General features: G+C 51.7%; 2 protein-coding genes and 1 long non-coding RNA gene across 5 annotated transcripts in view; 1 reads left to right on the top strand and 2 right to left on the bottom strand.

The window, feature by feature from the left end:
* Positions 1-28,796, top strand: part of RRM1 (ribonucleotide reductase catalytic subunit M1) — a 350,107-nt gene extending 321,311 nt beyond the window's left edge. For all 3 annotated transcript variants that reach the window (XM_076056594.1, XM_076056595.1, XM_076056596.1), the window contains 2 exons: positions 25,147-25,335; positions 25,925-28,796. In XM_076056594.1, coding sequence (XP_075912709.1) covers positions 25,147-25,335; positions 25,925-26,152 — 417 coding nt within the window. In that variant the 3' untranslated portion in view covers positions 26,153-28,796. The remainder of the gene's footprint in view (positions 1-25,146; positions 25,336-25,924) is intronic.
* A 22,198-nt stretch (positions 28,797-50,994) lies between these two features.
* On the bottom strand, positions 50,995-53,393 carry LOC142907238 (uncharacterized). Its single transcript, XR_012930876.1, has 2 exons — positions 52,534-53,393; positions 50,995-52,444 (listed from the first exon to the last, which is right to left on the bottom strand). It is a non-coding gene; the product is annotated as an uncharacterized LOC142907238 (long non-coding RNA).
* A 52-nt stretch (positions 53,394-53,445) lies between these two features.
* LOC116958383 (polypeptide N-acetylgalactosaminyltransferase 10-like) lies at positions 53,446-133,261 on the bottom strand. Its single transcript, XM_076056568.1, has 14 exons — positions 132,515-133,261; positions 131,543-131,594; positions 96,472-96,618; positions 91,868-91,955; positions 90,092-90,236; positions 82,084-82,250; positions 73,493-73,717; positions 72,710-72,884; positions 70,562-70,676; positions 67,890-68,012; positions 61,859-62,266; positions 58,885-58,977; positions 55,254-55,394; positions 53,446-53,852 (listed from the first exon to the last, which is right to left on the bottom strand). Exons 3-14 carry the CDS (start codon positions 96,604-96,606, stop codon positions 53,715-53,717), a joined length of 1,953 nt encoding a protein of 650 aa, XP_075912683.1. The 5' UTR covers positions 96,607-96,618; positions 131,543-131,594; positions 132,515-133,261; the 3' UTR covers positions 53,446-53,714.
* Between the last annotated feature and the right edge of the window lie 10,918 nt (positions 133,262-144,179).

The raw sequence follows: 144,179 nt of genomic DNA, 5'->3' as shown, positions 1-144,179 counted from the left end.
ATGTTTCTAACCAGCGAAGATGTTCCATTAGGGGGGTCCACGTTTCGCAAGCGTAGAGAAGGGAGGGAATGACCGTGGCCGAGAAGACCTGAAGCTTAGTGCGGAGCGACAGACCAGGTAGCTTCCACACAGCGTTACGCAACCGATGAAAAGATATTGCCGCTCGACTGATTCGGAGTGAGACCTCTGCTGTTAAACTGGAGCCAGTCATAAGCACACTGCCCAGGTATGGGAAACTCTCCACTCTCTCCACAACTGCCCCATCACCGATTGGGAGTTGTGGGGGTGGAGTGTCCGATGGTACAAAATACCCAGGCAGGTGCTTAGTTTTGGTGGGGCTGATGGTAAGGCCCCACCTCTTAGTGGCACGCTCCAGTCTCAGCAGCAGCGTCTCCAACTCCTCCTCTGACTGAGCAGCTATTACCAAGTCATCAGCATACATAACGTGGTTGAGCAATAGGGAGCCATCCCTTGACCGCACCCGGGCATCGATTAGCCTCCCATTATATCTGTACCATATGGAGATTCCCCCGGTACAGCTATTGAAGGCTTCACGAACTACGTGGTCAAAATAGATGTTAAATAATGTGGGAGCCAGAGGACATCCCTGTCGCACCCCAAGGTGTACAGGGAATGGCTCTGACTCCCGGCCACGTAGTTTTACCCGGGCCCGCTCACCATCATGAAGGTCCTTAATGATCGTGAGCAGAGGGTCAGGTACTCCAAAAGCACGAAGAACGACCCAGAGCCCAGGCCTACTGATGGTATCATAGGCCTTGACCAGGTCAATAAAGCAGAGATGTAGGTCTTGTTGGAATTCCCTACACCTCTGCTGTAGCAGACGGACAGAAAATATGGCATCTGTGCAGGACCGCCCTTTCCTGAAACCGCATTGGGGCTCCGCAAGCCTCTCCTCAGCGTGCCTGGCAAGGCGATGCTGAATAATCCTTGCCAGGACCTTTCCCGGCACACTGAGGAGTGAGATGCCCCTGTAGTTGTTACAGTCTGTGCGGTCCCCCTTCTTAAAAAGGGGGACCACCAGGGCATCCTTCCAATCCTGCGGAACCCGTCCAGTGGTCCAGACCGTTGTTATGATGTCATATAGGGCAGTCTGTGCACAAACGCCACCCTCCCTCAGCATTTCGCTTGGGAGATCATCTCTGCCCGCTGCCTTTCCTGGTCTCAGACTCCGGATCGCCTTCAATACTTCCTCAGCAGATGGCACCTCAGCCAGCCACTCACAGGGGGTGACTTCATCCAATATTTGAGGCACCGCAGCCTCAGCAGGGTCATCCTCACTTTGTGCCACGATGTTTTCCTGGCTGAGGGATTTTCCCTCCCCCAGGACCTCACAGAAATGCTCAGCAAATCTGCGAACCTGTTCCTGGGGGTCGGAAATTGGATCACCGTTTTTTCCCCTAATGATGGTAATAGGTGTGGCGCTGCAGGTTACTTTTTTGATGGAGTTAAATAGAGATTTGTGATCACGGGCCACTGAGGCAGACTCCATCTCCTCAGCAACCCGCGACCACCACCCATCCTTGCAGCGCCTCACGGCTCTCCGAACCTCCGAGCGAAGGCTGCGGTAAGCCTCCTCATTCTCTGACGTGGGATTCTGTAGCCGATGACAGTGGGCCTGTCGCTTTTTCTCAACCATCGTGAACAACTCCTCTGTCATCCAGGGTGTCTGGGGAGGTCTGGACCGCGTACCCAAAGCAGCCATTGCAGCTGCATGAGTCACAGTCCTAAACCTCGCCCATTTACCCTCGACATCAGGAGGAGTCGGGGACGATGCCAATCCCAGCCGCAAGCGATGATGAAATTCTCGCTTGCAACTTTCATCAGATAACTGAGACCAGGCCACTTTAGGTTGGAATGGGGTCCTGGGTGTACACCCACCACCGGAGTGGAAGAATGGCAGGCGCATCTTACAGATGACTAGTCGATGGTCAGAGGGCAGATCAGCTCCACGGTAGGTCCTGGTGTCAAGGACATGGGCTCGCATTCGCTGGTCCGTCACTATGTAGTCCAGCAGATGTTCTTGCTTGGACCCGGCATGCATCCATGATGTTGTGTGGATGCGCCGATGCCGGAACAGCGTGTTGGTAATTACAAGCCCATGGGCTGCACAAAAATCTAGCAGCCTCCTACCGTTGTTATTGAGCTGATCTGGCCCATGCCCTCCAATCACTCCAGACCAGGTGCCAGTATCATGACCAACTCGGGCATTGAAGTCACCCAACATGATGACTCTATCCCGAGGGGCCACTTTAGCCAGCACCTGTGACAGGAGGTCATAGAAGGCATCTGACTCATCGGCTTTGCCTGCATCCCTCCACGGATGTTCATCTTCGGTGGGGGCATAAGTAACCACGACCACCATTCCTCGCCTCCGGTTGATGGGAAGGCGAGCCCAAAGTAGCCTGGGGCTTACAGCTTCCCACACCTCACCGCCACGCTCCCACGCCCCCTTCATTCTTTTGTTCAAAAGAAGACCCACACCCTGTTGTTTGGCAGTCTGCTGCCCCGAGTAGAGGACTGTCCACCCCTCATGGTGGCAGGAGCCAGAGCCGGTCCACCGGACCTCCTGAATGCCGCATAGATCCAGGCGGTACCGGTCCAGCTCCCGACAGAGGAGTGGCAGCCTCTCCTCTGCAGTGAGCGTTCGAACATTCCACGTGGCCAACCGTAGTGGCTTTTCGTTGTTTCTGGAGTAGCCCCGAGGGTAGGTATTCAATCTCCTGGCTCCGCCAATTGGGGTTTGGCCAGGAGACGTCATAGACGCCTGGCCCCCCGGGGCCTCCGGCACAAGCTTAGTTGTTACATATTTCAGTTTAATTCGTAGTTTCGTGGTAATGAATTGAAGGTGGAGGGGTTACCAGCCCCTCGCACCCGTCCAGAGCCCCCGTTTAGCCCCTGTGGTGGACACATATGCCATGAGGGGAGGAGCCAATCAAAATTGGATCTCCCCCCACAGCGCTGTCCACGACAGAGTTGCCCGTCCGGCACCGCGAGGAGCACTAGACACACACCACTAGACACACACACACACACCACTAGACACACACACACCACTAGACACACACACACCACTAGACACACACACAACACTAGACACACACACAGCACTAGACACACACACACAACACTAGACACACACACACCACTAGACACACACACACCACTAGACACACACACAACACTAGACACACACACAACACTAGACACACACACAGCACTAGACACACACAACACTAGACACACACAGCACTAGACACACACACAACACTAGACACACACACAGCACTAGACACACACAGCACTACACACACACCACTAGACACACACACAGCACTAGGGGCTGGGAAGTCCTTCGCTGATTCCGATCTCCCACGCACCATCTCACCCACACAGTCACCCACACACTCACCCACACACTCACCCCCACACACTCTCACCCACACACTCACCCACACACTCTCACCCACACACTCTCACCCACACACTCTCACCCACACACTCTCACCCACACACTCACCCACCCACTCTCACCCACACACTCTCACCCACCCACTCTCACCCACACACTCTCACCCACACACTCTCACCCACACACTCTCACCCACCCACTCTCACCCACACACTCTCACCCACACACTCTCACCCACACGCTCTCACGCACACACTCTCACCCACCCACTCTCACCCACTCTCACCCACACACTCTCACCCACCCACTCTCACCCACACTCTCACCCACACACTCTCACCCACCCACTCTCACCCACCCACTCTCACCCACACACTCACCGACACACTCTCACCCACACACTCACCCACACACTCTCACCCACACACTCACCCACACACTCACCCACACACTCACCCACACACTCACCCACACACTCTCACCCACACACTCTCACCCACACACTCTCACCCACACACACTCACCCACACACTCAACCACACACTCTCACCCACACACTCACCCACACACTCACCCACACACTCTCACCCACACACCCTCACCCACCCACTCTCATCCACACACTCACCCACCCACTCACCCACCCACACAACAACAACAACAACCGCCATTCACCACTAAGTGGCGGTGACGTCACCACGACGCTTGTGCCAGGCCATGTGCACCTTGAGGCCACGTGAAGTGTCGAACGCCCGCTGGCAGGAGGTCACGGGGCAGACCCAGCAGGTGCCACGGGTCGACTGACTGGGATGACTGGCTGATGCACCACCTGTGCCCCCTACTGTGCCAACCTGCTGTGCTTTAGCCACCCGGCGCTCCGCTCGTTGTTCTGAGCGTCGCTCCTCCGCCCTCCGTTGTTGTTGGAGGGCGATTGCCTCCAACTAGCCAGTAGCGTCCTTCACGAGCCTCCTCCACAGAGGACGATCTTGACACCGCTGGTACCGGTCAGCGGCAAGTCCACTCAGCTCCACGTCCTCCTGTACCACATCACTCCATCTCTTCTCTAGCCCGTGCCGCGCCCGTTTAGCCCCCTCGATCCGGCCGAACAAAAGCTGTTTCGGCATGCGGTGGCTGGGCATGCGGGCTACATGACCCAGCCATCGCAGCCTTGCCCGCCGGAGGAGCTCACCGATGGGACCTTGCCCAGATCTTTCAAGGATTTGTGAGCTCCTCACACAATCCACTCTGGTTAAACCCAGGATGGATCGTAGGCAGGCTAGCCTAAATGTTTCTAACTCACTCACCCACACACACACCATCTCACCCACCCACTCACATCTCACCCACCGACTCACGCACCCACTCACACACCCACTCACACACCCACACTCTCACCCACCCACTCACCATCTAATCTACTCACGCACCCACTCACCCACCCACCATCCCACCCACAGTCTCCCCCCTCCTCTCTCCCCCTATCTCTGTCCTTTCTCTCCCACCCCCTCTCTCTCTTCTTTCTCTCCCTTCTCTCTCTCCCCTCTCTCTTCCCTCTCTCTCCCCTCTCTCTTTCCTCTCCCCTCGCTCCCCTGTCTCCTCTCTCGCCCGCCCGCTCGCTCTCTCTGGGGAGGCGAGATGCACGGCTACGTGGTTCTCATGATGAGCCATTGGCCCCGATTTACACCCAGAGGTCCCCAATCAGACCACACGCACACACAGACACACACACACAGACACACACACAGCCACACACAGACACACACACAGCCACACACAGACACACACACACACAGCCACACACAGCCACACACACAGACACACACACACGCACAGACACACACAGACACACACACAGCCACACACACACAGCCACACACAGACACACACACAGCCACACACAGACACACACACACAGCCACACACAGACACACACACACAGACACGCAGCCCCACACGCACACACACGTACACACAGGAACACACACACACGTACACACACACGTACACACACACGTACACACACACAGTCGTACAGACACACACACACGTACACACACACACGTACACACACACACGTACACACACACGAACACACACACGTACACATACACACACGTACACACACACACACGTACACACACACAGTCGTACAGACACACACGCACAGTGTCATCGAGACGCGGCTCTATTAATGGATCTCTGATGGGGAGGAGATGTGGGAGGGAGATGGGGGAGGGAGGAGTGTGTGTACGTCTGTGTGTATGTGTGTACGTGTGTGTGTACGTGTGTACGTGTCTGTGTGTGTGTACGTGTGTGTTTACGTGTGGGAGCGGTAGTGTAGCGGTTAGCGCTACGCTGTGCTATGAACCTGGCGACACGGGTTCGATTCCCGCTCACGGCCAACACCAGTGACGATTATCTGAACCGGTCCCGGGCCTCCTCTAGGTCGACTCAGCCTCAAATGAGTACCTGGTGCGGTGTGTAAACATCGCCACTAGGGAGACAAAGGCGGTCGGGCGTGGTGCTGGCCACCCACCCCCTCGTACCGTTCCGGCCTTCATAGGTGCTCGCTAACAGCACTTGCCCCTACAGTCTGTTAAGGCTATATGGGGGATCTTTGTTCTTTGTTGTGCGTGTGCACGTGTGTGTGTACGTGTCTGTGTGTACGTGTCTGTGTGTGTGTACGTGTGTGCGTGTACGTGTCTGTGTGTACGTACGTGTGTGTGTGTGTGCCTGCGTGTACGTGTCTGTGTACGTACGTGTGTGTGTGCGTACGTGTGTACGTACGTGTGTGTACGTACGTGTGTGTCTGTGGGTGTGTACGTACGTGTGTGTCTGTGGGTGTGTACGTGTGTGTTTGTGTACGTACGTGTGTGTACGTACGTGTGTGTGTCTGTGTGTACGTGGGTGTACGTGTCTGTGAGTGTACGTACGTGTCTGTGTGTGTGTGCGTACGTGTGCGTGTACATGTCTGTGTGTGTGTACGTGTCTGTGTGTGTACGTTTCTGTGTGTGTGTATGCACGTGTGTGTATGTACGTGTGTGTGTGTACGTACGTGTGTGTGGACCCCCCTAATGGAACATCTTCGCCGGTTAGAAACATTTTGGCTGGCCTGCCTACGATCCATCCTGGGTTTAACCAGACTGGATTGTGTGAGCAGCTCAAAAATCCTTGAAAGATCTGGGCAAGGTCCCATCGGTGAGCTCCTCCGGCGGGCAAGGCTGCGATGGCTGGGTCATGTAGCCCGCATGCCCAGCCACCGCATGCCGAAACAGCTTTTGTTCGGCCGGATTGAGGGGGCAAAACGGGCGCGGCACGGGGCGAAGAGAAGAGATGGAGTGATGTGGTACAGGAGGACGTGGAGCTGAGTGGACTTGCCGATGACTGGTACCAGCGGTGTCAAAGATCGGCCTCTGTGGAGGAGGCTCGTGAAGGACGCTACTGGACAGTTGGAGGCAGTCGCCCTCCAACAACAACGGAGGGCGGAGGAGCGACGCTCAGAACAACGAGCGGAGCGCCGGGTGTCTATAAAGCACAGCAGGTTGGCACAGTAGGGGGCACAGGTGGTGCATCAGCCAGTCATCTCAGTCAGTCGACCCGTGGCACCTGGGTCTGCCCCGTGACCTGCCAGCGGGCGTTCGACACTTCACGTGGCCTCAGGGTGCACATAGCCTGGCACAAGCGTCGTGGTGACGTCACCGCCACTTAGTGGCGAATGGCGGTTGTTGTTGGTGTGTGTTTGTACGTGCGTGTACGTGTGTGTGTACGTGTCTGTGTGTGTGTACGTGTCTGTGTTGAACTTTTTCCACACCGCCGTACGTAGCCAACCGTGCTAATCAGAGGTGCGGTGATGCTGCTGATGATTCTGATGATGCTGCTGCTGATGATTATGCTGATGATTCTGATGATGATTATGCTGATGATTCTGATGATGGTAATGCTGATTCTGATGATGATGCTGCTGATGATGATTATTCTAATGATGGTGAGTATGCTAATGATGTTAATGCTGATGATGTTAATGCTGATGATGATTATGCTGATGCTGCTGCTGATGCTACGATTTACGTCTGCATGTTGAACTTGTGTCGCGCCAACCGTACATAGCAAACCGTGCTAATCAGAGGTGCGATTAGCAGGGAGAGAGTGAGGAGAGAGTGAGGAGAGGGGGAGGGAGAGGGGGAGGGATAGGCGAGGGGGATAGGGGAGGGAGAGGGGAGGGTGGTAATCCCTGGATAATTCGAGGCGAGACTGCGTAGTGCAGATTGATGTCACCTGATTCTCGATCCCTTTCATCTTTTCCCCTCTCACTCACTCATTCTCTCTCACCTTCACTCTCTCTCACTCTCTCACTCACTCACCTTTACTCACTCTCTCTATCACTCACTCACTCACTCTCTCACCTTCACTCTCTCACTCTCTCACTCACTCTCTCACCTTCACTCTCTCACTCACTCACTCTCACTCACTCTCTCACCTTCACTCACTCTCTCTCTCTCTCACTCTCTCTCACTCTCTCACACACTCTCTCACTCTCTCACTCACTCTCTCACTCACCTTTTCTCACTCTCTCTATCACTCACTCTCTCACTCTCTCTCTCACTCACTCACTCTCTCACGCTCTCACCTTCACTCACTCAGTCAACCTCTCACTCACTCACTCTCTCACTCACTCTCTCACCTTCTCTCACTCACTCTCTCTCACTCACTCACTCTCTCTCACTCACTCTCTCACTCACCTTCACTCACTCTCTCACTCACCTTCACTCACTCTCTCACTCACTCTCTCACTGTTTCTCCCTCACCTTCACCCTTTCCCCTACTCACTCTCCCACTTTCTCCTTGACTCGCGCTGGAGCCGACGTGAATCACAACAAAGACAAAGGTCCCCCGTATAGCCTCTCGCAGGCTGTAGGGGCAAGTGCTGGTAGCGAGCATCTATGAAGGCCGGCACGGCACACGAGGGGATGGGTGGCCAGCACCACGCCCGGCCACCTTTGTCTCCCCAGTGGCGATGTTCACTACTACACTACACCGCTACTACATCAGCTACTCATTTTGGGGCTGAGTCGACCTAGGGGAGGCCCAGGACCGGTTCAGATAATCGTCACCGGCGGTGTTGGCCGTGAGCGGGAATCGAACTCGGGTTCGCCGGGTTCGTAGCGCAGCGTAGCGCTAACCACTACACCCACCGCTCCCCACGAATAGACACACACACTGACACAAACATAGACACAGACGGACAGACACACACACACCGACACACACCGACACACACACACCGACACACACACACCGACACACACACACTGACACACACACCGACACACACACAGAGACACAGATGGACAGACACACACACTGACACACACACACTGACACACACACAGAGACACAGACGGACAGACACACACACACCGACACACACACTTGACACACACACACTGACACACACAGACCCACTGTGTGTGTGTGTGTCACAGCGCGTGTCACTGTTTGTTACAGCGCGGCGAGTGTCACAGCGTGTGTCACACAGCATGTGACAAGCACACACACACAACACACACCATACCACACAACACACACACACCACACAACACACACACAACACCACAACACACAACACACACCACACACACAGCACACATACACCATACAACACACACACCACACAACAGCACACACACACCACAACACACAACACACACAGAACACCACAACACACAACACACACCACACACACAGCACACACACACCACACAACACACACACAACACCACAACACACACACACACAACAACACACACAACAACACACACAACACACACCACACAACACACACCACACAACACACACAACACACCACACAACACACCACACAACACACACTACACAACACACACTACACCACACACACACCGCACCATACCACACACACACAACACACCGCACCATACCACACACACAACACACACCACACACACAACACACACCACACACACCACACACACAACACACACACACAACACTACAACACACACCACACAACACAGCACACACACACCACAACACACAACACACCACACAACACACACCACACCATACCACACACAACACACAGACACACCACACCATACCACACACACACCACACCATACCACACACACACAACACACACACCGCACCATACCACACACACAACACACACCACACACACCACACACACAGCACACACACAACACACCACACAACACACACCACACAACACACACAACACACACTACACACCACACCATACCACACACACACACAGAGGGTGTCACTTGTCCCGTCCCCCCCCCGCCGCTGATTTGTGCCTCTGCGAGTGAGATTCATGAGATCCTCCCGGGGCGATGTGGGGGGTAACGTGAGCCCCACCCCCCACTATCAACCCCCCCACTATCAACCCCTCCCCCCCACTATCACCCCCCCCCCCACGCTCGGCTATTTATTGCCTTGTCACCGCCTTCTCACTTAGCGTGTCGACACACACACTGACACACACACTGACACACACACTGACACACACACAGACACACACAGACATACACACACACACTGACACACTGCATCACACACACACACTGACACACACAGACACACACACTGACACACACTGCATCACACACACACTGCATCACTGAGACACACACACAGTGACACACACACACTAACACACAACAACAACCGCCATTCGCCACTAAGTGGCGGTGACGTCACCACGACGCTTGTGCCAGGCCATGTGCACCTTGAGGCCACGTGAAGTGTCGAACGCCCGCTGGCAGGAGGTCACGGGGCAGACCCAGGTGCCACGGGTCGACTGACTGAGATGACTGGCTGATGCACCACCTGTGCCCCCTACTGTGGCAACCTGCCGTGCTTTAGCCACCCGGCGCTCCGCTCGTTGTTGTGAGCGTCGCTCCTCCGCCTTCCGTTGTTGTTGGAGGGCGACTGCCTCCAACTGCCCAGTAGCATCCTTCACGAGCCTCCTCCACAGAGGCCGATCTTGACACCGCTGGTACCAGTCATCGGCAAGTCCCCTCAGCTCCACGTCCTCCTGTACCACATCACTCCATCTCTTCTCTAGCCCGTGCCGCGCCCGCTTAGCCCCCTCGATCCGGCCGAACAAAGGCTGTTTCGGCATGCGGTGGCTGGGCATGCGGGCTACATGACCCAGCCATCGCAGCCTTGCCTGCCGGAGGAGCTCACCGATGGGACCTTGCCCAGATCTTTCAAGGATTTGTGAGCTCCTCACACAATTCAGTCTGGTTAAACCCAGGATGGATCGTAGGCAGGCCAGCCTAAATGTTTCTAACCGGCGAAGATGTTCCATTAGGGGGGTCCACGTTTCGTAAGCGTAGAGAAGAGAGGGAATGACCGTGGCCGAGAAGACCTGAAGCTTAGTGCGGAGCGACAGACCAGGTAGCTTCCACACAGCGTTACGCAACCGATGAAAAGATATTGCCGCTCGACTGACTCGGAGTGAGACCTCTGCCGTTAAACTGGAGCCAGTCATAAGCACACTGCCCAGGTATGGGAAACTCTCCACTCTCTCCACAACTGCCTCATCACCGATTGGGAGTTGTGGGGGTGGAGTGTCCGATGGTACAAAATACCCAGGCAGGTGCTTAGTTTTGGTGGGGCTGATGGTAAGGCCCCACCTCTTAGTGGCACGCTCCAGTCTCAGCAACAGCGTCTCCAACTCCTCCTCTGACTGAGCAGCTATTACCAAATCATCAGCATACATAACGTGGTTGAGCAATAGGGAGCCATCCCTTGACCGCACCCGGGCATCGATCAGCCTCCCATTATATCTGTACCATATGGAGATTCCCCCGGTAGAGCTATTGAAGGCTTCACGAACTACGTGGTCAAAATAGATGTTAAATAATGTGGGAGCCAGAGGACATCCCTGTCGCACCCCAAGGTGTACAGGGAATGGCTCTGACTCCCGGCCACGTAGTTTTACCCGGGCCCGCTCACCATCATGAAGGTCCTTAATGATCGTGAGCAGAGGGTCAGGTACTCCAAAAGCACGAAGAACGACCCAGAGCCCAGGCCTACTGATGGTATCATAGGCCTTGACCAGGTCAATAAAGCAGAGATGTGGGTCTTGTTGGAATTCCCTACACCTCTGCTGTAGCAGACGGACAGAAAATATGGCATCTGTGCAGGACCGCCCTTTCCTGAAACCGCATTGGGGCTCCGCAAGCCTCTCCTTAGCGTGCCTGGCAAGGCGATGCTGAATAATCCTTGACAGGACCTTTCCCGGCACACTGAGGAGTGAGATGCCCCTGTAGTTGTTACAGTCTGTGCGGTCCCCCTTCTTAAAAAAGGGGGACCACCAGGGCATCCTTCCAATCCTGCGGAACCCGTCCAGTGGTCCAGACCGTTGTTATGATGTCATATAGGGCAGTCTGTGCACAAACGCCACCCTCCCTCAGCATTTCGCTTGGGAGATCATCTCTGCCCTCTGCCTTTCCTGGTCTCAGACTCCGGATCGCCTTCAGTACTTCCTCAACAGATGGCACCTCAGCCAGCCACTCACAGGGGGTGACTTCTTCCAATATTTGAGGCACCGCAGCCTCAGCAGGGTCATCCTCACTTTGTGCCACGATATTTTCCTGGCTGAGGGATTTTCCCTCCCCCAGGACCTCACAGAAATGCTCAGCAAATCTGCAAACCTGTTCCTGGGGGTCGGAGATTAGGTCACCGTTTTTTCCCCTAATCATGGTAATAGGTGTGGCACTGCAGATTACTTTTTTGATGGAGTTAAATAGAGATTTGTGATCACGGGCCACTGAGGCAGACTCCATTTCCTCAGCAACCCGCGACCACCACCCATCCTTGCAGCGCCTCACGGCTCTCCGAACCTCCGAGCGAAGGCTGCGGTAAGCCTCCTCATTCTCTGACGTGGGATTCTGTAGCCAATGACAGTGGGCCTGTCGCTTTTTCTCAACCATCCTGAACACCTCTGTCAGCCAGGGTCTCTGGGGAGGTCTGGACCGCGTACCCAAAGCAGCCATTGCAGCTGCATGAGTCACAGTCCTAAACCTCGCCCATTTACCCTCGACATCAGGAGGAGTCGGGGACGATGCCCATCCCAGCCGCAAGCGATGATGAAATTCTCGCTTGCAACTTTCATCAGATAACTGAGACCAGGCCATTTTAGGTTGGAATGGGTCCTGGGTGTACACCCACCACCGGAGTGGAAGAATGGCAGGCGCATCTTACAGATGACTAGTCGATGGTCAGAGGGCAGACTCACACACACACACTGACTCACACACAAAGATAAAAGACAAAGATCCCCCGTATAGCCTTGACAGACTGTTGGGGCAAGTGCTGTTAGCGAGCACCTATGAAGGCCGGAACGGTACACGAGGGGGTGGGTGGCCAGCACCACGCCCGACCGCCTTTGTCTCCCTAGTGGCAATGTTTACACACCGCACCAGGTACTCATTTGAGGCTGAGTCGACCTAGGGGAGGCCCGGGACCGGTTCAGATAATCGTCACTGGTGTTGGCCGTGAGCGGGAATCGAACCCGGGTCGCCAGGTTCATAGCGCAGCGCGCTAACCGCTACACTATCGCTCCCACACACACACACACTGTATCGCATCACACACACACACACACTGTATCACACACACACTGACTCACACACACACTGCATCACACACACTGCATCACACACACACACTGCATCACACACACACACTGCATCACACACACACACTGCATCACACACACACTGCATCACACACACACTGCATCACACACTGCATCTCACACACACACACACACTGCATCTCACACACACACACTGACTCACACACACTGCATCACACACACACACACTGCAGCACACACACACACACACTGCATCTCACACACACACACACTGACTCACACACACTGCATCACACACACACACACTGCAGCACACACACACACACTGCATCTCACACACACACTGCATCACACAAAGACAAACAAAAAAAGATCCCCCATATAGCCTTAACAGACTGTAGGGGCAAGTGCTGTTAGCGAGCACCTATGAAGGCCGGAACGGTACACGAGGGGGTGGGTGGCCAGCACCACGCCCGACCGCCTTTGTCTCCCTAGTGGCAATGTTTACACACCGCACCAGGCACTCATTTGAGGCTGAGTCGACCTAGGGGAGGCCCGGGACCGGTTCAGATACTCGTCACTGGTGTTGGCCGTGAGCGGGAATCGAACCCGGGTTGCCAGGTTCATAGCGCAGCGTAGCGCTAACCGCTACACTACCGCTCCCCACACTGCATCACACACACACTGACTCACACACATACTGCATCACACACACACACTGACTCACACACACACACTGCATCACTCACACACTGACTCACACACACACACTGATTCACACACACACACTGCATCACACACACACACTGACTCACACACACACTGCATCACACACACACACACTGCATCACACACACACACACTGCATCACACACACACACTGCATCACACACACACACTGCATCACACACACACTGACTCACACACACACTGCATCACACACACACTGACTCACACACACACTGCATCACACACACACTGCATCACTCACACACTGACTCACACACACACACTGATTCACACACACACACTGCATCACACACACACACTGACTCACACACACACACACTGCATCACACACACACACTGACTCACACATACACGGACTCACACACACACTGCATCACACACACACTGACACACACAAACACTGTATCACACACACACACTGACACACACACACTGCATCACACACACACTGACTCACACACACACACTGCATCACACACACACACTGCATCACACACACACACTGCATCACACACACACACACTGCATCACACACACACACTGCATCTCACACACACACACTGCATCACACACACACACACTGCATCACACACACACTGACTCACACACACACTGACTCACACACACACTGCATCACACACACACTGCATCACACTCACACACACTGCATCACACACACACACACTGCATCACACACACACTGACTCACACACACACACTGACTCACACACACACACTGACTCACACACACACACGGACTCACACACTCACACACACACACTGACACACACACACTGCATCACACACACACACTGACACACACACACTGACACACACACATACACACTGACTCACACACACACTGACTCACACACACACGGACTCACACACTCACACACACACACACTGACTCACACACACACACTGACTCACACACTGACTCACACACACACACTGACACACTCACACACACACACTGACTCACACACTGACTCACACACACACACTGACACACTCACACACACACTCACACACACACACTGACTCACACACTGACTCACACACTGACTCACACACACACACTCACACACTGACTCACACACACACACTGACACACTCACACACACACTCACACACTCACACACACACACTGACTCACACACTGACTCACACACACACTCACACACTGACTCACACACACACTGACACACTCACACACACACTCACACACTCACACACACACACTGACTCACACACTGACTCACACACACTCACACACACACACACTGACTCACACACTGACTCACACACACACACACACTCACACACTGACTCACACACACACACTGACACACTCACACACTCACACACACACTCACACACACACACTGACTCACACACTTACTCACACACACGCACACACACACACACTGACTCACACACTGACTCACACACACACACACTCACACACTGACTCACACACACACTGACACTCACACACACACTCACACACAGACACACACTGACTCACACACTGACTCACACACACACACTGACTCACACACTGACTCACACACTGACTCACACACTGACTCACACACACACTCACACACTGACTCACACACACACACTGACTCACACACTGACACACACACACACACTGACACACACACACTGACTCACACTGACTCACACTGACTCACACACACACTCACACACACACACTGACTCACACTCACACACTGACTCACACACACTGCATCACACACACACTGACTCACTCACACACACACACTGACTCACACACACATACACACTGACTCACACACTGACTCACACACACACACTGACACACACACTCACACTGACTCACACACTGACTCTGTCACTGCGTTCTGCGAGGCGCCGTGAACCAACGCAGCGGTGGGATCGATGGGACGGGGGGGGAGGGGGTTGAAGGGGGTGGGGGTGATTTGGGGGGGTGGTGGTGTCCATGGCAACGGTGGTGGTTTCTATGGTAACGGTGATGGTTGTCGTATCAATAGTAATAGTGGTGTCCATGGCAACGGTGGTGGTTTCTATGGTATCGGTGATGGTGGTGGTCGAATCCATAGCAATAGTGGTGTCCATGGCAACGGTGGTGGTCGTATCCATAGTAATAGTGGTGTCCATGGCAACGGTGGTGGTCGTATCCATAGTAATAGTGGTGTCCATGGTAACGGTGGTGGTGTCCATGGTAACGGTGGTGATGATAGTGGTGTCCATGGTAACGGTGATGATGATAGTGGTGTCCATGGTAACGGTGGTGATGATAGTGGTGTCCATGGTAACGGTGGTGATGATGGTGGTGTCCATGGTAACGGTGTGATGATAGTGGTGTCCATGGTAACGGTGATGATGATAGTGGTGTCCATGGTAACGGTGGTGATGATAGTGGTGTCCATGGTAACGGTGGTGATGATGGTGGTGTCTATGGTAACGGTGGTGATGATAGCGGTTTCCATGGTAACGGTGGTGATGATGGTGGTGTCCATGGTAACGGTGGTGATGATAGTGGTGTCCATGGTAACAGTGGTGATGATAGCGGTGTCCATGGTAACGGTGGTGATGATAACGGTGTCCATGGTAACGGTGGTGATGATAACGGTGTCCATGGTAACCGTGATGTTAGTGGTGTCCATGGTAACAGTGGTGATGATAGCGGTGTCCATGGTAACGGTGGTGATGATAGCGGTGTCCATGGTAACAGTGGTGATGGTGACGGTGATGATAGTCGTGTGCATGGTAACGGTGGTGATGATAGCGGTGTCCATGGTAACAGTGGTGATGGTGACGGTGGTGATGATAGCGGTGTCCATGGTAACGGTGGTGATGATAGTGGTGTCCATGGTAACGGTAGTGGTGTCCATAGTAACGGTGGTGATGATAACGGTCTCCATGGTAACGGTGGTGATGATAGTGGTGTCCATGGTAACGGTGGTGATGATGGCGGTGTCCATGGTAACGGTGGTGATGATAGTGGTGTCCATGGTAACGGTGGTGGTGATAGTGGTGTCCATGGTAACGGTGGTGATGATAACGGTCTCCATGGTAACGGTGGTGATGATAGTGGTGTCCATGGTAACCGTGATGATGGTAACGGTGGTGATGATAGCGGTGTCCATGGTAACGGTGGTGATGATAGCGGTGTCCATGGTAACGTTGGTGGTGATAGTGGTGTCCATGGTAACGGTGGTGATGATAGCGGTGTCCATGGTAACGGTGGTGGTGATAGCGGTGTCCATGGTAACGGTGGTGATGATAGTGGTGTCCATGGTAACCGTGATAGTGGTGTCCATGGTAACGGTGGTGATGATAGTGGTGTCCATGGTAACAGTGGTGATGGTAACGGTGGTGATGATAGCGGTGTCCATGGTAACGGTGGTGATGATAGTGGTGTCCATGGTAACGGTGGTGATGATAGCGGTGTCCATGGTAACGGTGATGATAGCGGTGTCCATGATAACCGTGATGATGATAGTGGTGTCCATGGTAACGGTGGTGATGATAGTGGTGTCCATGGTAACAGTGGTGATGATAGTGGTGTCCATGGTAACGGTGATGATGATAGTGGTGTCCATGGTAACGGTGGTGATAGTGGTGTCCATGGTAACGGTGATGATGATAGTGGTGTCCATGGTAACCGTGATGATAGTCGTGTCCATGGTAACGGTGATGATAGTGGTCTCCATGGTAACGGTGGTGATGATAGTGGTGTCCATGGTAACCGTGATGATGATAGTGGTGTCCATGGTGACTGTGATGTTAGTGGTGTCCATGGTAACGGTGGTGATGATAGTGGTGTCCATGGTAACGGTGATGTTAGTGGTGTCCATGGTAACGGTGATGTTAGTGGTGTCCATTGTAACGGTGATGATAGTGGTGTCCATGGTAACGGTGATGATGATAGTGGTGTCCATGGTAACGGTGATGATGATAGTGGTGTCCATGGTAACGGTGGTGATGATAGTGGTGTCCATGGTAACGGTGATGTTAGTGGTGTCCATGGTAACGGTGATGATGCTAGTGGTGTCCATGGTAACCGTGATGATAGTGGTGTCCATGGTAACGGTGATGCTAGTGGTGTCCATGGTAACGGTGGTAACGATGGTAACGTTCGTGTGTGCTCACTCGGTTAGCCGAGTTCTGATTCCCGCTCACGGCCACCAACAACAGCGATGGCGATTATCTGAACCGGTCCCGGACCTCCCCTAGGTCGACTCAGCCTGAAATGAGTAGCTGTTGCGGTGTGTAAACGTCGCCACTGGGGGAGAGACAAAGGCGGCCGGGCGTGGTGCTGGCCACCCACCCCCCCCGTGTCCCGTGCCGGCATTCATAGGTGCTGCTCGCTAACAGCACTTGCCCCTAGAGTCTGTGAAGGGTATATGGGGGATCTTTATCTTTGTGTGTGTGCACACGTAAATATGTGTGTGTGTGTGTACGACAACGGAGGGCGGAGGAGCGACGCTCACAACAACAAGCAGAGCACGGGGTGGCTAAAGCACGGCAGGTTGGCACAGTAGGGGGCACAGGTGGTGCATCAGCCAGTCATCTCAGTCAGTCGACCCGTGGCACCTGGATCTGCCCCGTGACCTCCTGCCAGCGGGCGTTCGACACTTCACGTGGCCTCAGGGTGCACATAGCCTGGCACAAGCGTCGTGGTGATGTCACCGCCACTTAGTGGCGAATGGCGGTTGTTGTGTGCGAGTGTGGGTGTGTGTATATGAGAGTGTGTGTGTATATGAGAGTGTGTGTGTATGAGTGTGTGTGTATACGAGTGTAAATGTGTGTATGAGTGTGAGTGTGTGTATATGAGTGTGTGTGTATACGAGTGTAAATGTGTGTGTGAGTGTGTGTATATGAGTGTGAGTGTGTGTATATGAGTGTAAATGTGTATATATGAGTGTGTGTGTACGAGTGTAAGTGTGTGTATATGAGAGTGTGTGTGTGTACGAGTGTGAGTGTGTGTATATGAGTGTGAGTGTGTGTATATGAGTGTATGTGTATATATATGTGTGTGTACGAGTGTAAGTGTGTGTATATGAGAGTGTGTGTGTGTACGAGTGTGAGTGTGTGTATGAGTGTGTGTGTGTACGAGTGTGAGTGTGTGTACATGAGTGTATGTGTATATATGAGTGTATGTGTGTGTACGAGTGTAAGTGTGTGTATATGAGAGTGTGTGTGTACGAGTGTGAGGGTGTGTATATGAGTGTGTGTGTATACGAGTGTGAGTGTGTGTATATGAGTGTGTGTGTGCGAGTGTGAGTGTGTATATGAGTGTGTGTGTACGAGTGTGAGTGTGTATATGAGTGTGTGTGTACGAGTGTGAGTGTGTGTATATGAGTGTGTGTATATAAGTGTATGTGTGTGCGAGTGTGAGTGTGTGTATATGAGTGTGTGTGTACGAGTGTGTGTGTGTACGAGTGTGTGTGTACGAGTGTGAGTGTGTGTGTGCAAGTGTGAGTGTGTGTATATGAGTGTGTGTGTGTGTGCGAGTGTGAGTGTGTATATGAGTGTGTGTGTGTACGAGTGTGAGTGTGTATATGAGTGTATGTGTGTGTGTATATGAGTGTGAGTGTGTGTATATGAGTGTGTATATGAGTGTGTGTGTACGAGTGTGAGTGTGTATATGAGTGTATGTGTGTGTGAGTGTGTGTATATAAGTGTATGTGTGTGCGAGTGTGTGTGTATATGAGTGTGAGTGTGTGTATATATGAGTGTGTGTGTATACGAGTGTGAGTGTGTATATGAGTGTGTGTGTATACGAGTGTGTATATGAGTGTGTGTGTGTACGAGTGTGAGTGTGTATATGAGTGTGTGTGTGTACGAGTGTGAGTGTGTGTATATGAGTGTGTGTACGAGTGTGAGTGTGTGTATATGAGTGTGTGTATATGAGTGTGTGTGTGTGCGAATATGAGTGTGTGTATATGAGTGTGTGTGAGTGTGAGTGTGTGTATATGAGTGTGTGTGTATACGAGTGTGTGTATATGAGTGTGTATATGAGTGTGTGTGTGTGTGTACGAGTGTGAGTGTGTGTATATGAGTGTGTGTGTGCGAGTGTGAGTGTGTGTGTGCGAGTGTGAGTGTGTGTATATGAGTGTATGTGTGTGTGTGCGAGTGTGTGTGTATATGAGTGTGTGTATGTGTGTGCGAGTGTAATTTCCCTGTAATGTATTGCGATCAATGGGCAGGGTTCCTCTGACCAGTGGCTCATCCCTGAAGGATGCAGCCCCCCCTCGCCCCCCCCCTCTCGCCCCCCCCCTCGCCCCCCCCTCGCGCCCCTCCCCCTCACGCCCCCTCGACTAACGAGGCCGGATCAATCGATAGCCGAGTCACGGATTCCAGCACACTGCACTTAACCCGTCACAGTGTCTGCCTCGCCTCATCCATACCCCTCAACTACTCACTCACCTACTCACTCACTCACCTACTCACTCACTCACTCACCTACTCACTCACTCACCTACTCACTCACTCACTCACCTACTCACTCACCTACTCACTCACCTACTCACTCACCTACTCACTCACCTACTCACTCACCTACTCACTCACCTACTCACTCACCTACTCACTCGCCTACTCACTCATCTACTCACTCACTCACTCACCTACTCACTCACTCACCTACTCACTCACTCACCTACTCACTCACTCACCTACTCACTCACCTACTCACTCACCTACTCCCTCACCTACTCACTCGCTCACCTACTCACTCACCTACTCACTCACTCACCTACTCACTCACCTACTCACTCACTCACCTACTCACTCACCTACTCACTCGCCTACTCACTCATCTACTCACTCACTCACCTACTCACTCACCTACTCACTCACTCACCTACTCACTCACCTACTCACTCACTTATCTACTCACTCACTCACCTACTCACTCACTCACTCACCTACTCACTCACTCACCTACTCACTCACTCACCTACTCACTCACTCACCTACTCACTCACCTACTCACTCACCTACTCCCTCACCTACTCACTCGCTCACCTACTCACTCACCTATTCACTCACTCACTCACCTGCTCACTCACTAACTCACCTACTCACTCACCTACTCACTCACCTACTCACTCACCTACTCACTCACTCACCTGCTCACTCACTCACTCACCTACTCACTCACTCACCTACTCACTCACTCACCTACTCACTCACCTACTCACTCACTCACCTACTCACTCACCTACTCACTCACCTACTCCCTCACCTACTCACTCGCTCACCTACTCGCTCACCTATTCACTCACCTGCTCACTCACTAACTCACCTACTCACTCACCTACTCACTCACCTACTCACTCACCTACTCACTCACTCACCTGCTCACTCACTCACTCACCTACTCACTCACTCACCTACTCACTCACTCACCTACTCACTCACCTACTCACTCACTCACCTACTCACTCACCTACTCACTCACCTACTCACTCACCTACTCACCTACTCACTCGCTCACCTACTAACTCACCTACTCACTCGCTCGCCTACTCACTCACCTACTCACTCGTTCACCTACTCGCTCACCTACTCACTCGCTCACCTACTCACTCACCTACTCACTCACTCACCTACTCACCTACTCACCCGTCTCATCCATACTGCTCACTCGTCCGCTCACCCACACGCTCACCCACCCGCTCACCCTTGTCTCACTCACCCACTCGCTCACCCACTCACTCACCCCCTCACCCGCTCACCCTTGTCTCACCCACTCACCAACCCACTCACCCACACACTCACCCACTCACTCACCCACTCACTCACACGCTCACCCTTGTCTCACCCACTCACCAACCCACTCATCAACCTACTCACCCACTCACTCACCCACTCACTCACCCGGTAACAAAGTTGTAGCGTGGCGCTAACCGCTGCACCACCGCTCCCCACACACCACGCGGCAAAGACAAAGGTCCCCCGTGTAGCCTCTAACAGACTGTCGGGGCAAGTGCTGTTGCCGCTGTTGGGATCTCAGTCTCCCTGCATAGATTCTGCTGACTGCACTTGCCCCTGCAGCCTGGTAGAGGCTACACGGGGGACCTTTGTCTTTGTGCTGCGTCCCCACCCACCACCTCCCATCCTACCACCCTTCCCCCCACCACCAACACCACCCCCCTCCACCACCCCCCACCACTACCACCACCACTACCACCACCACTACCACCACCTTTCCCCCCACAATCACCCCCCACCACTACCACCACCCCCCTCCACCACCCTTCCCCCCACCACCAACACCACCCCCCTCCACCACCCTTCCCCCCACCACCACCACCCCCCACCACTACCCCCACCACTCTTCCTCCCACCACCACTACCACCACCTTTCCCCCCACAACCACCCCCCACCACTACCACCACCCCCCTCCACCACCCTTCCCCCCACCACCAACACCACCCCCCTCCACCACTCCCCACCACTACCCCCACCACTCTTCCCACCACTACCACCACCTTTCCCCCCACAACCACCCCCCACCACTACCACCACCCCCCTCCACCACCCTTCCCCCCACCACCACCACCCCCCCACAACCCTTCCCCCCACCCCCCCCACCACGGTGTGTGTGGTGGTGCCGTGCTGGATGTCAGATGCGGCACTTCAACCCCTCAGCGTCTCTCTCTCGATCCTTTGTCACGTCACGTGCCGGTGTATGTGTGGTGGTGTGGTGTGTGTATGGTGTGTGTGGTGTGTATGGTGTGTGCCAGTGTGTGTGTGTGGTGTGTGTGTCAGTGTGTGGTGGTGTGTGTGTGGTGTGTGTGTGGTGTGTATGGTGTGTGTGCCAGTGTGTGTGTGTGGTGGTGTGTGTGTGGTGGTGTGGTGTGTGTGTGTGTAGTGTGTGTGTGTTTGGTGTGTGTGTGGTGTGGTGTGTGTGTACTGTGTGTGTGTTGTGTACTGTGTGTGTGGTGGTGTGTGTGTGGTGGTGTGTGGTGGTGTGTGTGTGTGTGTGTCAGTGTGTGTGTGTGTCACTGTGTGTGTACTGTGTGTGTACTGTGTGTGTATAGGTGCTGTGTGTGTGTGCTGTGCGTGTGTGTGCTGTGCGTGTGTGTGTGGTGGTGTGTGTGTGGTGGTGTGTGTGTGTCGGTGTGTGTGTGTCGGTGTGTGTGTACTGTGTCACTGTGTGTGTACTGTGTGTGTATAGGTGCTGTGTGTGTGTGTGTTGTGTACTGTGTGTGTGTACTGTGTGTGTATAGGTGCTGTGTGTGTGTGCTGTGCGTGTGTGTCGTCACGAAGGTGATGGTGATCTCATGCCCCCCACCCCATGCTCCCCTCCTCCTTGTGCTATCGAGTCGATGTGTGGTGTAGTGTGTGTGGTGTGTGTATGGTGTGTGTGGTGTGTATGGTGTGTGTGGTGTGTATGGTGTGTGTGTGCCAGTGTGTGTGTGTCAGTGTGTGTTGTGTGTGTGTGGTGGTGTGTGTGTGGTGGTGTGTGTGTGTAGTGTGTGTGGTGTGTACTGTGTGTGTGGTGTGTGTGTGTACTGTGTGGGTGTACTGTGTTTGTGTGTGTTGTGTACTGTGTGTGTACTGTGTGTGTATAGGTGCTGTGTGTATAGGTGCTGTGCGTGTGTGTGTGGTGGTGTGTGTGTGTAGTGTGTGTGTGGTGTGTACTGTGTGTGTACTGTGTGTGTACTGTGTGTGTGTGGTGTGTGTGTGTGTGGTGGTGTGTCAGTGTGTGTGTGTGTCAGTGTGTGTGTGTTGTGTACTGTGTGTGTACTGTGTGTGTATAGGTGCTGTGTGTGTGTGCTGTGCGTGTGTGTCGGTGTGTGTGTACTGTGTACTGTGTGTGTACTGTGTGTGTGGTGTGTACTGTGTGTGTATAGGTGCTGTGTGTGTGGTGGTGTGTGTGTGTCAGTGTGTGTGTGTACTGTGTACTGTGTGTGTACTGTGTGTGTATAGGTGCTGTGTGTGTGTGTGCTGTGCGTGTGTGTCGTCACGAAGGTGATCTCATGCCCCCCACCCCATGCTCCCCTCCTCCTTGTGCTATCGAGTCGATGACTCCCGTGGGCGTCTCGCTATACGGGGGTTAAGTAAATAAAGGACATCGATCACTGCCGATATTTATCCGGTGGTGACGGAACTCCAGCCACATCGGACGGTGGGGGGGGTGGTGGCGGGGGTGGTGGGGGGGTGGTGGGGATGGTAGTGGGGGGGTGGTGGTGGTGGGGGGGTGGTAGTGGGGGGGTGGTGGTGGGGGGGTGGGTGGTGGTGGGGGGGGTGGGACATATTCTGCCTTTTGAAAGGGGCCGTGTACAACGTCGCTTTTTGTGTGGGTGAGCGTGCGAGTGGGCGCTCACTCCCTCACCACTCACTCACCACTCACTCACCACTCCTCCCTCACCACCCACTCACCACCCCTCCCTCTCCCTCCCTCTTCTCCCTCACCACTCACTCACCACTCACTCACCACCCCTCCCTCTTCTCCCTCACCACTCACTCACCACTCACTCACCACTCACTCACCACCCCTCCCTCTTCTCCCTCACCACTCACTCACCACTCACTCACCACCCACTCACCACCCCCCCTCTCCTCCCTCACCACTCACTCACCACTCACTCACCACTCACCTCCCTCCCTCACCACTCACTCACCACTCACTCACTACCCCTCCCTCCCACTCCTCCCTCACCACTCACTCACCACTCACTCACCACCCCTCCCTCTCCCTCCCTCTTCTCCCTCACCACTCACTCACCACTCACTCACCACTCCTCCCTCACCACCCACTCACCACCTCTCCCTCCCTCTCCTCCCTCACCACTCACTCACCACTCCTCCCTCTTCTCCCTCACCACTCACTCACCACCCCCCCTCTCCCTCCCTCCCTCCCTCTCCTCCCTCACCACTCACCACCTCTCCCTCCCTCTCCTCCCTCACCACCCACTCACCACCTCTCCCTCCCTCCCTCTCCTCCCTCACCACTCACCACCTCTCCCTCCCTCTCCTCCCTCACCACCCACTCACCACCCCCCCTCTCCCTCCCTCCTTCTCCTCCCTCACCACTCCCTCACCACCTCTCCCTCCCTCTCCTCCCTCACCACTCACTCACCACCCCCCCCTCTCCCTCCCTCTCCTCCCTCACCACCCCCCTCTCCCTCCCTCTCTCTCCCTCACCACTCACTCACCACCTCTCCCTCCCTCCCACTCCTCCCTCACCACTCACTCACCACTCACCACCCCCCCCCTCTCCCTCCCTCACCACCCCCCCCTCCCCCTCCCTCTCCTCAGAACATCGCCGGCATCCCAGACGACGTCAAGGAGCTCTACAAGACCGTCTGGGAGATCTCGCAGAAGACCATCATCAAGATGGCCGCCGATCGTGGAGCCTTCATTGACCAGAGCCAGTCGCTGAACATTCACGTTGCAGAGCCCAACTACGGCAAGCTCACCAGCATGCACTTCTACGGCTGGAAGCAGGTGAGCTGCTCACCCGCTCGCTCACCCGCTCGCTCACCGGCTTGCTCACCCACCCACTCACTCACCTACCCACCCACTCACTCACCCACCCACCCATTCGCTCGCTCACCGGCTCGCTCACCGGCTCGCTCACCGGCTCGCTCACCCACCCACTCACTCACCTACTCACTCACCCACCCGCCCGCTCGCCCACCCACCCACTCGCTCGCTCACCCACTCACTCACCCACTCACTCGCCCACCCACTCACTCACCCACTCACTCACTCACCCACTCACTCACCCACTCACTCGCCCACCCACTCACTCACCCACTCACTCACTCACCTACTCACTCACTCACCCAGTCACTCACCCGCTCACTCACCCGCCCACTCACTCACTCACCCACTCACTCGCCCACCCACTCACTCACCCACTCACTCACTCACTCGCCTACTCACTCACTCACCCACTCGCCCACCCGCTCACTCACCCACTCACTCGCCCACTCTACTCGCCCACTCGCTCACTCACCCACTCATCTGCCCGCCCGCTCACCCGCCCGCCGCGCTCACCCGTGCTCCGTGCGTGTGTGCACGGCGTCCCCAGGGGCTGAAGACCGGCATGTACTACCTCCGCACCAAGGCAGCCGCCAGCCCCATCCAGTTCACCCTGGACAAGGAGATGCTGAGAGCCACCGACGCCGCCGAGGCCGCCGACGCCGCGGCCGCCGCCACCGCCGGCGGCGTTGGCGACGTCACCGCGGCCGAGGCGAACTTGGCAGCGATGGTGTGCTCCCTGGACAACAAGGAATCCTGTCTCATGTGCAGCTCCTAGCACCGTCTCTGTCTCTCCTAGCCCTGTCTCTCTCTGTCTCATGTGCAGCTCCTAGCCCTGTCTCTCTGTCTGTGTCCTAGCCCTGTCTCTCTCTGTGTCCTAGCCCTGTCTCTCTCTGTCTCTCCTAGCCCTGTCTATGTCTCTCCTAGCCCTGTCTCATGTGCAGCTCCTAGCCCTGTCTGTGTCTGTGACCTAGCCCTGTCTCTCTCTGTGTCCTAGCCCTGTCTCTCTCTGTCTCTCCTAGCCCTGTCTATGTCTCTCCTAGCCCTGTCTCATGTGCAGCTCCTAGCCCTGTCTCTGTCTGTGTCCTAGCCCTGTCTCTCTCTCTGTCTCTCCTAGCCCTGTCTCTCTGTCTCCCCTAGCCCTGTCTCATGTGCAGCTCCTAGCCCTGTCTCATGTGCAGCTCCTAGCCCTGTCTCTGTCTGTCTCTCCTAGCCCTGTCTCTCTCTGTGTCCAAGCCCTGTCTCTGTCTGTCTCTCCTAGCCCTGTCTCTCTCTGTGTCCTAGCCCTGTCTCTCTCTGTCTCTCCTAGCCCTGTCTATGTCTCTCCTAGCCCTGTCTCATGTGCAGCTCCTAGCCCTGTCTCTGTCTGTGTCCTAGCCCTGTCTCATGTGCAGCTCCTAGCCCTGTCTCTCTGTCTGTCTCTCCTAGCCCTGTCTCAAGTGCAGCTCCTAGCCCTGTCTCTCTCTCTGTCTCTCCTAGCCCTGTCTCATGTGCAGCTCCTAGCCCTGTCTCTGTCTGTGTCCTAGCCCTGTCTCTGTGTCCTAGCCCTGTCTCTGTCTGTGTCCTAGCCCTGTCTCTGTCTGTCTCCTAGCCCTGTCTCTGTCTGTGTCCTAGCCCTGTCTCTCTGTCTGTCTCATAGCCCTGTCTCTGTCTGTCTCCTAGCCCTGTCTCTGTGTCCTAGCCCTGTCTCTGTCTGTGTCCTAGCCCTGTCTCTGTCTGTGTCCTAGCCCTGTCTCTGTCTGTCTCCTAGCCCTGTCTGTCTGTATCCTAGCCCTGTCTCTGTCTGTGTCCTAGCCCTGTCTCTGTCTGTCTCCTAGCCCTGTCTCTGTCTGTCTCCTAGCCCTGTCTGTCTCCTAGCCCTGTCTCTGTCTGTGTCCTAGCCCTGTCTCTGTCTGTGTCCTAGCCCTGTCTCTGTCTGTCTCCTAGCCCTGTCTCTGTCTGTCTCCTAGCCCTGTCTGTCTCCTAGCCCTGTCTCTGTCTGTGTCCTAGCCCTGTCTCTGTCTGTCTCCTAGCCCTGTCTCTGTCTGTATCCTAGCCCTGTCTCTGTCTGTCTCCTAGCCCTGTCTGTCTGTGTCCTAGCCCTGTCTCTGTCTGTGTCCTAGCCCTGTCTCTGTCTGTGTCCCTAGCCCTGTCTCTGTCTGTCTCTCCTAGCCCTGTCTCTGTCTGTCTCCTAGCCCTGTCTCTGTCTGTCTCCTAGCCCTGTCTCTGTCTGTCTCCTAGCCCTGTCTGTCTCCTAGCCCTGTCTGTGTCCTAGCCCTGTCTCTGTCTGTCTCCTAGCCCTGTCTCTGTCTGTCTCCTAGCCCTGTCTCTGTCTGTCTCCTAGCCCTGTCTCTGTCTGTCTCCTAGCCCTGTCTCTGTCTGTCTCCTAGCCCTGTCTCTGTCTGTGTCCTAGCCCTGTCTCTGTCTGTGTCCTAGCCCTGTCTCTGTCTGTGTCCTAGCCCTGTCTCTGTCTGTCTCCTAGCCCTGTCTCTGTCTGTCTCCTAGCCCTGTCTGTCTCCTAGCCCTGTCTCTGTCTGTGTCCTAGCCCTGTCTCTGTCTGTCTCCTAGCCCTGTCTCTGTCTGTATCCTAGCCCTGTCTCTGTCTGTCTCCTAGCCCTGTCTGTCTGTGTCCTAGCCCTGTCTCTGTCTGTGTCCTAGCCCTGTCTCTGTCTGTGTCCCTAGCCCTGTCTCTGTCTGTCTCTCCTAGCCCTGTCTCTGTCTGTCTCCTAGCCCTGTCTGTCTCCTAGCCCTGTCTGTGTCCTAGCCCTGTCTCTGTCTGTCTCCTAGCCCTGTCTCTGTCTGTCTCCTAGCCCTGTCTCTGTCTGTCTCCTAGCCCTGTCTCTGTCTGTCTCCTAGCCCTGTCTCTGTCTGTCTCCTAGCCCTGTCTGTCTCCTAGCCCTGTCTGTCTGTCTCCTAGCCCTGTCTCTGTCACCTAGCCCTGTCTGTCTCCTAGCCCGGTCTCTGTCTGTGTCCTAGCCCTGTCTCTGTCTGTGTCCTAGCCCTGTCTCTCTGTGTCCTAGCCCTGTCTCTCTGTGTCCTAGCCCTGTCTCTGTCTGTCTCCTAGCCCTGTCTCTGTCTGTCTCCTAGCCCTGTCTGTGTCCTAGCCCTGTCTCTGTCACCTAGTCCTGTCTCTCTGTCTCCTAGCCCTGTCTGTCTGTCTCTCCTAGCCCTGTCTCTGTCTGTCTCCTAGCCCTGTCTCTGTCTGTCTCGTGAGGGAAGGTGGAGGGGAGGGATGGAGGGTGAGGAGAGAGGAGTGGAAGGGAGGGAGAGACGAGGGGGGAGTGGCGTGCCGTGGTGGGTGGGGGGGTGGTGCCGTGCCTCGTGAAGCTTGTGCTGGGCGGCGGTGGCGTTGTGACCCTCCCCCCCGCGCTCTCTCTCTCCGTGTTGCGTTGCTTTGACGAGGCCATTAAAGTTTACTGGTTGTGGTTGTTTCCATCCTCCTACCTGCCGGGTCTACTCGTACATTATTTTATTTTTAAAATTCCCCTCCCCCCGGTGTCCCACACTCAGCTTCCCACTTCTAGCCCCGCCCACTCCCCCCTCCCTCTCTCTCCCACTTCTAGCCCCGCCCACACCCTCCCCTCTCCCACTTCTAGCCCCACCCACTCAACCCCTCTCTCCCACTTCTAGCCCCGCCCACACCCCTCCCCTCTCCCACTTCTAGCCCCGCCCACACCCCTCCCCTCTCCCACTTCTAGCCCCGCCCACTCCCCCCCCAGCCTCAATTCCTCTCCCCCAAGCACTCACACAGCCCCCCCTACCCCCCCTCTCCCACTTCTAGCCCCGCCCACTCTCCCCCCTCTCTCCCACTTCTAGCCCCGCCCACCCTCCCTCTCTCCCACTTCTAGCCCCGCCCATTCCCCCCTCTCTCCCACTTCTAGCCCCGCCTACTCCCCCCCCCACCAGCCTCACTTCCTCTCCCCCAAGCACTCACACAGCCCCCCCCCTACCCCACAGCCCCCCCCCCCTCTCTCTCCCCCCTTGCTCCTCCCCCTTTTCTTACCTATATACAGTGAGGGGAAAAAGTATTTGATCCCCTGCTGATTTTGTACGTTTTCCCACTGACAAAGAAATGATCGGTCTATAATTTTAATGGTAGGTTTATTTGAACAGTGAGAGACGGAATAACAACAACAAAAATCCAGAAAAACGCGTGTCAATAATGTTATAAATTGATTTGCATTTTAATGAGGGAAATAAGTATTTGACCCCCTCTCAATCAGAAAGATTTCTGGCTCCCAGGTGTCTTTTATACAGGTAACGAGCTGAGATTAGGAGCACAATCTTAAAGGGAGTGCTCCTAATCTCAGTTGGTTACCTGTATAAAAGACACCTGTCCACAGAAGCAATCATCAATCAGATTCCAAACTCTCCACCATGGCCAAGACCAAAGAGCTCTAAGGATGTCAGGGACAAGATTGTAGACCTACACAAGGCTGGAATGGGCTACAAGACCATTGCCAAGCAGCTTGGTGAGAAGGTGACAACAGTTGGTGCGATTATTCGCAAATGGAAGAAACACAAAAGAACTGTCAATCTCCCTCGGCCTGGGGCTCCATGCAAGATCTCACCTCGTGGAGTTGCAATGATCATGAGAACGGTGAGGAATCAGCCCAGAACTACACGGGAGGATCTTGTCAATGATCTCAAGGCAGCTGGGACCATAGTCACCAAGAAAACAATTGGTAACACTACGCCGTGAAGGACTGAAATCCTGCAGCGCCCGCAAGGTCCCCCTGCTCAAGAAAGCACATACACATGCCCGTCTGAAGTTTGCCAATGAACATCTGAATGATTCAGAGGACAACTGGGTGAAAGTGATGTGGTCAGATGAGACCAAAATGGAGCTCTTTGGCATCAACTCAACTCGCCGTGTTTGGAGGAGGAGGAATGCTGCCTATGACCCCAAGAACACCATCCCCACCGTCAAACATGGAGGTGGAAACATTATGCTTGGGGGTGTTTTTTTGCTAAGGGGACAGGACAACTTCACCGCATCAAAGGGACGATGGACGGGGCCATGTACCGTCAAATCTTGGGTGAGAACCTCCTTCCCTCAGCCAGGGAATTGAAAATGGGTCGTGGATGGGTATTCCAGCATGACAATGACCCAAAACACACGGCCAAGGCAACAAAGGAGTGGCTCAAGAAGAAGCACATTAAGGTCCTGGAGTGGCCTAGCCAGTCTCCAGACCTTAATCCCATAGAAAGTCTGTGGAGGGAGCTGAAGGTTCGAGTTGCCAAACGTCAGCCTCGAAACGTTAATGACTTGGAGAAGGTCTGCAAAGAGGAGTGGGACAAAATCCCTCCTGAGATGTGTGCAAACCTGGTGGCCAACTACAAGAAACGTCTGACCTCTGATTGCCAACAAGGGTTTTGCCACCAAGTACTAAGTCATGTTTTGCAGAGGGATCAACTACTTATTTCCCTCATTAAAATGCAGATCAATTTATAACATTTTTGAAATGCATTTTTATGGATTTTTATGTTATTCTGTCTCTCACTGTTCAAATAAACCTACCATTAACATTATAGACTGATCATTTCTTTGTCAGTGGGCAAACGTACAAAATCAGCAGGGGATCAAATACTTTTTTCCCTCACTGTATCTACTAATGCGACTTATCAGTGTCTCATTATCCTAGTATCACAAGTAGCTACTAATGCGACTTATCAGTGTCTCATCATAGTAACACAAGTAGCTACTAATGCGACTTTTCAGTGTCTCATTACCCTAGTAACACAAGTAGCTACTAATGCGACTTATCAGTGTCTCTTCCTAGTAGCACAAGTAACTACTAATGCGACTTATCAGTGTCTCATTATCCTAGTAGCACAAGTAGCTACTAATGCGACTTATCAGTGTCTCATTACCCGAGTAACACAAGTAGCTACTAATGTTACTTATCAGTGTCTCATTATCCTAGTAACACAAGTAGCTACTAATGCGACTTATCAGTGTCTTATTATCCTAGTAACACAAGTAGCTACTAATGTTACTTATCAGTGTCTCATTATCCTAGTAACACAAGTAGCTACTAATGCGACTTATCAGTGTCTCATTATCCTAGTAACACAAGTAGCTACTAATGCGACTTATCGGTGTCTCATTATCCTAGTAACACAAGTAGCTACTAATGCTCCAGGCCCCGCTCTTTCAAGAGCCCGGCGCTAAACGCTTTCAAGCTCTCAATTCCGGTTGGGTGATCCTGCACTTGCTCTATCACTATAGTACTATACTGCCCTTCAACTTCTACAGTCGACCGCGGTGTTCGAGCTTTAGCGATGCGTCGCATCATCCGGCTGCGTTGGCAATTGAACAAAATTCAATTTTCGTTACCGCTCAAGTTACAAAATTGGTGTTTTAATATTTGTCCTTTTTTACTTAGCGCCCCCCCTTGTATACCCACAAATGCCACAGGCCCGCGCACAAGTTTCATCCGTCACTGTTCCCATGACCCTTGAAACGTGTTCTGCTGCTGCTGCTGCTGCTGAGAGAAGGGGAGGCTAAGGGAGCGCTCGGCCCATCGCTGAAGTGACAGGAATCTCCGTTGCTCCTCGTGAATCTTGAGGCTCGAGAAGCAAGTCGTGGGTACGTTAGGGGGGGGCGGGCCAGGAGGAGCCTCCTCCTGCTCCGCTCGTATCTCTCCAGCCAAGCCAAGCCCTGGCATCGTCTCTTCGCTACCTGGGAGGCTGAGGCGGTTGTTGATCCCTCCCTAGTTGGAGAGCAAAAAAAAACTCCTTTTAAAAAAATATGTATATATTTTTTTGTTGTTGTTACAAAAACAACGCTTTCATTAGCTACTTGGTTTAACTGGCGGTGGAGAAGCGCCTAGGTGCAGTTTGGGGATCCCGTGGCGTTTTTTTGTCCTGCACGCAAAAAAATACATCGTTCATAAGCCGTCCATGCAAAAACAAAATGTGCAATTGCTTGAAAGGAGGCAATTGATCGATGAATCGATGCCGATTTTTCATGCGGCCATGCATTGTCTCCGGATCTGAGTAGGTGCGCAAAATTACTGGTGGTTGGAAACGTCGTGGACTGGAAGCCCGACCGGGATTGATTCTCACAGGAGGCAGGGGGATTCATTGTTGTGTATGTCTGTGGATGTCCGTCCACGTGTATCCGGACACCCGGATGAAATGGGAGGGGCTGGGGCTGGGTGGGGAGGGGCTGGGGAGGGGGTGGGAGGGGTGGGGCTGGGTGGGGAGGGGCTGGTCACCCCGTGGTGCCCCCCTTTATAAAACTCAACGTTTCACCTACTACTCACGCCAGGCTTGTGCCCGCCCTCACAGTCGGGCACATTGTGCGGGATGCACCACGTGGTGGTGGTGCCGCCGTTGTTGTAGACCCTGGCCATTGACCGAGCAACCCGACGTTCCGACCAGCCCCCTTCCGCAGGAGAATGTGTTTGGAATTGATTGGACAGGCGGCAAGTGGACTAACTTTTGATGGCAATGTTTGACCACGACAAGCACAAGTGAAGTAAAATCAAACCGTTGAAAAACTACCAAATAGCTCTCTCCCCTTGTAGCCTCTAGCAGGCTGTAGGGGCAAGTGCTGTTAGTAGCGAGTAGCAGCAGCAGCGTCTATGAAGGTAGACACAGACAAAGGTCCCCCGTGTAGCCTCTAGCAGGCTGTAGGGGCAAGTGCTGTTAGTAGCGAGTAGCAGCAGCAGCGCCTATGAAGGTAGACACAGACAAAGGTCCCCCGTGTAGCCTCTAACAGGCTGTAGGGGCAAGTGCTGTTAGTAGCGAGTAGTAGCAGCAGTGTCTATGAAGGTAGACACAGACAAAGGTCCCCCGTGTAGCCTCTAACAGGCTGTAGGGGCAAGTGCTGTTAGTAGCGAGTAGCAGCAGCAGCGTCTATGAAGGTATACACAGACAAAGGTCCCCCGTGTAGCCTCTAGCAGGCTGTAGGGGCAAGTGCTGTTAGTAGCGAGTAGCAGCAGCAGCGTCTATGAAGGTAGACACAGACAAAGGTCCCCCGTGTAGCCTCTAGCAGGCTGTAGGGGCAAGTGCTGTTAGTAGCGAGTAGCAGTGCCTATGAAGGTAGACACAGACAAAGGTCCCCCGTGTAGCCTCTAGCAGGTAGGGGCAAGTGCTGTTAGTAGCGAGTAGCAGCAGTGTCTATGAAGGTAGACACAGACAAAGGTCCCCCGTGTAGCCTCTAGCAGGCTGTAGGGGCAAGTGCTGTTAGTAGCAGCAGCGCCTATAAAGGTAGACACAGACAAAGGTCCCCCGTGTAGCCTCTAGCAGGCTGTAGGGGCAAGTGCTGTTAGTAGCAGCAGCGCCTATAAAGGTAGACACAGACAAAGGCCCCCCGTGTAGCCTCTAGCAGGCTGTAGGGGCAAGTGCTGTTAGTAGCAGCAGCGCCTATAAAGGTAGACACAGACAAAGGTCCCCCGTGTAGCCTCTAGCAGGCTGTAGGGGCAAGTGCTATTAGCAGCAGCAGCAGCGCTACCTGTGAAGGCTACCGGCACCGTGGCACACACAAGAGGTGGGTGGTCAGCACCACGGCCAGACTTTTGTCTCCCCAAGTGGCGGTGTTCCACTAACTACACTGCACCGCTACTACACCGGGTGCTCAGTTGAGGCTGAGTTGACCTGGGGTAGGAGATCCAGGAGGACCAGTTCAGATAATCGTCACCGGTGGTGGCCGTGAGCGGGAATTGAACTCGGGTCGCCGGGTTCGTAGCGCAGCGCAGCGTTAACCACTACACTACGGACACACACACACACCTCTCACACAACAACAAGAACCGCCATTCGCCACTAAGTGGCGGTGACGTCACCACGACGCTTGTGCCAGGCCATGTGCACGTTGAGGCCACGTGAAGTGTCGAACGCCTGCCGGCAGGAGGTCACGGGGCAGACCCAGCAGGTGCCACGGGTCGACTGACTGAGATGACTGGCTGATGCACCACCTGTGCCCCCTACTGTGCCAACATGCTGTGCTTTAGCCACCCGGCGCTCCGCTCGTTGTTGTGAGCGTCGCTCCTCTGCCCTCAGTTTTCAGTTCCATGTATTGTTGGTGTAGCCCTGTGAGCCATTCGGCTCTTGAATCGGGTGCATCCGCAACAAACCAAAAAAATAAAAACGCGAACAAGAAAAACATCTTAAAGTGACTACGTGTGACTGTGCAGACAGAAAAATCCAGGAAAAAAAAACACAGCAAAATATCTTCCACAAAAAGCACCGTGCACCAACGCTCTGCAAAAATCCCAGTGGGATGGAAGTCAAACAACAACAAGCGCAAGACAACTTAGATTAAAGCCATCATTCTAACTTCGTACAACAACAACAAAAAACATGGCCAAACAAGAAAAAAAACGTATTCTTAGCTCTTTCGGTAAAGTCACGTTGGAGGGAAACAATAAAATAATAACAAAATATATATATGAAACAATAAAAATTCTCACGACGTTTCGACCATAACGCAAACGGTCATCATCCACACACACCTCCATACACACACACACCTCCATACACACACACCTCCACACACACACACCTCCACACACACACACTTCCACACACACAGTCACACACACACAGTCACACACACACACCACACACACACGCACGAGGCTGGATTATGGACCGGGCCAGTGGGGGCAGTGCCCCGGGGCCTCGGACTGCCAGGAGGCCTCCAAGCCCCGTGCCGTGTGCGGTGCGTGGCCCAAGACCTCCGAAGGAAGTTGAAGGCCAGGGCCCTCAGTGGGCACAGCGCAAGCTGACCACGAGGCCCCTGGATGGTCACATCGTGAGTTGACCACTAGGGCCCCCAGGCCCCAGGGTACACACAGCGCGAGTTGACCACTAGGGCCCCCAGGCCCCTGGGTGGTCACAGCGTGAGGTGACCACTAGGGCCCCCAGGCCCCTGGGTGCTCACAACGTGAGTTGACCACTAGGGCCCCCAGGCCCCTGAGTGGTCACAGCGTGAGGTGACCACTAGGGCCCCCCAGGCCCCTGGGTACACACAGCGCGAGTTGACCACTAGGGCCCCCAGGCCTCTGGGTGGTCACAGTGTGAGTTGACCACTAGGGCCTCCAGGCCCCTGGGTACTCACAGCGTGAGTTGACCACTAGGGCCCCCAGGCCCCTGGGTACTCACAACGTGAGGTGACCACTAGGGCCCCCAGGCCCCTGGGTGGTCACAGCGTGAGCTGACCACTAGGGCCCCCCAGGCCCCTGGGTACTCACAACGTGAGTTGACCACTAGGGCCCCCAGGCCCCTGGGTGCTCACAGCGTGAGTTGACCACTAGGGCCCCCAGGCCCCTGGGTGCTCACAGCGTGAGCTGACCACTAGGGCCCCCAGGCCTCTGAGTGGTCACAGCGTGAGTTGACCACTAGAGCCCCCAGGCCCCTGGGTACACACAGCGTGAGTTGACCACTAGGGCCCCCAGGCCTCTGGGTACACACAGCGTGAGCTGACCACTAGGGCCCCCAGGCCTCTGGGTACACACAGCGTGAGTTGACCACTAGGGCCCCCAGGCCCCTGGGTACTCACAGCGTGAGTTGACCACTAGGGCCCCCAGGCCCCTGGGTGCTCACAGCGTGAGCTGACCACTAGGGCCCCCCAGGCCCCTGGGTACTCACAACGTGAGTTGACCACTAGGGCCCCCAGGCCCCTGGGTGGTCACAACGTGAGTTGACCACTAGGGCCCCCAGGCCCCTGAGTGCTCACAGCGTGAGTTGACCACTAGGGCCCCCAGGCCCCAGGATACACACAACGTGAGCTGACCACTAGGGCCCCCCCAGGCCCCTGGGCGCTCACATCGAGAGTAGCGCCTGGGGCATCTTGGTCCACGCAGTGCTGGCTTACAACGAGCGCCTCTCGGAGAGAGTTGCCGTGCCTCTGTACAACTGAGCCACTGGCTGGCACGCTACGGGACGCCGTGAACACGATACAATGTTCACCAGCGACTCGGTTCCTTCTGGATAACAGGAGAGTTTGGAGGGCGTCGTATTATTGGAAAGCCGTCGCTGTTTGACTTTGCCGTAACTCGCTATCCCTTTATTTTAGCTCGCTGCGAAATTTTCCCTCGCCAGCTGCCCGTTTGATTCAACTTGCTAACAGAAATTCGCTTTGCTAGCTGCCCTTACAACCGAATTAGCCGCAGCACCACAAGAGCCAGCGAGTTGAGGCCGAGGGCTCGCTGAGAGCTCTGCCGTTGACAAATGAATTATTAAAAAAATACACGGTGCTTTTGTGAAACATTAAAAATATATATATGCTAAAAGCTATATTTTTTTCATGCACTTAATGCGTATATGATAGCCAATCCATACTTAAAGATTAAAAGGAAAACCCCCATTCATTTTTTTTTCCATCGACCGTCTGTTTTTAGATCCCCGGAAGTGGATAATGCTCACGTTGACAGGCAGATTTGTCGACAGCTCTCTCCTACGAGGGAGGTTTTTTTCTCCCCCATCGATGGGGTGATGGCCTACGTGCAGAGTCTCCGCCAAGTCCACTCACTGGACTCATCAAAAACCTGTGTTGGTTTGCTCAGCCAATGGCAAAAAAAGAGTGATATTTTGAATTTCAAGCAACACAATTATCTCTCTGTGTGTGTGCCAGGCAGGTGTATGAGACATTTCTTGGTGGGTAAAGCCACGGACAGATGCCGGTTGTCTGGCTTGGTACGCCACAGTAATATATTCGGAGACTTTTTTTCATCTATTTTAAAGGCTGTTTCAACAATCCCTCCCCAAGGGTGCATTTTCTCGCAGCCTTTTTAAAGGGTTTTTGGTAATTTTATTTTTTGTGATTTTCAATTTTTTGTTCATTTATCTGCACGAAGCTGCCTTTGGGCACAAGTAGACTTTCAAATATTACCACTTGATTGTATTTTACAGCGACAGTATTTGAAGGGTGTTGTCATTGTTAATATATTAATTCATATTTCATTGTTTCCACTTCTACGTGGTGGTGACTTTACCGAAAGAACCAAGAATGTGAATCTCTGCAGTCACGAAAGCTTTAAAGTTAAAATAAATATTAATTCATATTCTTGGTTCTTGCTGTGGTTTTCACACCTGATGATGATTGCTTCTTGTGTTGCAATCGAAACGTCGTGAGAATTTTATTGTTTTATATTTTTTATTATTTTATTGTTTCCCTTCTACGTGGTGGTGACTTTACCGAAAGAACCAAGAATAATAATTTTATTGTTTTACAATAATTTTATTGTTTTATATTTGTATTATTTTATTGTTTCCCTTCTACGTGGTGGTGACTTTACCGAAAGAACCAAGAATAATAATTGTATTGTTTTACAATAATTTTATTGTTTTATATTTTTATTATTTTATTGTTTCCCTTCTACGTGGTGGTGACTTTACCGAAAGAACGAAGAATAATAATTTTATTGTTTTACAATAATTGTATTGTTTTATATTTTTTATTATTTTATTGTTTCCCTTCTACGTGGTGGTGACTTTACCAAAAGAATAATAATTTTATTGTTTTACAATAATTTTATTGTTTTATATTTTATTATTTTATTGTTTCCCTTCTACGTGGTGGTGACTTTACCGAAAGAACCAAGAATAATAATTTTATTGTTTTACAATAATTGTATTGTTTTATATTTTTATTATTTTATTGTTTCCCTTCTACGTGGTGGTGACTTTACCCAAATAACCAAAACAATATGAATCCCTGCAGTCACGAAAGCTTTAAAACGTAATTTATATTAATTAAGTTATCATTTTATAAGTATTGAGATTTCCTATAAACATATTCATATACATGGCGTACTAATAAAGAATTAAAGCTTTCGTGACTGCGTAAATTACTCATTGGTGTTTTTTCGCTAAAATCACGTGTGTAGAGATACCGTAAAATTACATTAAAACAAAATCAACCACGACGTTTCGACCGCATCGCAAGCGTTCTTCATCAGGTGTTAAGACCAAATCACGGAGATAAACGCAACGAGAGGATGAGAGACGAGAATTCAACAAACCTAAATTTTTCTTAGGTTTGATGAAATTCCCGTCTGTTGTGTTTACCTCCGTGTAAGTCTAACGCTCGCTCTCTCTCTCTCTCTACGTGCTGCGTTGATGTCACCCCGTGTTTTTTTTTAACACCTGATGATGATCGCTTGTGTTGCGATCGAAACGTCGTGATTGATTTGTTATATTTTAATGTAATTGTATGGTATCTCCACGCTACGGTGAAGTTACCTTTACGATTCTGTGCTGAGCTAATTGCGCCACCCAAATGTCGATTTAAAGCTTTCGTGACTGCAGTGATTCATATTCTTAGCTCTTTTTTGGGTAAAGTCACCACGTTGAAGGGGAAACAATAAAATAATATAAAATATATATGAAACAATAAAAAACATTCTCACGACGTTTCGACCATAACACAAACCGACGCACCTGATGACGACCGTTTGTGTTATGGTCGAAACGTCGTGAGAATTTTTATTGTTTTATATATATGTTATTATTTTACTTCTTACTTTTCTGTCCGTCTTTCCTCTTCTTACCTCTTGGTGTCCGCTGTATTTGTACTTCTGCTGTCTTGTACCTCGTATTTGTTCGCTCTGTCTACGCTGGTGTGTGTGTTCAGCGCACAGGATGAACACGGCAATTTGGCACTCTTCTGAAATTCGTGGCCTGCCAGGCAAGTGTCTAACTAGATGTGAAGCTTTCGTGACTGCAAGGATCCATCACGCTCTTTGGGTCTATTGGGTAAAGTCACCACGTAGGTTAAAAATAAAAATAAAACAACAAAAATCACGACGTTTCGGCCACAACACAAGCGGCCTTCATCAGGTGAAGGGACCAGACTGTCTAGAAGACTGTGCTGGAGTGAACACAGCCAAGCTCAGACCGCGGACCTTTACGCTGTGTGAGAGGGATTAAGGTGCCTTAGCATAATGCTAAGGCACCTTCAAGCAGTGGTACCCCAAACTTTTGCAGCACATGCGGGTAGCATGTGCACCCGCATGTTCACCCCCTCTACACCTTTCAACATGCCAAGTCCACCAATTAAGTGCTAATTTTGTTATGCTAATTCCTTTGTCAAGGCACCTTCATCCCTCTCACACAGCTTAAAGGTCCGCGGTCTGAGCTTGGCTCTGTGTTTCACTCCAAGGCAGCCTTCGAGACAGCGCTGGTCCCTTCACCTGATGAAGGCCGCTTGTGTTGTGGCCGAAACGTCGTGATTTTTGTCGTTTTATTATTTTTTTTTACCTACGTGTTGACTTTACCGAACAGAAGCACAGAGTGTGTGTCTAACTGTGTCGTTGGCCGACTGGTTTTGCATCATGGCATGCTGGTTCTGAAACATGGCCCACGAACGGTGGAATAGTGGCGAGAGAGGCTGGTTTGCTTCGGAGTGTTCTACTCATTGCCAACTTCTTTCAAAAACCCTCTGATAGATGTGGTGTGTGTGTGTGTGAGTCACACACACACACCTCACACACACCTCAAACACACATTTTTCACACACCTATCACACACCTCTCACACACACACACCTTACACACCTATCTCACACACACACACACCACACACCTATTTCACACACAGCACACACACACACACCACACACACACCTCTCTCACACACACACCACACACACCTTTCTCATACACACACCACACACACCACACACACATATCTCACACACACACCTATCTCACACACACACCCCTCACACCCATCTAACACACCTATCTCACACACACACCACACACACCACACACACCACACACACACCACACACACCTATCTCACACACACACCACACACACACCACACACACACCACACACACACCACACACACACCACACACCTCACACACACCCACACACACATCACACACACACCACACACACCACACACACCTATCTCACACACACACCACACACACACCACACACACACCACACACACACCACACACCTCACACACACCCACACACACACCACACACATCACACACACACCACACACACCTCTCTCTCACACACACACACCACACACACAAACCTCCTCTTGTCCCCCTTTCTCGAAACAATTGTAACCACGGCCGCAGCTTTGCCGGCCCGCGAGGTTTACCGTCAGCTGCACGTGGCTCACAGACGTGAACTTGGACGCGTGATTTTGCACGCACAACACTTGCCACACGCTAGAGATAAAGAAACGGTTACAGCCTCCCGTGCCACATTGAAAAGAGGGGACGTTCTAGATGTTGAAGCTTTCACGACTGCAAGGATTCATACTCTTTGGTCTTCTCGGTAAAAGTCACGGAGCTGTATCACGTGATGCAGCTATATCTGCTGCGACTGTTCCACCTGAAGACGGGAGCTTGGTGTTGCCTCCGAAATTGTCGCGATTTCCGTTTTAGTTGTTTTCATTCATTTTATTTTGCCTACGTGACCTTACCGGAAAGACCAAAGAGTATAGAGGGGACGTTGGCCAAGACACCCAGTCATCCAGTGCCGGATGGAGCTAGCGTTGGGCCTGTAGCACATGCTGTTTATTAAGGGGCTCTAAATTACAAACAAACAAAAAGAGCACAAATATTAAAACACTAATATTGAACTTGCATAGTAAAGTAATTTTATTTTTTCACTTGCCACACAGCCGGATGATACGACAAATCGCTAAGCTTAAACGCCCCGGTGGTTTGTAGAAGTTGAAGGGCAGTATAGTACTATAGTGATAGAGCAAGTGCAGGATCACCCAACCGAAATTGAGAGCTTGAAAGCGTTTAGCGCCGGGGCCTTGAAAGAGCGGGGCCTGGAGCATTAGTAGCTACTTGTGTTACTAGGATAATGAGACACTGATAAGTAACATTAGTAGCTACTTGTGTTACTAGGATAATGAGACACTGATGAGTCGCATTAGTAGCTACTTGTGTTACTAGGATAATGAGACACTGATAAGTCGCATTAGTAGTTACTTGTGTTACTAGGATAATGAGACACTGATAAGTCGCATTAGTAGCTACTTGTGTTAACAGGATAATGAGACACTGATAAGTCGCATTAGTAGCTACTTGTGTTACTAGGATAAAGAGACACTGATAAGTCGCATTAGTAGCTACTTGTGTTACTAGGATAATGAGACACTGATAAGTCGCATTTGTAGCTTGTGTTACTAGGATAATGAGACGTTGATAAGTCGCATTAGTAGCTACTTGTGCTACTAGGATAATGAGACACTGATAAGTAACATTAGTAGCCACTTGTGTTACTAGGGTAAGGAGACACTGATAAGTCGCATTAGTAGCTACTTGTGTTACTAGGATAATGAGACACTGATAAGTCGCATTAGTAGCTACTTGTGCTACTAGGATAATGAGACACTGATAAGTCGCATTAGTAGCTACTTGTGTTACTAGGGTAATCAGACACTGATAAGTCGCATTCGTAGCTACTTGTGTTACTATAGGGTAATGAGACACTGATAAGTCGCATTAGTAGCTACTTGTGTTACTAGGATAATGAGACACTGATAAGTCGCATTAGTAGCTACTTGTGTTACTAGGATAATGAGACACTGATAAGTCGCATTAGTAGCTACTTGTGTTACTAGGATAATGAGACACTGATAAGTCGCATTAGTAGCTACTTGTGCTACTAGGATAATGAGACACTGATAAGTAACATTAGTAGCTACTTGTGTTACTAGGATAATGAGACACTGATAAGTCGTATTAGTAGCTACTTGTGTTACTAGGATAATGAGACACTGATAAGTTACATTAGTAGCTACTTGTGTTACTAGGATAATGAGACACTGATAAGTCGCATTAGTAGCTACTTGTGTTACTAGGACAATGAGACACTGATAAGTCGCATTAGTAGCTACTTGTGTTACTAGGACAATGAGACACTGATAAGTCGCATTCGTAGTTACTTGTGCTACTAGGATAATGAGACACTGATAAGTCGCATTAGTAGCTACTTGTGTTACTAGGATAATGAGACGCTGATAGGTAACATTAGTAGCTACGTGTGTTATTAGGATAATGAGACACTGATAAGTCGCATTAGTAGCTAGTTGTGCTACTAGGGTAATGAGACACTGATAAGTCGCATTAGTAGCTACTTGTGTTACTAGGGTAAGGAGACACTGATAAGTCGCATTAGTAGTTACTTGTGTTACTAGGATAATGAGACACTGATGAGTTTCATTAATAGCTACTTGTGCTACTAGGATAATGAGACACTGATAAGTCACATTAGTAGTTACTTGTGTTACTAGGATAATGAGACACTGATAAGTCGCATTAGTAGCTACTTGTGCAACTAGGATAATGAGACACTGATAAGTCGCATTAGTAGCCACTTGTGTTACTAGGATAATGAGACACTGATAAGTCGCATTAGTAGCTACTTATGCTACTAGGATAATGAGACACTGATAAGTCGCATTAGTAGCTACTTGTGGTACTAGGATAATGAGACACTGATAAGTCGCATTAGTAGCTACTTGTGTTATTAGGATAATGAGACACTGATAAGTCGCATTTGTAGCTTGTGTTACTAGGATAATGAGACGTTGATAAGTCGCATTAGTAGCTACTTGTGTTACTAGGATAATGAGACACTGATAAGTCCTATTAGTAGCTACTTGTGTTACTAGGATAATAGACACTGATAAGTCGCATTAGTAGCTACTTGTGTTACTAGGGTAATGAGACACTGATAAGTCGCATTAGTAGCTACTTGTGTTATTAGGATAATGAGACACTGATAAGTCGCATTAGTAGCTACTTGTGTTACTAGGATAATGAGACACTGATAAGTCGCATTAGTAGTTACATGTTACTAGGATAATGAGACACTGATAAGTCGCATTAGTAGCTACTTGTGTTACTAGGATAATGAGACACTGATAAGTCGCATTAGTAATTACTTGTGCTACTAGGATAATGAGACACTGATAAGTCGCATTAGTAGCTACTTGTGTTACTAGGATAATGAGACACTGATAAGTCGCATTAGTAGCTACTTGTGTTACTAGGATAATGAGACACTGATAAGTCCTATTAGTAGCTACTTGTGTTACTAGGATAATAGACACTGATAAGTCGCATTAGTAGCTACTTGTGTTATTAGGATAATGAGACACTGATAAGTCGCATTAGTAGCTACTTGTGTTACTAGGATAATGAGACACTGATAAGTCGCATTAGTAGTTACTTATGTTACTAGGAAGATGAGACACTGATAAGTCGCATTAGTAGCTACTTGTGTTACTAGGGTAATGAGACACTGATAAGTCGCATTAGTAATTACTTGTGCTACTAGGATAATGAGACACTGATAAGTCGCATTAGTAGCTACTTGTGTTACTAGGATAATGAGACACTGATAAGTCACATTAGTAATTACTTGTGCTACTAGGATAATGAGACACTGATAAGTCGCATTAGTAGCTACTTGTGTTACTAGGATAATGAGACACTGATAAGTAACATAAGTAGCTACTTGTGTTACTAGGATGATCAGACACTGATAAGTAACATTAGTAGCTACTTGTGTTACTAGGGTAATGAGACACTGATAAGTCGCATTAGTAGCTACTTGTGTTACTAGGATAATGATACACTGATAAGTCGCATTAGTAGCTACTTGTGTTACTAGGGTAATGAGACACTGATAAGTCGCATTAGTAGCTACTTGTGTTACTATAGGGTAATGAGACACTGATAAGTCGCATTAGTAGCTACTTGTGTTACTAGGATAATGAGACACTGATAAGTCGCATTAGTAGCTACTTGTGTTACTAGGATAATGAGACACTAATAAGTCGCATTAGTAGCTACTTGTGTTATTAGGATAATGAGACACTGATAAGTCGCATTAGTAGCTACTTGTGTTACTAGGGTAATGAGACACTGATAAGTCGCATTAGTAGCTACTTGTGTTATTAGGATAATGAGACACTGATAAGTCGCATTAGTAGTTACTTGTGTTACTATAGGGTAATGAGACACTGATAAGTGGCATTAGTAGCTACTTTTGTTACTAGGGTAGTGAGACACTGATAAGTCGCATTAGTAGCTACTTGTGTTACTAGGATAATGATACACTGATAAGTCGCATTAGTAGCTACTTGTGTTACTAGGATAATGAGGCACTGATAAGTCGCATTAGTAGCTACTTGTGCTACTAGGATAATGAGACACTGATAAGTCGCATTAGTAGCTACTTGTGTTACTAGGATAATGAGACACTGATAAGTCGCATTAGTAGCTACTTGTGTTACTAGGATAATGATACACTGATAAGTCGCATTAGTAGCTACTTGTGTTACTAGGATGAGACACTGATAAGTCGCATTAGTAGCTACTTGTGTTACTAGGATAATGAGACACTGATAAGTCCTATTAGTAGCTACTTGTGTTACTAGGATAATAGACACTGATGAGTTGCATTAGTAGCTACTTGTGTTACTAGGATAATGAGACACTGATAAGTCCTATTAGTAGCTACTTGTGTTATTAGGATAATGAGACACTAATAAGTCGCATTAGTAGCTGCTTGTGTTACTAGGATAATGAGACACTGATAAGTCGCATTAGTAGCTATTTGTGTTATTAGGATAATGAGACACTGATAAGTCGCATTATTAGCTACTTGTGTTACTAGGATAATAGACACTGATAAGTCGCATTAGTAGCTACTTGTGTTATTAGGATAATGAGACACTAATAAGTCGCATTAGTAGCTGCTTGTGTTACTAGGATAATGAGACACTGATAAGTCGCATTAGTAGCTACTTGTGCTACTAGGATAATGAGACACTGATAAGTCGCATTAGTAGCTACTTGTGTTACTAGGATAATGAGACACTGATAAGTCGCATTAGTAGCTACTTGTGTTACTAGGGTAATGAGACACTGATAAGTCGCATTAGTAGCTACTTGTGTTACTAGGATAATGAGACACTGATAAGTAACATTAATAGCTACTTGTGTTACTAGGGTAATGAGACACTGATAAGTCGCATTAGTAGCTACTTGTGTTACTAGGATAATGAGACACTGATAAGTCGCATTTGTAGCTTGTGTTACTAGGATAATGAGACGTTGATAAGTCGCATTAGTAGCTACTTGTGTTACTAGGATAATGAGACACTGATAAGTCGCATTTGTAGCTTGTGTTACTAGGATAATGAGACGTTGATAAGTCGCATTAGTAGCTACTTGTGTTACTAGGATAATGAGACACTGATAAGTCCTATTAGTAGCTACTTGTGTTACTAGGATAATAGACACTGATAAGTCGCATTAGTAGCTACTTGTGTTACTAGGGTAATGAGACACTGATAAGTCGCATTAGTAGCTACTTGTGTTATTAGGATAATGAGACACTGATAAGTCGCATTAGTAGCTACTTGTGTTACTAGGATAATGAGACACTGATAAGTCGCATTAGTAGTTACATGTTACTAGGATAATGAGACACTGATAAGTCGCATTAGTAGCTACTTGTGTTACTAGGATAATGAGACACTGATAAGTCGCATTAGTAATTACTTGTGCTACTAGGATAATGAGACACTGATAAGTCGCATTAGTAGCTACTTGTGTTACTAGGATAATGAGACACTGATAAGTCGCATTAGTAGCTACTTGTGTTACTAGGATAATGAGACACTGATAAGTCCTATTAGTAGCTACTTGTGTTACTAGGATAATAGACACTGATAAGTCGCATTAGTAGCTACTTGTGTTATTAGGATAATGAGACACTGATAAGTCGCATTAGTAGCTACTTGTGTTACTAGGATAATGAGACACTGATAAGTCGCATTAGTAGTTACTTATGTTACTAGGAAGATGAGACACTGATAAGTCGCATTAGTAGCTACTTGTGTTACTAGGGTAATGAGACACTGATAAGTCGCATTAGTAATTACTTGTGCTACTAGGATAATGAGACACTGATAAGTCGCATTAGTAGCTACTTGTGTTACTAGGATAATGAGACACTGATAAGTCGCATTAGTAATTACTTGTGCTACTAGGATAATGAGACACTGATAAGTCGCATTAGTAGCTACTTGTGTTACTAGGATAATGAGACACTGATAAGTAACATAAGTAGCTACTTGTGTTACTAGGATGATCAGACACTGATAAGTAACATTAGTAGCTACTTGTGTTACTAGGGTAATGAGACACTGATAAGTCGCATTAGTAGCTACTTGTGTTACTAGGATAATGATACACTGATAAGTCGCATTAGTAGCTACTTGTGTTACTAGGGTAATGAGACACTGATAAGTCGCATTAGTAGCTACTTGTGTTACTATAGGGTAATGAGACACTGATAAGTCGCATTAGTAGCTACTTGTGTTACTAGGATAATGAGACACTGATAAGTCGCATTAGTAGCTACTTGTGTTACTAGGATAATGAGACACTAATAAGTCGCATTAGTAGCTACTTGTGTTATTAGGATAATGAGACACTGATAAGTCGCATTAGTAGCTACTTGTGTTACTAGGGTAATGAGACACTGATAAGTCGCATTAGTAGCTACTTGTGTTATTAGGATAATGAGACACTGATAAGTCGCATTAGTAGTTACTTGTGTTACTATAGGGTAATGAGACACTGATAAGTGGCATTAGTAGCTACTTTTGTTACTAGGGTAGTGAGACACTGATAAGTCGCATTAGTAGCTACTTGTGTTACTAGGATAATGATACACTGATAAGTCGCATTAGTAGCTACTTGTGTTACTAGGATAATGAGGCACTGATAAGTCGCATTAGTAGCTACTTGTGCTACTAGGATAATGAGACACTGATAAGTCGCATTAGTAGCTACTTGTGTTACTAGGATAATGAGACACTGATAAGTCGCATTAGTAGCTACTTGTGTTACTAGGATAATGATACACTGATAAGTCGCATTAGTAGCTACTTGTGTTACTAGGATGAGACACTGATAAGTCGCATTAGTAGCTACTTGTGTTACTAGGATAATGAGACACTGATAAGTCCTATTAGTAGCTACTTGTGTTACTAGGATAATAGACACTGATAAGTTGCATTAGTAGCTACTTGTGTTACTAGGATAATGAGACACTGATAAGTCCTATTAGTAGCTACTTGTGTTATTAGGATAATGAGACACTAATAAGTCGCATTAGTAGCTGCTTGTGTTACTAGGATAATGAGACACTGATAAGTCGCATTAGTAGCTATTTGTGTTATTAGGATAATGAGACACTGATAAGTCGCATTATTAGCTACTTGTGTTACTAGGATAATAGACACTGATAAGTCGCATTAGTAGCTACTTGTGTTATTAGGATAATGAGACACTAATAAGTCGCATTAGTAGCTGCTTGTGTTACTAGGATAATGAGACACTGATAAGTCGCATTAGTAGCTACTTGTGCTACTAGGATAATGAGTCACTGATAAGTCGCATTAGTAGCTACTTGTGCTACTAGGATAATGAGACACTGATAAGTCGCATTAGTAGCTACTTGTGTTACTAGGATAATGAGACACTGATAAGTCGCATTAGTAGCTACTTGTGTTACTAGGGTAATGAGACACTGATAAGTCGCATTAGTAGCTACTTGTGTTACTAGGATAATGAGACACTGATAAGTAACATTAATAGCTACTTGTGTTACTAGGGTAATGAGACACTGATAAGTCGCATTAGTAGCTACTTGTGTTACTAGGATAATGAGACACTGATAAGTCGCATTAGCAGCTACTTGTGCTACTAGGATAATGAGGCACTGATAAGTCGCATTAGTAGCTACTTGTGTTACTAGGATAATGAGACACTGATAAGTCGCATTAGTAGTTACTTGTGTTACTAGGATAATGAGACACTGATAAGTAACATTAATAGCTACTTGTGTTACTAGGGTAATAAGACACTGATAAGTCGCATTAGTAGCTACTTGTGCTACTAGGATAATGAGACACTGATAAGTAACATTAGTAGCTACTTGTGTTACTAGGATAATGAGACATTGATAAGTCGCATTAGCAGCTACTTGTGTTACTAGGGTAATGAAACTCAGACATAAACTCACACATACACCCATAGACTCACAGAGACCCATAGATTCGCACAGACCCATATACTCACAGAGACCCATAGACTCGCAGGAACCCATAGACTCACAGAGACCCACAGACTCACATGGAAACCCATAGACGCACAGAGACCTATAGACTCACATATAGACTTTCTCAGACCCATAGACTCACATAGACACCCATAGACTCACACAGAAACCCATAGACTCAGACAGAAACACATAGACTCACACAGAAACCCATAGACTTACACAGAGATCCATACTCACATGTAAACTCACACAGACCTAGACTCACACAGAAACCCATAGACTCACATAGAGACCCATAGCCTCACACAGAGACTCACGCATAAACCTATAGATTTACATAGAGCACCATAGACTCACATATAGACTCATACAGACCCATAGACTCGGACATAAACTCGCACAGAAACCCATAGACTCACACAGAGACCCATAGACTCACACAGAGACCCATAGACTCCCACAGAGACCCATATACTCACATGTAGACTCACACAGACCCATAGACTCACACAGAGACGCATAGACTCCCACAGACCTATAGACTCACAAATAGACTCACACAGACATAGACTCACACAGAAACCCATAGACTCACACAGAGACCCATAGACTCACACAGACCCATAGACTCATACAGAGATCCATAGACTCACGTATGAACCCATAGACACACAGAACACCATAGACTCACATATAGACTCATACAGACCCATAGACTCACATATAAACTTACACAGAGACCCATAGACTCACACAGAGACCCATAGACTCACAGACCCATAGACTCAGACATAGACTCACGCATGAACCCATAGACTCACACAGAGACCTATAGACTCACATAGACTCACACAGACTCATAGACTCAGACAGACTCACACAGAAACCCATATACTCACACAGAAACCCATAGACTCACACAGAAAACCATACACTCACACAGAGACCCATAGATTCACACAGAGACTCACACAGAAACCCATAGCCTCACACAGAAAACCATACACTCACACAGAGACCCATAGACTCACACAGAGACTCGCACAGAAACCCATAGTCTCACACTGAGACTCACGCAGAAAACCATAGACTCACACAGAGACCCATAGACTCACACAGACCCATAGACTCAGACAGACCCATCGACTCCCACAGACCTATAGACTCACAAATAGACTCACACAGACATAGACTCACACAGACATAGACTCACACAGACATATACTCACACAGAAACCCATAGACTCACACAGAGACCCATAGACTCACACAGACCCATAGACTCATACAGATATCCATAGACTCACACAGAGACCCATAGACTCACACAGAGACCCACAGACTCACACAGAGACCCATAGACTCACACAGAGACCCATAGACTCACACAGAGACTCACACAGAGCCCCATAGACTCACACAGAGACTCATAGACTCACAGAGACCCATAGACTCACACAGAGACCCATAGACTCACACAGAGACTCACACAGAAACCCATAGACTCACACAGAGACTCACACAGAGACCCATAGACTCACACACAGACCCATAGTCTCACACAGAGACCCATAAACTCACACACAAACCCATAGATTCACACAGAGACTCACACACAAACCCATAGACTCACACAGAGACTCACACAGAGACTCACACAGCGACCCATAGACTCACACAGCGACCCATAGACTCACACAGAGACCCATAGACTCACACAGAGACCCATAGGCTCACACAGAGACCCATAGACTCACGCAGAGACCCATAGACTCACACAGAGACCCATAGACTCACACAGAGATCCATAGACTCACACAGAGACCCATAGCCTCACACAGAGACTCACACAGCGACCCATAGACTCACACAGAGACCCATAGACTCACACAGAGACCCATAGACTCACACAGAGACTCACACAGAGACCCATAGACTCACATAGAGACCCATAGACTCACGCAGAGACCCATAGACTCACACAGAGACCCATAGACTCACACAGAGATCCATAGACTCACACAGAGACCCATAGACTCACACAGAGACTCACACAGAGACCCATAGACTCACACAGAGACTCACACAGAGACTCACACAGCGACCCATAGACTCACCACACAGAGACCCATAGACTCACACAGAGACTCACACAGCGACCCATAGACTCACACAGAGACCCAGAGACTCACACAGAGACCCAGAGACTCACACAGAGACCCATAGACTCACACAGAGACTCACACAGAGACTCACACAGCGACCCATAGACTCACACAGAGACCCAGAGACTCACACAGAGACCCATAGACTCACACAGAGACTCACACAGAGACTCACACAGAGACCCACAGACTCACACAGAGACCCAGAGACTCACACAGAGACCCATAGACTCACACAGAGACCCATAGACTCACCCATAGACTCACACAGAGACTCACACAGAGACCCATAGACTCACACAGAGACCCATAGACTCACACAGAGACTCACACAGAGACCCATAGACTCACACAGAGACCCATAGACTCACACAGAGACCCATAGACTCACAGAGGGTTTACTTACATAGGGAGAGTGGTGGCGCAGTGGTTAGCGCACTGCGCTGGAAACCCCAAAGCCACCTCCGTTCCATCACCGGTCACGGCCACCATCAGTGGCACTTTACCACGCCCCCATTACAACTTTCCCACCGACCAGAGTGGTCAAGTATGGTCGAAGACCCCCCTCCTACCCCCCCCCCCCCAAATACTCCAACCTACGCCACGGCGTGCAGAGAGGAGGGGGTAGAGAGAGAGGGGGGTAGAGAGAGGGGGGGGGGTAGAGAGAGAGGGAGGGTAGAGAGAGAGGGGGTAGAGAGAGAGAGGGGGTAGAGAGAGGGAGGGGGTAGAGAGAGAGGGGGTAGAGAGAGAGGGGGTAGAGAGAGAGGGGGGTAGAGAGAGAGAGAGGGGGTAGAGAGAGAGGGGGTAGAGACAGAGGGGGTAGAGAGAGAGAGGGGGTAGAGAGAGAGGGGGTAGAGAGAGGGGGTAGAGAGAGAGAGGGTAGAGAGAGAGGGGGTAGAGACAGAGGGGGTAGAGAGAGAGGGGGTAGAGAGAGAGAGGGTAGAGAGAGAGGGGGTAGAGAGAGAGGGGGTAGAGAGAGAGGGGGTAGAGAGAGAGAGGGGGTAGACAGAGAGGGGGGGGTAGAGACAGAGAGGGGATAGAGAGAAAGAGAGGGGGTAGAGAGAGAGAGGGGTAGAGAGAGAGGGGGTAGAGAGAGAGAGGGGGTAGACAGAGAGAGTGGGAATGGGTAAGGAGAGCGGAGCGTGAAATCTTTCGTTGAAATCTTTCCTTTAAAAAATGGGGGGTGGGGGTGGAGTGTTTACATGAAGCAAAGCGAAATGACGAACGGAGCAAAGTGGCGACTACACACCGAGAGCATCTTCCCGTTCCCTCGGATCGTTAAAAAAAGGAGAGAGAGGAGAGAGAGAGGAGAGAGACGAACGCGATGCCTCCATCCAGCAGCGGAGTCTTCGCGAATTCTACTTTACTATTTTATCTCGAGTGGGGGGACCCCCCCCCGCCGCCCCTAGTTCAGAGAGGGACCCCCCCCCCTCCTCCTCCTAGGTTGACTCAGCCTCGAAGGATTACCCCGGTTCGAATGTGTCGAGTTCACTTAAACGCTGGGGGAGAGACAAAGGCGGCCGGGCGTGGTGGTGCTGACCAACCCACCACCCCCTCTGTGTGTGCCACAGTGCCGGTAGCCTTCATAGGTAGCGTTGCTGCTGCTGACAGCACTTGCCCCTACAGCCTGCTAGAGGCTACACGGGGGACCTTTGTCTGTGTCTACCTTCATAGACACTGCTGCTGCTACTCGCTACTAACAGCACTTGCCCCTACAGCCTGCTAAAGGCTACACGGGGGACCTTTGTCTGTGTCTACCTTCATAGACCCTGCTGCTGCTACTCGCTACCAACAGCACTTGCCCCTACAGCCTGCTAGAGGCTACACGGGGGACCTTTGTCTGTGTCTACCTTCATAGACACTGCTGCTGCTACTCGCTAACAGCACTTGCCCCTACAGCCTGCTAGAGGCTACACGGGGGACCTTTGTCTGTGTGTATGTTAGAGTGCATGTGTCTGTCCCGTGACCTCCTCCTCCTGCACCTAGCCTGGCACAGCAGCAGTCAACCCATGGCACCTGCTTGGTCTGTCACGTGACCTTCTCCTGCCAACAGCGGAGAGCCTTCCGCACTTCTTCAAGTGACGGCCTCGAGGTGCACCTAGCCTGGCACAGGCGCCGTGGTGACGTCACTGCCACTTCGTGGCCAATCGAAAGCCGTCGTGTTCGTGAGAGGAATGTTAGCAACTGGTTGCCTCGGCTGATCGCAACCGGTTGCAGGGACGACAAAACCCGCGCAACGCGCGATAATTCCGTCGCAGGATATAGCGAGTACGCACGCAATCTGAGTTGCTCGCAACCGTGCAACCGAGTCGCCCGTGCAACCGATTGCCCGTGCAACCGATTGCCCGTGCAACCGATTGCCCGCGCGACCGATTGCCCGTGCAACCGATTGCCCGTGCAACCAATTGCCCGCGCAACCGAGTCGCCCGTGCAACCGATTGCCCGTGCAACCGATTGCCCACGCAACCGATTGCCCGCCCGACCGATTGCCCGTGCAACCGATTGCCCGCGCAACCGATTGCCCGTGCAACCGATTGCCCGCGCAACCGATTGCCCGCGCAACCGATTGCCCGCCCGACCGATTGCCCGTGCAACCGATTGCCCGCGCGACCGATTGCCCGTGCCACCGATTGCCCGTGCAACCGATTGCCCGTGCAACCGATTGCCCGCGCAACCGATTGCGCGCGCGACCGAGGGGGCACGTTGAACGCAACTTGCTTCCGACGCAACCACGGGATTGTAAGGGTGGTGGGTGGGTGGTGGTGGGTGGTGGGTGGGTGGTGGGTGGGTGGTGGGTGGGTGGTGGTGGGGGGGGAGTGGGGGGATCATCAGCCCCCCCCTGTCCCCCCAGGCTCCCCCCCCCTGCCCCCCACAATAGTCGCAGGCAACTCAACAAACAGCGGCAACTTTGGGACGCCGTCGGAGATTTTGTCGTCTTCGAATCTCGTGGAGATCTTCAATCGTTGGAGTGGTGGGGGTGGGGGGTGGGGGGGTCCCCGCCCCTGCCCTTGACCACGCCCCCCTCTGCCCTCGACCACGCCCCCCTCTGCCCTCGACCACGCCCCCCAGAAAGTCACTCTCCGGTGGTGGCCAGGCGTGGCGGCTCACAGCACCCACTGCTGATTGGCTACCGCGGGGTCACATGGGCGCAGCGAGAGCGCCGGTTGGCTGGAGGCTGCGCGGGCTTCCAGGCAGGACCGCGTGACCGCGTGGAGCAGCAGGGACGGTGGCGACTTCCGTTGCTGTCGGGGGGTGGGGGAAGGGCCACAACAACAACAACAACAACCACGTCAACAACCACGACAACAACAACAACCACTACTACCACGTCAACAACCACGACAACAACAACCACTTCCACAACCACAGCCACGACAACAACAACAACAACAACCACTACTACTACAACCACTACCACATCAACAACCACTACCACAACCACGTCAACAACCACGACAACAACAACAACCACCACAACAACCACTACCACAACCACGTCAACAACCACGACAACAACAACAACCACTACTACCACCGCGACAACCACTACCACAACCACGTCAACAACTACAGTCACGGAAACAACCACAACCACTACTACTACAACCACTACCACAACCACATCAACAACCACAACTACTACAACCACATCAACAACCACTACTACTACAACCACCACGACAACAACAACAACAACCACCACTACAATCACTACTACAACTGACTGATATTGCTCTAGGGTTTGGTGGTACATGTTGTTTATGTAGTTTATTGTAAAAAATTCTCACCGGTAGTAAGTGCACCATCTCCCCTATCTCACCAGCAGTAAGTGCACCATCTCCCCTATCTCACCGGCAGTAAGTGCACCATCTCCCCCGTCTCACCGGCAGTAAGTGCACCATCTCCCCTATCTCACCGGCAGTAAGTGCACCATCTCCCCTATCTCACCGCCAGTAAGTGCACCATCTCCCCTGTCTCACCGGCAGTAAGTGCACCATCTCCCCTATCTCACCGGCAGTAAGTGCACCATCTCCCCTATCTCACCGGCAGTAAAGGCACCATCTCCCCTGTCTCACCGGCAGTAAGTGCACCATCTCCCCTATCTCACCGGCAGTAAGTGCACCATCTCACTATCTCACCGGTAGTAAGTGCACCATCTCCCCTATCTCACCGGCAGTAAGTGCACCATCTCCCCTATCTCACCGGCAGTAAGTGCACCATCTCCCCTGTCTCACCGGCAGTAAGTGCACCATCTCCCCTATCTCACCGGCAGTAAGTGCACCATCTCCCCTATCTCACCGGTAGTAAGTACACCATCTCCCCCGTCTCACCAGTAGTAAGTGCACCATCTCCCCTATTTCACCAGCAGTAAGTGCACCATCTCCCCTATCTCACCGGTAGTTAGTGCACCATTTCAACCGGTAGTAAGTGCACCATCTCCCCCGTTTCACCGGTAGTAAGTGCACCATCTCCCCTATCTCACCGGCAGTAAGGGCACCATCTCCCCTATCTCACCGGCAGTAAGGGCACCATCTCCCCTATCTCACCGGCAGTAAGTGCACCATCTCCCCTATCTCACCGGCAGTAAAGGCACCATCTCCCCTATCTCACCGGCAGTAAGGGCACCATCTCCCCTATCTCACCGGCAGTAAGGGCACCATCTCCCAATGCTGGTTGCCCCTCTCCCCGTGGCAGGGCAGGAGGCGAGCGTCTCTCCCCGCCGCCACGGCGTCCATGCAGGCCCCCCCCACTCGCAGCTCCCCGCGCCACGACAGCGTCAAGTTCTAGTGGGGGGGAAGGGCAGTTGGGGGAGGGGTGGTGACGTTACGACGACGTTATGACGTCGTTATGACGACGTTAAACCGATGACGTACATACGCATGTGTCATCGCGATGGCAACGGGGTTCATGAATTCTCCGAAGGAACGCAAGCGAACTCTACGAGCGAAGTCTGACGTCAAGTTCGCCATCGTGCAGGTGAAGAATACTCCTCTACTTACGAACGAGTTAGGTTCCAGAGGTACCCTGTTCGTAAGTCGATTTGTTTATAAGTCCCAACTTTAATCCCGTCGATTCCAAACACATTGCACGGCGGTGTATAATCTCATGTAGATACCACTGGTTCTTCACGTTCTGCAGATGTAGATACCACTGGATCTTCACGTTCTGCAGATGTAGATGCCACTGGTTCTTCATGCTCTGTATATGTAGATGCCACTGGTTCTTCACGTTCTGTAGATGTAGATGCCACTGGATCTTCACGTTCTGCAGATGTAGATGCCACTGGTTCTTCATGCTCTGTATATGTAGATACCACTGGTTCTTCACGTTCTGCAGATGTAGATGCCACTGGTTCTTCACGTTCTGCAGATGAAGATGCCACTGGTTCTTCACGTTCTGCAGATGAAGATGCCACTGGTTCTTCACGTTCTGCAGATGTAGATGCCACTGGTTCTTCACGTTCTGTAGATGTAGATGCCACTGGTTCTTCACGTTCTGCTGATGTAGATGTCACTGGATCTTCACGTTCTGTAGATGTAGATTCCACTGGTTCTTCATGTTCTGTATATGTAGATGCCACTGGTTCTTCACGTTCTGTAGCTGTAGATGCCACTGGTTCTTCACGTTCTGCAGATGTAGATGCTACTGGTTCTTCACGTTCTACAGATGTAGATGCCACTGGTTCTTCACCTTCTGCAGATGTAGATGCCACTGGTTCTTCACGTTCTACAGATGTAGATTCCACTGGTTCTTCAAGTTCTGCAGATGTAGATGCCACTGGTTCTTCACGTTCTGCAGATGTAGATGCCACTGGTTCTTCACGTTCTGCAGATGTAGATGCCACTGGCTCTTCACGTTCTGCAGATGTAGATGCCACTGGTTCTTCATGCTCTGTATATGTAGATACCACTGGTTCTTCACGTTCTGCAGATGTAAATGCCGCTGGTTCTTCACGTTCTGCAGATGTAGATGCCACTGGTTCTTCACGTTCTACAGATGTAGATGCCACTGGTTCTTCACGTTCTGCAAATGTAGATGCCACTGGTTCTTCACGTTCTGCAGATGTATATGCCACTGGCTCTTCACGTTCTGCAGATGTAGATGCGACAGGTTTTTCATGTTCTGCAGATGTAGATGACACTGGTTCTTCATGTTCTGCAGATGTAGATGCCACTGGTTCTTCACGTTCTGCAGATGTAGATGCCACTGGTTCTTCACGTTCTGCAGATGTAAATGCCGCTGGTTTTTCACGTTCTGCAGATGTAGATGCCACTGGTTCTTCACGTTCTACAGATGTAGATGCCACTGGTTCTTCACGTTCTGCAGATGTAGATGCCACTGGTTCTTCACGTTCTGCAGATGTAGATGTCACTGGTTCTTCACCTTCTGCAGATGTAGATGCCACTAGTTCTTCACGTTCTGTAGATGTAGATGCTACTGGTTCTTCACGTTCTGTAGATGTAGATGCCACGGGTTCTTCACGTTCTACAGATGTAGATGCCACTGGTTCTTCACGTTCTGCAGATGTAGATGCCACTGGTTCTTCACGTTCTGCAGATGTAGATGCCACTGGTTCTTCACGTTCTACAGATGTAGATGCCACTGGTTCTTCACATTCTGCAGATGTATATGACACTGGTTCTTCACGTTCTGCAGATGTAGATGCCACTGGTTCTTCACGTTCTGCAGATGTAGATGCCACTGGTTATTCACGTTCTGCAGATGTATATGCCACTGGTTCTTCACGTTCTGCAGATGTAGATGCCACAGGTTTTTCATGTTCTGTAGATGTAGATGACACTGGTTCTTCATGTTCTGCAGATGTAGATGCCACTGGTTCTTCACGTTCTGCAGATGTAGATTCCGCTGGTTCTTCACGTTCTGCAGATGTAGATGCCACTGGTTCTTCACGTTCTGCAGATGTAGATGCCAGTGGTTCTTCACGTTCTGCAGATGTAGATGCCACTGGTTCTTCACGTTCTGCAGATGTAGATGCCACTTGTTCTTCACGTTCTGCAGATGTAGATGCCACTGGTTCTTCACGTTCTGCAGATGTAGATGCCGCTGGTTCTTCACGTTCTGCTGATGTAGATGCCACTGATTCTTCACGTTCTACAGATGTAGATGCCGCTGGTTCTTCACGTTCTGCAGATGTAGATTCCACTGGTTATTCACGTTCTGTAGATGTAGATGCCGCTGGTTCTTCACGTTCTGCAGATGTAGATGCCACTGGTTCTTCACGTTCTGTAGATGTAGATGCCACTGGTTCCTCACGTTCTGCTTATGTAGATGCCAGTGGTTCTTCACGTTCTGCAGTATTTGACCAAATATAACGGGCAAATTTTTCAATTGATGGCCCGCGAATGATGTTATATAAATATCCAAATGGCCCTTGGCAGAAACAAAGATGTCCACACCCCTGTCCTACATATGTAAAGGGGTGATTCTTTTTGCTTAGTACTTTGGCAGTGGCTCACCCCGAGCCATTTTTGCGTTCTCTGGTCTGGCACCGGTGGTGTTGGTGGGGGGTGGGTGTTGGTGGTGGTGGTGGTGTGGATGGTGTGGTTGGTGGTGTGTTTGGTGTTGGTGGTGTGGTTGTTGGTGTTGGTTGGTGGTGGTGTGGTTGTTGTTGTTGGTGGTGTGGTTGGTGGTGGTGTGGTTGTTGTTGTTGGTGGTGTGGTTGGTGGTGGTGTGGTTGGTGGTGGTGTGGTTGTTGTTGTTGGTGGTGTGGTTGGTGTTGTTGTTGGTGGTGTGGTTGTGGTTGATGTTGGTGGTGTGGTTGTGGTTGTTGGTGGTGGTGTGGTTGGTGGTGGTGTGGTTGTTGTTGTTGGTGGTGTGGTTGGTGTTGTTGTTGGTGGTGTGGTTGTGGTTGATGTTGGTGGTGTGGTTGTGGTTGTTGGTGGTGGTGTTGTTGTGGTGGTGTGGTTGTTGTTGGTGTGGTTGATGTTGGTAGTGTGGTTGTTGGTGTGGTTGTTGGTGTGGTTGTGGTTGTTGTTGTTGGTGTGGTTGTTGGTTTGGTTGTTGGTGTGGTGTGGTTGTTGGTGGTGGTGTGGTTGTGGTTGGTGGTGTGGCTGTGGTTGTTGTTGTTGGTGGTGTGGTTGGTGTTGTTTTTGGTGGTGGTGTGGTTGTTGTTGGTGGTTGTGGTTGGTGTTGTTGTTGTTGGTGGGGTGGTTGATGTTGGTGGTGTGGTTGTGGTTGTTGTTGTTGGTGGTGGTGTGGTTGTTGGTGGTGTGGTTGTTGTTGTTGGTGTGGTTGTGGTTGTTGTTGGCCCACCTGACCAGGCAGCCCCAGCTTGCAGCGCCTCATCTCGAGGCTTCGTAGATCCGCCCTGGCCGAGAGGCACATCCTGAGAGCCAGGTTCCTTACCTGGGGTCCCAACAACAACAACAACATCATCAACAACATCAACAACAACAACATCAACAACAACATCAACAACATCAACAACAACATCAACAACATCAACAACATCAACAACAACAACATCAACAACAACAACGACAACAACATCAACAACAACATCAACAACGACAACAACATCAACAACGACAACAACAACATCAACAACAACATCAACAACAACAACATCAACAACAACAACAATAACATCATCAACAACATCAACCACAACAACAACATTAACAACAACATCAACAACAACATCAACAACATCAACAACATCATCAACAACATCAACCACAACATCAACAACAACATTAACAACAACATCAACAACAACAACATCAACAACAACATCAACAACGACAACAACAACATCAACAACAACATCAACAACAACAACAATAACAACATCAACAATATCAACAACAACATCAACAATAACAACAACAGCGGCCACCACCACCACCACTCAGAGTCTGCCAGACCCCAAGGTGTTGCTGATTGTCGCGAGGCGCTCACAGACGATGGTTACTGCCACTACTAACTAACTACTAACTACTACTAACTAACTAACTACCACTAACTAACTACCACTAACTACCACTACTAACTAACTACTAACTACCACTACTAACTAACTACCACTAACTAACTACTACCACTAACTACCACTACTAACTACTACTAACTAACTACTACTAACTACCACTAACTAACTACCACTAACTAACTACCACTAACTAACTACTAACTAACTACCACTAACTAACTACCACTAACTACTACTAACTAACTACCACTAACTACCACTAACTAACTACTAACTACCACTACTAACTAACTACCACTAACTAACTAACTACCACTAACTAACTACTAACTAACTACCACTAACTAACTACCACTAACTGCTACTAACTAACTACCACTAACTACCACTAACTAACTACTAACTACCACTACTAACTAACTACCACTAACTACCACTACTAACTAACTACCACTAACTAACTACTAACTACCACTACTAACTACTAACTACCACTAACTACCGCTACTAACTAACTACCACTAACTAACTACTAACTACCACTACTAACTAACTACCACTAACTACCACTACTAACTAACTACCACTAACTACCACTACTAACTAACTACCACTAACTAACTACAAACTACCACTAACTAACTACCACTAACTACCACTAACTAACTACCACTAACTACCACCAACTACCACTAACTACCACTAACTAACTACTAACTACCACTACTAATTAACTACCACTAACTAACTACTAACTAAACACTACTAACTACCACTAACTACCACTACTAACTAACTACCACTAACTACCACTACTAACTAACTACCACTAACTAACTACTAACTACCACTTACTAACTAACTACCACTAACTAACTACTAACTACCACTACTAACTAACTACCACTACTAACTACTAACTAACTACCACTACTAACTACTAACTAACTACCACTACTAACTACTAACGAACTACCACTACTAACTACCACTACTAACTAACTACCACTAACTACCACTACTAACTAACTACCACTAACTACCACTACTAACTAACTACCACTAACTACCACTACTAACTAACTACCACTAACTAACTACTAACTACCACTTACTAACTAACTACCACTAACTAACTACTAACTACCACTACTAACTAACTACCACTACTAACTACTAACTACCACTACTAACTACTAACTAACTACCACTACTAACTACTAACTACCACTACTAACTACTAACTAACTACCACTACTAACTACTAACTACCACTACTAACTACTAACTAACTACAACTACTAACTACCACTACTAACTACTAACTAACTACCACTACTAACTACTAACTACCACTACTAACTACTAACTACCACTACTAACTACTAACTAACTACCACTACTAACTACTAACTAACTACCACTACTAACTACTAACTACCACTACTAACTACTAACTACCACTACTAACTACTAACTAACTACCACTACTAACTACTAACTAACTACCACTACTAACTACTAACTACCACTACTAACTACTAACTAACTACCACTACTAACTACTAACTAACTACCACTACTAACTACTAACTAACTACCACTACTAACTACTAACTAACTACCACTACTAACTACTAACTAACTACCACTACTAACTACTAACTAACTACCACTAACTAACTACTAACTCCTCCCTCCCCGTCCCTTCTCCGTCTTCTTTCTCTTCACCTCCCGGGATTTGCCTGGGAGGTGAATGATGACGTACACGGACGTCATCGGCAAGCCCCGCCCCCCCCCACTCAGCGGCCCCGCCCGCCCAGCGACCCCGCCCACCCAGCGGCCCCGCCCACCCAGCGACCCCGCCCACCTAGTGACCACGCCCGCCCAGCGGCCCCGCCCACCCAACGGCCCCGCCCACCCAGCGACCCCGCCCACCTAGTGACCACGCCCACCCAGCGGCCCCGCCCACCCCGTGACCCCGCACGCCCAGCGACCACACCCACCCAGCGACCACGCCCACCCAGCGGACCCGCTCACCCAGCGGCCCCGCCCACCCAGCGGCCCTGCCCACCTAGTGACCCCGCCCACCTACTGACCACGCCCAACCAGCGACCCCGCCCACCCAGCGACCCCGCCCGCCCAGCGGCCCCGCCCACCCAGCGGCCCCGCCCACCCAGCGGCCCCGCCCACCCAGCGACCCCGCCCACCCAGCGGCCCCGCCCACCCAGCGGCCCCGCCCACCCAGCGACCCCGCCCGCCCAGCGGCCACGCCCACCCAGCGACCCCGCCCACCTTTCCTCGGGCGACTGGGGGCGGCTCGTGGAGCGGGAAGTGGCGCAGGATGTCGGGCGCCACCTCGCGCAGGAACCACGCGGAGCTGCGGCACTCGCGGCCCCCCACCCTCCTGGGCTCGCGGCGGGGGGGGGGCACGCCCCGCCCCTCCCCCTCCTCCTCCCCCTCCCCGCCCTCCCGCCCGCCCCCACCATCGCGCGCCGCCGGAGACGTCGCCGGAGACGCCGCGGCGGCGCCGGTGACGTCTCCGGCGACGTCTCCGGCGACGTCTCCGGCGACGTCTCCGGCAGCGTCTTCACCGCCGGTGACGTCACCGCCGGCGTCTTGGAGGTGGAGCAGCTCGGGTCGGGCGCGGAAGACGGCGGCACGGTGCTCACCCAGCCACGTGTCAGTCACGTGGCGCAGATTCTGGGCCAGGGGGAGGAGGGGGGGGGAGGGTAGTGGTGGTGTAAGAGGTGGTGGTGGTGGTGGTAGTGGTGGTGGTGGTTGTGGTGGTAGTGGTGATGGTGGTGGTAGTGGTGGTGGTGTAAGAGGTGGTGGTGGTAGTGGTGGTGGTGTAAGTGGTGGTAGTGGTGGTGGTAGTGGTAGTGGTGGTGGTAGTGATGGTGGTGGTGTAAGAGGTGGTGGTGGTGGTGGTGTAAGTGGTGATGGTGGTGGTGGTGGTGGTGATGGTGGTGGTGGTGGTGGTAGTGGTTGTGGTGGTAGTGGTGGTGGTTGTGGTGGTGGTGGTGGTGGTTGTGGTGGTGGTGGTAGTGGTGGTGGTGGTGGTGGTTGTGGTGGTGGTGGTAGTGGTGGTGGTGGTTGTGGTGGTGGTGGTGGTGTAAGTGGTGGTAGTGGTGGTGGTGTAAGTGGTGGTGGTACTGGTAGTGGTGGTAGTGGTGGTGGTAGTGGTGGTGTAAGTGGTGGTGGTAGTGGTGGTAGTGGTGGTGGTAGTGGTGGTGGTAGTGGTGGTGTAAGTGGTGGTGGTAGTGGTGGTGGTAGTGGTGGTGTAAGTGGTGGTGGTAGTGGTGGTGGTAGTGGTGGTAGTGGTAGTGGTGGTGGTAGTGGTGGTGGTAGTGGTGGTGGTGTAAGTGGTGGTGGTACTGGTAGTGGTGGTAGTGGTGGTGGTAGTGGTGGTGTAAGTGGTGGTGGTAGTGGTGGTAGTGGTGGTGGTAGTGGTGGTGGTAGTGGTGGTGTAAGTGGTGGTAGTGGTGGTGGTAGTGGTGGTGTAAGTGGTGGTGGTAGTGGTGGTGGTAGTGGTGGTAGTGGTAGTGGTGGTGGTAGTGGTGGTGGTAGTGGTGGTGGTAGTGGTGGTAGTGGTGGTGTAAGTGGTGGTGGTAGTGATGGTGGTGGTGGTGTAAGTGGTGGTGGTAGTGGTGGTAGTGGTGGTGGTAGTGGTAGTGGTGGTGGTAGTGGTAGTGGTGGTGGTGGTGGTGGTAGTGGTGGTGGTGTTAGTGGTGGTGGTAGTGGTGGTGGTAGTGGTGGTGGTAGTGGTGGTGGTGGACCGGTTCTGGTTCCTGCCACCCAGAGGGGTGGACAGTCCTCTACTCGGGGCAGCAGACTGCCAAACAACAGGGAGTGGCTCTTCTTTTGAACAAAAGAATGAAGGGGGCGTGGCGGTGAGGTGTGGGAAGCTGTAAGCCCCAGGCTACTTTGGGCTCGCCTTCCCATCAATCGGAGGCGAGGATTGGTGGTCGTGGTTAATTATGCCCCCGCCGAAGACGAACATCCGTGGAGGGATGCGGGCAAAGCCGATGAGTCAGATGCCTTCTATGACCTCCTGTCACAGGTGCTGGCTAAAGTGGCCCCTCGGGATAGTCATCTTGTTGGGTGACTTCAATGCCCGAGTTGGTCATGATGCTAACACCTGGTCTGGAGTGAATGGAGGGCATGGGCCAGATCAGCCCAATAACAACGGAAGGAGGCTGCTAGATTTTTGTGCAGCCCGTGGGCTTGTAATTACCAACACGCTGTTCCGGCATCGGCGCATCCAAACAACATCATGGATGCATGCCGGGTCCAAGCAAGAACATCTGCTGGACTACATAGTGACGGACCAGCGGATGCGAGCCCATGTCCTTGACACCAGGACCTACCGTGGAGCTGATCTGCCCTCTGACCATCGACTAGTCATCTGTAAGATGCGCCTGCCATTCTTCCACTCCGGCGGTGGGTGTACACCCAGGACCTCATCCCAAACTAAAGTGGCCTGGTCTCAGTTATCTAATGAAAGTTGCAAGCGAGAATTTCATCATCGCTTGCGGCTGGGGTTGGCATCGTCCCCCACTCCTCCTGATGTCGAGGGTAAATGGGCGAGGTTTAGGACTGTGACTCATGCAGCTGCAATGGCTGCTATGGGTACGCGGTCCAGACCTCCCCAGAGACCCTGGCTGACAGAGGAGGTGTTCAGGATGGTTGAGAAAAAGCAACAGGCCCACTGTCATCGGCTACAGAATCCCACGTCAGAGAATGAGGAGGCTTACTGCAGCCTTCGCTCGGAGGTTTGGAGAGCCGTGAGACGCTGCAAGGATGGGTGGTGGTCGCAGGTTGCTGAGGAGATGGAGTCTGCCTCAGTGGCCCGTGATCACAAATCTCTATTTAACTCCATCAAAAAATTAACCTGCAGGGCCACACCTATTACCATCATTAGGGGAAAAAATGGTGATCCAATCTTCGACCCCCAGGAACAGGTTTGCAGATTTGCTGAGCATTTCTGTGAGGTCCTGGGGGAGGGGAAATCCCTCAGCCAGGAAAACATCGTGGTACAAAGTGGGGATGACCCTGCTGAGGCTGCGGTGCCTCAAATATTGGAAGAAGTCACCCCCTGTGAGTGGCTGGCTGAGGTGCCATCTGTTGAGGAAGTACTGAAGGCGATCCGGTGTCTGAGACCAGGAAAGGCAGCGGGCAGAGATGATCTCCCAAGCGAAATGCTGAGGGAGGGTGGCGTTTGTGCACAGCCTGCCCTATATGACATCATAACAACAGTCTGGAACACTGGACAGGTTCCGCAGGATTAGAAGGATGCCCTGGTGGTCGCCCTCTTTAAGAAGGGGGACCGCACAGACTGTAACAACTACAGGGGCATCTCACTCCTCAGTGTGCCGGGAAAGGCCCTGGCAAGGATTATTCAACATCGCCTTGCCAGGCACGCTGAGGAGAGGCTTGCGGAGCCCCAATGCAGTTTCAGGAAAGGGCGGTCCAGCACGGATGCCAAATTTTCTGTCCGTCTGCTACAGCAGAGGTGTAGGAAATTCCAGCAAGACCTACATCTCTGCTTTATTGACCTGGTCAAGGCCTATGATACCATCAGTAGGCCTGGGCTCTGGGTTGTTCTTCATGCTTTTGGAGTACCTGACCCTCTGCTCATGATCATTAAGGACCTTCATGATGGTGAGCGGGCCCGGGTAAAACTACGTGGCCGGGAGGCAGAGCCATTTCCTGTACACCTTGGGGTGTGACAGGGATGTCCTCTGGCTCCCACATTATTTAACATCTATTTTGACCACGTAGTTTGTGAAGCCTTCAATAGCTGTACCGGGGGAATCTCCATATGGTACAGACATAATGGGAGGCTGATCAATGCCCGGGAGCGGTCAAGGGATGGCTCCCTATTGCTCAACCACGTTATGTATGCTGATGATTTGGTAATAGCTGCTCATTCAGAGGAGGAGTTGGAGATGCTGCTGTTAAGAGTGGAGCGTGCTACTATGAGATGGGGCCTTACCATCAGCCCCACCAAAACTAAGCACCTGCCTGGGTATTTTGTACCATCGGACAGTCCACCCCCACAACTCCCAATCGGTGATGGGGCAGTTGTGGAGAGAGTGGAGAGTTTCCCATACCTGGGCAGTGTGCTTATGATCGGCTCCAGTTTAACAGCAGAGGTTTCACTCCGAATCAGTCAAGTGGCAATATCTTTTCATCAGTTGCGTAATGCTGTGTGGAAGCTACCTGGTCTGTCGCTCCGCACTAAGCTTCAGGTCTTCTCGGCCACAGTCATTCCCTCCCTTCTCTACGCTTGCGAAACATGGACCCCCCTAATGGAACATCTTCGCCAGTTAGAAACATTTAGGCTGGCCTGCTTACGATCCATCCAGGGTTTAACCAGGCTGGATTGTGTGAGGAGCTCACAAATCCTTGAAAGATCTGGGAAAGGTCCCATCGGTGAGCACCTCCGGCAGGCAAGGCTGCGTTGGCTGGGTCATGTAGCCCGCATGCCCAGCCACCGCATGCCGAAACAGCTTTTGTTCAGCTGGATCGAGGGGGCTAAACGGGCGCGGCACGGGCTAGAGAAGAGATGGAGTGACGTGGTACGGGAGGACGTGGAGCTGAGTGGACTTGCCGATGACCGGTACTAGTGGTGTCAAGATCGGCCTCTGTGGAGGAGGCTCATGAAGGACGCTACTGGGCAGTTGGAGGCAGTCGCCCTCCAAGCGGAGTGCCGGGTGGCTAAAGCACAGCAGGTTGGCACAGTAGGGGGCACAAGTGGTGCATCAGCCAGTCATCTCAGTCAGTCGACCTGTGGCACCTGCTGGGTCTGCCCCGTGACTTCCTGTCAGCGGGCGTTCGACACTCCACGTGGCCTCAATGTGCACATGGCCTGGCACAAGCATCGTGGTGACGTCACCACCACTTAGTGGCGAATGGCGGTTGTATTGTTGGTAGTGGTGATAGTGTTAGAGATGGTGGTAGTGGTGTTATTGTTAGCGGTGGTGGTTGTGGTGGTGGTAGTGGTGTTAGTGGTGTTAGTGGTAGTAGTGGTGGTGGTAGTGGTGGTGGTGGTGTGAGTGGTGTTAGTGGTGTTAGTGGTAGAGGTGGTGGTGGTGGTAGTGGTGGTAGTGCTAGAGATGGTGGTAGTGGTGTTAGTGTTAACGGTGGTGGTTGTGGTGGTGGTAGTGGTGTTAGTGGTGTGAGTGGTAGTAGTGGTGGTGGTAGTGGTGGTGGTTGTGGTGTTAGTGGTGTTAGTGGTAGCGGTGGTGGTTGTGGTGGTGGTAGTGGTGGGGGTTGTGGTGTTAGTGGTGGTTGTGGTGGTTGTGGTGTTAGTGGTTGTGGTTGTGATGTTAGTGTTAGAGATGGTGGTAGTGGTTTTAGTGGTGGTGGTGTGAGTGGTAGTAGTGGTGGTGGTTGTGGTGGTTGTGGTGTTAGTGGTGGTGTGAGTGGTAGTAGTGGTGGTGGTGGTGTGAGTGGTAGTAGCGGTGGTGGTTGTGGTGTTAGTGGTGGTGGTTGTGGTGTCAGTGGTGGTTGTGGTGTCAGTGGTGGTGGTTATGTTGGTGGTAGTGGTGTTAGTGGTGGTGGGTGTGGTGGTTGTGGTGTTAGTGGTGTTAGTGGTGTAAGTGGTGGTGGTTGTGTTGGTGGTTGTGGTGGTTCTGGTGTTAGTGGTGGTGGTTGTGGTGTTAGTGGTGTTGGTTGTGTTGGTTGTGTTGGTGGTTGTGGTGGTTTTGGTGTCAGTGGTGGTGGTTGTGGTGGTTTTGGTGGTTGTGTTGGTGGTTGTGTTGGTTGTGTTGGTGGTTGTGGTGGTTGTGGTGTCAGTGGTGGTGGTTGTGGTGGTTGTGGTGTTAGTGGTGTTGGTTGTGTTGGTTGTGTTGGTGGTTGTGGTGGTTGTGGTGTCAGTGGTGGTGGTTGTGTTGGTTGTGTTGGTGGTTGTGGTGGTTGTGGTGTTAGTGGTGGTGGTTGTGGTGTTAGTGGTGTCAGTGGTGGTGGTTGTGGTGGTTGTGGAGTCAGTGGTGGTGGTTGTGGTGGTTGTGGTGGTTGTGTTGGTGGTTGTGGTGGTTGTGTTGGTGGTTGTGGTGGTTGTGGTGTTAGTGTTGGTGGTTGTGGTGGTTGTGGTGTTAGTGTTGGTGGTTGTGGTGGTTGTGTTGGTGGTTGTGGTGGTGGTGTCAGTGGTGGTGGTGGTGTCAGTGGTGGTGGTTGTGTTGGTTGTGTTGGTGGTTGTGTTGGTGGTTGTGGTGGTTCTGGTGTTAGTGGTGGTGTTAGTGGTGGTGCTCGTGTTGGTCGTGTTGGTTGTGGTGGTTGTGGTGGTGGTGGTGTCAGTGGTGGTGCTCGTGACACGCACCCGTAGTACCACGGAGCCGTGCGTGTGCGCTCCACTGGGCAGCGTGTAAGCGGAGGACTTCTTGTAGACGTGGCCAACACGGGAACAAGGCACCTCCTCTACCTGGCCTCCACACATCCACACCTACACACGGACACACACACACACACAGCGGGTAGATACACACAGACACACCTACACACGGACACACACACATACAGCGGGTAGATTCACACAGACACACCTACACACGGACACACACACATACAGCGGGTAGATTCACACAGACACACCTACACACGGACACACACACACATACAGCGGGTAGATTCACACAGACACACCTACACACGGACACACACACATACAGCGGGTAGATTCACACAGACACACCTACACACGGACACACACACATACAGCGGGTAGATACACACAGACACACCTACACACGGACACACACACACAGCGGGTAGATACACACAGACACACCTACACGCAGACACACACAAAGCAGATAGGTACACACAGACACACCTACACACGGACACACACACAGCGGGTAGATACACACAGACACACCTACACACAGACACACACAGAGCAGATAGATACACACAGACACACCTACACACAGACACACACACAGCAGATAGATACACACAGACACACCTACACACGGACACACACACATACAGCGGGTAGATTCACACAGACACACCTACACACGGACACACACACATACAGCGGGTAGATTCACACAGACACACCTACCCACGGACACACACACATACAGCGGGTAGATTCACACAGACACACCTACACACGGACACACACACATACAGCGGGTAGATTCACACAGACACACCTTCACACGGACACACACGCAGCAGATAGATACAAACAGACACACCTACACACGGACACACACAGCGGGTAGATACACACAGACACACCTACACACGGACACACACACATACAGTGGGTATATACACACAGACACACCTACACACGGACACACACGCAGCAGATAGATACACACAGACACACCTACACACGGACACACACACACACACAGCGGGTAGATACACACAGACACACCTACACACGGACACACACAGAGCAGATAGATACACACAGACACACCTACACACGGACACACACAGCAGATACACACAGTGGGTAGATACACACAGACACACCTACACACGGACACACACACAGCAGATAGATACACACAGACACACCTACACACGGACACACACACAGTGGGTAGATACACACAGACACACCTACACACGGACACACACACACAGCAGATAGATACACACAGACACACCTACACACGGACACACACAGCAGAGAGATACACACAGACACACCTACACACGGACACACACACACAGCGGGTAGATACACACAGACACACCTACACACGGACACACACACACAGCGGGTAGATACACACAGACACACCTACACAGGGACACACACACAGCGGGTAGATACACACAGACACACCTACACAGGGACACACACACAGCGGGTAGATACACACAGACACACCTACACACGGACACACACACAGCGGGTAGATACACACAGACACACCTACACACGGACACACACAGCAGCTAGATACACACAGACACACCTACACACGGACACACACACAGCAGATAGATACACACACAGCGGGTAGATACACACAGACACACCTACACAGGGACACACACACAGCGGGTAGATACACACAGACACACCTACACACGGACACACACACAGCGGGTAGATACACACAGACACACCTACACACGGACACACACAGCAGCTAGATACACACAGACACACCTACACACGGACACACACACAGCAGATAGATACACACACAGCGGGTAGATACACACAGACACACATACACACGGACACACACGCAGCATATAGATACACACAGACACACCTAGACACGGACACACACAGCAGATGGATACACACAGACACACCTACATACGGACACACACATTTACAGTATATATACACAGCCACGCGTAGTGTGGGTGAGTGGGTGAATGAGTGGATGAGTGGGTGAGTGAGTGAGTGGGTCAGTGGGTGAGTGGGTGAGTGATTGGGTGAGTGAGTTGGTGGTTGAGTGAGTGAGTGTGTGGATGAGTGAGTGAGTGGGTGAGTGAGTGGGTGAGTGAGTGAGTGGGTGAGTGGGTGAGTGAGTGGGTGAGTGAGTGAGTTGGTGAGTGAGTTGGTGATTGAGTGAGTGGGTGGGTGAGTGAGTGTGTGGATGAGTGAGTGAGTGGGTGAGTGAGTGGGTGAGTGAGTGAGTGGGTGAGTGAGTGGGTGAGTGTGTGGATGAGTGGGTGGGTGAGTGGGTGGGTGAGTGAGTTAGTTGGTGAGTGAGTTGGTGATTGAGTGAGTGGGTGAGTGAGTGTGTGGATGAGTGAGTGAGTGAGTGGATGAGTGAGTGGGTGAGTGAGTGAGTGGGTGATTGAGTGAGTGAGTAAGTGAGTGAGTTGGTGAGTGAGTGAGTTGGTAAGTGAGTGAGTTGGTGATTGAGTGAGTGAGTGAGTTGGTGATTGAGTGAGTGGGTGAGTAAGTGGGTGGGTAAGTGAGTGAGTGGGTGAGTGCTACTAGCACTTGCCCCTACAGCCTGTGAGAGGCTATACGGGGGATCTTTGTCTTTGCACCTTTAATGACAGCTGGAGGCTCTCCCCACCCATCATCTCCAAACCATCTTCCAAGCCGCCCAGGTCCTGCAAGTAGTCCCGGCGGATCGCAAAGATCCCTCCGCCTACAGGGGTCCTTCAACCCCAACGCAGGGGGGAGGGCGAGCGAGAGAGAGAGAAAGTAGTCTCGGCGGATCGCAAAGATCCCTCCGCCTACAGGGGTCCTTCAACCCCAACGCAGAGGGGGAGGGCGAGCGAGAGAGAGAGAAAGTAGTCCCGGCGGATCGCAAAGATCCCTCCACCTACAGGGGTCCTTCAACCCCAACGCAGAGGGGGAGGGCGAGCGAGAGAGAGAGAAAGTAGTTCCGGCGGATCGCAAAGATCCCTCCGCCTACAGGGGTCCTTCAGCCCCAACGCAGAGGGGGAGGGCGAGCGAGAGAGAGAGAAAGTAGTTCCGGCGGATCGCAAAGATCCCTCCACCTACAGGGGTCCTTCAACCCCAACGCAGAGGGGGAGAGGAGGGGAGAAAGTAGTTCCGGCCGCGGTCATTTTTCCATCGTCGTCGATGACGTCACAATCGACGTCGTCGTCGGCGGCATCATGATCCGTGACGTCATGGGCATCAATAGCATCGTCATCGACAACATCGTTTTCGTCAACATCGTCTGCAATGACGTCATTATCGACATCATCAGCATCGTCATTATAATCAATGACGTCATTATCGACATCAGCAGCATCGTCATTATAATCATTGACGTCATAATCGACATCGTCAGCATCGTCATTATAACCAATGACGTCATTATAGACATCATCAACATCGTCCGCAATGACGTCATCTCCACACTCACACGAAGATAACAACTTGCTAGAGGCTACACGGGGGACCTTTGTCTGTGTCTACATTCATAGACGCTGCTGCTGCTACTCGCTACTAACAGCACTTGCCCCTACAGCCTGCTAGAGGCTACACGGGGGACCTTTGTCTGTGTCTACCTTCATAGACGCTGCTGCTGCTACTCGCTACTAACAGCACTTGCCCCTACAGCCTGCTAGAGGCTACACGGGGGACCTTTGAAGGGCACCTGAAGGTCACCTGAAGGTCACCTGAGAGGTCACCTGAGGGCCACCTGAGGGTCACCTGAGGGTCAGCTGAAGTGCACCTGAAGGTCACCTGAGGTGCACCTGAAGGTCACCTGAAGGTCACCTGAGAGGTCACCTGAGGGCCACCTGAGGGTCACCTGAAGGTCACCTGAGGGTCAGCTGAAGTGCACCTGAAGGTCACCTGAGGTGCACCTGAAGGTCACCTGAAGGTCACCTGAAGGTCACCTGAAGCGCACTTGAAGTGCACCTGAAGGTCACTTGAAGGTCACCTGAAGCGCACTTGAAGTGCACCTGAAGCGCACTTGAAGGTCACCTGAAGGTCACTTGAAGGTCACATGAAGTGCACCTGAAGGGCACCTGCGGGTCACCTGAGGGTCACCTAAAGGTCACCTCAAGGTCACCTCAAGGTCACCTGAAGGGCACCTGAAGGTCACCTGAAGGTCACCTGAAGTGAACCTGAAGGTTACCTGAAGGTCACCTGAAGTGAACCTGAAGGTCACCTGAAGTCCACCTAAAGGTCACCTGAAGGTCACCTGAAGTGAACCCGAAGGTCACCTGAAGGTCACCTGAAGTGAACCTGAAGGTTACCTGAAGGTCACCTGAAGTGAACCTGAAGGTCACCTGAAGTCCACCTAAAGGTCACCTGAAGGTCACCTGAAGGTCACCTGAAGTGAACCTGAAGGTTACCTGAAGGTCACCTGAAGGTCACCTGAAGGGCAACCTGAAGTCCACCTGAAGGTCACCTGAAGGTCACCTGAAGGTCACCTGAAGGTCACCTGAAGTGAACCTGAAGGTTGCCTGAAGGTCACCTGAAGGTCACCTGAAGGGCACCTGAAGTCCACCTAAAGGTCACCTGACGGTCACCTGAAGGTCACCTGAAGGTCACCTGAAGCTCACCTGAAGTCCACCTAAAGGTCACCTGAAGGTCACCTGAAGGTCACCTGAAGGTCACCTGGAGCGAACCTGAAGGTCACCTGAAGTGCACCTGAAGGGCACCTAAAGGGCACATGAGGGTCACCTAAAGGTCACCTAAAGGTCACCTGAAGGTCACCTGAAGGTCACCTGAAGGGCAGGTAGGGCAGCTGCCCAGGCAGGAGAGGCAGCCGCTTGTAGTCGAGGCGCCAGTCGAAGGCTCCCCTGCGGGCGCCGCCCTCCTGTGCTCGGTACGTGAACGTGGAGTGGTCAATGACGTCGAGCAGCGGGCAGGCCACCGTGTCGGCCCTCAGCCACAGCCGCTCTGGGGGGGGGGGGGGCGGGGGGGGGGGGGTGACAGGGGTCCGGCACGGCCATTGTGAACCTGACCCATCTCTCTCCCTCCCCTCATCTCCCCCTCCATCCGTCCCCCTCCCCTCCCTCCCCCATCTGCCACCCATCTCCCCCTCCCTCCCCCTCCCTCCCCCATCTCCCACCCATCTCCCCTCCCTCCCCCACCCCTCCCCCATCTCCCCCTCCCTCCCTCCCCCTCCCTCCCCCTCCCCCTCCCTCCCCCATCTCCCCCTCCCATCTCCCCCGCCCTCCCCCTCCCTCCCTCTCCCTCCCTCCCCCCATCTCCTTCCCCCCATCTCTCACCCATCTCTCTCCCCCCTCCCCCCTCCCTCCTCCCATCTCCCCGCCCTCCCCCTCCCTCCCCCTCCCTCCCCCCATCTCCCCCATCTCTCTCCCCTCCCCCCCATCTCCCACCCACATCCTACCCATCTCCCCCTCCCTCCCTCCCCCTCCCTCCCTCCATCTCCCACCTATCTCCCCCCTCCATCTCCCCCTCCCTCCCCCCCTCTCCCCTCCTTCCCCCTCCCCCTCCCCCCTCCCCCCCCTCCCCCTCTCCCCCCCCCCCTCCCCCCCCCGCACCCAGCAGTGGAGGCAGCCAGTTGGTGTTGACTTCGCAGTGCGAGTCCAGGAACACGAGGGCCTCGCCCAGGGCGGCCCGGGCCCCGACGGCCCTTGCCTGGATGGGCCCCACGCGGCGTGGGAGGCGAAGCAGCCGGAGCCTGGGGGGGGCCCCCCTGGCCCCCCCCGCCTCCTCCGCCTCCTCCAGCAGCACGGCGAGGGGTGGCAGGGGGGCAGAGTCGCGGTCTGCGGAGAGGCACGGAAGTCGTCATTACGGATGACGTCATTATGGATGACGTCATTACGGATGACGTCATTACGGATGACGTCATTACGGATGACGTCATTATGGATGTCGTCATTACGGATGACGTCATTATGGATGACGTCATTACGGATGACGTCATTATGGATGTCGTCATTATGGATGTCGTCATTACGGAAGTCGTCATTATGGAAGTCGTCATTATGGATGTCGTCATTATGGATGACGTCATTACGGATGACGTCATTATGGATGACGTCATTACGGATGACGTCATTATGGATGACGTCATTATGGATGTCGTCATTACGGATGTCGTCATTATGGATGTCGTCATTATGGATGTCGTCATTACGGATGTCGTCATTACGGATGTCGTCATTATGGATGTCGTCATTATGGATGTCGTCATTATGGAAGTCGTCATTACGGATGACGTCATTATAGATGTCGTCATTATGGATGTCGTCATTATGGATGTCGTCATCATGGATGTCGTCATTATGGATGTCGTCATTATGGAAGTCGTCATTATGGATGTCGTCATTATGGATGTCGTCATTATGGATGTCGTCATTATGGATGTCGTCATTATGGAAGTCGTCATTATGGATGTCGTCATTATGGAAGTCGTCATTACGGATGTCGTCATTATGGATGTCGTCATTATGGATGTCGTCATTATGGATGTCGTCATTATGGATGTTGTCATTATGGAAGTCGTCATTATGGATGTCGTCATTATGGAATGGAAGTCGTCATTATGGATGTCGTCATTATGGATGTCGTCATTATGGAAGTCGTCATTACGGATGTCGTCATTATGGATGTCGCGATGCTAGCTTCATTATGGATGTCGTAATTATGGATGTCGTCATTATGGATGACGTCATTACGGATGTCGTCATTATGGATGTCGTCATTATGGATGTCGTCATTATGGATGTCGTCATTATGGATGTCGTCATTATGGATGTCGTCATTATGGATGTCGTCATTACGGATGACGTCATTATGGATGACGTCATTACGGATGACGTCATTATGGATGACGTCATTACGGATGTCGTCATTATGGATGACGTCATTATGGATGTCGTCATTACGGATGTCGTCATTACGGATGTCGTCATTATGGATGTCGTCATTACGGATGTCGTCATTACGGATGTCGTCATTATGGATGTCGTCATTATGGATGTCGTCATTACGGATGTCGTCATTATGGATGTCGTCATTATGGATGTCGTCATTATGGATGTCGTCATTATGGATGTCGTCATTACGGATGTCGTCATTATGGATGTCGTCATTATGGATGTCGTCATTATGGATGACGTCATTATGGATGTCGTCATTACGGATGACGTCATTACGGATGACGTCATTATGGATGACGTCATTATGGATGTCGTCATTACGGATGTCGTCATTACGGATGACGTCATTATGGATGACGTCATTATGGATGTCGTCATTACGGATGTCGTCATTACGGATGTCGTCATTATGGATGTCGTCATTACGGATGTCGTCATTACGGATGTCGTCATTATGGATGTCGTCATTATGGATGACGTCATTACGGATGTCGTCATTATGGATGACGTCATTATGGATGTCGTCATTATGGATGTCGTCATTATGGATGTCGTCATTATGGATGTCGTCATTATGGATGTCGTCATTATGGAAGTCGTCATTACGGATGACGTCATTATGGATGACGTCATTACGGATGTCGTCATTATGGATGTCGTCATTACGGATGTCGTCATTACGGATGTCGTCATTATGGATGTCGTCATTATGGATGTCGTCATTATGGATGTCGTCATTACGGATGTCGTCATTATGGATGTCGTCATTATGGATGTCGTCATTATGGATGTCGTCATTATGGATGACGTCATTACGGATGACGTCATTATGGATGACGTCATTACGGATGTCGTCATTATGGATGTCGTCATTATGGATGTCGTCATTACGGATGTCGTCATTACGGATGTCGTCATTATGGATGTCGTCATTATGGATGTCGTCATTATGGATGTCGTCATTATGGATGTCGTCATTATGGATGTCGTTATTATGGATGTCGTCATTATGGATGTCGTTATTATGGAAGTCGTCATTATGGATGTCGTCATTATGGATGTCGTCATTATGGATGTCGTCATTATGGATGTCGTCATTATGGATGTCGTTATTATGGATGTCGTCATTATGGATGTCGTTATTATGGAAGTCGTCATTATGGATGTCGTCATTATGGATGTCGTCATTATGGATGTCGTCATTATGGATGTCGTCATTATGGATGTCGTCATTACGGATGTCGTCATTATGGATGTCGTTATTATGGATGTCGTCATTATGGATGTCGTCATTATGGATGTCGTCATTATGGATGTCGTCATTATGGATGTCGTCATTACGGATGACGTCATTATGGATGTCGTCATTATGGATGTCGTCATTATGGATGTCGTCATTATGGATGTCGTCATTACGGATGACGTCATTATGGATGTCGTCATTATGGATGTCGTCATTATGAATGTCGTCATTACGGATGACGTCATTATGGATGTCGTCATTATGGATGTCGTCATTACGGATGACGTCATTATGGATGACGTCATTACGGATGTCGTCATTATGGATGTCGTTATTATGGAAGTCGTCATTATGGATGTCGTCATTATGGATGTCGTCATTATGGATGTCGTCATTATGGATGTCGTCATTATGGATGTCGTCATTACGGATGTCGTCATTATGGATGTCGTTATTATGGATGACGTCATTATGGATGTCGTCATTATGGATGTCGTCATTATGGATGTCGTCATTATGGATGTCGTCATTATGGATGTCGTCATTACGGATGACGTCATTATGGATGTCGTCATTATGGATGTCGTCATTATGGATGTCGTCATTATGGATGTCGTCATTACGGATGACGTCATTATGGATGTCGTCATTATGGATGTCGTCATTATGGATGTCGTCATTACGGATGACGTCATTATGGATGTCGTCATTATGGATGTCGTCATTACGGATGACGTCATTATGGATGACGTCATTACGGATGTCGTCATTATGAATGTCGTCATTATGGATGTCGTCATTACGGATGTTGTCATTACGGATGTCGTCATTATGGATGTCGTCATTACGGATGTCGTCATTATGGATGTCGTCATTATGGATGTCGTCATTACGGATGTCGTCATTATGGATGTCGTCATTATGGATGTCGTCATTATGGATGACGTCATTACGGATGTCGTCATTATGGATGTCGTCATTATGGATGTCGTCATTATGGATGTCGTCATTATGGATGTCGTCATTATGGATGTCGTCATTACGGATGTCGTCATTATGGATGTCGTTATTATGGATGTCGTCATTATGGATGTCGTCATTATGGATGTCGTCATTATGGATGTCGTCATTATGGATGACGTCATTATGGATGTCGTCATTATGGATGTCGTCATTATGGATGTCGTCATTATGGATGTCATCATTATGGATGTCGTCATTATGGATGTCGTCATTATGGATGTCGTCATTATGGATGTCGTCATTATGGATGTCGTCATTATGGATGACGTCATTACGGATGACGTCATTATGGATGACGTCATTACGGATGTCGTCATTATGGATGTCGTCATTATGGATGTCGTCATTACGGATGTCGTCATTACGGATGTCGTCATTATGGATGTCGTCATTATGGATGTCGTCATTATGGATGTCGTCATTATGGATGTCGTCATTATGGATGTCGTTATTATGGATGTCGTCATTATGGATGTCGTTATTATGGAAGTCGTCATTATGGATGTCGTCATTATGGATGTCGTCATTATGGATGTCGTTATTATGGATGTCGTCATTATGGATGTCGTCATTATGGCTGTCGTCATTATGGTAGTCGTCATTATGGATGTCGTCATTATAGATGTCGTCATTATGGATGTCGTCATTACGGATGTTGTCATTACGGATGTCGTCATTACGGATGTCGTCATTATGGATGTCGTCATTATGGATGTCGTCATTATGGATGTCGTCATTATGGATGTCGTCATTACGGATGTCGTCATTATGGATGTCGTCATTACGGATGTCGTCATTATGGATGTCGTCATTATGGATGTCGTTATTATGGATGACGTCATTACGGATGTCGTCATTATGGATGTCGTCATTATGGATGTCGTCATTATGGATGTCGTCATTATGGATGTCGTCATTACGGATGTCGTCATTATGGATGTCGTCATTATGGATGTCGTCATTATGGATGTCGTCATTATGGATGTCGTCATTACGGATGTCGTCATTACGGATGTCGTCATTACGGATGTCGTCATTACGGATGTCGTCATTATGGATGTCGTCATTATGGATGTCGTCATTATGGATGTCGTCATTATGGATGTCGTCATCATTGTCGTCATTATGGATGTCGTCAGTATGGATGACGTCATTATGGATGTCGTCATTATGGATGTCGTCATTATGGATGTCGTCATTATGGATGTCGTCATTATGGATGTTGTCATTATGGATGTCGTCATTATGGATGTCGTCATTATGGATGTCGTCATTACGGATGTCGTCATTATGGATGTCGTCATTATGGATGTCGTCATTATGGATGTCGTCATTACGGATGTCGTCATTACGGATGTCGTCATTATGGATGTCGTCATTATGGATGTCGTCATTATGGATGTCGTCATTACGGATGTCGTCATTACGGATGTCGTCATTATGGATGTCGTCATTATGGATGTTGTCATTATGGATGTCGTCATTATGGATGTCGTCATCGTCGTCATTGGAGTCGTCATCGTCGTCATTGGAGTCGTCGTCGTTATCGTTGTTATCGTCGTCATCCTCGTCATTACGGATGTCGTCACTGGAGTCGTCACTGGAGTCGTCATCGGAGTCGCCGTCGTCATCGTCGTCATCGTCGTCGTCATCATGACGGATGTCGTCATCGGAGTCGTCTTCATCGTCATCGTCGTCATCCTGATTGACATCATCGTCGTGGTCATTACAGATGTCGTCATCATTGTCTTCATTACTGATGTCGTCATCGTCGTCGTCATCGTCATTACGGACGTCGTCATCATTGTCGTCATTACCAATGTCGTCATCGTCGTCGTCATCGTCGTCATCGTCGTTGACATCATTGTCGTCGTCGTCATTACGGATGTCGTCATTGTCGTCGTCGTCATCGTCGTCATCGTCGCTGACATCATCATCGTGGTCATTACGGACGTCGCCATCATTGTCGTCATTACCGATGTCGTCATCGTCGTCGTCATCGTCGTCATCGTCGTCATCGTCATTGACATCATCGTCGTCGTCGTCATTACGGATGTCGTCATCATTGTCGTCATTACGGATATCATCATCGTCGTCAACATCATCATCATCATCGTCGTCGTCATTACAGATACCACAAATACAACTGATATCAGGCACACAACAAGGATGTCATCATTACGGATAACAACAACAACAACCGCCATTCACCACTAAGTGGCGGTGACGTCACCACGGCGCCTGTGCCAGGCTAGGTGCACTTTGAGGCTACCACGTGAAGTGTCGAAGGCTCTCAATGCTGACAGGAGGTCACGGGGCAGACCCAGCAGGTGCCACGGGTCGACTGACTGAGCTGACTGGCTGATGCACCACCTGTGCCCCATACTGTGCCAACTTGCTGCGCTTTAGCCACCCGGCGCTCCGCTCGTTGTTGTGAGCGTCGCTCCTCCGCCCTCCGTTGTTGTTGCTGGCGGGCGACTGCCTCCAACTGCCCAGCAGCAGCGTCCTTCACGAGCCTCCTCCACAGAGGCCGATCTTGACACCGCTGGTACCGGTCATCGGCAAGTCCACTCAGCTCCACATCCACAGAAGTCTGGCAGCCTCCTGCCGTTTGTTATTGAGCTGATCTGGCCCATGCCTTCCGATCACTCCAGCACAGGTGCCAGCATCATGACCAAATCGGGCTTTGAAGTCACCCAACAAGATGACTCTATCCCGAGGGGCCACTTTAGCCAGCACCTGTTACAGGAGGTCACAGAAGGCATCTGATTCATCGGCATTGCCTGCATTCCTCCACTGATGTTCATCTTCAGAGGGGGCATAAGCAACCACCACCACTTCCTCGCCTCTGATTGATGGCAAGACGAGCCCAAAGTAGCCTGGGGCTTACAGCTTCCCACACCTCACCGCCACGCTCCCAGTAGTAGTTCAAAAGAAGAGCCGCTCCCTGTTGTTTGGCAGTCTCCTTCACCGAGTTAGAGGACTGTCCACCCCTCATGGTGGCAGGAGCCAGAGCCGGTCCACCGGACCTCCTGAATGCCATGGAGATCCAGGCGGTACAGGTCCAGCTCCCGACAGAGGAGTGGCAGCCTCTCCTCCGCAGTGAGCCTTTGAACATTCCACGTGGCCACACGAAGTGGTCTTTTGCTGTTTTTGGAGGAGCCCCCGAGGGTGAGGAATTAGTCTCCTGGCTCCGCCAAATGGAGGTATGAGAGAGAGACACCCAGTCCCATTATCTCAGGGTCTCCGACACGGCCATTATGAACTCCAACTACATGGCCATCAATTTTCGATTTAAAGCTTTCGTGACTGCAAGGATTCATCTCCTTTGGTTCTTTCGGTAAAGTCACCACGTAGAATGAGAATAAAATAATAAATTGATAAAATAAAATAACACAATAAAATTCTCACGACGTTTCGGCCACAACACAAGCGGCCTTCATCAGGTGAAGGGACGAGACTGTCCGTGTTGTGGCCGAAACGTCGTGAGAATTTTATTGTGTTATTTTATTTTATCAATTTATTATTTTATTCTCATTCTACGTGACTTTACCGAAAGAACCAAAGAAGATACACGGCCATCGTGAACCCCACCCACACGGCCATCGTGAACCCCACCCACCTACATGGCCATCGTGAACCCCACCCACACGGCCACAGTGAACACCACCCACTCACACGGCCATCGTGAACCCCACCCACACGGCCATCGTGAACCCCACCCACACGGCCATCGTGAACCCCACCCACCCACACGGCCATCGTGAACCCCACCCACCCACACGGCCATCGTGAACCCCACCCACCCACACGGCCATCGTGAACCCCACCCACCCACAGGGCCACCGTGAACCCCACCCACACAGCCACCGTGAACCCCACCCACACGGCCATTGTGAACCCCACCCACACGGCCATCGTGAACCCCACCCACCCACACGGCCATTGTGAACCCCACCCACACGGCCATCGTGAACCCCACCCACCCACACGGCCACCGTGAACCCCACCCCACCCACACGGCCATCGTGAACCCCACCCACCCACACGGCCATCGTGAACCCCACCCACCCACAGGGCCACCGTGAACCCCACCCACCCACACGGTCAACGTGAACCCCACCCACACGGCCATCGTGAACCCCACCCACCCACACGGCCATCGTGAACCCCACCCACCCACACGGCCACCGTGAACCCCACCCACCCACACGGTCATCGTGAACCCCACCCACACGGCCATCGTGAACCCCACCCACCCACACGGCCATCGTGAACCCCACCCACCCACAGGGCCACCGTGAACCCCACCCACACAGCCACCGTGAACCCCACCCACACGGCCATTGTGAACCCCACCCACACGGCCATCGTGAACCCCACCCACCCACACGGCCATTGTGAACCCCACCCACACGGCCATCGTGAACCCCACCCACCCACACGGCCACCGTGAACCCCACCCCACCCACACGGCCATCGTGAACCCCACCCACCCACACGGCCATCGTGAACCCCACCCACCCACAGGGCCACCGTGAACCCCACCCACCCACACGGTCAACGTGAACCCCACCCACACGGCCATCGTGAACCCCACCCACCCACACGGCCATCGTGAACCCCACCCACCCACACGGCCACCGTGAACCCCACCCACCCACACGGCCATCGTGAACCCCACCCACCCACACGGCCACCGTGAACTGACACACTCAGCCACCCCACCCCCTTCTTCCTAGCCCCGCCCCCCACCCCAGCCCCTCAGCCCCGCCCCCCCCCACTACCCCCCCAGCCCCGCCCCCCGCCCCCCCCCCCCCACACACCTCTAGCCCCCGCCCCCACAACCCCAGCTTCCCGCAGCCCCGACTAGCCCTGGCCCCCCCCCCCGGGCAAGCCACCCCGCAACGTTCCCCAAGTCCCGCCCCCTATCCCGTAGCCACGCCCCCCCCATCCCCCTCACGCCCCGCCCACGGCTCACCGTGGTCGCTGCTATCGTCCACGACGATGACCTCGAGGAGGAGCTGAGCGGGCGAGCGGCTGAGCACGCTGGTGACGGTGCGAAGCAGCGTGGCCACATGCTCGTTGTGGGTGGCGATCACCACGGACGCCGTGGGCAGAGCCGCCGGGTAGCGAGCACCCACGCAGCTGTCGCACGGTGGGGGGGGGGGTGGGGGGTGGGGGGTGGGGTGGGGGGAGACGGAGGCACGGAGGGTGCGGTGTGGGTGGGTGGTTGGTGGGTGGGTGGGTGTGTGGGTGGTTGAGTGTGTGGGTGGTGGGTGGTTGAGTGTGTGGGTGTGTGGGTGTGTGGTGGGTGGTGGTTGGTGGATGTGTGGGTGGGTGGGTGGTTGGTGGATGTGTGGTGGGTGGTGGGTGGTTGAGTGTGTGGGTGGGTGGGTGTGTGGTGGGTGGTGGATGGGTGGGTGGTTGGGTGGGTGGTGGTTGAGTGGATGGGTGGGTGGTTAGGTGGTGGTTGGTGGGTGTGTAGTGGGTGGTGTTTGGTGGGTGTATGGTGGGTGGTTGAGTGGATGGGTGGGTGGTTAGGTGGTGTTTGGTGGGTGTATGGTGGGTGGTTGGGTGAGTGGTTGAGCGTGTGGGTGGGTGATTGAGTGTGTGGGTGGTTGGGTGGATGGCTGGTGGTTGGGTGGTGGTTGGGTGGTTGGGTGGTGGGTGGTGGGTGGGTGGGTGGGTGTGTGGGTGTGTGGGTGGGTGGGTGGGTGGTTGGGTGGGTGGTGGTTGAGTGTGTGGGTGGGTGGGTGGTTGGGTCGATGTGTGGGTGGATGGGTGGGTGGGTGGTTGGGTGGTGGTTGAGTGGATGGGTGGGTGGTTGGGTGGGTGCTTGGGTGGGTGGGTGTGTGGTGGGTGTGTGGGTGGGTGGGTGGGTGTGTGGTGGGTGTGTGGGTGTGTGGTGGGTGTGTGGTGGGTGTGTGGTGGGTGTGTGGGTGGGTGGATGGGTGTGTGGGTGGGTGGATGGGTGGGTGGTTGGGTGGTGTTTGGTGGGTGTATGGTGGGTGGTTGGGTGAGTGGTTGAGCGTGTGGGTGGGTGATTGAGTGTGTGGGTGGTTGGGTGGATGGCTGGTGGTTGGGTGGTGGTTGGGTGGTTGGGTGGGTGGTTGGGTGGATGTGTGGGTGGATGGGTGGGTGGGTGGGTGGTTGGTGGGTGTGTGGTGGGTGGTGGGTGGTTGAGTGTGTGGGTGGGTGGGTGTGTGGTAGGTGGTGGATGGGTGGGTGGTTGGGTGGGTGGTGGTTGAGTGGATGGGTGGGTGGTTGGGTGGTGGTTGGTGGGTGTGTGGTGGGTGGTTGGGTGGGTGGTTAGGTGGTGGTTGAGTGGATGGGTGGGTGGTTGGGTGGTGGTTGGTGGGTGTGTGGTGGGTGGTTGGGTGGGTGGTTAGGTGGTGGTTGAGTGGATGGGTGGGTGGTTAGGTGGTGTTTGGTGGGTGTATGGTGGGTGGTTGGGTGAGTGGTTGAGCGTGTGGGTGGGTGATTGAGTGTGTGGGTGGTTGGGTGGATGGCTGGTGGTTGGGTGGTGGTTGGGTGGTTGGGTGGGTGGTTGGGTGGATGTGTGGGTGGATGGGTGGGTGGGTGGTTGGTGGGTGTGTGATGGGTGGTTGGGTGGATGTGTGGGTGGATGGGTGGGTGGTTTGGTGGTGGTGGGTGGATGGGTGGGTGGTTGGGTGGGTGGTGGTTGAGTGGATGGGTGGGTGGTTGGGTGGTGGTTGGTGGGTGTGTGGTGGGTGGTGGTTGGTGGGTGTGTGGTGGGTGGTGTTTGGTGGGTGGTGGATGGGTGGGTGGTTGGGTGGGTGGTAGTTGGGTGGATGGGTGGGTGGTTGGGTGGGTGCTTGGGTGGGTGGTTGAGCGTGTGGGTGGGTGGTTGGGTGGATGGGTGGCTGGTGGGTGGTTGAGTGTGTGGGTGGTTGAGTGTGTGGGTGGGTTGTTGGGTGGGTGGTTGGGTGGTGGTTGGTGGGTGGTTGAGTGTGTGGGTGGTTGAGTGGGTGGGTGGGTGGTGGTTGGGTGGTGGTTGGTGGGTGGTTGAGTTTGTGGGTGGGTGGGTGGTTGGGTGGTGGTTGGTGGGTGGTTGAGTATGTGGGTGGTTGGGTGGTGGGTGTGGGTGAGTGGGTGAAAGTGGGTGGATGGTTGGGTGGGTGTATGGTGGGTGGTTGGGTGGGTGGTGGGTGGGTGTTGGGAGTGGCTGGTGGGTGGGTGTGGGTGGGTGAGTACACACACTGTGTGTTTGTGTGTGTACCACAAAATGCTGAGGGAGGGTGGCGTATGTGCACAGACTGCCCTACATGAGATCATAACAACATGATTGGAAGGATGCCCTGGTGGTCCCCCTCTTTAAGAAGGGGGACCGCACAGACTGTAACAACTACAAGGGCATCTCACTCCTCAGTGTGCCGGGAAGGGTACTGGCAAGGTTTATTCAACATCGCCTTGCCAGGCACGCTGAGGAGAGGCTTGCGGAGCCCCAATGCGGTTTCAGCAAAGGGCGGTCCTGCACAGATGCCATATTTTCTGCCCGTCTGCTACAGCAGAGGTGTAGGGAATTCCAGCAAGACCTACATCTCTGCTTTATTGACCTGGTCAAGGCCTATGATACCATCAGTAGGCCTGGGCTCTGGGTTGTTCTTCGTGCTTTTGGAGTACCTGACCCTCTGCTCACGATCATTAAGGACCTTCATGATGGTGAGCGGGCCCTGGTAAAATTACGTGGCCGGGAGTCAGAGCCATTCCCTGTTAACCTTGGGGTGCGACAGGGATGTCCTCTGGCTCCCACATTATTTAACATCTATTTTGACCACGTAGTTCGTGAAGCCTTCAATAGCTGTACCGGGGGAATCTCCATATGGTACAGATATAATGGGAGGCTGATCGATGCCCAGGTGCGGTCAAGGGATGGTTCCCTATTGCTCAACCACGTTATGTATGCTGATGATTTGGTAATAGCTGCTCAGTCAGAGGAGGAGTTGGAGACGCTGCTGCTGAGACTGGAGCGTGCCACTAAAAGGTGGGGCCTTACCATCAGCCCCACCAAAACTAAGCACCTGCCTGGGTATTTTGTACCATCGGACACTCCACCTCCACAACTCCAAATCGGTGATGGAGCAGTTGTGAAGAGAGTGGAGAGTTTCCTATACCTGGGCAGTGTGCTTATGACCGGTTCAAGTTTAACAGCAGAGGTCTCACTCCGAATCAGTCGAGCGGCAATATCTTTTCATCGGTTGCGTAACGCTGTGTGGAAGCTACCTGGTCTGTCGCTCCGCACTAAGCTTCAGGTCTTCTCGGCCACGGTCATTCCCTCTCTTCTCTACGCTTGCGAAACGTGGACCCCCCTAATGGAACATCTTCGCCGGTTAGAAACTTTTAGGCTGGCCTGCCTACGATCCATCCTGGGTTTAACCAGGCTGGATTGTGTGAGGAGCTCACAAATCCTTGAAAGATCTGGGCAAGGTCCTATCGGTGAGCTCCTCCAGCAGGCAAGGCTGCGATGACTGGGTCATGTAGCCCGCATGCCCAGCCACCGCATGCCGAAACAGCTTTTGTTCGGCCGGATTGAGGGGGTTAAGCGGGCGCGGCACGGGCTAGAGAAGAGATGGAGTGATGTGGTACAGGAGGACGTGGAGCTGAGTGGACTTGCCGATGACTGGTACCAGCGGTGTTAAGATCGGCCTCTGTGGAGGAGGCTCGTGAAGGATGCTACTGGGCAGTTGGAGGCAGTCGCCCTCCAACAACAACGGAGGGCGGAGGAGCGACGCTCAGAACAACGAGCGGAGCGCGGGGTGGCTAAAGCACAGCAGGTTGGCAAAGTAGGGGGCACAGGTGGTGCATCAGCCAGTCATCTCAGTCAGTCGACCCGTGGCACCTGGGTCTGCCCCGTGACCTCCTGCCAGCGGGCGTTCGACACTTCACGTGGCCTCAGGGTGCACATAGCCTGGCACAAGCGTCGTGGTGACGTCACCGCCACTTAGTGGCGAATGGCGGTTGTTGTTGTATGTGTGTATGTATGTGTGTGTCTGTATGTATGTGTCTGTGTGTGTCTGTGTTTGTGTCTGTGTGTGTATGTATGTGTGTGTATGTGTGTATGTATGTGTGTGTGTCTGTATGTATGTATGTGTCTGTATGTGTGTGTGTGTCTGTGTGTGTGTGTATGTATGTGTGTGTGTCTGTGTGTATGTGTTTGTGTCTGTATGTATGTGTGTGTCTGTTGTGTGTATGTGTGTGTCACTGTGTGTGTGTGTCACAGTGTGTGTGTTACTGTGTGTGTGTCACGGTGTGTGTGTGTCACTGTGTGTGTGTGTACCGTGGGTGTCTGAGGTCCGGCAGGGCTCTGTGTAGTCCCACGTGCTCGCTGTGTGTGTCACTGTGTGTCACTGTGTGTATCACTGTGTGTGTGTCACTGTGTGTGTGTGTGTCACAGTGTGTATGTCACTGTGTGTGTACCGTGGGTGTCTGAGGTCAGGCAGGGCTCTGTGTAGTCCCACGTGCTCGCTGTGTGTGTCACTGTGTGTCACTGTGTGTATCACTGTGTCTGTGTGTTACTGTGTGTGTGTGTCACTGTGTGTGTCACTGTGTGTGTCACTGTGTGTGTGTGTCACTGTGTGTGTGTCACTGTGTGTGTGTCACTGTGTGTGTGTGTTACTGTGTGTGTGTCACCGTGTGTGTGTGTGTCACAGTGTGTGTGTCACTGTGTGTGTGTCACTGTGTGTGTCACTGTGTGTGTGTCACTGTGTGTGTGTCACTGTGTGTGTCACAGTGTGTATGTCACTGTGTATGTCACTGTGTACCGTGGGTGTCTGAGGTCAGGCAGGGCTCTGTGTAGTCCCACGTGCTCGCTGTGTGTGTCACTGTGTGTGTCACAGTGTGTATGTCACTGTGTATGTCACTGTGTACCGTGGGTGTCTGAGGTCAGGCAGGGCTCTGTGTAGTCCCACGTGCTCGCTGTGTGTGTCACTGTGTGTCACTGTGTGTATCACTGTGTGTGTGTGTCACTGTGTGTGTGTGTGTCACAGTGTGTATGTCACTGTGTGTGTACCGTGGGTGTCTGAGGTCAGGCAGGGCTCTGTGTAGTCCCACGTGCTCGCTGTGTGTGTCACTGTGTGTCACTGTGTGTATCACTGTGTGTGTGTGTGTTACTGTGTGTGTGTGTCACTGTGTGTGTCACTGTGTGTGTGTGTCACTGTGTGTGTGTCACTGTGTGTATGTCACTGTGTGTGTACCGTGGGTGTCTGAGGTCAGGCAGGGCTCTGTGTAGTCCCACGTGCTCGCTGTGTGTGTCACTGTGTGTATCACTGTGTGTGTGTGTCACTGTGTGTGTCACTGTGTGTGTCACTGTGTGTGTGTGTCACTGTGTGTGTGTCACTGTGTGTGTGTCACTGTGTGTGTCACTGTGTGTGTGTGTTACTGTGTGTGTGTCACCGTGTGTGTGTGTCACAGTGTGTGTGTCACTGTGTGTGTGTCACTGTGTGTGTCACTGTGTGTGTGTCACTGTGTGTGTGTCACTGTGTGTGTCACAGTGTGTATGTCACTGTGTATGTCACTGTGTACCGTGGGTGTCTGAGGTCAGGCAGGGCTCTGTGTAGTCCCACGTGCTCGCTGTGTGTGTCACTGTGTGTCACTGTGTGTATCACTGTGTGTGTGTGTCACTGTGTGTGTGTGTGTCACAGTGTGTATGTCACTGTGTGTGTACCGTGGGTGTCTGAGGTCAGGCAGGGCTCTGTGTAGTCCCACGTGCTCGCTGTGTGTGTCACTGTGTGTCACTGTGTGTCACTGTGTGTGTGTGTCACTGTGTGTGTCACAGTGTGTATGTCACTGTGTATGTCACTGTGTGTGTACCGTGGGTGTCTGAGGTCAGGCAGGGCTCTGTGTAGTCCCACGTGCTCGCTGTGTGTGTCACTGTGTGTCACTGTGTGTATCACTGTGTGTGTGTGTCACTGTGTGTATGTCACTGTGTACCGTGGGTGTCTGAGGTCAGGCAGGGCTCTGTGTAGTCCCACGTGCTCGCTGTGTGTGTCACTGTGTGTCACTGTGTATGAGTGTCACAGTGTGTGTCACTGTGTACCGTGGGTGTCTGAGATCAGGCAGGGCTCTGTGTAGTCCCACGTGCTCGCTGTGTGTGTCACTGTGTGTCACTGTGTGTGTGTGTGTGTCACTGTGTGTGTCACTGTGTGTGTGTACCGTGGGTGTCTGAGGTCAGGCAGGGCTCTGTGTAGTCCCACGTGCTCGCTGTGTGTGTCACTGTGTGTATCACTGTGTGTGTCACAGTGTGTGTCACAGTGTGTGTGTCACTGTGTGTGTGTGTCACTGTGTGTATGTCACTGTGTGTGTACCGTGGGTGTCTGAGGTCAGGCAGGGCTCTGTGTAGTCCCACGTGCTCGCTGTGTGTGTCACTGTGTGTCACTGTGTGTGTCACTGTGTACCGTGGGTGTCTGAGGTCAGGCAGGGCTCTGTGTAGTCCCACGTGCTCGCTGTGTGTGTCACTGTGTGTCACTGTGTGTGTCACTGTGTGTGTGTGTGTCACTGTGTGTATGTCACTGTGTACCGTGGGTGTCTGAGGTCAGGCAGGGCTCTGTGTAGTCCCACGTGCTCGCTGTGTGTGTCACTGTGTGTCACTGTGTGTGTGTCACTGTGTGTGTGTGTGTCACTGTGTGTGTGTGTGTCACTGTGTGTGTGTGTCACTGTGTGTGTGTCACTGTGTGTGTGTGTGTCACTGTGTGTGTGTTACTGTGTGTGTGTCACTGTGTGTGTGTGTCACAGTGTGTATGTCACTGTGTGTGTCACTGTGTACCGTGGGTGTCTGAGGTCAGGCAGGGCTCTGTGTAGTCCCACGTGCTCGCTGTGTGTGTGTGTGTCACAGTGTGTATGTCACTGTGTGTGTACCGTGGGTGTCTGAGGTCAGGCAGGGCTCTGTGTAGTCCCACGTGCTCGCTGTGTGTGTGTGTCACAGTGTGTATGTCACTGTGTGTGTACCGTGGGTGTCTGAGGTCAGGCAGGGCTCTGTGTAGTCCCACGTGCTCACTGTGTGTGTCACTGTGTGTCACTGTGTGTCACTGTGTGTGTGTCACTGTGTACCGTGGGTGTCTGAGGTCAGGCAGGGCTCTGTGTAGTCCCACGTGCTCGCTGTGTGTGTCACTGTGTGTCACTGTGTGTCTCACTGTGTGTGTCACTGTGTGTGTGTCACTGTGTGTGTCACTGTGTGTGTGTTACTGTGTGTGTGTCACTGTGTGTGTGTTACTGTGTGTGTGTCACTGTGTGTGTACCGTGGGTGTCTGAGGTCAGGCAGGGCTCTGTGTAGTCCCACGTGCTCGCTGTGTGTGTCACTGTGTGTGTGTCACTGTGTGTATGTCACTGTGTACCGTGGGTGTCTGAGGTCAGGCAGGGCTCTGTGTAGTCCCACGTGCTCGCTGTGTGTGTCACTGTGTGTGTGTCACTGTGTGTATGTCACTGTGTACCGTGGGTGTCTGAGGTCAGGCAGGGCTCTGTGTAGTCCCACGTGCTCGCTGTGTGTGTCACTGTGTGTCACTGTGTGTGTGTGTCACTGTGTGTGTGTGTGTCACAGTGTGTATGTCACTGTGTGTGTACCGTGGGTGTCTGAGGTCAGGCAGGGCTCTGTGTAGTCCCACGTGCTCGCTGTGTGTGTCACTGTGTGTCACTGTGTGTGTCACTGTGTGTCACTGTGTGTGTGTGTGTGTCACTGTGTACCGTGGGTGTCTGAGGTCAGGCAGGGCTCTGTGTAGTCCCACGTGCTCGCTGTGTGTGTCACTGTGTGTGTGTCACTGTGTGTATGTCACTGTGTACCGTGGGTGTCTGAGGTCAGGCAGGGCTCTGTGTAGTCCCACGTGCTCGCTGTGTGTGTGTGTGTCACTGTGTGTATGTCACTGTGTGTGTACCGTGGGTGTCTGAGGTCAGGCAGGGCTCTGTGTAGTCCCACGTGCTCGCTGTGTGTGTCACTGTGTGTCACTGTGTGTCACTGTGTGTCACTGTGTGTGTACCGTGGGTGTCTGAGGTCAGGCAGGGCTCTGTGTAGTCCCACGTGCTCGCTGGCTCGCGAGTTGAAGCCGTGCCTCGCGTAGGCGGCGCCACGCAGCTCGCGGTCGCGACGCGACATCGGCACGGGACGACCGTGCTCGCCGGGGCCTGGGGGGGGGGGGGCAAGGGGGGTGGTTACCATGGTGACGGGGGTGGGGGTGGTTACCATGGTGACGGGGGTGGGCGTGGTGACCATGGTGACGGGGGGGACCATGATTATGGGGGTGTTGACCATGGTGACGGGGGTAGGGGTGGTTACCATGGTGACGGGGGTGGGCGTGGTGACCATGGTGATGGGGGTGGTGACCATGGTGATGGGGGTGGTGACCATGGTGATGGTGACGGGGGTGGTGACCATGGTGGCGGGGGTGGTGACCATGGTGATGGTGACGGGGGTGGTGACCATGGTGATGGTGACGGGGGTGGTGACCATGGTGGCGGGGGTGGTGACCATGGTGATGGTGACGGGGGTGGTGACCATGGTGATGGTGACGGGGGTGGTGACCATGGTGGCGGGGGTGGTGACCATGGTGATGGTGACGGGGGTGGTGACCATGGTGATGGTGACGGGGGTGGTGACTATGGTGATGGGGGTGGGGGTGTTGACCATGGTGATGGAGGTGGTGACCATGGTGATGGGGGTGGTTACCATGGTGACGGGGGTGGGGGTGGTGACCATGGTGTTGGGGGTGGTGACCATGGTGATGGGGGTAGGGGTGGTGACCATGGTGATGGGGGTGGTGACCATGGTGATGGGGGTAGGGGTGGTGACCATGGTGATGGGGGTGGTGACCATGGTGATGGGAGTAGGGGTAGTGACGATGGTGACGGGGGTGGTGACCATGGTGATGGTGACGGGGGGGGGACCATGGTGATGGAGGTGGTGACCATGGTGATGATGGGAGTGGTGACCATGGTGATGGGGGTGGTGACCATGGTGATGGGGGTGGTGACCATGGTGATGGGGGTGGTGACCATGGTGATGGGGGTGGTGACCATGGTGATGGGGGTGGGGGTGGTGACCATGGTGATGGGGGTGGTGACCATGGTGATGGGGGTGGTGACCATGGTGATGGGGGTGGTGACCATGGTGATGGGGGTGGTGACCATGGTGATGGGGGTGGTGACCATGGTGATGGGAGTGGGGGTGGTGACCCTGGTGATGGGAGGGTGACTATTGTGATGGGGTCGGGGTTAACCATAATAATGAAACTGTCGTTGTGTTGATTGAGGTGAGTGAGTGTGGTGAATGAGTGTGATGAGTGTGGTGAGTGAGTGTGGTGACTGAGTGTGGTGAGTGTGGTGAGTGAGTGTGGTGAGTGTGGTGACTGAGTGTTGTGAGTGAGTGTGGTGAGTGTGATGAGTGAGTGTGGTGAGTGTGGTGAGTGTGGTGAGTGAGTGTGGTGAGTGTAGTGAGTGAGTGTGGTGACTGAGTGTGGTGAGTGTGGTGAGTGAGTGTGGTGAGTGAGTGTGGTGAGTGAGTGTGGTGAGTGTGGTGAGTGAGTGTGGTGAGTGTTGTGAGTGAGTGTGGTGAGTGAGTGTGGTGAGTGAGTGTGGTGAGTGTGATGAGTGAGTGTGGTGAGTGTAGTGAGTGTGGTGAGTGAGTGTGGTGAGTGAGTGTGGTGAGTGTGGTGACTGAGTGTAGTGAGTGAGTGTGGTGAGTGAGTGTGGTGAGTGTGGTGAGTGAGTGTGGTGAGTGTGGTGAGTGAGTGTGGTGAGTGAGTCTGGAAGTTGTCCACCTTCTCGAGTAGCCTCTAGCCTGGTGAAGCTGTAATTTTGGTAGTCCACCAACTCAACAGGATCCACGGCCCGGTTCTGTCTCAACACCTGCAGGTGAGTCAGTGTGGGTGAGTCAGTACAGGTGAGTAAGTACAGGTGAGTCAGTACAGGTGGGTCAGTACAGGTGAGTCAGTGTGGGTGAGTCAGTACAGGTGAGTCATTACAGGTGAGTCAGCACAGGTGAGTCAGTACAGGTGAGTCAGTACAGGTGAGTCAGTACAGGTGAGTCAGCACAGGAGAGTCAGAACAGGTGAGTCAGTACAGGTGAGTCAGTACAGGTGAGTCAGCACAGGTGAGTCAGTACAGGTGAGTCAGTACAGGTGAGTCAGTGTGGGTGAGTCAGTACAGGTGAGTCAGTACAGGTGAGTCAGTACAGGTGAGTCAGTGCAGGTGAATCAGTACAGGTGAGTCAGTGTGGGTGAGTCAGTACAGGTGAGTCAGTACAGGTGAGTCAGTACAGGTGAGTCAGTACAGGTGAGTCAGTGTGGGTGAGTCAGTGTAGGTGAGTCAGTACAGGTGAGTCAGTGCAGGTGAGTCAGTGTGGGTGAGTCAGTACAGGTGAGTCAGTGTGGGTGAGTCAGTACAGGTGAGTCAGTACAGGTGAGTCAGCACAGGTGAGTCAGCGCAGGTGAGTCAGTACAGGTGAGTCAGTACAGGTGAGTCAGCGCAGGTAAGTCAGTACAGGTGAGTCAGTACAGGTGAGTCAGCACAGGTGAGTCAGCACAGGTGAGTCTGCACAGGTGAGTCAGTAGAGGTGAGTCAGTGTGGGTGATTCAGTACAGGTGAGTCAGTACAGGTGAGTCAGCAAAGGTGAGTCAGCGCAGGTGAGTCAGTGCTGGTGAGTCAGTACAGGTGAGTCAGTACAGGTGAGTCAGTACAGGTGAGTCAGTGTGGGTGAGTCAATACAGGTGAGTCAGTACTGGAGAGTCAGTACAGGTGAGTCAGTACAGGTGAGTCAGTACAGGTGAGTCAGTACAGGTGAGTCAGTGCAGGTGAATCAGTACAGGTGAGTCAGTGTGGGTGAGTCAGTACAGGTGAGTCAGTGCAGGTGAGTCAGTACAGGTGAGTCAATACAGGTGAGTCAGCACAGGTGAGTGAGTACAGGTGAGTCGGAACAGGTGACTCAGTACAGGTGAGTCAGTGCAGGTGAGTCAGAACAGGTGAGTCAGTGCAGGTGAGTCAGTAGAGGTGAGTCAGTACAGATGCGTCAGTGCAGGTGAGTAGTACAAGTGAGTCAGTATAGGTGAGTCAGTACAGGTGAATCAGTGCAGGTGAGTCAGTGTGGGTGAGTCAGCACAGGTGAGTCAGTACAGCTGAGTCAGGACAGGTGAGTCAGTGTGGGTGAGTCAGTACAGGTGAGTCAGCGCAGGTGAATAAGTACAGGTTAGTCAGTACACGTGAGTCAGTACAGGTGAGTAAGTGTAGGTGAGTCAGCATAGGTGAGTCAATACAGGTGAGTCAGTACAGGTGAGTCAGTACAGTTGAGTCAGTGCGGGTGAGTCAGTACAGGTGAGTCAGTACAGGTGAATGAGTGCAGGTGAGTCAGTACAGGTGAGTCAGTACAGGTGAGTCAGTACAGGTGAGTCAGTGCAGGTGAGTCAGTACAGGTGAGTCAGTACAGGTGAGTCAGTACAGGTGAGTCGGAACAGGTGAATCAGTACAGGTGAGTCAGTACAGGTGTGTCAGCACAGGTGAGTCAGTGCAGGTGAGTCAGTGCAGGTGAGTCAGTACAGGTGAGTCAGTATAGGTGAGTCAGTACAGGTGAATCAGTGCAGGTGAGTCAGTGCAGGTTAGTCAGTGCAGGTGAGTCAGTACAGGTGAGTCAGTGCAGGTGAGTCAGTGCAGGTGAGTCAGTACAGGTGAGTCAGTATAGGTGAGTCAGTACAGGTGAATCAGTGCAGGTGAGTCAGTGCAGGTTAGTCAGTGCAGGTGAGTCAGTGCAGGTGAGTCAGTGCAGGTGAGTCAGTACAGGTGAGTCAGTACAGGTGAGTCAGTACAGTTGAGTCAATACAGGTGAGTCAGTACACGTGAGTCAGTACAGGTGAGTCAGTGCAGGTGAGTCAGAACAGGTGAGTCAGTGTGGGTGAGTCAGCACAGGTGAGTCAGTACAGGTGAGTCAGTGCAGGTGAGTCAGTGTGGGTGAGTCAGTGCAGGTGAGTCAGTACAGGTGAGTCAGTGCAGGTGAGTCAGTACAGGTGAGTCAGCACAGGTGAGTCAGTACAGGTGAGTCAGTGTGGGTGAGTCAGTGCAGGTGAGTCAGTGTGGGTGAGTCAGCACAGGTGAGTCAGAACATCTGAGTCAGTACAGGTGAGTCAGTGTGGGTGAGTCAGTACAGGTGAGTCAGTGCAGGTGAGTCAGTACAGGTGAGTCAATACAGGTGAGTCAGCACAGGTGAGTGAGTACAGGTGAGTCGGAACAGGTGACTCAGTACAGGTGAGTCAGTGCAGGTGAGTCAGAACAGGTGAGTCAGTGCAGGTGAGTCAGTAGAGGTGAGTCAGTACAGATGCGTCAGTGCAGGTGAGTAGTACAAGTGAGTCAGTATAGGTGAGTCAGTACAGGTGAATCAGTTCAGGTGAGTAAGTACAGGTGAGTCAGTACAGGTTAATCGGTGCAGGTGAGTCAGTGTGGGTGAGTCAGCACAGGTGAGTCAGTACAGCTGAGTCAGGACAGGTGAGTCAGTGTGGGTGAGTCAGTACAGGTGAGTCAGCGCAGGTGAATAAGTACAGGTTAGTCAGTACACGTGAGTCAGTACAGGTGAGTAAGTGTAGGTGAGTCAGCATAGGTGAGTCAATACAGGTGAGTCAGTACAGGTGAGTCAGTACAGTTGAGTCAGTGCGGGTGAGTCAGTACAGGTGAGTCAGTATAGGTGATTCAGTACAGGTGAGTCGGAACAGGTGAATCAGTACAGGTGAGTCAGTACAGGTGAGTCAGCACAGGTGAGTCAGTGCAGGTGAGTCAGTGCAGGTTAGTCAGTACAGGTGAATCAGTGCAGGTGAGTCAGTGCAGGTTAGTCAGTGCAGGTGAGTCAGTACAGGTGAGTCAGTGCAGGTGAGTCAGTGCAGGTGAGTCAGTACAGGTGAGTCAGTATAGGTGAGTCAGTACAGGTGAATCAGTGCAGGTGAGTCAGTGCAGGTTAGTCAGTGCAGGTGAGTCAGTGCAGGTGAGTCAGTGCAGGTGAGTCAGTGCAGGTGAGTCAGTACAGCTGAGTCAGTACAGGTGAGTCAGTACAGGTGAGTCAATACAGGTGAGTCAGTACAGTTGAGTCAATACAGGTGAGTCAGTACACGTGAGTCAGTACAGGTGAGTCAGTGCAGGTGAGTCAGAACAGGTGAGTCAGTGTGGGTGAGTCAGTACAGGTGAGTCAGTGTGGGTGAGTCAGCACAGGTGAGTCAGTACAGGTGAGTCAGTGCAGGTGAGTCAGTGTGGGTGAGTCAGTGCAGGTGAGTCAGTACAGGTGAGTCAGTGCAGGTGAGTCAGTACAGGTGAGTCAGCACAGGTGAGTCAGTACAGGTGAGTCAGTGTGGGTGAGTCAGTGCAGGTGAGTCAGTGTGGGTGAGTCAGCACAGGTGAGTCAGAACATCTGAGTCAGTACAGGTGAGTCAGTGTGGATGAGTCAGTACAGGTGAGTAAGCACAGCTGAGTCAGCACAGGTGAGTCAGTACAGGTGAGTCAGTGTGGGTGAGTAAGTACAGGTGAGTCAGTACAGGTGAGTCAGTACAGGTGAGTCAGTACAGGTGAGTAAATACAGGTGAGTCAGCACAGGTGAGTCAGTACAGGTGAGTCAGTACAGGTGAGTCAGTACAGGTGAGTCAGTGTGGGTGAGTCAGTACAGGTGAGTCAGTACAGGTGAGTCAGTGCAGGTGAGTCAGCACAGGTGAGTCAGTACAGGTGAGTCAGTACAGGTGAGTCAGCACAGGTGAGTCAGTACAGGTGAATCAGTACAGGTGAGTCAGTACAGGTGAGTCAGTACAGGTGAGTCAGTACAGATGAGTCAACACACCACTGCCACCACCACCACCATCACTACCACCACTACCACCACCACTACCACCACCACCACTACCACCACCACCACTACCACCACTACCACCACCACCACTACCACCACCACCATCACTACCACCACTACCACCACCACCACTACCACCACCACCACTACCACCACTACCACCACCACCACTACCACCACTACCACCACCATCACCACCACCACTACCACCACTACCACCACCACCACTACCACCACCACTACCACCACCACCAGCTGTGACCCCCGCTGTGCCAACTCGCTGTGCTTTATCCGCCCGGCGCTCCGCTCGTTGTTGTGAGCGTCGCTCCTCTGTTGTTGCTGGAGGGCGACTGCCTCCAGCTGCCCCAGTAGCCTCAAGGTGCACCTAGCCTGGCACTGACCCCAGTTACCTCAAGGTGCACCTAGCCTGGCACTGACCCCCAGTAGCCTCAAGGTGCACCTAGCCTGGCACTGCCCCCCAGTAGCCTCGAGGTGCACCTAGCCTGGCACTGACCCCCAGCCTCCATCGCCGTCGACGTCACCACCGGCCCCCACCTGCGGGTGACGAGCCCCCGGCTTTGTGACGTCGCCGCTCTGGTCGACCAATCGCGAGAGCACGAGGCAGGCGGCCAGGGCCAGGCAGCCAATGAGGAGGAGCGCTCGCCGGGAGGGCGTGGCCCGGGTTGCCATGGTTGCGTCAAGCTGTAGAGAGAGAGAGAGTAGAGAGTAGAGAGTCATAATCTTTTTACTGTGTAGTAAGCTGCCTGGTTACTACACTAGCAGCAGCAGCCAATAGGGGATCGGTCTGTCCGTCACGTGGGGAGGGGCTGGGTGGGGAGGGTGGGGAGGGTGGGGAGGGTGGGGAGGGGCTTGGTGGGGAGGGCGTGGCCCGGGTTGCCATGGTTGCGTCCAGGTGTGGAGAGAGAGAGTAGAGAGTAGAGAGTCAGAGACTTAGGAATAGGTTTTACCCTTTTAACTGGCACAAAAACTGACACCTTTATTCAAGGCATCATGTTTGCAATAACCACAACACAAGCAGTCAAAATGCAAACAAAAAAGACAACTCTGATAATAATATGCACTGTCCTTGAATTTGATTGGTCCACACCCGAGACAGCTTTGCTTAGAGCCTAGTCTCCATTGGTGTTGGACCAGAAGACGCCAAAAGGCGTACAACTCAAAAACAGCGCACTATCAGAGCATTGAGGGCTCGGGGTGAGCATTTACATTATGAGACCTCCTTTGCCAGAAACAAGATATAGGAATAGGTTTTACCCTTTTAACTGGCACACAAAAACTGACACCTTTATACAAGGCATCATGTTTGCAATAACCACAACACAAGCAGTCAAAATGCAAACAAAAAAGACAACTCTGATAATAATATGCAGAGACTTGTTACTGTGTAGGAACCTACCTGGTTACTACACCAGCAGCCAACAGGGGATTTGTGTGTCCGTCACGTGGGAAGGGGCTTGGTGGGGTGGGTGGGGAGGGGCTGGGTGGGGAGGGTGAGGAGGGTGGGGAGGGAGGGGAGGGGCTGTGTGTAGGGGCTGGTCACCCCGTGGTGCCCCCCTTTATAAAACTCAACGTTTCACCAACTCACGCCAGGCTTGTGCCCGCCCTCACAGTCGGGCACATTGTGCTGAACGCACCACGTGGTGGTGGTGCCGTTGTTGTTGTAGACCCTGGCCATTGACCCAGAACCCGACGTTCCTACCAGCTCCCTCCGCAGGAGAATTTGTTGACTTTTCAAGCAACTTTTATTGCCGCCAGCAGCAACAACGTTGGAAGCGATTCCGATACGAAACACAAAGTCGCCAGCAACACAAACAACACACACAGTCACCAGCAACACAAATAACAACACACAAAGTCACCAGCAACACAAACAACAACACACAAAGTCACCAGCAACACAAACAACGCACAAAGTCACCAGCAACACAAACAACACGCAAAGTCACCAGCAACACAAACAACAACACACAAAGTCACCAGCAACACAAACAACACACAAAGTCACCAGCAACACAAATAATAACAAAGTCGCCAGCAACACAAACAACAACACAAAGTCACCAGCAACACAAACAACACACAAAGTCACCAGCAACACAAACAACACACAAAGTCACCAGCAACACAAACAACAACACACAAAGTCACCAGCAACACAAACAGCACACAAAGTCACCAGCAACACAAACAACAACACACAAAGTCACCAGCAACACAAATAACAACACACAAAGTCACCAGCAACACAAATAACAACACACAAAGTCACCAGCAACACAAACAACACACAAAGTCACCAGCAACACAAACAACACACAAAGTCGCCAGCAACACAAACAACACACAGTCACCAGCAACACAAACAACACACAAAGTCACCAGCAACACAAACAACACACAAAGTCACCAGCAACACAAACAACACACAAAGTAGACAGCAACACAAACAACACACAAAGTCACCAGCAACACAAACAACAACACACAAAGTCACCAGCAACACAAACAACACACAAAGTCACCAGCAACACAAATAACAAAGTCGCCAGCAACACAAACAACACGCAAAGTTACCAGCAACACAGACAACAACACAAAAAGTCGCCAGCAACACAACACACAAAGTCACCAGCAACACAAACAACAACACACAAAGTCACCAGCAACACAAATAACACGCAAAGTCACTCATCACACAGAGTCCCACAGAATCACCACACAGAGACCCATAGACTCACTCACACAGAGACCCATAGACTCACACAGAGACCCATAGACTCACCACACAGAGACCCATAGACTCACACAGAGACCCATAGACTCACACTGAGACCCATAGACTCACACAGAGACCCATAGACTCACACAGAGACCCATAGACTCACCACACAGAGACCCATAGACTCACCACACAGAGACCCATAGACTCACCACACAGAGACCCATAGACTCACACATACACCCATGGACTCACACAGAGACCCATAGACTCAAATAGAGACCCATAGACTCATCATACAGATACCCATAGACTCACACAGAGACTCATGGACTCAAATAGAGACCAAACGGTCTGTATTTGATCATTTTTATTCTAATGATCATAATCAATTCTAATGATTACAATAATCACCAGTGATGGTGGCCGTAGTGCTAACCACTGCACCACCGCTCCCCACATACAAAGACCCAAAGACAAAGATTCCCGTGTAGCCTCTAACAGGCTGTAGGGGCAAGTGCTGTTAGGAGCGAGTAGCAGCAGCAGCGTCTATGAAGGTAGAGACAGACAAAGGTCCCCCGTGTAGCCTCTAGCAGGCTGTAGGGGCAAGTGCTGTTAGTAGTAGCGAGTAGTAGCAGCAGTGTCTATGAAGGTAGACACAGACAAAGGTCCCCCGTGTAGCCTCTAGCAGGCTGAAGGGGCAAGTGCTGTCAGTAGCAAGTAGCAGCAGCAGCAGCACCTATGAAGGTAGACACAGACAAAGGTCCCCCGTGTAGCCTCTAGCAGGCTGTAGGGGCAAGTGCTGTTAGTAGCGAGTAGCAGCAGCAGCGTCTATGAAGGTAGACACAGACAAAGGTCCCCCGTGTAGCCTCTAACAGGCTGTAGGGGCAAGTGCTGTTAGTATAGCAGCGCTACCTATGAAGGCTACCGGCACTGTGGCACACACAGAGGGGGTGAGTGGCCAGCACCACCACGCCCGGCCGCCTTTGTCTCTCCCCCAGTGGCGATGTTTACTACACACGGCACCAGGTACTCATTTGAGGCTGAATCGACCTAGGGGAGGCCCACGACCGGTTCAGATAATCGTCAACGGTGGTGTTGGCCGTGAGCGGGAATCGAACTCGGGACGCCGGGTTCATAGCGCTAACCACTACACCCACCACTCCCCGCAACACGCTGACACACACACACAGACACACACTCCAATCCATCACACACGCACACACTACCACCATCGCTAACAAAGCCACCACCACCAACAACAACAACCGCCATTCGCAACTAAGTGGCGGTAACGTCATCAAGACGCTTGTGCCAGGCTAGGTGTACTTTGAGGCCACTTCAAATTGTCGAACGCCCGCTGGTAGGAGGTCACGGGACAGACCCAGCAGGTGCCACGGGTCGACTGACTGAGATGATTGAGATGACTGGCTGATGCACCACCTGTGCCCCCTCCTGTGCCAACTCTGTGCGTTTTATCCGCCCGGCGCTCCGCTCGTTGTTGTGAGAGTCTCTCCTCCGCCCTCCGTTGTTGTTGCTGAAAGGCGACTGCCTTCAGCTACCCAGTAGCCTCGAAGTACACCTAGCCTGCCACTGACCCCCAGTAGCCTCGAGGTGCACCTAGCCTGGCACTGGCCCCAGTAGCCTCGAGGTGCACCTAGCCTGGCACTGCCCAGTAGCAGCAGCAGCGTCCTTCACGAGCCTCCTCCTCCACAGAGGCCGATCTTGACACCGCTGGTACCAGTCATCGGCAAGTCCACTCAGCTCCACGTCCTCCTGTACCACATCACTCCATCTCTTCTCTAGCCCGTGCCGCGCCCGTTTAGCCCCTTCTATGCGGTCAAACAAAAGCTGCTTGGGCATGCGGTGGCTGGGCATGCGGGCTACATGACCCAGCCAACGCAGCCTTGCCTGCCGGAGGAGCTCACTGATGGGACTTTGTCCAGACCTTTCAAGGATTTGTGGGCTCCTCACACAATCCAGCCTGGTTAAAACTCACGCAGAGACCCATAGACTCACAAAGAGACCCACAGATCCATATCGTCACATACAGCCCCAAATAATCGTACAGAGAGCCACAGGCTGATACGGGGACCCATAAGTAGTATCACACAGAGACCCATAGACTCATGTGGATACCCACAGACTCATGTACAGACCCATATATTTGCACAGAGACTCATAGACTCACCCAGAGACCCATAAGCTAACACAGAGACCCAAATACCCATAGAATCACACAGAGAACCGCAGACTCACACATACACCTCGACTCACAAAGAGACCCACAGACTCACACGGAGATCTAGAGACTCACGCAGAGACCCACAGACTCACACGGAGACCCACAGACTCACACGGAGACCCACAGACTCACATGGAAATCTACAGACTCACATACACCTATAGATTCATGCAGAGACCCACAGACTCACACGCAGACCCACAGACGCACGCAGAGATCCACAAACTCACGCATAGACGCACACACTCACACAGAGACCCACAAACTCACACGGAGACTCACAGACTCACACAGAGCCCACAGACTCACTCACACAGAGACCCACAGACTCACTCGGAGACCCACAGACTCACGCAGAGACCCACAGACTCACACAGAGACCCACACACTCACACAGAGACGCACAGACACACGCAGACACCCACAGACTCACGGAGAGACCCACAGACTCACACACAGACCCACAGACTCACACAGAGACCCACAGCCCCACACAGAAGCCCACAGACTCACACAGAGACCCACAGACTCACACAGAGACCCACACACTCACACAGAGACCCACAGACACACGCAGACACCCACAGACTCACGGAGAGCCCCACAGACTCACACACAGACCCACAGACTCACACAGAGACCCACAGCCCCACACAGAAGCCCACAGACTCACACAGAGACCCACAGACTCACACAGAGACCGACACACTCACACAGAGACCGACAGACTCACGCAGAGACCTACAGACTCAAGCAGAGAACCACAGATTCACGCAGAGACCCATAGACACACACAGAGACCTACAGACTCACATGGAGGCCCACAAACTCACGCAGACACCCACACACTCACACAGAGAGCCACAAACTCCCTCATGCACCCAGACTCACACAGAGGCTCACAGACTCACGTAGAGAACCACAAACCCATCACACAGAGACCCACAGACCCATCACACATAGACCCATAGACTGACCACACAGATACCAACAGACTCACAAGGGGACCCACAAACTCACAAATACTCACACAGACTCACACAGAGATACACAGATTCACAAGGAGACCCACAGACTCACACGTACACCCATAGACTCAAGTACCCATATATCGTACAGAGAGCTATTGGCTCACACAGAGACCCACACACTCACACAGAGACCCACAGACTCACGCAGAGACCCACAGACTCAAGCAGAGACCCACAGACTCACACAAAGACCCACAGACTCACACAGAGACCCACAGACTCACACAGAGACCCACAGACTCACACAGAGACCCACAGACTCACACAGAGACCCATAGACTCACACAGTGACCCATAGACTCACACAGAGACTTAAAGACTCACACAGAGACCCACAGACTCACACAGAGACTCAAAGACACACACAGAGACCCACAGACTCATGCAGAGACCCACAGACTCAAGCAGAGACCCATAGACTCACGCAGAGACCCACAAACTCCCTCATGCACCCACACTCACACAGAGACTCACAGACCAACGAAGAGACCCACAGACCCATCACACAGAGATCCACAGACCCATCACACAGACTCACAAGGAGACCCACAGACTCACAAAAATACCCACAGACTCACGCAGAGACCCACAGATTCACAAGGAGACCTACAGACTCGCACAAAGATCCATATATGTGTACAGAGACCCATAGGCTCACACAGAGACCATAGATTAACACAGAGACCCATAGACCGAGATAAACACCTCTAGAGACCCATAGCTTCACTTACACAGACACCCTGAGACTCATACAGAGAACTACAGACTCATAAAGAGACACACGGACACACACGGGGACCCACAGACTCACACAGAGACCCACAGACTCACACAGAGGTTCATATACTTACACAGAGATCCACAGGCTAATATAGAGACCCAATTACACACAAAGAGACCCACAGACTCACACAGAGATTAATATACTTACACAGAGATCTACAGACTCACACAGAGACCCACAGACTCACACATAGACCCATAGACTCACACAGAGACCCACAGACTCACAGAGAGACGCACAGACTCACACAGTGACCAACAGACTCACACGGAGACCCACAGACTCACACAGAGACCCACAGACTCACACAGAGACCCACAGACTCACACAGAGACTCACAGACTCACGCAGGAGACCCACAGACTCACTCATAGACCCACAGACTCACCACACAGAGACCCACAGACTCACCACACAGAGACCCACAGACTCAGCACGCAGAGACCCACAGACTCACCACATAGAGACCCACAGACTCATCACACAGAGACCCAATGACTCACCACACAGAGACCCACAGACTCACCACACAGAGACCCACAGACTCACCACACAGAGACCCACAGACTCACCACACATAGACCCACAGACTCACCACACAGAGACCCACAGACTCACCACACAGAGACCCACATACTCACCACACAGAGACCCACACACCCACCACACAGAGACCCATAGACTCACCACACAGAAACCTACATACTCAATCACACAGAGACCCACAGACTCACCACAGAGACCCACAGACTCACTCACAAAGAGACCCACAGACTCACCACACAGAGACCCACAGACTCACCACACAGAGACCCACAGACTCACCACACAGAGACCCACATACTCACCACACAGAGACCCACAGAACCACCACACAGAGACCCATAGACTCACCACACAGAGACCCACAGACTCATCACACAGAGACCCAAAGACTCATCACACAGATACCCACAGACTCACCACATAGAGTCCCATAGACTCACCACACAGAGAACCACAGACTCACTCAAACAGAGACCCACAGACTCACCACACAGAGACCCACAGACTCACCACACAGAGACCCACAGACTCACCACACAGAGACCCACAAACTCACCACACAGAGAACCACAGACTCACCACAAAGAGACCCACAAACTCACCACACAGAGACCCACAGACTCTCCACAAAGAGACCCACAGACTCCCCACATATAGTCCCACAGACTCACCACACAGAGACCCACAGACTCACTCACAAAGAGACCCACAGACCCATCACCCATAGACCCATAGACTCACCACACAGATACCAACAGACTCACAAGGAGACCCACAGACTTAGAAATACACCCACAGACTCACACAGAGACCCACAGATTCACAAGGAGACCCACAGACTCACACGTACACCCATAGACTCACGTACCCATATATCGTACAGAGTGCTATAGGGTCACACAGAGACCCTCACACTCACACAGAGACCGACAGACTCACGCAGAGACCCACAGACTCAAGCAGAGACCCATAGAATCACACAGAGACATACCGACTCACATGGAGGCCCACAGACTCACGCAGACACCCACACACTCACTCACACAGAGAACCACAAACTCACTCATGCACCCACACTCACACAGAGACTCACAGACCAACGTAGAGACCCACAGACCCATCACACGGAGACCCACAGACCCATCACACAGACTCACAAGGAGACCCACAGACTCACAAGGAGACCTACAGACTCGCACAAAGATCCATATATGTGTACAGAGACCCATAGACTCTCCCAGAGACCCACAGATTCACAAGGAGACCCACAGACTCACACGTACACCCATGGACTCACGTACCCATATAATCGTACAGAGAGCTATAGACACACCCAGAGACCCATAGATTAACACAGAGACCCAGAGACCCAGATAAACACCTCTAGAGACCCAAAGCTTCACTTACACAGACACCCCGAGACGCATACAGAGAACCACAGACTCATACAGAGACACACGGACACACACGGGGACCCACAGACTCACACAGAGACACATGGACTCATACAGAGACCCACAGACTCACACAGAGACACACGGACACACACGGGGACTCACACAGAGACACATGGACTCATACAGATATCCACAGACTCACGCAGAGACCACACACTCACACAGAGACCCACAGACTGATACAGAGACCCACAGACTCATGCAGATACGCACAGACTCACACATAGACCCACAGACTCACACAGAGACACACGGACACACACGGGTCACCCACAGACTCACACAGAGGTTCATATACTTACACAGAGATCCACAGGCTAATATGAAGACCCAATCACACACGCAGAAAGACACAGACTCACCACACAGAGACCCATAGACTCACACAGAGATTCATAGACTCACACAGAGACCCACAGACTCACACAGAGACCCACAGACTCACACAGAGACCCACAGACTCACACATAGACACACAGACTCACTCATAGACCCGTAGACTCACCACACAGAGACCCACAGACTCACCACACAGAGACCCACAGACTCACCACGCAGAGACCCACAGACTCACCACACAGAGACCCACAGACTCATCACACAGAGACCCACAGACTCACTCACACAGAGACCCATAGACTCACTCACACAGAGACTCACATACACACGACACAGATCCACAGACTCACCAAACAGAGACCCACAGACAAACCACACAGAGACCCACAGATTCAACACACAGAGACCCACAGATTCAACACACAGAGACCCACAGACTCACCACACAAAGACCCACAGACTCACCACACAGAGACCCACAGATTCAACACACAGAGACCCACAGACTCACCACACAGAGACCCGCAGACTCACCAGACAGAGACCCACAGACTCACTCAAGCAGAGACCCACACACTCACTCACACAGAGACCCACAGACTCACCACACAGAGAGCCACAGACTCACTCACACAGAGACCCACAGACTCACTCACACAGAGAGCCACAGACTCATCACACAGAGACCCAAAGACTCACCACACAGAGACCGACATACTCACCACACAGAGACCCACAAACTCACCACACAGAAACCCACAGACTCACTCACACAGAGGCCCACAGACTCACCACAAAGAGACCATTAGACTCACCAAACAGACACCCACAGACAAACCACACAGAGACCCATTGGCTGACTACACAGAGACCCACAGACTCACCACACAGAGACCCACAGACTCACCACACAGAGACCCACAGACTCACCACACAGAGACCCACATACTCACCACACAGAGACCCACAGACTCACCACACAGAAACCCACAGACTCACCGCACAGAGACCCACAGACTCACCACACAGAGACCCACAGACTCACCACACAGAGACCCACAGACTCACCACACAGAGACCAACAGACTCAACACACAGAGACCCACAGACTCACCACACAGAGGCCCAAAGACTCAACACACAGAGACCCACAGACTCACTCACACAGAGACCCATAGACTCACCACACAGAGACCACAGACTCACCACACAGAGGCCCACAGACTCACCACAAAGAGACCCACAGACTCAACACACAGAGACCTACAGACTCACCACACAGAGACCCACAGACTCTCAACAAAGAGACCCACAGACTCACCACATAGAGTCCCATAGACTCACCACACAGAGACCCACAGACTCACTCACACAGAGACCCACAGACTCACCATACAGAGACCCACCTACTCACCACACAGAGACCCACAGACTCACCACACCAAAACCCACAGACTCACTCACACAGAGACCCATAGGCTCACTACACAGAGACCCACAGACTCACCACACAGAGACCCACAGACTCACCACACAGAGACCCACAAACTCACCACATAGAATCCCACAGACTCAGCACACAGAGAACCACAGACCCATCACACATAGACCCATAGACTCACCACACAGATACCACCAGACTCACAAGGAGACCCACATACTCACAAATATATCCACAGACTCACACAGAGATCCACAGATTCACACAGACACCAACAGACTCAGACAGAGACCCACAGACTCACACAGAGAACACAGACTCAACAAATAGACCCACAGACTCACGTAGAGGCCCACAGACTCACACAGACACATACAGACTCACACAGAGACCCACAGACTCACGCAGAGACCCACAGGCTCACACAGAGACCCACAGACTCACACATAGACCCACAGACTCACTCATAGACCCACATACTCACCACACAGAGACCCACAGACTCACCACACAGAGACCCACAGACTCACCACGCAGAGACCCACAGACTCACCAAACAGAGACCCACAGACAAACCACACAGATACCCATATGCTGACTACACAGAGACCCACAGACTCACCACACAGAGAACTACAGACTCACCACACAGACACCCACAGACTCATCATACAGAGACCCAAAGACTCACCACACAGAGACCCACAGACTCACTCACAAAGAAATCCACAGACTCACCACACAGAGATTCATAGACTCACCACACAGAGACCCACAGACTCATCACACAGAGACCCAAAGACTCACCACACAGAGACCGACATACTCACCACACAGAGACCCACAAACTCACCACACAGAAACCCACAGACTCACTCACACAGAGGCCCACAGACTCACCACAAAGAGACCATTAGACTCACCAAACAGAGACCCACAGACAAACCACACAGAGACCCATTGGCTGACTACACAGAGACCCACAGACTCACCACACAGAGACCCACAGACTCACCACACAGAGACCCACAGACTCACCACACAGAGACCCACATACTCACCGCACAGAGACCCACAGACTCACCACACAGAGACCCACAGACTCACCGCACAGAGACCCACAGACTCACCACACAGAGACCCACAGACTCACCACACAGAGACCCACAGACTCACCACACAGAGACCAACAGACTCATCACACAGAGACCCACAGACTCACCACACAGAAAACCACAGACTCACTCACATAGAGACCCACAGACTCACCACACAGAGACCCACAGACTCAACACACAGAGACCCATAGATTCACCACACAGAGACCCATAGACTCACCACACAGAGAAACACAGACTCACCACACATAAACCCACAGACTCACTCACACAGAGACCCACAGACTCACCACACAGAGACCCACAGACTCACCACACAGAGACCCATAGACTCACCACACAGAGACCCACAGACTCACCACACAGAGGCCCAAAGACTCAACACACAGAGACCCACAGACTCACTCACACAGAGACCCATAGACTCACCACACAGAGACCCACAGACTCACCACACAGAGGCCCACAGACTCACCACAAAGAGACCCACAGACTCAACACACAGAGACCTACAGACTCACCACACAGAGACCCACAGACTCTCCACAAAGAGACCCACAGACTCACCACATAGAGTCCCATAGACTCACCACACAGAGACCCACAGACTCACTCACACAGAGACCCACAGACTCACCATACAGAGACCCACCTACTCACCAGACAGAGACCCACAGACTCACCACACCCAAACCCACAGACTCACTCACACAGAGACCCATAGGCTCACTACACAGAGACCCACAGACTCACCACACAGAGACCCACAGACTCACCACACAGAGACCCACAAACTCACCACATAGAATCCCACAGACTCACCACACAGAGAACCACAGACCCATCACACATAGACCCATAGACTCACCACACAAATACCACCAGACTCACAAGGAGACCCACATACTCACAAATACATCCACAGACTCACACAGAGATCCACAGATTCACACAGACACCAACAGACTCAGACAGAGACCCAAAGACTCACACAGAGAACACAGACCCACACATAGACCCACAGACTCACGTAGAGACCCACAGACTCACACAGACACATACAGACTCACACAGAGACCCACAGACTCACGCAGAGACCCACAGACTCACACAGAGACCCACAGACTCACACATAGACCCACAGACTCACTCATAGACCCACATACTCACCACACAGAGACCCACAGACTCACCACACAGAGACCCACAGACTCACCACGCAGAGACCCACAGACTCACCACACAGAGACCCACAGACTCATCACACAGAGACCCAAAGACTCACCACACAGAAACCCAAATACTCACCACACAGAGATCCACAGACTCAGCACACAGAGACCCACAGACTCACTCACACAGAGACCCATAGACTCACTCACACAGAGACCCACATACACACCACACAGATCCACAGACTCACCACAAAGAGACCATCAGACTCACCAAACAGAGCCCACAGACAAACCACACAGATACCCATATGCTGACTACACAGAGACCCACAGACTCACCACACAGAGAACCACAGACTCATCACACAGAGACCCACAGACTCACTCACAAAGAAATCCACAGACTCACCACACAGAGATTCATAGACTCACTCACACAGTGACCCAAAGACTCACCATCCAGAGACCCACATACTCACCACACTGAGACCCAAATACTCACCCCACACAGACCCAAACACTCACCACACAGAGACCCACATACTCACCATACAGAGACCCACATACTCACCACACAGAGACCCACAGACTCACCACACCCAAACCCACAGACTCACTCACACAGAGACCCATAGACTCACTCACACAGAGACCCACAGACTCACCAAACAGAGACCCACAGACAAACCACACAGAGACCCATAGGCTTACTACACAGAGACCCAAAGACTCACCACACAGAGACCCACAGACTCACCACACAGAGACCCACAAACTCACCACATAGAATCCCACAGACTCACCACACAGAGAACCACAGACCCATCACACATAGACCCATAGACTCACCACACAGATACCACCAGACTCACAAGGAAACCCACATACTCAAAAATACACCCACAGACTCACACAGAGATCCACAGATTCACACAGACACCAACAGACTCAGACAGAGACCCACAGACTCACACAGAGAACACAGATTCACACATAGACCCACAGACTCACGCAGAGACCCACAGACTCACACAGAGACGCACAAACTCACACATAGACCCACAGACTCACTCATAGACCCACATACTCACCACACAGAGACCCACAGACTCACCACACAGAGACCCACAGATTCACCACGCAGAGACCCACAGACTCACCACACAGAGACCCACAGTCTCATCACACAGAGACCCAAAGACTCACCACACAGAGACCCAAATACTCACCACACAGAGACCCACAGACTCACTCACACAGAGACCCATAGACTCACTCACACAGAGACCCACAGACTCACCACACAGAGACCCATAGACTCACCACACAGAGACCCACAGACTCACCACACAGAGACCCACATACACACCACACAGATCCACAGACTCACCACACAGAGACCCACAGACTCATCACACAGAGACCCAAAGACTCACCACACAGAGACCCACAGACTCACTCACAAAGAAATCCACAGACTCACCACACAGAGATTCATAGACTCACCACACAGAGACCCACAGACTCATCACATAGAGACCCAAAGACTCACCACACAGAGGCCCACAGACTCACCACACAGACTCACCACACAGAGACCCACAGACTCACTCACACAGAGACCCACATACTCACCACACAGAGACCGACAGACTCACCACACAGAGACCCGCAGACTCACCAGACAGAGACCCACAGACTCACTCAAGCAGAGACCCACACACTCACTCACACAGAGACCCACAGACTCACCACACAGAGACCCACAGACTCACTCACACAGTGACCCACAGACTCACTCACACAGAGAGCCACAGACTCATCACACAGAGACCCAAAGGCTCACCACACAGAGACCCACATACTCACCCCACAGATACCCAAATACTCACCACACAGAGACCCACAGACTCATCACACAGAGACCCACAGACTCATCACACAGAGACCCAAAGACTCACCACACAGAGACCCACATACTCACCATACAGAGACCCACATACTCACCACACAGAGACCCACAGACTCACCACACCCAAAACCCACAGACTCACTCACACAGAGACCCATAGACTCACTCACACAGAGACCCACATACTCACCACAAAGAGACCCACAGACTCACCAAACAGAGACCCACAGACAAACCACACAGAGACCCAAAGACTCACCACACAGAGACCCACAGACTCACCACACAGAGACCCACAAACTCACCACATAGAATCCCACAGACTCACCACACAGAGAACCACAGACCCATCACACATAGACCCATAGACTCACCACACAGATACCACCAGACTCACAAGGAGACCCACATACTCAAAAATACACCCACAGACTCACACAGAGATCCACAGATTCACACAGACACCAACAGACTCAGACAGAGACCCACAGACTCACACAGAGAACACAGACTCACACATAGACCCACAGACTCACGTAGAGACCCACAGACTCACACAGACACATACAGAGTCACACAGAGACCCACAGACTCACGCAGAGACCCACAGACTCACACAGAGACCCACAGACTCACACATAGACCCACAGACTCACTCATAGACCCAAATACTCACCACACAGAGACCCACAGACTCACCACACAGAGACCCACAGACTCACCACGCAGAGACCCACATACTCACCACACAGAGACCCACAGACTCATCACACAGAGACCCAAAGACTCACCACACAGAGACCCAAATACTCACCACACAGAGACCCACAGACTCAGCACACAGAGACCCACAGACTCACTCACACAGAGACCCATAGACTCACTCACACAGATACCCACAGACTCACCACACAGAGACCCATAGACTCACCACACAGAGACCCACAGACTCACCACACAGAGACCCACATACTCACCACACAGAGACCCACATACTCACCACACTGAGGCCCACAGATTCAACACACAGAGACCCACAGACTCACTCACACAGAGACCCACATACACACCACACAGATCCACAGACTCACCACACAGAGACCCACAGACTCATCCCACAGAGACCCAAAGACTCACCACACAGAGACCCACAGACTCACTCACAAAGAAATCCACAGACTCACCACACAGAGATTCATAGACTCACCACACAGAGACCCACAGACTCACCACACAGACTCACCACACAGAGACCCACAGATTCACTCACACAGAGACCCACAGACTCACCACACAGAGACCGACAGACTCACCACACAGAGACCCACAGACTCACCACACAGAGACCCACAGACTCACACAGAAACCCACAGTCTCATCACACAGAGACCCACAAACTCACCAGACAGAGACCCACAGACTCTTTCAAGCAGAGACCCACAGACTCACTCACGCAGAGACCAACAGACTCACCACACAGAGACCCACAGACTCACTCACACAGTGACCCACAGACTCACTCACACAGAGACCCACAGACTCATCACACAGAGACCCAAAGACTCACCACGCAGAGACCCACATACTCACCACACAGAGACCCACAGACTCACCACACAGAGACCCATAGGCTCACCACACAGAGACCCACAGACTCACCACACAGAGACCCACAGACTCACCACACAGAGACCCACAGACTTACCACACAGAGACCCACAGACTCACCACACAGAGACCCACAGACTCACCACACAGAGGCCCACAGATTCACCACACAGAGACGCACAGACTCACCACACAGAGGCCCATAGACTCACCACACAGAGACCCACAGACTCACTCACACAGAGACCAACAGACTCACCACACAGAGACCCACAGACTCACCACACAGAGACCCACAGACTCACTCACACAGAAACCCACAGTCTCACCACACAGAGACCCACAGACTCATTCACACAGTGACCCACAGACTCACTCACACAGAGACCCACAGACTCATCATACAGAGACCCAAAGACTCACCACACAGAGACCTACATACTCACCACATAGAGACCCACAGACTCACCACAAAGAAACCCACAGACTCACTCACACAGAGACCCATAGACTCACTCACACAGAGACCCATAGACTCACCACACAGAGACCCACAGACTCACCACACAGAGGCCCACAGACTCACCACAATGAGACCCACAGACTCACCACACAGAGACCCACAGACTCTCCACAAAGAGACCCACAGACTCAATACATAGAGTCCCATAGACTCACCACACAGAGACCCACAGACTCATCACACAGAGACCCAAAGACTCATCACACAGAGACCCACAGACTCACTCACACAGAGACCCACAGACTCACCACACAGAGACCCACAGACTCACCACACAGAGACCCACAGACTCACCCCACAGAGACCCACAGACTCACCAGACAGAGACCCACAGACTCACTCAAGCAGAGACCCACAGACTAACTCACGCAGAGACCAACAGACTCACCACACAGAGACCCACAGACTCACTCACACAGTGACCCACAGACTCACTCACACAGAGACCCACAGACTCACAACACAGGGACCCACAGACTCACCACACAGAGACCCATAGACTCACCATACAGACCCACAGAATCACCACACAGAGACCCAAAGATTCACCACACAGAGGCCCATAGACTCACCACACAGAGACCCACAGACTCACTCACACAGAGACCCACAGACTCACCACACAGAGACCCACAGACTCACCACACAGAGACCCACAGACTCACTCACACAGAAACCCACAGTCTCACCACACAGAGACCCACAGACTCACTCACACAGTGACCCACAGACTCATCACACAGAGACCCAAAGACTCACCACACAGAGACCTACATACTCACCACACAGAGACCCACAGACTCACCACAAAGAAGCCCACAGACTCACCACAAAGAGACCCACAGACTCACCACACAGAGACCCACAGACTCACCATACAGAGGACCACAGATTCACCACACAGAGACCCACAGACTCACCACACAGAGACCCACAGACTCACCACACAGAGACCCATAGACTCACCATACAGACCCACAGGATCACCACACAGAGACCCACAGACTCACCAAAGAGACCCATAGACTCACCACACAGAGACCCACAGACTCACAACACAGAGACCCACAGACTTATCACACAGAGACCCACAGACTCATCACACAGAGACCCAAAGACTCACCACACAGAGACGAACATACTCACCACAGAGAGACCCACAGACTCACCACACAGAGACCCACAGACTCACTCACACAGAGACCCATAGACTCACTCACACAGATAACCACATACTCACCACACAGATCCACAGACTAACCATACAGAGGCCTACAGAATCACCACACAGAGACCCACAGACTCAGCACACAGAGACCCACAGACTCACTCACACAGAGACCCATAGACTCACTCACACAGAGACCCACAGACTCACCACACAGAGACCCACAGACTCACCACACAGAGACCCACAGACTCACCACACAGAGACCCACATACTCACCACACAGAGACCCACATACTCACCACACTGAGGCCCACAGATTCAACACACAGAGACCCACAGACTCACCACACAGAGACCCATAGACTCACCATACAGACCCACAGAATCATAACACAGAGACCCAAAGATTCACCACACAGAGGCCCATAGACTCACCACACAGAGACCCACAGACTCACTCACACAGAGACCCACAGACTCACCACACAGAGACCCACAGACTCACCACACAGAGACCCACAGACTCACTCACACAGAAACCCACAGTCTCACCACACAGAGACCCACAGACTCATTCACACAGTGACCCACAGACTCACTCACACAGAGACCCACAGACTCATCATACAGAGACCCAAAGACTCACCACACAGAGACCTACATACTCACCACATAGAGACCCACAGACTCACCACAAAGAAACCCACAGACTCACTCACACAGAGACCCATAGACTCACTCACACAGAGACCCACAGACTCATCACACAGAGACCCAAAGACTCATCACACAGAGACCCACAGACTCACTCACACAGAGACCCACAGACTCACCACACAGAGACCCACAGACTCACCACACAGAGACCCACAGACTCACCACACAGAGACCCACAGACTCACACAGAAACCCACAGACTCACTCACACAGAGACCCACAGACTCACCAGACAGAGACCCACAGACTAACTCACGCAGAGACCAACAGACTCACCACACAGAGACCCACAGACTCACTCACACAGTGACCCACAGACTCACTCACACAGAGACCCACAGACTCACAACACAGGGACCCACAGACTCACCACACAGAGACCCATAGACTCACCATACAGACCCACAGAATCACCACACAGAGACCCAAAGATTCACCACACAGAGGCCCATAGACTCACCACACAGAGACCCACAGACTCACTCACACAGAGACCCACAGACTCACCACACAGAGACCCACAGACTCACCACACAGAGACCCACAGACTCACTCACACAGAAACCCACAGTCTCACCACACAGAGACCCACAGACTCACTCACACAGTGACCCACAGACTCACTCACACAGAGACCCACAGACTCATCACACAGAGACCCAAAGACTCACCACACAGAGACCTACATACTCACCACACAGAGACCCACAGACTCACCACAAAGAAACCCACAGACTCACCACAAAGAGACCCACAGACTCACCACACAGAGACCCACAGACTCACCACACAGAGGACCACAGATTCACCACACAGAGACCCACAGACTCACCACACAGAGACCCACAGACTCACCACACAGAGACCCATAGACTCACCATACAGACCCACAGGATCACCACACAGAGACCCACAGACTCACCATACAGACCCACAGACTCACCACACAGAGACCCACAGACTCACCACACAGAGGACCACAGATTCACCACACAGAGACCCACAGACTCACCACACAGAGACCCACAGACTCACCACACAGAGACCCATAGACTCACCATACAGACCCACAGAATCATAACACAGAGACCCAAAGATTCACCACACAGAGGCCCATAGACTCACCACACAGAGACCCACAGACTCACTCACACAGAGACCCACAGACTCACCACACAGAGACCCACAGACTCACCACACAGAGACCCACAGACTCACTCACACAGAAACCCACAGTCTCACCACACAGAGACCCACAGACTCATTCACACAGTGACCCACAGACTCACTCACACAGAGACCCACAGACTCATCATACAGAGACCCAAAGACTCACCACACAGAGACCTACATACTCACCACATAGAGACCCACAGACTCACCACAAAGAAACCCACAGACTCACTCACACAGAGACCCATAGACTCACTCACACAGAGACCCACAGACTCATCACACAGAGACCCAAAGACTCATCACACAGAGACCCACAGACTCACTCACACAGAGACCCACAGACTCACCACACAGAGACCCACAGACTCACCACACAGAGACCCACAGACTCACCACACAGAGACCCACAAACTCACACAGAAACCCACAGACTCACTCACACAGAGACCCACAGACTCACCAGACAGAGACCCACAGACTAACTCACGCAGAGACCAACAGACTCACCACACAGAGACCCACAGACTCACTCACACAGTGACCCACAGACTCACTCACACAGAGACCCACAGACTCACAACACAGGGACCCACAGACTCACCACACAGAGACCCATAGACTCACCATACAGACCCACAGAATCACCACACAGAGACCCAAAGATTCACCACACAGAGGCCCATAGACTCACCACACAGAGACCCACAGACTCACTCACACAGAGACCCACAGACTCACCACACAGAGACCCACAGACTCACCACACAGAGACCCACAGACTCACTCACACAGAAACCCACAGTCTCACCACACAGAGACCCACAGACTCACTCACACAGTGACCCACAGACTCACTCACACAGAGACCCACAGACTCATCACACAGAGACCCAAAGACTCACCACACAGAGACCTACATACTCACCACACAGAGACCCACAGACTCACCACAAAGAAACCCACAGACTCACCACAAAGAGACCCACAGACTCACCACACAGAGACCCACAGACTCACCACACAGAGGACCACAGATTCACCACACAGAGACCCACAGACTCACCACACAGAGACCCACAGACTCACCACACAGAGACCCATAGACTCACCATACAGACCCACAGGATCACCACACAGAGACCCACAGACTCACCATACAGACCCACAGACTCACCACACAGAGACCCACAGACTCACCACACAGAGGACCACAGATTCACCACACAGAGACCCACAGATTCACCACACAGAGACCCACAGACTCACCACACAGAGACCCATAGACTCACCATACAGACCCACAGGATCACCACACAGAGACCCACAGACTCACCATACAGACCCACAGACTCATCACACAGAGACCCAAAGACTCACCACACAGAGACCCAAATACTCACCACACAGAGACCCACAGACTCAGCACACAGAGACCCACAGACTCACTCACACAGAGACCCATAGACTCACTCACACAGAGACCCACAGACTCACCACACAGAGACCCATAGACTCACCACACAGAGACCCACAGACTCACCACACAGAGACCCACATACTCACCACACAGAGACCCACATACTCACCACACTGAGGCCCACAGATTCAACACACAGAGACCCACAGACTCACTCACACAGAGACCCACATACACACCACACAGATCCACAGACTCACCACACAGAGACCCACTGACTCATCCCACAGAGACCCAAAGACTCACCACACAGAGACCCACAGACTCACTCACAAAGAAATCCACAGACTCACCACACAGAGATTCATAGACTCACCACACAGAGACCCACAGACTCACCACACAGACTCACCACACAGAGACCCACAGACTCACTCACACAGAGACCCACAGACTCACCACACAGAGACCGACAGACTCACCACACAGAGACCCACAGACTCACCACACAGAGACCCACAGACTCACACAGAAACCCACAGTCTCACCACACAGAGACCCACAAACTCACAAGACAGAGACCCACAGACTCATTCAAGCAGAGACCCACAGACTCACTCACGCAGAGACCAACAGACTCACCACACAGAGACCCACAGACTCACTCACACAGTGACCCACAGACTCACTCACACAGAGACCCACAGACTCATCACACAGAGACCCAAAGACTCACCACGCAGAGACCCACATACTCACCACACAGAGACCCACAGACTCACCACACAGAGACCCATAGGCTCACCACACAGAGACCCACAGACTCACCACACAGAGACCCACAGACTCACCACACAGAGACCCACAGACTTACCACACAGAGACCCACAGACTCACCACACAGAGACCCACAGACTCACCACACAGAGGCCCACAGATTCACCACACAGAGACGCACAGACTCACCACACAGAGACCCACAGACTCACCACACAGAGACCCACAGACTCACCTCACAGAGACCCACAGACTCACCACACAGAGACCCATAGACTCACCATACAGACCCACAGAATCATAACACAGAGACCCAAAGATTCACCACACAGAGGCCCATAGACTCACCACACAGAGACCCACAGACTCACTCACACAGAGACCCACAGACTCACCACACAGAGACCCACAGACTCACCACACAGAGACCCACAGACTCACTCACACAGAAACCCACAGTCTCACCACACAGAGACCCACAGACTCATTCACACAGTGACCCACAGACTCACTCACACAGAGACCCACAGACTCATCATACAGAGACCCAAAGACTCACCACACAGAGACCTACATACTCACCACATAGAGACCCACAGACTCACCACAAAGAAACCCACAGACTCACTCACACAGAGACCCATAGACTCACTCACACAGAGACCCATAGACTCACCACACAGAGACCCACAGACTCACCACACAGAGGCCCACAGACTCACCACAATGAGACCCACAGACTCACCACACAGAGACCCACAGACTCTCCACAAAGAGACCCACAGACTCATTACATAGAGTCCCATAGACTCACCACACAGAGACCCACAGACTCACCACACAGAGACCCACATACTCACTACACAGAGACCCACAGACTCACCACACAGAGGCCCACAGATTCACCACACAGAGACGCACAGACTCACCACACAGAGACCCACAGACTCACCACACAGAGACCCACAGACTCACCACACAGAGACCCACAGACTCACCACACAGAGACCCACAGACTCGCCACACAGAGACCCACAGACTCACCACACAGAGACCCATAGACTCATCATACAGACCCACAGAATCACCACACAGAGACCCACAGACTCACCAAAGAAACCCATAGACTCACCACACAGAGACACACAGACTCACAACACAGGGACCCACAGACTCACCACACAGAGACCCATAGACTCACCATACGACCCACAGAATCACCACACAGAGACCCAAAGATTCACCACACAGAGGCCCATAGACTCACCACACAGGGACCCACAGACTCACTCACACAGAGACCCACAGACTCACCACACAGAGACCCACAGACTCACCACACAGAGACCAACAGACTCACTCACACAGAAACCCACAGTCTCACCACACAGAGACCCACAGACTCACTCACACAGTGACCCACAGACTCACTCACACAGAGACCCACAGACTCATCACACAGAGACCCAAAGACTCACCACACAGAGACCTACATACTCACCACACAGAAACCCACAGACTCACCACAAAGAAACCCACAGACACACTCAGACAGAGACCCATAGACTCACTCACACAGAGACCCACAGACTCACCACAAAGAGACCCACAGACTCACCAAACAGAGACCCCCAGACAAACCACACAGAGACCCACAGACTCACCACACAAAGACCCACAGACTCACCACACAGAGACCCAAAGACTCACCACACAGAGACCCACATACTCACCACACAGAGACCCACAGACTCACCACACAGAGGCCCACAGATTCACCACACAGAGACCTACAGACTCACCACACAGAGACCCACAGACTCACCACACAGAGAACCATAGACTCACCATACAGACCCACAGGATCACCACACAGAGACCCACATACTCACCAAAGAGACCCATAGACTCACCACACAGAGACCCACAGACTCACAACACAGAGACCCACAGACTCACCACACAGAGACCCACAGACTCATTACACAGAGACCCAAAGACTCACTCACACAGAGAACCACATACTCACCACACAGATCCACAGACTAACCCTACAGAGGCCTACAGAATCACCACACAGAGACCCACAGACTCATCACACAGAGACACAAAGACTCACCACACAGAGACCCACAGACTCACTCACAAAGAGACCCACAGACTCACCACATAGAGACCCACAGACTCATCACACAGAGACCCAAAGATTCATCACACGGATACCCACAGACTCACCACACAGAGACCCACAGACTCACTCACACAGAGACCCACAGACTTGCCACACAGAGACCCACAGACTCACCACACAGAGACCCATAGACTCACCATACAGACCCACAGAATCACCACACAGAGACCCACAGACTCACTCACACAGAGACCCACAGACTCGCCACACAGAGACCCACAGACTCACCACACAGAGACCCATAGACTCACCATACAGACCCACAGAATCACCACACAGAGACCCAAAGATTCACCACACAGAGACCCACAGACTCACCAAAGAAACCCATAGACTCACCACACAGAGACACACAGACTCACAACACAGGGACCCACAGACTCACCACACAGAGACCCATAGACTCACCATACGACCCACAGAATCACCACACAGAGACCCAAAGATTCACCACACAGAGGCCCATAGACTCACCACACAGGGACCCACAGACTCACTCACACAGAGACCCACAGACTCACCACACAGAGACCCACAGACTCACCACACAGAGACCAACAGACTCACTCACACAGAAACCCACAGTCTCACCACACAGAGACCCACAGACTCACTCACACAGTGACCCACAGACTCACTCACACAGAGACCCACAGACTCATCACACAGAGACCCAAAGACTCACCACACAGAGACCTACATACTCACCACACAGAGACCCACAGACTCACCACAAAGAAACCCACAGACTCACTCAGACAGAGACCCATAGACTCACTCACACAGAGACCCACAGACTCACCACAAAGAGACCCACAGACTCACCAAACAGAGACCCCCAGACAAACCACACAGAGACCCACAGACTCACCACACAAAGACCCACAGACTCACCACACAGAGACCCACAGACTCACCACACAGAGACCCACATACTCACCACACAGAGACCCACAGACTCACCACACAGAGGCCCACAGATTCACCACACAGAGACCTACAGACTCACCACACAGAGACCCACAGACTCACCACACAGAGAACCATAGACTCACCATACAGACCCACAGGATCACCACACAGAGACCCACATACTCACCAAAGAGACCCATAGACTCACCACACAGAGACCCACAGACTCACAACACAGAGACCCACAGACTCACCACACAGAGACCCACAGACTCATTACACAGAGACCCAAAGACTCACTCACACAGAGAACCACATACTCACCACACAGATCCACAGACTAACCCTACAGAGGCCTACAGAATCACCACACAGAGACCCACAGACTCATCACACAGAGACACAAAGACTCACCACACAGAGACCCACAGACTCACTCACAAAGAGACCCACAGACTCACCACATAGAGACCCACAGACTCATCACACAGAGACCCAAAGATTCATCACACGGATACCCACAGACTCACCACACAGAGACCCACAGACTCACTCACACAGAGACCCACAGACTCGCCACACAGAGACCCACAGACTCACCACACAGAGACCCATAGACTCACCATACAGACCCACAGAATCACCACACAGAGACCCAAAGATTCACCACACAGAGGCCCATAGACTCACCACACAGAGACCCACAGACTAACTCACACAGAGACCCACAGACTCACCACACAGAGACCCACAGACTCACCACACAGAGACCCACAGACTCACTCACACAGAAACCCACAGTCTCACCACACAGAGACCCACAGACTCACTCACACAGTGACCCACAGACTTACTCACACAGAGACCCACAGACTCATCACACAGAGACCCAAAGACTCACCACACAGAGACCTACATACTCACCACACAGAGACCCACAGACTCACCACAAAGAAACCCACAGACTCACTCACACAGAGACCCATAGACTCACTCACGCAGAGACCCACAGACTCACCACACAGAGACCCACAGACTCACCAAAGAGACCCACAGACTCACCACACAGTGACCCACAGACTCACTCACACAGAGACCCACAGACTCATCACACAGAGACCCAAAGACTCACCACGCAGAGACCCACATACTCACCACACAGAGACCCACAGACTCACCACACAGAGACCCATAGGCTCACCACACAGAGACCCACAGACTCACCACACAGAGACCCACAGACTCACCACACAGAGACCCACAGACTTACCACACAGAGACCCACAGACTCACCACACAGAGACCCACAGACTCACCACACAGAGGCCCACAGATTCACCACACAGAGACGCACAGACTCACCACACAGAGACCCACAGACTCACCACACAGAGACCCACAGACTCACCTCACAGAGACCCACAGACTCACCACACAGAGACCCATAGACTCACCATACAGACCCACAGAATCATAACACAGAGACCCAAAGATTCACCACACAGAGGCCCATAGACTCACCACACAGAGACCCACAGACTCACTCACACAGAGACCCACAGACTCACCACACAGAGACCCACAGACTCACCACACAGAGACCCACAGACTCACTCACACAGAAACCCACAGTCTCACCACACAGAGACCCACAGACTCATTCACACAGTGACCCACAGACTCACTCACACAGAGACCCACAGACTCATCATACAGAGACCCAAAGACTCACCACACAGAGACCTACATACTCACCACATAGAGACCCACAGACTCACCACAAAGAAACCCACAGACTCACTCACACAGAGACCCATAGACTCACTCACACAGAGACCCATAGACTCACCACACAGAGACCCACAGACTCACCACACAGAGGCCCACAGACTCACCACAATGAGACCCACAGACTCACCACACAGAGACCCACAGACTCTCCACAAAGAGACCCACAGACTCAATACATAGAGTCCCATAGACTCACCACACAGAGACCCACAGACTCACCACACAGAGACCCACATACTCACTACACAGAGACCCACAGACTCACCACACAGAGGCCCACAGATTCACCACACAGAGACGCACAGACTCACCACACAGAGACCCACAGACTCACCACACAGAGACCCACAGACTCACCACACAGAGACCCACAGACTCACCACACAGAGACCCACAGACTCGCCACACAGAGACCCACAGACTCACCACACAGAGACCCATAGACTCATCATACAGACCCACAGAATCACCACACAGAGACCCACAGACTCACCAAAGAAACCCATAGACTCACCACACAGAGACACACAGACTCACAACACAGGGACCCACAGACTCACCACACAGAGACCCATAGACTCACCATACGACCCACAGAATCACCACACAGAGACCCAAAGATTCACCACACAGAGGCCCATAGACTCACCACACAGGGACCCACAGACTCACTCACACAGAGACCCACAGACTCACCACACAGAGACCCACAGACTCACCACACAGAGACCAACAGACTCACTCACACAGAAACCCACAGTCTCACCACACAGAGACCCACAGACTCACTCACACAGTGACCCACAGACTCACTCACACAGAGACCCACAGACTCATCACACAGAGACCCAAAGACTCACCACACAGAGACCTACATACTCACCACACAGAAACCCACAGACTCACCACAAAGAAACCCACAGACTCACTCAGACAGAGACCCATAGACTCACTCACACAGAGACCCACAGACTCACCACAAAGAGACCCACAGACTCACCAAACAGAGACCCCCAGACAAACCACACAGAGACCCACAGACTCACCACACAAAGACCCACAGACTCACCACACAGAGACCCACAGACTCACCACACAGAGACCCACATACTCACCACACAGAGACCCACAGACTCACCACACAGAGGCCCACAGATTCACCACACAGAGACCTACAGACTCACCACACAGAGACCCACAGACTCACCACACAGAGAACCATAGACTCACCATACAGACCCACAGGATCACCACACAGAGACCCACATACTCACCAAAGAGACCCATAGACTCACCACACAGAGACCCACAGACTCACAACACAGAGACCCACAGACTCACCACACAGAGACCCACAGACTCATTACACAGAGACCCAAAGACTCACTCACACAGAGAACCACATACTCACCACACAGATCCACAGACTAACCCTACAGAGGCCTACAGAATCACCACACAGAGACCCACAGACTCATCACACAGAGACACAAAGACTCACCACACAGAGACCCACAGACTCACTCACAAAGAGACCCACAGACTCACCACATAGAGACCCACAGACTCATCACACAGAGACCCAAAGATTCATCACACGGATACCCACAGACTCACCACACAGAGACCCACAGACTCACTCACACAGAGACCCACAGACTTGCCACACAGAGACCCACAGACTCACCACACAGAGACCCATAGACTCACCATACAGACCCACAGAATCACCACACAGAGACCCACAGACTCACTCACACAGAGACCCACAGACTCGCCACACAGAGACCCACAGACTCACCACACAGAGACCCATAGACTCACCATACAGACCCACAGAATCACCACACAGAGACCCAAAGATTCACCACACAGAGACCCACAGACTCACCAAAGAAACCCATAGACTCACCACACAGAGACACACAGACTCACAACACAGGGACCCACAGACTCACCACACAGAGACCCATAGACTCACCATACGACCCACAGAATCACCACACAGAGACCCAAAGATTCACCACACAGAGGCCCATAGACTCACCACACAGGGACCCACAGACTCACTCACACAGAGACCCACAGACTCACCACACAGAGACCCACAGACTCACCACACAGAGACCAACAGACTCACTCACACAGAAACCCACAGTCTCACCACACAGAGACCCACAGACTCACTCACACAGTGACCCACAGACTCACTCACACAGAGACCCACAGACTCATCACACAGAGACCCAAAGACTCACCACACAGAGACCTACATACTCACCACACAGAGACCCACAGACTCACCACAAAGAAACCCACAGACTCACTCAGACAGAGACCCATAGACTCACTCACACAGAGACCCACAGACTCACCACAAAGAGACCCACAGACTCACCAAACAGAGACCCCCAGACAAACCACACAGAGACCCACAGACTCACCACACAAAGACCCACAGACTCACCACACAGAGACCCACAGACTCACCACACAGAGACCCACATACTCACCACACAGAGACCCACAGACTCACCACACAGAGGCCCACAGATTCACCACACAGAGACCTACAGACTCACCACACAGAGACCCACAGACTCACCACACAGAGAACCATAGACTCACCATACAGACCCACAGGATCACCACACAGAGACCCACATACTCACCAAAGAGACCCATAGACTCACCACACAGAGACCCACAGACTCACAACACAGAGACCCACAGACTCACCACACAGAGACCCACAGACTCATTACACAGAGACCCAAAGACTCACTCACACAGAGAACCACATACTCACCACACAGATCCACAGACTAACCCTACAGAGGCCTACAGAATCACCACACAGAGACCCACAGACTCATCACACAGAGACACAAAGACTCACCACACAGAGACCCACAGACTCACTCACAAAGAGACCCACAGACTCACCACATAGAGACCCACAGACTCATCACACAGAGACCCAAAGATTCATCACACGGATACCCACAGACTCACCACACAGAGACCCACAGACTCACTCACACAGAGACCCACAGACTCGCCACACAGAGACCCACAGACTCACCACACAGAGACCCATAGACTCACCATACAGACCCACAGAATCACCACACAGAGACCCAAAGATTCACCACACAGAGGCCCATAGACTCACCACACAGAGACCCACAGACTAACTCACACAGAGACCCACAGACTCACCACACAGAGACCCACAGACTCACCACACAGAGACCCACAGACTCACTCACACAGAAACCCACAGTCTCACCACACAGAGACCCACAGACTCACTCACACAGTGACCCACAGACTTACTCACACAGAGACCCACAGACTCATCACACAGAGACCCAAAGACTCACCACAAAGAAACCCACAGACTCACTCACACAGAGACCCATAGACTCACTCACGCAGAGACCCACAGACTCACCACACAGAGACCCACAGACTCACCAAAGAGACCCACAGACTCACCACGCAGAGACCCACAGATTCACCACACAGAGACCCACAGACTCACCACACAGAGACCCACAGACTCACCCACACAGAGACCCACAGACTCACCACAAAGAGACCCACAGACTCACCACACAGAGACCCACAGACTCACCACACAGAGACCCACAGACTCACCACACATAGACCCACAGACTAACCACACAGAGACCCACAGACTCACCACACAGAGACGCACAGACTCACTCACACAGAGACCCACAGACTCACCACACAGAGACCCACAGACTCACCACACAGAGACCCACAGACTCACTCACACAGAGACCCACAGACTCACCAAAGAGACCCACAGACTCACCACACAGAGACCCACAGACTCACCAAAGAGACCCACAGACTCACCACACAGAGACCCACAGACTCACCAAAGAGACCCACAGACTCACCAAAGAGACCCACAGACTCACCACACAGAGACCCACAGACTCACCACAGAGACCCACAGACTCACCAAAGAGACCCACAGACTCACCAAAGAGACCCATAGACTCACCAAAGAGACCCACAGACTCACGACACAGAGACCCACAGACTCACCACACAGAGACCCACATACTCACCACACAGAGACCCACAGACTCACCACACAGAGGCCCACAGATTCACCACACAGAGACGCACAGACTCACCACACAGAGACCCACAGACTCACCACACAGAGACCCACAGACTCACCACACAGAGACCCACAGACTCACCACACAGAGACCCACAGACTCGCCACACAGAGACCCACAGACTCACCACACAGAGACCCATAGACTCATCATACAGACCCACAGAATCACCACACAGAGACCCACAGACTCACCAAAGAAACCCATAGACTCACCACTCAGAGACACACAGACTCACAACACAGGGACCCACAGACTCACCACACAGAGACCCATAGACTCACCATACAGACCCACAGAATCACCACACAGAGACCCAAAGATTCACCACACAGAGGCCCATAGACTCACCACACAGAGACCCACAGACTCACTCACACAGAGACCCACAGACTCACCACACAGAGACCCACAGACTCACCACACAGAGACCCACAGACTCACTCACACAGAAACCCACAGCCTCACCACACAGAGACCCACAGACTCACTCACACAGTGACCCACAGACTCACTCACACAGAGACCCACACACTCATCACACAGAGACCCAAAGACTCACCACACAGAGACCTACATACTCACCACACAGAGACCCACAGACTCACCACAAAGAAACCCACAGACTCACTCAGACAGAGACCCATAGACTCACTCACACAGAGACCCACAGACTCACCACAAAGAGACCCACAGACTCACCAAACAGAGACCCCCAGACAAACCACATAGAGACCCATAGGCTCACCACACAGAGACCCACAGACTCACCACACAAAGACCCACAGACTCACCACACAGAGACCCACAGACTCACCACACAGAGACCCACATACTCACCACACAGAGACCCACAGACTCACCACACAGAGACCCATAGACTCACCATACAGACCCACAGACTCACAACACAGAGACCCACAGACTCACCACACAGAGACCCACAGACTCATCACACAGAGACCCAAAGACTCACCACACAGAGACGAACATACTCACCACAGAGAGACCCACAGACTCACCACACAGAGACCGACAGACTCACTCACACAGAGACCCATAGACTCACTCACACAGAGAACCACATACTCACCACACAGATCCACAGACTAACCATACAGAGGCCTACAGAATCACCACACAGAGACCCACAGACTCATCACACAGAGACACAAAGACTCACCACACAGAGACCCACAGACTCACTCACAAAGAGACCCACAGACTCACCACACAGAGACCCACAGACTCATCACACAGAGACCCAAAGATTCATCACACGGATACCCACAGACTCACCACACAGAGACCCACAGACTCACTCACACAGAGACCCACAGACTCGCCACACAGAGACCCACAGACTCACCACACAGAGACCCATAGACTCACCATACAGACCCACAGAATCACCACACAGAGACCCAAAGATTCACCACACAGAGGCCCATAGACTCACCACACAGAGACCCACAGACTAACTCACACAGAGACCCACAGACTCACCACACAGAGACCCACAGACTCACCACACAGAGACCCACAGACTCACTCACACAGAAACCCACAGTCTCACCACACAGAGACCCACAGACTCACTCACACAGTGACCCACAGACTTACTCACACAGAGACCCACAGACTCATCACACAGAGACCCAAAGACTCACCACACAGAGACCTACATACTCACCACACAGAGACCCACAGACTCACCACAAAGAGACCCACAGACTCACTCACACAGAGACCCACAGACTCGCCACACAGAGACCCACAGACTCACCACACAGAGACCCATAGACTCACCATACAGACCCACAAAATCACCACACAGAGACCCACAGACTCACCACACAGAGACCCATAGACTCACCACACAGAGACCCACAGACTAACTCACACAGAGACCCACAGACTCACCACACAGAGACCCACAGACTCACCACACAGAGACCCACAGACTCACTCACACAGAAACCCACAGTCTCACCACACAGAGACCCACAGACTCACTCACACAGTGACCCACAGACTTACTCACACAGAGACCCACAGACTCATCACACAGAGACCCACAGACTCACCACAAAGAAACCCACAGACTCACTCACACAGAGACCCATAGACTCACTCACACAGAGACCCACAGACTCACCACACAGAGACCCACAGACTCACCAAAGAGACCCACAGACTCACCACACAGAGACCCACAGACTCACCACAGAGAGACCCACAGACTCACCACACAGAGACCCACAGACTCACCCACACAGAGACCCACAGACTCACCACACAGAGACCCACAGATTCACCACACAGAGACCCACAGACTCACCACACAGAGACCCACAGACTCACCACACAGAGACCCACAGACTCACCACACAGAGACCCACAGACTCACCACACAGAGACCCACAGACTCACTCACACAGAGACCCACAGACTCACCACACAGAGACCCACAGACTCACCACACAGAGACCCACAGACTCACTCACACAGAGACCCACAGACTCACCAAAGAGACCCACAGACTCACCACACAGAGACCCACAGACTCACCAAAGAGACCCACAGACTCACCACACAGAGACCCACAGACTCACCAAAGAGACCCACAGACTCACCAAAGAGACCCCCAGACTCACCACACAGAGACCCACAGACTCACCAAAGAGACCCACAGACTCACCACACAGAGACCCACAGACTCACCAAAGAGACCCACAGACTCACCAAAGAGACCCACAGACTCACCACACAGAGACCCACAGACTCACCAAAGAGACCCACAGACTCACCAAAGAGACCCCCAGACTCACCACACAGAGACCCACAGACTCACCAAAGAGACCCACAGACTCACCACACAGAGACCCACAGACTCAGCAAAGAGACCCACAGACTCACCAAAGAGACCCACAGACTCACCACACAGAGACCCACAGACTCACCACAGAGACCCACAGAACCACCAAAGAGACCCACAGACTCACCAAAGAGACCCACAGACTCACCAAAGAGACCCACAGACTCACGACACAGAGACCCACAGACTCACTCACACAGAGACCCACAGACTCACCACACAGAGACCCACAGACTCACTCACACAGAGACCCACAGACTCACCACACAGAGACCCACAGACTCACCACACAGAGACCCACAGACTCACCAAAGAGACTCACAGACTCACCAAAAGAGGCCCACAGACTCACCACACAGAGACCCACAGACTCACCACACAGAGACCCACAGACTCACCACACAGAGACCCACAGACTCACCAAAGAGACCCACAGACTCACCACACAGAGACCCACAGACTCACCACACAGAGACCCACAGACTCACCAAAGAGACCCACAGACACACCACATAGAGACCCACAGACTCACCAAAGAGACCCACAGACTCACCACACAGAGACCCACAGACTCACCAAAGAGACCCACAGACTCACCACACAGAGACCCACAGACTCACCAAAGAGACCCACAGACTCACCACACAGAGACCCACAGAGCACCAAAGAGACCCACAGACTCACCACACAGAGACCCACAGACTCACCAAAGAGACCCACAGACTCACCACACAGAGACCCACAGACTCACCACACAGAGACCCACAGACTCACCAAAGAGACCCACAGACTCACTCACATAGAGACCCACAGACTCACCAAAGAGACCCACAGACTCACCAAAGAGACCCACAGACTCACCACACAGAGACCCACAGACTCACCAAAGAGACCCACAGACTCACCACAAAGAGACCCACAGACTCACTCACACAGAGACCCACAGACTCACCAAAGAGACCCACAGACTCACCACACAGAGACCCACAGACTTACTCACACAGAGACCCACAGACTCACCAAAGAGACCCACAGACTCACCACACAGAGACCCACAGACTCACCACAGAGACCCACAGACTCACCAAAGAGACCCACAGACTCACCAAAGAGACCCACAGACTCACCAAAGAGACCCACAGACTCACGACACAGAGACCCACAGACTCACTCACACAGAGACCCACAGACTCACCAAAGAGACCCACAGACTCACCACACAGAGACCCACAGACTCACCAAAGAGACCCACAGACTCACCACACAGAGACCCACAGACTCACCAAAGAGACCCACAGACTCACCACACAGAGACCCACAGACTAACCACAGAGACCCACAGACTCACTCACACAGAGACCCACAGACTCACCACACAGAGACCCACAGACTCACCAAAGAGACCCACAGACTCACCACACAGAGACCCACAGACTCACCACACAGAGACCCACAGACTCACCACACAGAGACCCACAGACTCACCACTCACATGCGGAGGTAGCCCTCACCGCTTGCTCGCCTTTCTAACTCCAGGAGGAGCGGAGCTCTGAGTTCGGAAACCTGCCGGGATAATCGGCGTGTCCACACCGCGCATGCTGATGGTGGTGATGGTGGTGGTGATGGTGGTGGTGATGGTGGTGGTGGTGATGGTGATGTGTCAATGACTGATGGTGGTGATGATGGTGGTGCCGCTGCTGATGATGTGTCAATAACTGATGTTGATGGCGGTGACGATGGTAATGATGATGATGGTGGTGATGTGTCAATCGCTGATGTTGATGGTGGTGATGGGGGTGGTGATGGTGGTGATGGTGATGTGTCAATGACTGATGTTGATGGCGGTGATGGTGGTGCTGCTGATGATGATGTGTCAATGACTGATGTTGATGGCGGTGATGATGGTAATGATGATAATGGTGCTGATGATGATGATGGTGGTGATGTGTCAATCACTGATGTTGATGGCGGTGATGATGGTAATGATGATTATGGTGCTGATGATGATGATGGTGGTGATGTGTCAATCGCGGATGTTGATGGTGATGATGGTGGTGGTGCTGATGATGATGTGTCAATGACTGATGTTGATGGTGGTGATGATGGTAATGATGATAATGGTGCTGATGATGATTGTGGTGATGTGTCAATCGCGGATGTTGATGGTGATGATGGTGCTGCTGCTGATGATGTGTCAATGCTGATGTTGATGGTGGTGATGATGGTAATGATGATAATGGTGCTGATGATGATGATGGTGGTGATGTGTCAATCGCGGATGTTGATGGTGATGATGGTGATGTTGATGATGTGTCAATAGCGGATGTTGATGATGATGATGTTGATGATTATGCTGATGACGATGGTGCTGGCGATGATGGTGATGATGGTGTATCGATCACTGATGATGATGTTGATGATGTTGATGATTCCAAATCTGATGATGATGATCGTGATCAGCGCACGTTGAACTTCGTTCACACCGTACACAACCAACCACTCGAATCAGTGATGAGTGCACTTTTGCTGCTGCTGATGATGATGCTGATGATGCTGATATTTATGATTGTGCTGATGATGCTGCTGCTGCTACTGATGATGCTGCTGATACTGCTGCTACTGCTGCTGATGATGATGCTGCTGCTGCTGATGATGTTGATGATGTTTGCTATTGTTGATGCTGCTGCTGCTGCTGCTGATGGTGATGACGATGATGCTGCTGCTGTTGATGATGCTGCTGCTGCTGCTGATGATGCTGCTGCTGATGATGATGCTGCTGCTGATGATGATGCTGCTGCTGATGATGCTCCTGCTGATAATGATGCTGCTGCTGATGCTGCTGCTGATAATGATGCTGCTGCTGCTGATGATGCTGCTGCTTCTGCTGCTGATGATGACGATGATGCTGATGATGATGCTGCTGCTGCTGATGATGATGCTGCTGCTGCTGCTGATGATGATGCTGCTGCTGATGCTGCTGCTGCTGCTGATGCTGCTGCTGATGATGATGCTGCTGCTGATGATGCTGCTTCTGCTGCTGATGATGACGCTGATGATGATGCTGCTGCTGCTGCTGATGATGATGGTGCTGCTGCTGCTGCTGATGATGCTGCTGCTGCTGATGATGATGATGCTGCTGCTGATGATGATTTGAGTCTAATCTCCCATCCTCGTGCCCCGTCCGCTCCCTCGCCGCTGCGAGGGCGACTGAGAGAGGCGGAGACGTCGCGGGTGGAGGGGGGAGAGAGTGGGGGGGAGGGTGGGGGGAGTGGGGAGGAGGGTGGGGGGGAGGGTGGGGAGGGTGGGGGGGAGGGTGGGGGGAGTGGGGGGAAGGTGGAGGAGAGGGTGGGTCGGGGAGAGGGTGGGGGTGAGAGTGGTGGGGGGGTGAGAGTGGTGGGGGTGAGAGTAGTGGGGGTGAGAGTGGGGGGAGGGAGTGGTGGGGGGTGAGAGTGGTGGGGGGAGGGAGTGGTGGGGGGTGAGAATGGTGGGGGGAGAGAGTGGTGGGGGGTGAGATTGGTGGGGGGTGAGAGTGGTGGGGGGATAGAGTGGAGGGTGAGAGTAGTGGGGGGAGAGAGAGTGGTGGGAAAGTAGGGGGTGAGAGTGGGGGAGGGAGAGTGGTGGGGAGGGTGGGGGGGGAGAGTGGAGGGAGGGTGGGGGGATGGTGGTGGGGGGAGAGTGGGGGGAGAGTGGGGGGAGGGTGGGGAGAGGGGCGAGCAAATCAAACCCGTGGAGAATATGAGAATCGGTTTTTCCCCTTTTTTTGGCAACAAGTCGACGTTTCGATTGCAACACAAGCAACCATAATCAGGTACGAATGAATGAGAAAACAATCTTAGAAATATAATGCGATACAGCACACAGAGAGAGAGAGTCGGCCAACACAATAGTCAACACCCCACCTGGTTGATTACGTTCTTCCAAGGATTGCTAGATTTGAGAGACAAAACACAGACACGGAGACACACAGACAGACACACAGAGAGAGACACACAGAGACACACACAGAGAGAGACACACACACATAGACACACAGAGAGAGACACACAGAGACACACACAGAGAGAGACACACACACAGAGACACACACAGAGACATAAACAGAGACACACACAGACAGAGACACACAGAGAGAGACACACAGAGACACAGACAGAGAGAGAGACACACACACAGAGACACACAGACAGAAACACACAGAGACACACACAGAGAGACTCACAGAGACACACACAGACAGAGACACACAGAGAGAGACACACAGAGACATACACAGAGAGAGACACACAGAGACACACACAGAGACATACACAGAGACACACACAGACAGAGACACACAGAGAGAGACACACAGAGACACACACAGAGAGAGAGACACACACACAGAGACACACAGAGAGAGACACACAGAGACACACACAGAGAGAGACACACACAGACACAGAGACACAGAGAGAGACACACAAAGAGACACACAGAGAGAGACACACAGAGACACAGAAAGAGACACACAAAGACACACAGACAGACACACAAAGGGAGACACACAGAGACACACAAAGAGAGACTCACAGAGACACACAGAGAGAGACAGACAGAGAGACACAGAGAGAGACACACACACACAGACACAGAGAGAGACACACAGAGAGAGAGACACACAGAGACACACACAGAGACACACAGAGAGAGACACACAGAGAGATACACACACAGAGACACAGAGAGAGAGACACACACAGAGACACACAGAGAGAGACAGAGACACACACACAGAGACACAGAGAGAGACACACAGAGACACACAGAGAGACACACAGAGACACACAGAGAGACACACACAGAGAAACACAGAGACACACACACACAGACACACAGAGAGAGAGACACACAGAAACACACAGAGACCCACAGAGAGAGACACACACAGAGAGACACACAGAGAGAGACATACAGAGAGAGACACACACAGAGACACACAGAGAGAGACACAGACACAGATACACAGAGAGAGAGACACAAACAGACACACAGAGAGAGACACCCACAGAGACACAGAGAGACACACACACAGACACACACACACAGAGATACACAGAAAGAGAGACACACAGAGAGAGACACACACACAGAAACACACAGAGAGAGACAGACAGAGAGACACAGAGAGAGAGACAAACACAGAGAAACACAGAGCGACACATAGAGAATCTGTGGGTATCGGTGTGGTGAGCCTATGGGTCTCTGTGTGGTGAGTCTATGGGTCTCTGTGTGGTGAGTCTGTGGATCTCTGTGTGGTGAGTCTATGGGTCTCTGTGTGGTGAGTATGTGGGTCTCTGTGTGGTGAGTCTATAGGTCTCTGTGTGGTGAGTCTGTGGGTCTCTGTGTGGTGAGTCTATAGGTCTCTGTGTGGTCTCTGTGTGGTGAGTCTATAGGTCTCTGTGTGGTGAGTCTGTGGGTCTCTGTGTAGTGAGTTTGTGGGTCTCTGTGTGGTGAGTCTGTGGGTCTCTGTGTGAGTGAGTTTATGGGTCTCTGTGTGAGTGATTCTGTGGGTCTCTGTGTGGTGAGTCTGTGGGTCTCTGTGTGGTGAGTATGTGGGTCTCTGTGAGGTGAGTATGTGGGTCTCTGTGTGGTGAGTCTGTGAGTCTTTGTGTGGTGAGTATGTGGGTCTCTGTGTGGTGAGTATGTGGGTCTCTGTGTGGTGAGTCTGTGGGTCTCTGTGTGGTGAGTCTATAGGTCTCTGTGTGGTGAGTCTGTGGGGCTCTGTGTGGTGAGTCTATGGGTCTCTGTGTGGTGAGTCTGTGGATCTCTGTGTGGTGAGTCTATAGGTCTCTGTGTGGTGAGTCTGTGGGTTTCTGTGTGGTGAGTCTGTGGGTCTCTGTGTGGTGAGTCTGTGGGTCTCTGTGTGGTGAATCTGTGGGGCACTGTGTGGTGAGTCTATGGGTCTCTGTGTGGTGAGTCTGTGGATCTCTGTGTATTGAGTCTATGGGTCTCTGTGTGGTGAGTATGTGAGTCTCTGTGTGGTGAGTCTATAGGTCTCTGTGTGGTGAGTCTGTGGGTCTCTGTGTGGTGAGTCTGTGGGTCTCTGTGTGGTGAGTCTGTGGGTCTCTGTGTGGTGAGTCTGTGGGTCTCTGTGTGGTGAGTCTGTGGGTCTCTGTGTGGTGAGTCTATGGGTCTCTGTGTGGTGAGTCTATGGGTCTCTATGTGGTGAGTCTGTGGGTCTCTGTGTGGTGAGTCTGTGGGTCTTTGTGTGAATCTATGGATCTCTGCGTGAGTCTCTGGGTCTCTGTGTGAGTCTGGATGTATGAGGGAGTTTGTGGTTCTCTGTGTGAGTCTGTGGGTCTCTGTGTGGTGAGTCTGTGTCTTTCTGTGTGTGTAATATTAGCCTGTGGATCTCTGTGTAAGTATATGAACCTCTGTGTGAGTCTGTGGATCCCCGTGTGTGTCCGTTTGTCTCTGCCTGAGTCTGTGGGTCTCTGCTTGAGTCTGAGAGTCTCTGTGTGAGTCTGTGGGTCTCTGTATGAGTCTGTGGGTCTCTGTGTGAGTGTGTGGTCTCTGTGTGAGTCTGTGGGTCTCTGTGTGAGTCTGTGGGTATCTGTATGAGTCTGTGGGTCTGTATGAGTCTGTGGTTCTCTGTATGAGTCTCGCGGTGTCTGTGTAGGTGAAGCTATGGGTCTCTAGAGGTGTTTATCTGGGTCTATGGGTCTCTGTGTTCATCTATGGGTATCTGGGTGAGTCTATGGGTCTCTGTACGAATATATGGGTCTTTGTGCGAGTCTTGTGGGTTTCCACGTGAGAGAGACACACAGAGAGAGACACACAGACAGAGACACACGCAGACACACACAGAAACACAGAGAGAGACACACACAGAGAGAGACACCCAGAGACACACAGACAGAGACAGACAGAGACACACAGAGACACACAGAAACACAGAGAGAGAGACACACAGAGAGCGACACAGAGACACACACAGAGACACAGACAGAGACACGCAGAGACACACAGAGAGAGACACAGAGAGAGAGACACACAGACACACACACAGACAGAGACACACAGAGACACACACAGAGACACACAGAAACACAGAGAGAGACACGCAGAGAGAGACACACAGACACACAGAGACACACAGACAGAGACACACAGACAGAGGCACACAGAGACACACACAGAGACACACACAGAGACACACACAGAGATACACACAGACACACACACAGACAGAGACACACAGAGAGAGACACACAGAGACACACAGAGACACACAGACAGAGACACACAGACAGAGGCACACAGAGACACACACAGAGACACACACAGAGACACACAGAGAGACACACAGAAACACAGAGAGAGAGACACACACAGAGACACACACAGAGACACACACAGAGACACACACAGAGATGCACACAGACACACACACAGACAGAGACAGACAGAGACACACACAGAGACACACAGAAACACAGAGAGACACACAGAGAGACACACACAGAGACACACACAGAGACACAGAGAGAGACACAGAGACACACAGAGAGAGACACACACAGAGACTCACAGAGACACACACAGAGACACAGAGAGAGAGAGACTCATACAGAGAGACACACAGACAGAGACACACAGAGACACACAGACAGAGACACACAGACAGAGACACACACAGAGACACACACAGAGATACACACGGACACACACACAGACAGGGACACACAGAGACACACAGAGACACAGAAACACAGAGAGACACACAGAGAGAGACACACAGAGAGAGACACACACAGAGACACACATAGACACACAGAGACACACCGAAACACAGAGAGACACACAGAGAGAGACACACAGAGACACACAGAGACACACACAGAGACACACAGACAGAGACACACAGACAGAGACACACAGAGATACACACAGACACACACACAGACAGAGACACACAGAGACACACACAGAGACACACAGAAACACAGAGAGACAGACAGAGAGAGACACACAGAGACACACAGAGAGAGACACACACAGAGACTCACAGAGACACACACAGAGACACAGAGAGAGAGACTCACACAGAGAGACACACAGACAGAGACACACAGAGACACACAGACAGAGACACACAGAGACACACAGGCAGAGACACACACAGAGACACACACAGAGATACACACAGACACACACACAGACAGGGACACACAGAGACACGCACAGAGACACACAGAAACACAGAGAGACACACAGAGAGAGACACACAGCAACACAGAGAGACACACATAGAGACACACAGAAACACAGAGAGACACATAGAGAGAGACACACAGAGACACACAGAGACACACATAGAGACACACAGAGAGAGACACACATAGAGACACACATAGACACACATAGAGACACACAGAGAGAGACACACACAGAGACTCACAGAGACACACATAGAGACACACAGAAACACAGAGAGAGACACACACAGAGACACACAGAGAGACACACAGAGAGAGAGAGACACACAGAGACACACATAGAGACACACAGAAACACAGAGAGAGACACACAGAGACACACAGAGAGACACACAGGGAGAGAGACACACAGAGACACACATAGAGACACACAGAAACACAGAGAGAGACACACAGAGAGACACAGAGAGACACACATAGAGACACATAGAGACACACAGAAACACAGAGAGAGAGACATACACGTCTATTTCTGTTATCATTTAATTAATTTTCATTCTACGTGGTGGTGACTTTACCGAAAGAACCAATAATATGAATCCCTGCAGTCGTGAAAGCTTTAAATCGAAATTCATGTACGTATTTAATTATTAATTTCACCTGTTGAAACAATGCAAACAAATATTTTGTATTACCATAACACGATTAATTAACTGCATATTTTATGATACAAATAATAAAATAATAATTTACAACAACATTATTATTATTTAACTGCTAGGCTGAAGGGTAGGAGAGAGAGAGAGAGCTACGTCGCTTAGAACCACGTGTGGATAGACAAATAAACGCTGCGATTTTAATTAGTACAATATTACATTATTAATTAGTATATAGTTAATTATTGTATAATTATTATAATACAGCAGCAGGCATATTCAGGGTCCAGATCGAACCCACGACCTCCTGTACACCAGGTGAGGTGGTCAAACATCTCATCATACAATCATAATAATACATTTTATAATTATTATACTAACAATTACAATGATGCTAATAGTTAAATATGATAATTATTATAATTACTGGTGTAATTATTATCATTATTAGGAAATTATAGCTATTTAATCGTACATTTTCAGTATAATTATAATTGCTACGTAGTCAACAATTCGTGAAATAATTATAAATGCTATATAGTTAATTATTAGGATAATTCTCCTTATTATAATGGAGTACAATTATATTAGTCAATTAAAAATGTAAAACAACCAACGCAACCTCATTTCATTAAATATTTCCCTTGTTGAAACAATGCAAACTAATTATTAGTATTACCATAACACAATTAATTAACTAGTATTTTTCAACTGCATACAGTATTTTATCATACAAATAATAATGATTATTTAACAACAACAATAACAACAACATTATCATTCTCATTCTTGGTTCTTTCGGTAAAGTCACCACGTAGAAGGGAAACGATAAAATAATAAAAATATAAAACAATAAAATTCTCACGACGTTTCGACTGATGATGATTGCTGCTTGTGTTGCAGTCGAAACGTCGTGAGAATTTTATTGTTTATTATTTTTTATTTTATTGTTTCCCTTCTACGTGGTGGTGACTTTACTCAAAGAACCAAGAATATGCATCCCTGCAGTCACGAAAGCTTAAATCAAAAATCTGCTCCTTATTATTTAACTCGCTATGCCTGCAGCGTCCTCTGCTGGTTGACTGACGGAAGGGAAGGAGCGTGAGAGAGCGACGTAGCTTAGAACCACAGAAGCACACCACGTGTTAGACTGTCACACCACGTGTTAGAGTATAAAACCACGTGTTAGAGTATCACACCACGTGTTAGAGTGTCACACCACGTGTTAGAGTGTCTCACACCACGTGTTAGAGTATCACACCACGTGTTAGAGTGTCACACCACGTGTTAGAGTATCACACCACGTGTTAGAGTATCACACCACGTGTTAGAGTATCACACCACGTGTTAGACAGTCACACCACGTGTTAGAGTATCACACCACGTGTTAGACTGTCACACCACGTGTTAGAGTATCACACCACGTGATAGAGTATCACACCACGTGTTAGAGCGTCACATCACGTGTTAGACTGTCACACCACGTGTTAGAGTATCACACCACGTGTTAGACTGTCACACTATGTGTTAGAGTATCAAAAAACGTGTTAGAGTATCACACCACGTGTTAGAGTGTCACACCACGTTTTAGAGTATCACACCACGTGTTAGACTGTCACACCACGTGTTAGAGTATCACACCACGTGTTAGAGTATCACACCACGTGTTAGACTGTCACACCACGTGTTAGAGTATCACACCACGTGTTAGACCATCACACCACGTGTTAGAGTATCACACCACGTGTTAGAGTATCACACCACGTGTTAGAGTGTGTCACACCACGTGTTAGAATATCACACCACGTGTTAGACTATCACACCACGTGTTAGAGTATCACACCACGTGTTAGAGTGTCACACCACGTGTTAGACTGTCACACCACGTGTTAGAGTATCACACAACGTGTTAGACTGTCACACCACGTGTTAGAGTATCACACCACGTGTTGAGTGTCACACCACGTGTTGAGTGTTACACCACGTGTTAGAGTATCACACCACGTGTTAGAGGATCACACCACGTGTTAGAGTATCACACCACGTGTTAGACTGTCACATCACGTGTTAGACTATCACACCACGTGTTAGACTGTCACACCACGTGTTAGAGTATCACACCACGTGTTAGGCTATCACACCACGTGTTAGACTGTCACACCACGTGTTAGACTGTCACACCACGTGTTAGAGTGTCACACCACGTGTTAGAGTATCACACCACGTGTTAGAGTATCACACCACGTGTTAGAGTATCACACCACGTGTTAGACTGTCACACCACGTGTTAGAGTTTCACACAACGTGTTAGACTGTCACACCACGTGTTAGAGTATCACAACACGTGTTAGACTGTCACACCACGTGTTAGAGTTTCACACCACGTGTTAGACTGTCACACCACGTGTTAGAATATCACACCACGTGTTAGACTCTCACACCACGTGTTAGAGTATCACAACACGTGTTAGAGTATCACACCACGTGTTAGACTGTCACACCACGTGTTAGAGTATCACAACACGTGTTAGACTGTCACACCACGTGTTGGAGTTTCACACCACGTGTTAGATTGTCACACCACGTGTTAGAATATCACACCACGTGTTAGACTGTCACACCACGTGTTAGAGTATCACAACACGTGTTAGAGTGTGTCACACCACGTGTTAGAGTGTCACACCACGTGTTAGAGTGTCACACCACGTGTTAGAGTATCACACCACGTGTTAGAGTGTGTCACACCACGTGTCAGAGTATCACACCACGTGATAGAGTATCACACCACGTGTTAGACTGTGACACCACGTGTTAGAGTTTCACACAACGTGTTAGACTGTCACACCACGTGTTAGAGTATCACAACACGTGTTAGACTGTCACACCACGTGTTAGAGTTTCACACCACGTGTTAGACTGTCACACCACGTGTTAGAATATCATACCACGTGTTAGACTGTCACACCACGTGTTAGAGTATCACAACACGTGTTAGAGTATCACACCACGTGTTAGACTGTCACACCACGTGTTAGAGTATCACAACACGTGTTAGACTGTCACACCACGTGTTAGAGTTTCACACCACGTGTTAGAGTGTCACACCACGTGTTAGACTGTCACACCACGTGTTAGACTGTCATACCACGTGTTAGACCATCACACCACGTGTTAGAGTATCACACCACGTGTTAGAGTATCACACCACGTGTTAGAGTGTGTCACACCACGTGTTAGAATATCACACCACGTGTTAGACTATCACACCACGTGTTAGAGTATCACACCACGTGTTAGAGTGTCACACCACGTGTTAGACTGTCACACCACGTGTTAGAGTATCACACCACGTGTTAGACTGTCACACCACGTGTTAGAGTATCACACCACGTGTTGAGTGTCACACCACGTGTTGAGTGTTACACCACGAGTTAGAGTATCACACCACGTGTTAGAGTATCACACCACGTGTTAGAGTATCACACCACGTGTTAGACTGTCACATCACGTGTTAGACTATCACACCACGTGTTAGACTGTTACACCACGTGTTAGAGTATCACACCACGTGTTAGACTGTCACACCACGTGTTAGACTGTCACACCACGTGTTAGACTGTCACACCACGTGTTAGAGTGTCACACCACGTGTTAGAGTATCACACCACGTGTTAGAGTATCACACCACGTGTTAGAGTATCACACCACGTGTTAGACTGTCACACCACGTGTTAGAGTTTCACACAACGTGTTAGACTGTCACACCACGTGTTAGAGTATCACAACACGTGTTAGACTGTCACACCACGTGTTAGAGTTTCACACCACGTGTTAGACTGTCACACCACGTGTTAGAGTTTCACACCACGTGTTAGACTGTCACACCACGTGTTAGAATATCATACCACGTGTTAGACTGTCACACCACGTGTTAGAGTATCACAACACGTGTTAGAGTATCACACCACGTGTTAGACTGTCACACCACGTGTTAGAGTATCACAACACGTGTTAGACTGTCACACCACGTGTTAGAGTTTCACACCACGTGTTAGAGTGTCACACCACGTGTTAGACTGTCACACCACGTGTTAGACTGTCACACCACGTGTTAGACCATCACACCACGTGTTAGAGTATCACACCACGTGTTAGAGTATCACACCACGTGTTAGAGTGTCACACCACGTGTTAGACTGTCACACCACGTGTTAGAATATCATACCACGTGTTAGACTGTCACACCACGTGTTAGAGTATCACAACACGTGTTAGAGTATCACACCACGTGTTAGACTGTCACACCACGTGTTAGAGTATCACAACACGTGTTAGACTGTCACACCACGTGTTAGAGTTTCACACCACGTGTTAGAGTGTCACACCACGTGTTAGACTGTCACACCACGTGTTAGACTGTCACACCACGTGTTAGACCATCACACCACGTGTTAGAGTATCACACCACGTGTTAGAGTATCACACCACGTGTTAGAGTGTGTCACACCACGTGTTAGAATATCACACCACGTGTTAGACTATCACACCACGTGTTAGAGTATCACACCACGTGTTAGAGTGTCACACCACGTGTTAGACTGTCACACCACGTGTTAGAGTATCACACCACGTGTTAGACTGTCACACCACGTGTTAGAGTATCACACCACGTGTTGAGTGTCACACCACGTGTTGAGTGTTACACCACGAGTTAGAGTATCACACCACGTGTTAGAGTATCACACCACGTGTTAGAGTATCACACCACGTGTTAGACTGTCACATCACGTGTTAGACTATCACACCACGTGTTAGACTGTTACACCACGTGTTAGAGTATCACACCACGTGTTAGACTGTCACACCACGTGTTAGACTGTCACACCACGTGTTAGACTGTCACACCACGTGTTAGAGTGTCACACCACGTGTTAGAGTATCACACCACGTGTTAGAGTATCACACCACGTGTTAGAGTATCACACCACGTGTTAGACTGTCACACCACGTGTTAGAGTTTCACACAACGTGTTAGACTGTCACACCACGTGTTAGAGTATCACAACACGTGTTAGACTGTCACACCACGTGTTAGAGTTTCACACCACGTGTTAGACTGTCACACCACGTGTTAGAATATCACACCACGTGTTAGACTCTCACACCACGTGTTAGAGTATCACAACACGTGTTAGAGTATCACACCACGTGTTAGACTGTCACACCACGTGTTAGAGTATCACAACACGTGTTAGACTGTCACACCACGTGTTGGAGTTTCACACCACGTGTTA

Source organism: Petromyzon marinus, chromosome 76 (genome assembly GCF_048934315.1).
Source record: "Petromyzon marinus isolate PM22_M1 ecotype Great Lakes invasive population chromosome 76, UKy_Petmar_22M1.pri1.0, whole genome shotgun sequence".
Classification (NCBI taxonomy): Eukaryota; Metazoa; Chordata; class Hyperoartia; order Petromyzontiformes; family Petromyzontidae; genus Petromyzon; species Petromyzon marinus.
The sequence above is the reverse complement of the archived record's forward strand: the minus strand, read 5'-3'. Positions and strand labels throughout refer to the sequence as shown.

Bases quoted from the DNA above. Each gene is read 5' to 3' on its own strand.
- LOC116958383 (XM_076056568.1), bottom strand. From the start codon at position 96,606: ATGGCAACCCGGGCCACGCCCTCCCGGCGAGCGCTCCTCCTCATTGGC. The intron at 90,237-91,867 runs GTGGACAACTTC...CCCCCCCCCCAG, and splicing joins GCTAGAGGCTACTCGAGAAG to GCCCCGGCGAGCACGGTCGT. The intron at 58,978-61,858 runs GTGGGCGGGGTC...TTGGGACCCCAG, and splicing joins CCCCAGTCGCCCGAGGAAAG to GTAAGGAACCTGGCTCTCAG.